At 39.4% G+C, this 100,937-nt stretch overlaps 4 protein-coding genes, 1 long non-coding RNA gene and 2 pseudogenes across 9 annotated transcripts; 6 read left to right on the forward strand and 1 right to left on the reverse strand.

The window, feature by feature from the left end:
• The first annotated feature begins 2,781 nt into the window (after positions 1–2,781).
• LOC136701621 (alpha-1-antitrypsin homolog) lies at positions 2,782–7,537 on the forward strand. Its single transcript, XM_066676252.1, has 5 exons — positions 2,782–2,875; positions 3,826–4,491; positions 4,910–5,180; positions 6,354–6,501; positions 7,155–7,537. Exons 2-5 carry the CDS (start codon positions 3,834–3,836, stop codon positions 7,341–7,343), a joined length of 1,266 nt encoding a protein of 421 aa, XP_066532349.1. The 5' UTR covers positions 2,782–2,875; positions 3,826–3,833; the 3' UTR covers positions 7,344–7,537.
• Positions 7,538–15,362: 7,825 nt separating this feature from the next.
• On the forward strand, positions 15,363–26,073 carry LOC136701982 (uncharacterized; annotated as a pseudogene).
• A 6,355-nt stretch (positions 26,074–32,428) lies between these two features.
• LOC136701659 (zinc finger protein 850-like) lies at positions 32,429–42,019 on the forward strand (annotated as a pseudogene).
• A 9,816-nt stretch (positions 42,020–51,835) lies between these two features.
• On the forward strand, positions 51,836–62,461 carry LOC136701658 (zinc finger protein 850-like). The gene is made up of 5 exons (XM_066676300.1): positions 51,836–51,908; positions 53,212–54,579; position 58,677; positions 60,340–61,280; positions 61,422–62,461. The coding sequence occupies exons 2-5, from the start codon at positions 53,257–53,259 to the stop codon at positions 61,455–61,457; spliced, it is 2,301 nt and encodes a 766-aa protein (XP_066532397.1). The 5' UTR covers positions 51,836–51,908; positions 53,212–53,256; the 3' UTR covers positions 61,458–62,461.
• Positions 62,462–63,238: 777 nt separating this feature from the next.
• On the reverse strand, positions 63,239–72,731 carry LOC136701665 (uncharacterized). 2 transcript variants are annotated; one of them, XR_010803831.1, is made up of 4 exons: positions 72,524–72,731; positions 71,702–71,901; positions 65,025–66,475; positions 63,239–64,908 (listed from the first exon to the last, which is right to left on the reverse strand). It is a non-coding gene; the product is annotated as an uncharacterized lncRNA (long non-coding RNA). The 2 variants fall into 2 exon arrangements; XR_010803830.1 differs by having other exon boundaries at positions 72,507–72,606.
• Positions 72,732–76,364: 3,633 nt separating this feature from the next.
• On the forward strand, positions 76,365–80,303 carry LOC136701638 (zinc finger protein 235-like). Of its 2 annotated transcripts, XM_066676273.1 has the most exons (4): positions 76,365–76,435; positions 76,837–76,975; positions 77,836–77,919; positions 78,651–80,303. In XM_066676273.1, exon 4 carries the CDS (start codon positions 78,753–78,755, stop codon positions 79,800–79,802), a length of 1,050 nt encoding a protein of 349 aa, XP_066532370.1. In that variant the 5' UTR covers positions 76,365–76,435; positions 76,837–76,975; positions 77,836–77,919; positions 78,651–78,752; the 3' UTR covers positions 79,803–80,303. The 2 variants fall into 2 exon arrangements, with proteins under 2 accessions (XP_066532370.1, XP_066532371.1); XM_066676274.1 differs by lacking the exon at positions 76,365–76,435 and having other exon boundaries at positions 76,829–76,975.
• Positions 80,304–88,396: 8,093 nt separating this feature from the next.
• Positions 88,397–98,093, forward strand: LOC136701614 (zinc finger protein 135-like). 3 transcript variants are annotated; one of them, XM_066676244.1, is made up of 3 exons: positions 88,397–88,530; positions 89,093–89,917; positions 96,061–98,093. In XM_066676244.1, the coding sequence occupies exons 2-3, from the start codon at positions 89,199–89,201 to the stop codon at positions 97,322–97,324; spliced, it is 1,983 nt and encodes a 660-aa protein (XP_066532341.1). In that variant the 5' UTR covers positions 88,397–88,530; positions 89,093–89,198; the 3' UTR covers positions 97,325–98,093. The 3 variants fall into 3 exon arrangements, with proteins under 3 accessions (XP_066532341.1, XP_066532339.1, XP_066532340.1); XM_066676242.1 differs by lacking the exons at positions 88,397–88,530; positions 89,093–89,917 and adding an exon at positions 95,198–95,269 and having other exon boundaries at positions 95,852–98,093; XM_066676243.1 differs by lacking the exons at positions 88,397–88,530; positions 89,093–89,917 and adding an exon at positions 95,852–95,951 and having other exon boundaries at positions 96,038–98,093.
• Positions 98,094–100,937: the final 2,844 nt, after the last annotated feature.

Raw genomic sequence — 100,937 nt, forward strand, 5'->3', positions numbered from 1 at the left:
TTGCTGAGCCCATTCAGTGATTTCCACTACAGAAATCTGTCTGTTTTTAATTCAGTGCTGTCTGAAGGTCCAACGGCCATAGACAGCTAATACTGGTTTTGGGACTTGTCCCTTTCATATAGAGATTTCTCTAAATCTTTTAATGATTTCATGAGCCAGACATGAAGAAATCCCCAAGTTCTTTAGTTTTTTAAGTTGAAAAACATTACCCTTGAATTATTTTAGTTTGCCAATGCAGTCTTTCAGAGTGAACCACTCCCCATCTTTACTTCTGAAAACCTCTGAAAAGCTCTAACACTTCAAGTACCTGGTAATTCATCAGAAAACAAATAAAAAACAACAGTGTTTCAGTAGCAGGCTGCTGACAGTGCTCTGTAAACTCTCTGGGAAAAAGGTAGGGTAGAAGTAAGGTAGGAGAGGGGGGATATCTGTAATCTTTCATTATAGAACTGTGTAAAATAAAAGAACATATGTCCTGGAGATGAAATGTAGTTTATCAACACAGTTTTAAATACTACAATTAAAATAGAATATAATAGTTATCAATCACTACTAACTCCCCTGTGATATGAAGCTGAATTCAGTTCTGTTTTGTAGTGTTTTTGCTCCAATCTCACAGTTCTACCTTAAATGTGTAAAGTCAGAACTGGAAATTTACAGCTAACTACCAAGGCTAAGATAATACAATGGTAATCAGAGATTTAAATGTGGAAAATACTTCAATTTGTGGATTTGTTTGATCACCTGAGCAGCCACTTTGTCTATGACTCACAAGGCATTCTCCAACTGAAGCATGCCTCTGAAAAATCTCCATTTGAATAGCTGTGTAGCTCTAACTAGGTCATACCCCTCTATCCCAATGAGGTTTGAGACACTCTAAACAAAAACAGAGGGGTAGTGCCAAGTGGTGAAATAGAATCGGGCCTGATTCTGTTCTTTATTCAGTTAAACGAGAATAATAATGCCTTAAATTCAGTTAAAGAGGACTAATCCTGCTCATTAAAAAGAACTAGTTATGCTCTAAATTAAATCTGCTCAAAACCCACTTAAACAAAACAAATTTAGGTCTGTGTTCTCCATATCAGACCAGCAGTGGTGAAATAACATTCAAATACTAGAGGGCAAATATTATTAACTATTTATCTTCACGGTGAAGAAGGGGAGGTGGTAATTAACTTGTGAGGTGTAAGGGTGCACTGGAGGTTTCTTGACAGCAGTCTCTAAAATGCTGTGTATTGAATTAACTCTGTCCACACATGCAGCTGCACTCAGTAAAACCCTATGAGTTCTCAGAAAAGACCTTGTCAGAATTTTTTTATTAGTGTTATTTACAAGTCAGTGAACTTTGCCCTGTTTATTTTAGAACAACAAAAGAGTGAACACTGTGAGGTAACGTACCCGGGAGAATTATTAAAGTCACACACACACACTTTATAATTATCATTGTTTAAATATAAACTTTGTAAATATAAACATATTTTCTATTATTTTTGCATGGAAATCCCTCATAAAACATTGTTTTTTAAAGATCTGATGACTTTCAAAAGAAAATTTATCAGTGCAAGATCACATATTAACAAAGGTCTTTACCAGCCATTAAACTGTTGTTCAGTGATCTTTGTTTTTTTTTCCATATAAAGATAATTGACTGTGCACAGATAATTTTATAATTACTATTTGTGCAAAATTAACCCCTCTTTGAAAAAAAAGTTAGATTTTCTTGTGTAAATGTATCTTTCATATGTTAATAACCCATAGTGTGGGAACTGATGCACCACCGTGTCATCACAGATGCTGGTCTTTCGTTAGTAACAGTGTGGATGATGGCACTAGAATCTTTTTCCCCATATACAACCTGAAATTTGAGCTTTTTCCTGCTGGCTTTAAACATTGCGATTTCCCCTGACTCCCTGAAGCTTTTCACAATATTTTAAACTGTACTTGGTGAACGACCTAAACTCTCAGTCTTTCATTCAGAAACAGTGAAATTTAAACTGACTGACACTGCTCTCATGTTTGGCACAGACCATGACCCGTCCTTGTTCACAAATTCTCAGATTTCTGTACTCATCCAAAAGTGTGTCTTGAAACGTCCAGAAAATGTAATTTATTTTATTATTTTTATTTTTTACAGACAACGCATTCTCTTATTATTATTCATTCTTTTTTAGTCTGTAACCATTAACCAGTTCAGGGTCAGAGTGGGTCCGGAGCCAACCCAGAATCACTGGGTGCAAGGCAGGAAAACACACTGGAGGGGTCACCAGTCCTTCACAGGGCGACAAACACACATGCACACATACACACACACACACACACACACACACACACACACACACACACACACTTTTGAGTCACCAATCCACATATTTTTGGATGGTGGCAGGAAACTGGAGCACCCAGAGGAAACTCACTCTGACACAGGGAGAACACACCTAAAATTCCTAAAATTCTCTTGCTATTAACATTTACAAAATATAATTAGGTTTATATGTCACTGAAAATGTTTTTAGTTTAATTGCATTTTTAAAAATATAAACAGCACAAATTTGATTTATATTTGTTATATTTATATATTTTTATAGTTATTATTTTCGAACAGTTGTTTGATGATAAGTGAACTTAATTCCATTCATCAAAATACAGCATTAAAATACAATTTAGAATGAATATATGTTTATAATAAAAGCAGTGGTCCAGGGTTTAAAAGACCAAAACAAAGCTTAAAATTTCAAACCCCAAATAAAGGCAAAGGTCCTCATTCATCAACATCTGACAGAAGCGTAGGATTGGAGGATGGGTTATAGTTAATGTTTTAAAACAACAACATTGATTTCTCTGTTTTTATTCACTACGCAACTCTCCTGCACAGAGGGTAAGGAGCTGTGTTTTACTTTAAAACAGTGCTATAAAATGTTACTTATTACAAATTTACAAGTTCCAGAATTTACAACTATTCAATATCCTCTGCATTAAATTTCTTTATTAAAAGCTTAGTGTTCTGCAGAATAGCAATCTACACCTAACTTTTTTCTTGTAAAATGTTGGACAATACCCTGGGTTTTTCATTTTTTAAATGAATCTGAAAATTGTGAAAAAGGTGCCATTTGTAAAAGTATTCATTTTTGGTGAAAACAAATAACAAAAATCCATTTTATTGAAAGTCAGTTTTAATGAAAGAAAACTGATAAATGATTTCACTGTCACAGACAGTTTCCAATGTAGAAATAAAACTGAGAGTTTTGCTGGAGTTGGGGAGCACTCACATAATCTCCATTATTGAGTTCCTGATATAAGCCAGTGTTTAAAAAGATGTTGTCATTGTCAAAAGATGTAAACTCCATTGTAGTTTAAACTGGCTACACTTTCCACTACATCTCCGCTGATATACACAGGACGATGATTCCTCTACTGCTTCTTACTGCAGCCCACTATCAGCACATTTGTTAAGGAGGTTATTACACTGACATCAGTTCTCCAAGAGTTTAATCTACTCCAGTGTGAGTCAGACATAAAACAAGGGAAAACTCTGCTGATTTGTGAGAACTGAGGTGTGGAGCCATATTTATTATTTTAAATGAAAGTATGAATACACAAATCCATTGCTGCTGTGGTTTTCCACAGATGGAGATTATGGAAAATTATATCAACAGCTTTCAACACAACCCCTTGAAAGCTTGCTCCCCTTTTTCCCACCCATCGACATACACAGGATTAAGTCTCTCTCTGTTCTAAGTAATAGGAGCATCATAGTGTAAATTACTTTCTTGTGACACTCTGTCCAGAGGCTAAATATGAGCAAATATCTTTCTGTTTCCTCTGCAGGTGATAAAATGTGGGTAAATATATTCTTCCTGGTTGTCCTCCAGCTCATGGTGGTTTCAGCAGATGACCATAAACATGATGAACCATCAGATCATGATAAACATCTCCACCATGGAAAGGAAGAACCTCACCCCAGCCATAAGGGAGGAGAAGACTTGTCCCACAAACTCTCGCCCCACAACGCAGATTTTGCCTTCTCCCTCTACAAGAAGCTAGCAGCAGATCCTGAATCCAAAGGCAAGAACATCTTCTTCTCTCCACTGAGCATCTCCATGGCTCTGTCCATGATGGCTCTGGGAGCCAAGGGTTACACTCACTCCCAGATCTTCAGCTCTCTGGGCTACAGTAATCTCACATCTGATCAGGTCCATGAAGGTTTTGAGCACTTACTCCACATGCTGGGACACAGCCAGGAGGCCATGCAGCTGGAGGCGGGAAGTGCATTAGCCATACGTGAAGGCTTCAAACCTCTGGACAAGTTTCTGAAGGACACTCAGCATTTCTACCAAGGAGAGGCCTTCAATGTGGACTATTCCAAACCTGATGTCGCTGTGCAGGAAGTTAACAAGTACATTGCCAAAAAGACCAAGGATATGATCACTGACATGGTTAAGACCCTGGACCAGGACACAGTGATGCTCCTCATCAACTACATCTACTTTAGAGGTATGGTAGGCTTCTAAATATTTTCATTTGGTATTAACTACTTCCAGACACTAAGATTAGCATGTCAGTGTGATGTATAAAATCCCACAACACTGGGCTGGGGAGAAGTGGAACAATGTTTTCTAGCGTGGTCGAATGTATTCCATTCCATTTTAGATTTCATGAATTCAGAAGCTATCATCTATCAACAGTACTTTTGAGCATCTTAATGAGCATTTAATGCTGATGACTTTCATGAGATCCTTAAAATCTGGGATATTTTCCTCTGTAAGTTTGTTGCAGTAACAGCTTCATTTCAGAAGAACCACTGAATAAGTAACTGATCAAGTGTTTGACCATAAAGTGCATGCCATCGTCCCAAAATTAATTATGTATTATTGTGAATTGCAATAACAAGCTGAAAACTCTGTATTCAAAGGAAAATGGAAGAAGCCTTTTGAAGTGCCATACACAAAAAAGGCAGAATTTCATGTGGATGAGAACACCAAGGTGACTGTGGATATGATGCAAAGAACGGGTAATTATAAATACTACATGGACTGGAAGAACTTCACTTCAGTCATCATGGTTCCTTACAAAGGCAACGTTTCTATGATGGTCGTGCTACCTGACGAGGGGAAAATGGAGGAACTGGAGAAGAGCATTAATAAAGATCAAATCAAGTACTGGCAGGACAGAATGGCCCAAAGGTAACATCACAAATCCATAAATTTCGTGTGCATTACTAATCTACTTTATTATGCACTCGCTAAATAAACTCTGAACCTGCAAATGACCAGAAGGAAGTTCCCCTCTCCTTTTGGTAGGTAGACCTCCTTCAATCCTGATCTTGATGGCTTTCTAGATTTTTGTAACATGTTGTATCTGGTTATGATTGATTGTGATTGGTTATGGCTGGTAATGGTATGGAGTTTGTCCATCTGTTAATGAACAGGGTTCTACTTCTGCATGACCAGAGAATTCAGGCAGCAAATGGAATTATTCTTATTTGCTTGGTTTGTTTCTCCCTAAAACACCAAAGAACAAAAGAAAACACCAAGATTCAAACAAAGATCCTAATTTGTGGGAAATTGTAACTTTTTTGTCTTTTCCCTTTTTATCTCTTCTGTTCCTTTGTCATTTGTTTTTCTGTTTCATTTCCCCTATGGCTTTCTATTTTCAGTTGTTTTTTTCATATCAACATTATTTTCTCTATTCCTATCTTGATTGTTTGATTTATTTTTCTGTTGTTTTTCTCTTGTCAGAAACAGTTCTACATGTCTGCATAATGGTCACCCCTCTACACGGGTGTGACATTGAGTGCTGTTTGCTATGGTAATATATATAGCACTCAGCAGGTGAGCCTAGTAAGGCCAACTGACCCACAGAAGTCTGAGAAATTGAGTTCCTTTGGCTAACAGTTCTAATTGGTGTAGAGTTGTCCATGCCCTCTGCTGGCTACTGGCAGTGTGGGCTGGTTCCTTATATTTTGGAGCTTAAAGTTAGGTTTAAGTTAATTTGTCCCACACGTGTTGTCACCATTGCAGTTTTGTTTTTGTGTGTCACATGGTTTCAGCCCAGGATCTGCCACTGCATATTCTTCTGCACATCTGTGTTATTCTCTAAACACAGGCACACCTGTACAAAGTGGAAAGTACCTGTGAAAAAGCAGTAGACCATTATAGGACTATATTTTTAGCTCATAATAAGTCTGTAATAGTAAAAATCATTTTGTCAAGATGTTTGCTACCTTTAAAAGGAGAATGCTGGAGGCAGTAGCCATAGCTCAAATGTCCTGCAAGCTACCTAAACCACAATTGTTCCCAAGGGGCTGTTCTCCCTAAACAGAGAAACTGATGAATTTGTTTCTTTTTTCTATCTAGAGCTGTGGATATCTATATGCCCAAGTTCTCCATCTCTGCACGGTATTCTATCGCAGAAACCCTTGAAGAAATGGGAATAACTGAGGCATTCTCAAACACAGCAGATTTCTCTGGGATCAGTGAGGAGACAAAACTGAAGGCCTCAAAGGTACACTAAACAAATTGTGAATAAAAACTGAATGCAACGATGCGGAGAAGGCAAATGTCAATATTTTATTCGTAATAGAATATAGATGACAGGTCAAAAGTTTAATCTGAGTAAATGTAACATTTTAAAGGAAAAATATGTTGATTCACAATTTCACAATGTCAAAAAATCCTAAAAAAGTTGGGACAAGTAGCAATAAGTGGCCAGAAAAAGCAAATTGAGCATATAACGAACAGCTGGAAGACCAATTAACACTAAATAGGTCAATTGACAACATGATTGGGTATAAAAAGAGCTTCTCAGAGTGTCAGTGTCTCTCTGAAGTCAAGATGGTAAGAGGATCACCAATTCCACCATTGTTGCGCAGAAAAATAGTGTAGCAATACCAGAATGGTGTTACCCAGCGTAAATAAAAAGACTTTTAAAATATCATCATCAATCATGCATAACATCATCAAAAGATTCAGAGAATCTGGAACAATTGCTGTGCGTAAGGGTCAAGGCTGTAAAACTCTACTGGATGCTTGTGATCTCCGGGCCCTTAAACATCACTGCACCTCAAACAGGAATGCCATTGTCAAGGAAACTTTTTTGGAATTGGGTTTGTATAGAAAAATAACAGAACTACTTACTCTATGTAACTGTCCCCACAGGTGATCCATCAGGCGGTGTTGAAAGTGGACGAGAAGGGAACTGAAGCAGCTGCTGCCACCGTTGTGGAGGTGATTCCATACTCAGTGCCTCCTACAGTGGAGCTCAACCGACCATTCCTGGTGTTTATTGTGGAGGACAGTACCAAGAGCATCCTCTTCATGGGCAAGATCACCAACCCCACTCTGTAGAGACTCTAAACTACACCATGAAATCTGTGGTGCACTCTACTTTCTCTGTGTACATCACAAATAGAATTAGAGAGTCTAGACTCCTCCAAAGAACAGTAAAAGCTCCCATAAATATCTTCTCCTATACAATGTACAATGAATGCATGGAATGTTTGTGTTGTTTTTGAGAAGACATACATTGAATAGGAATAAAATACTGTAATTAGTATTTAATTTATTTGTTCATTCTTTCATTCATTTTCTGTAAGCATTTAGCAATGGTAGGTCTGTGACTCTCTGTGATCTTTGCATTCAAGGCACAAACACACCCTGTGAAGGGGATCAAAGCCTCATCCCGTCATTCTCTCACACACCTGTGGACAACTTCACATGTTCACCCAGTCACTCACACACTCGCATCTGTGGTAAATTTCATTCAGACAGTCCAATTAACAACATGCATGTTCAAGCTGTGAAACCAAAATCACCCAGAGGAAACCCATGCAGAAATATCAAGAACAAACCATGCTCCCCACACAGATTGACTTAAGATGACTCAAAACCCCACAACTCTGCAGCTATGTGTTAGTGACACTTCCAGTATCACCGCCACTGTGCCACCTATGAGTTGAATATTTAGTTTATTATATTTAATATAGGGTGGCATAATGGTGCAGCAGGTAGTGTCTCTGTCTCACAGCTCCAGGTACCTGCAGGTTGTGGGTTCCAGTCCCACTCTGGGTGACTGTCTGTGAGGAGTTTGATGTGTTATCCCTGTGCCCATGTGCATTTCCTCCCATTGGTAGGTCAAATAAAATTTATTTGTATAGTGCTTTTTACAACTGATGTTGTCACAAAGCAGCTTCATGGAATTCCATTAAGACAAAGATTTGATATGAAATGTAAAAATCCCCAGGTGAGGAAGCCAGTGGCGACAGTGGCAAGGAAAACTCCCTCAGCTGAGGAACAAACCTTGGGAGGAACCAAGGCTCACAAGGGGTGACCTATCCTCCTCTGGTCAATCTACTGGAAATAATAATTAGGAGACCGTGAGAACTTCAGTGTAGGGGCAGCTTCAAGGCACTTGGTGGTTGATGGAGTGTGGGCAGCTGGTCTGAAGCATGGAGGAGGATCTCGACAGTCCATCAGTGTCCAGACAGACAGGTGGGCAGTCGTTTACTCTGAAAAAGGTAAAGGGATGGAATTAGTTTTGAACTGTTTGGTGTTTGTAAAGCAGAAAATGTGAACATTTACAGAGTGTGGCTAATGACTCCAGCAGATCTGACTATGACAGCTTTAACTAAAAGGAGAGAACCAGAAGGACACACAGACACAGGAGCATTCTGAAGCACTGGCTCCACCGTCAACAAACCTGAGTGAAGCAGTGGGACGACACCAGCGTCTCAGTTTACTATAATTCCCTGTGTCCATGGACCCCCCCGGATCTGCAGCCTTTATCTATGGGGGAGCATTAACTACCAAAAAGTAAACTAAACAAATGAGTTTATAGCCTAGATTTGAAGATTACAACTGTGTCTGAGTCCCAAACATTTTCTGGAAGATCATTCCAGAGTTTGGGGGCTTTATAAGAAAAAGCTCTTCCCCCAGCTGAGGCCTTCTGAATTCTGGGAACTATTAAAAATCCAGCACTCTGTGATCTGAGTAATCATGGAGGCTCATAATAGGAAAGAGTATATTGAAGGTATTCAGGAGCGAGCCCATGTAGAGCTTTATATATTAGTAACAGAATTTTGTAATCGATGTGGAATTTTACACGCAGCCAATGAAGTGATGATAGACCTGGACTGATATGTTCAAATTTCCTGGCTGCAGCATTTTGAACTAGTTGAAGTTTTCTTAAATTTCTGCTGGTGCATCCTGACAGTCGTGCATTACAGTAGTCAAGCCTTGAAGTAATAAAGGCATGTACTAATGTTTCTGCGTCCTGCAGGGATAAGGCATTTCTAATCTTAGCGATGTTGCGAAGATGTAAAAAAGCTGTCCTAGTGATACTGCCTATGTGTTGATCAAATAAATCTGGGTCAATTATGACACCAGGATTTTTTGCTGCTGAACCAGGTTTAACTGGAAAGTCAGCAAGATTTTAAATTAAATCTGATAATTTATTTCTTGCCACATTTGGACCCAAAAGCAGGACCTCTGGTTTGTTGCTATTTAGAAGGAGGAAGAACACAGTCCTCTATTTTCTTTAATCTGTGTTTGTCATGGGGCTTGGCTGAAATATACAATTGCATGTCATCTGCGTAACAGTGAAAATTAATGTCATGGTTTCTTATAACTGTGCCTAGCGGTAACATGTGTAATGTAAATAATAATGGTCCTAAAATAGAGCCTTGCAGAATTCCAAATCTTACTTTAGAATAATTTGAATTTAAATTGTTTACTTTTAGGAATTGATAACATTCCGTTAAGTAAGATTTGAACCATAACAGGGCTGTCCATGTAATTCCAACCATGTTTTCTAACCTTTCTTGGAGAATATTGTGGTCTATCATATCGAAAGCTGCGCTGAGGTCAAGAAGCACCAACAGGGATGCATGGTGTTGATCAGAGGCAAGACGATCATTTGTTATCTTGACTAGAGCTGTCTCTGTACTATGATGTGGCCTGAATCCAGAATTTTTCATATATATGATTCTTATGTAGATATGAACTAAGTTGTTGGGCCACGGCTTTTTCTAAGATCTTGAATAGAAATGGCAGATTAGATATAGGCCTGTAAATAGACAGTATACTAGAATCAAGCTTAGGTTTCTTGATCATAGTTTTAATAACTGCTAGTTTAAAAGCTTTGGGTACATGGCCCAGGCTAAGGGATGAATTTACTACTAAAAGAGGATTGACAATAGCTGGTAGTACTTCTTTGAGTAATTTTGTGGGAATTGCATCAAGTGTGCAAGTTGTACAGGTTGCAGAGGTGATAATCTTCTCCAGTTCTAACTGTGGGAGTGGGTAAAAGGTTTCAAGTCTTTCTTGACATTTACCTTATGTTTTATATCACATCGGGTGGCAGCCAGGTCGGATTTAATACTGGGGCTTGAGTTTGTTGTCTAATATTCTCAATTTTATTATTAAAGAAGTCCATAAAATCTTTACTGGTGAGAGTTGTTGGAATTAGTTGTTCAGAACCTGCTTGATTTTTTGTAGTTCTGGAAAACACACTAAACAGTACTCTAGGATTTTTATTATTGGAGATTAGCAAGGCCAGATATGCTGAGCAAGCTTTAGTGAGGGCATTTCTATACTCTATAAGGCTGTCCTTCCAGGAAGAGTGGAACACTTCCAGCTTGATTGATCGCCAATTCTGCTCTAGTTTCCGTGATGTTTGTTTTAATGTACGTTTTTAAGGTTTTATCATTATACCATGGGGCAAGCTTTTTCTGTCTTATACTTTTTGCCACATTTTCTAAAGTAGATCGACAGGTATTTTCTAAGTAGTCAGTTAGTACATCTACCTCCATTGGGCCTGATGGAGTGGGAACTGGTGTTGATATTTCTGGGAGGTTTTCTATAAATTGTAGGGCAGTAGATGGTTTTATTATACGCTTTGTAGAATAGTGAGGGGATTTACATATATTATGGCTAAGACCTAGCTCATATGAAAGGTAATGGTCGGAGATTGCTGAGGATTGCGGTAAGATATTAATTTTGTCTATGTTAAGACTTAGTGCCAAAACTAAGTCTAAAGTGTGACTGCAGTAGTTTGTAGGCCCTGTTACATTTTGAGTCTAGGATTGAGGTAAATGCCTTTTTTAGTAGGTCACTTTCCTTCTAAAAATGGATATTGAAATCTCCTACAATTATAACTAGGTTTGGAGCAACATCACTGAATTCTTTCAGAAATTCTGGATAAGGCCCTGGTGGTCTGTAAATGTTACATGATAAAAACACGTCCTTTATTGTGACCGGTATTTCTAGGGAATTTTGGTAAATTACACATACTCCACATCCTTTGCCTGATAATCTTGGGCTATGTACATATTTATAGTCTGGGGGGTGGCTTCATTTAGTGCTGAATATTCATTTGGTCTAACCCACGTTTCCGTGAGACAGAAAACGTTGAATTTATGATCACTTATGATATCATTTACAATGACTGCTTTTGATTTTAGTGATCTTATGTTGAGTAACCCACATTTTAGTTCTGAGGTGTTGCTGCTATCATATGTGTATGATTTAATATTGATTAGGTTGTTGAAACAGGCTGATTTTGTTTTTCTACTTTTACATTTAATTCGGGGGAAAGACACAGTCTCAATACAGTTGAACGTAGGTGACGCCTCTAGGCAGTTCGCAGACGGTCGGTTTAGCCTGTCTGTCTGTGAATGGTGGATTGGTGACTCAAATAAGTGTCCCTATAGGTGAGTGAATGAGTAAGTATGTGTTGTTCTGTGAAGGACTGTCACCCTGCCTTGTGCTCAGTGTTTCTGGGTAGACTCCAGACCCACCATGACCCTGAACTTGATAAGGGTTGCAGACAATGAATGGTAGAAAAAAAATAGATATAGTCATTTTGATTAAGTATTTGGGTTGAATAGAGAAATATAAAATTTTTATTTTGTTGTTTGAAACCTCTTAACATCAGCCAGGATTAAAAGACCACCTTTGACACTTCTCCTCATTCATATATTCTAAGTTCAGTGTTCACCTTAGGATAAATTCTTTCACCACACTCTGCAATGATTAACCTGTTAGCAAATTTGTGCTCTGCTCATACCCTGGCTTCTCCAAATAAACAAATACAGACATCTCTCAGAGGTCTGGACCTGACTCTCAGAGGTCAAGCTTATGATTAACTCCAGCTGAAGATATCACAATGTATCTTCAAAATGTGTCACCTTAGGACATCTGTCTCTCTTTTATACACACACATTATATATATATATATATATATATATATATATATATATATATATATATATATAATGTGTGTGTATAAAAGAGGAAGTGAGAACAGCCATAAATTTACAATGTCAGAAACAGTAGCACATTTGTTGCTCCACACTTGGTCATCATCTAGTCCTTTGTCAGTGGACAAACTGATGGGTGGACCTTTCTAAGTCCAGCAGTGATACAGGTGACACATAAATACTCCAGTAGCACTAATGCACATCTGTGGGATGAGAAGTCTCATCAGACTTAAACCTGTCCTTATATGAACTCTAACTCCAAGCTTCAGATGATCAGAACATACAATAATATACCTTATGTAACTTTCTCCCACAACAGTTTACAGCACCGTTTCTGTGCTTCATCCTCAGGTTCATAAAAGTGAGATTTAGTGAAACAGTGCTACCAATGAATGGGAGCTCACTTTGTAATTGTAAAATAACTAGTATCATAACTAGTCGTAACCAATCACAAACAATCAAACTTTAATCCCCGGGATTCTGTGGCCTTTCAGCCATGTCTGAGGTGATCTGATATACCTACCTAAAAGATTGTTCCAAAAAGCTACAAATGCTAATATTCAGCACAATTCATTCATTCATTATCTATAAGCCCTTATCCAGTTCAGGGTCGCAGTGGGTTCAGAGCCTACCTGGCACTATTGGGCGCAAGGCAGGAATACACCCTGGAGGGGGCACCAGTCCTTCACAGGGCAACACAGACACATACTGTGGGAGGAAACCAGAACACCCAGAGGAAACCCACACGGACACGGGGAGAGCACATCAACTCCTCACAGACAGTCACCTGGAGCAGGAATCGAACCCACAACCTCCAGGTCCCTGGAGCCATGTGACTGCGACACTACCTGCTGCACCACCGTGCCACCTATTCAGCACAATCCCAGCAACAATACGGTTAGAGAAGTATTTGTCATTCATCTGTGTGTTTTTTATTAACTCATAATAACATAATTAACTAATTATGGACTTCTCAATATCCTATTTTCAAAGGTGCTGATATATTGTGAAAAAACACATTGTGAACATTTATGAAGTTTTCTTTTGAGCTCAGGACTTTGGAGGTATGGGCGTTGGCTTCACACTGGTGTTTACAGCTTTCTTATATTTTAAATAGTTTTTCTTCTATTTTGCTATAAATCTGACTTGACAGTATTTTTTTTAAACTTGCGGCTCACACATTGATTATTAATGAGATAAGTGTAAAACACAGGTTAGAAATCCTCTCCCTACTTTCAAAGATAACGACCTATTAGCCCCAACCCCAACCCATCCCATCAGTGAGAGCAACTGAATTGTTTATTTGTAAATGATGAAATTTTAGTTATTTATTAAGTTATTTGGAGCAACAAAGCCATAAATGTGAGCTTCAGACCAATACCTAAAAAGCAGCAGAGAGCATCCAAATATAAGCAGTTTTTTCCCTCTATCAGCTGAGTTATATGCTTCTGCATTACAAAACATTTACAGTCAGGTTTACAGATCCCATTGCTGGAATAGGGTACTGTACTAGCATAGCATTTATGCTAACAAAGGTCAAATATGCTGCAGAAAAACTAGTCAAATATAATTCACTTACTCATCACAAAATCAAGCCGTTCCTCCTCAGGCAGTTGTAATGTGTGACTGTGCCATCTCGGAGCTCCATGCTCAGTGCGAAAACACAGCCATGTGCCTCTCTTTTTATGACTAAAATGAGTGTTTTCACATGTTGTAATTCTTCAGTAAGAGCAGTCATATTATAGTCATGCTATAATAAATTAAGATTAATGGGTGGGCCATCAAGGGTCACAGTCTCAGAGAGAGATGTGCCTCTTTTTACTTATCTTTCTATAACAACCAGGTAAAAATAGATTTATTTTCAACCCCCATATATTTGAAAAATGACTCTTTAAGGTTTTTGGGGTATGCTTATTATGTTTCTAGAACAAAAACTCACTGAGTTGCATAAGTGTTTTGGCAAAAGCTTTGATTTATCCTGACAGTATTACTGCAGACTTCAGATGGTTAATGACATTTCATGAGGTAAAAAGGCTAGGACTGTTTTTTTTTTCTTGTTTGTGTTTTTTTAGAAATTACATTTCTTCTATGTTCCCTTAAATGTCCTCAATTTGGAGAAATTTTATGGAACCCTCAGTATCACTTTTATAAAATTATACAGAAATATCTATCACTGCAATAATGCTGCATCAGTAAATAAAGTCCAGGGGTTAACTGTGGGGATGTATCTAAAGAAAAGTGGGTTGGATATTAGTTAATATTTAAAGGATATTATTTAATTCATTTCTCCACTCTTAACTTTTCTCTTGGTCTGAGTGTATCTTGGTCTGAGTGTATTTTTACTGCATGCAGTTGTCCTTGCTTATATTAGCTTTTTTGTTGGATGACAATTATATTTTTATATAGTTTTGAGCAAACAATGTGCTCACTGCCTTATGTCCAATTTTGTGTGCAACAACAAAAACTGTGAAATGATAATTGTATCACTACCAGGTCATAGTCAAAAAACTTTAGCTTTAGCCTAAACCACAGGTGTAATTTTAAGCTGAAGCTTCTGAGGACACAGCATTTGAGCCTAAGACTCCATGACTTATTTGTTAATTAATTAATTGTCTGTAAGTGCTTATCCAGTTCAAGGTAAAGGAGGGTCCAGAGCCTACCCAGAATCACTGGGTGCAAGGCAGGAACACACACTGCAGGAGGCGCCAGTCCTTCACAGGGCGACACACACACACACACATCTATGGACACTTTTTGAGTCACCAATCTTCCTACTAATGGAGGAAACTCATGTGGACACGGGGAGAACACACCAAACTCCTCACAGATAGTCACCCGGAGCAGGACTTGAACCCACAACCTCCAGGTCCTAGGAGCTGTTTGACTGGAACACTAACTGCTGCACCACGATGCGACCCATAACTCATTCAGAGTTTAGAAATGTTTACGACCCAAATGCAGCTAACTATCATATAATTAATTATAATCATTATTTATTGTTTTTTTAAACAAACTTTCTATGCATGAAAGGGGGTGGCCATGTTTAACAGAGTGCAGATTTCTGGTATAAAGATGCAGTCTCTTGCTTGTACTCTGTGCAGGTGCTAATATGTGGGTGAAGATTTTCCTCCTGGGTGTCCCCTTCCTGACAGTTGTCTTGGCAGATGACCATAAACATGAGAATCATCAGATCATGATAAACATCTCCACCATGGAAAGGAAGAACCTCACCCCAGCCATGAGGGAGGAGACGACTTGTGCCACAAACTCTCGCCCCACAACACAGACTTTGCCTTCTCTCTCTACAAGAAGCTAGTGGCAGATCCCGAATCCAAAGGCAAGAACGTCTTCTTCTCTCCACTGAGCATCTCCATGGCTCTGTCCATGCTGGCTCTGGGAGCCAAGGGAAACACCCACTCCCATATCTTCAGCTCTCTGGGCTACAGTAATCTCACATCTGATCAGGTCGATGAAGGTTTTGAGCACTTACTCCACATGCTGGGACACAGCCAGGAGGCCATGCAGCTGGAGGCGGGAAGTGCATTAGCCATACGTGAAGGCTTCAAACCTCTCTCAGCATGGACTCTCAGCATTTCTACCAAGGAGAGGCCTTCACTCTGGACTATTCCAAGCCTGATGTCGCTGTGCAGGAAGTCAACAAGTACATCGCTAAAAAGACCAAGGATTTGATCACTGACATGGTTAAGACACTGGACCAGGACACAGTGATGCTGCTCATCAACTACATCTACTTTAGAGGTATGGTAGGCTCCTCTGTAAGTTTGTTGCAGTGACAGCTTCATTTCAGAAGAACCACTGAATAAGCAACTGACCAAGAGTTTGACCATACAGTGCATTATGTATTAATGTGAATTGCAATAACAAGCTGAAAACTCTGTACTCAAAGGAAAATGGAAGAAGCCTTTTGAAGTGCCATACACCAAAAAGGCAGAATTTCATGTGGATGAGAACACCAAGGTGACTGTGGATATGATGCAGAGAACGGGTAATTATAAATACTACATGGACTGGAAGAACTTCACTTCAGTCATCATGGTTCCTTACAAAGGCAACGCTTCTATGATGGTCGTGCTACCTGACGAGGGGAAAATGGAGGAACTGGAGAAGAGCATTAATAAAGATCAAATCAAGTACTGGCAAGACAGAATGTTCCAAAGGTAACATCACAAATCCATAAATTCAGTATGCATTACTAATCTACATTATTATGCACTCGCTGAATAAAATCTGAACCTGCAAATGACCAGAAGGAGGTTCCCCTCTCCTTTTGGCAGGTAGACCTCCTTCAATCCTGATCCTGATGAGTTTATCCCTCGCAAATTATAAGATTATTTTGCTCATTTAAATAGAATGAGAAGTCCAAATATTATTACATATTCAACTAAAAGAACAGGGTTCTACCTGTGCATGACCAGAGATTCAAACAAAGATCCTTAGTTAATTTGTGGGAAATTGTTACTTTTCTCTTTTTATCTCTTCTGTTCCTTTGTCATCTGTTTTTCTGTTTCATTTCCCCTTTTGCTTTCTATTTTCAGTTGTTTTTTCATATCAACATTATTTTCTCTATTCCTATCTTGATTGTTTGATTTATTTTTCTGTTGTTTTTCTCTTGTCAGAAACAGTTCTACATGTCTGCATACTGGTCACCCCTCTACACACGTTTGGTGTTGAGCGCTACTTGCCATGGTAATATTTATAGCACTCAGCAGGTGAGCCTAGTAAGTATCCACAGAAGTCTGGGAAATTGAGTGCCTTTAGCTAACAGTTCTAATTGTTGTAGCGAGTTGCCCATGCCCTCTGCTGGCTACTGGCAGTGTGGGCTGGTTCCTTATATTTTGGAGCTTAAAGTTAGGTTTAAGTTAATTTGTCCCACACGTGTTGTCACCATTCCAGTTTTGTTTTTGTGTGTCACATGGTTTCAGCCCAGGATCTGCCACTGCATATTCTTCTGCACATCTGTGTTATTCTCTCAACACAGGGACACCTGTACAAAGTGGAAAGTACCTGTGAAAAAACAGTAGACCATTCTAGGACTTTTTTTTTCATTCTAGGGCTCATAATAAGTATGTAATAGTAAAAATAATTTTGTCAAGATGTTTGCTACCCTTAAAAGGAGAATGCTGGAGGCAGTATCCATAGCTCAAATGTCCTGCAAGGTACCTAAACCACAATTGTTCCCAAGGGGCTGTTCTCCCTAAACAGAGAAACTGATGAATTTGTTTCTCTTATTTCTACCTAGAGCTGTGGATCTTTATATGCCCAAGTTCTCCATCTCTGCTCTGTATTCTATAGCAGAAACCCTTGAGGAAATAGGAATAACTGAGGCATTCTCAAATACAGCAGATTTCTCTGGGATCAGTGAGATGACAAAATTGAAGGCCTCAAAGGTAAAATCAAGTTTACAGGCACAGTTATATAGAAAAATAACAGAACTACTTACTCTATGTAACTGTCCCCACAGGTGATCCATCAGGCGGTGTTGAAAGTGGACGAGAAGGGAACTGAAGCAGCTGCTGCCACCGTTGTGGAGGTGATGCCAAACTCAGTGCCTCCTAAAGTGAAGCTCAACTGACCATTCCTGGTGTTTATTGTGGAGGACAGTACCAAGAGCATCCTCTTCATGGGCAAGATCACCAACCCCACACTGTAGAGACTCTAGACTACACCATGAAATCTGTGGTGGACTCTATTTTCTCTGTGTACATCACAAATAGAAATAGAGAGTCTAGACTCCTCCAAATAACAGTAAAAGCTCCCACAAATATCTTCTTCTATACAATGTACAATTAATTCATGGAATGTTGGTGTTGTCTTTGACCAAATACATACATTGAATAGGAATAAAATATTTGTATTATCAAATCAATCATTCATTCTTTCATTCATTTTCTGTAAGCACTTTGTCATGTTCAGGGCAACGGTGGGTCTAGAGCCTATCTGGAATCAATGGATTCAATGCAGAAACACATCCTGTACAGGGAATCAAAACTAATACCAACATGTGTGTTTGGCCTGTGCAAAGGAAATACCTGGAGGAAACATACACTATTAAAAATAAAAAGTGCTACAAAAGTTTATTTGAGTGAGATTTGTCCAGCAGCAATTTAGGGGGGCTTGATTGTTCAGCTGTTTGTTGAGGCTCTGTAAAAGCTTTATACTAGGCTTTTGTTTTGATGGCTTGTTTTTTTTTTTTTTTTTTTGTTTCTTGACCCTTGTGTAAAAGTGGTTATGATAGCCTTTGTCCTTTTTATTTTTTTTTTTTTTTTTTTACCTAGGGATAGGCTGAGCAAGGCTTTTCTTGTTCAAATAAAAATACTACACTACAATTGCCTGATTCACTTGTGTTTATCATAAGTTTTTATGAACTGAAACCAGAGCACCTAACCGAGACAGCCAAGGAGTCAGAAGTCACCGAGCAAGTTTGGATCTTCAGTTCCAGCATTAAGAATCAATGATGAATTGACTCCAAGATCCACCACTGAACAAAGGAAGATCCACTCTGACTCCACTAAGAAAATCTCAGAAAGAACTGACTACATTTTAAGTATTGAGTCTTCTGCAGAAAGAATGACATACATTTTAATTATTAATTTTGTTTATTTTCTTTATTGCGCCACAAAAGCTTCCACACTAGAACTGATCCACAGCTTGTAAACTTGATTGACACACATTATGAGTCTTCCATTGCATATCTGAGAACATACTGCAAATAGTAAATGTGTCTCTACTCAAGCATTAAAAACTGCAGTAATTAAACATCTCTTAAAAATAAAAAAAGAGCAGTTTAGATTGCACATTTATAGACAAAAGTATTGAGAAAGTAGATTTTATTCAGCTCAGCATTTTTTTAAATGAATACTTATTATGATGACTTCCAGCCAGGCTTTTGACCACAACACAGCACAGAAACTGCCCTCATAAAGATCCTAAATGACATCTGCCTGAACTCAGACTGCTGTAAAATGTGTTAGGGCTTCTCAACTTAAGTGCTGCATTTGATACTGTCGATCACAGCATCCTTTTGAACAGACAGTCCAAAACAGGAACAGTTCTCAGCTGGTTTATATCATATTTAGAGGACAGAAATTACTTTATTGCTATTGGTAGCTATGAACCAATACGAACATTGCTGACTTGTGGTGTTCTACAAGGATCCATTCTTGGGCCTCTACTGTCTAGCGTTTCACATTACCACTTGGACAAATCCTTAAAAATAATAAAATAGCCTATCATAGTTACACAGATGACACTCAGATCTATTTAGCTCTGTCATCAGGCCAATATAGTCCCATTGACACTCTCTGCAACTGCCTAGAATTAGTAAATAACTGAATGAGGGACAGCTTCCTTCAACTAAACAAAGATAAGACAGAGGTGATTTTGTTTGGCCGTAAGGAGCAAAGCTTTGAGGTCACTTCTCAACTTAACAGCAGAGCTCTGAAGCCTAAGGGCCAGGTCAGAAACATTGACGTAATCCTGGACTCAGATCTAAACGTTTTCATTCATTCATTCATTCATTTATTCATTCATTCATTATCTGTAACCTCTTATCCAGTTCAGTGTCGCAGTGGGTCCAGAGCCTACTTGGAATCATTGGGCACAAGGCAGGAATACACCCTGGAGGGGGCAGATCTAAAGTTTAACAGCAAAAATAAAGGCAATAACAAAATCTGTATTTTATCAACTCAAGAACATATCAAAATTCAAAGGTTATGTGTTACAACCAGACTTAGAAAAACTAATTCATGCATTCAACTCTAGCAGGCTGGACTACCGAAGAGGTCAGTTCGGCAGCTGCAGTTTATCCACGATTCAGCAGCTATAACTCTTACCAAAACCAAGAGAACCAACCAAAACTCTTCTGTCCTCAGGTCACTGCACTGGCTGCAGATTCAACATGGTGTTGATTTTAAAGTGCTTTTAATTGTTCATAAATCAATAAACTACCTCGGACCCAAATATATTTCAGATCTGCTAGAATCTCACTCAGGACTGGACAGCTAGTGGTGCCCCAGGTCAGAACCACACAGGGGGAGGCAGCTTTCAGTCACTATGCTGCCTGCACCTGGAACAGACTCTGGAACACTTTAGGTATTTCTAAGGACAGAATAAAACATGAATAAAACAAACATGAAGTATCCAGACACATCCAAGCAGGTGACAAAGTCATGGTTCTACTTCCTGTCCCTGGTCCATCACTTTTAGTCATGTTTTCTGGCCCCTATACTGTAGAGGATTGACTCAGTCCCACAGATTGTTATTCATATTCCTGAATGTAAAGAAGAGGTGTGTTTGTTACGTATATATGATGAAAGCTTACAACACCCGTGAGTCTCCTATTGTTAATGGTAATCACAAGCCCTGTGAATTGTCACACAATTCTTAATCTTCTTGTAGATTTTCTAACTAAGACTTTACATGAAGCATTGGCTCATCTACCCCACACAAAGAAAATACATTGTAGAGTTCACTTGCAAATTTTCTTCCCTTTTTACACATGATCTTTCTCAAACAAATGTGTTGACTCATGATATCCAAGTTAGCCCCACCAAACCTATAAAACACACTTTTTTTCCACATTGTTGTTGAAAATAGAAAATTTGATTGTGTTGTTTGAACCATGTTAACATTGGCCAGGTTTAGAAATATGAAGACCACCTGTGGCACTTCTCCTCATCCATAGATTCTGGGTTCAATGTTCACCTTAGGATCAGTGCTTTCACCTCACCCTTAATGCTTTTCCACCAATATGGTTTGGGCTCTGTTATAGCTAGCGAACCTCATTTTGAAATGTTCAGCGCATTTTACCAACAAAACTAGGTTCCAGAACCCAAAAATTTGATTCGCAGTGGGAATGGAGTAGGTAATGGTAGCTTTTTCAGCATGAATTATGACAACAGGAGCAAGGAACGTCTTGATTATGTATTCTCAGATGTGTCCTCGGTTCCACTAAAATTGGTGTTAACATGGGCTGGTTCACTGAAAAGCACCAAGGTTCTTATAAGTCTGAAAGGAACCAGTTCAAGAATCAGAGGTATTTTGGTTGAAAAGCACTATCTGTAATGTTTAACCTGTTAACAAATTTGTGCCTTCTCCAAATAAACATATACAGCCCTCTCGGAGGTCTAGGCCTGATTCTCTGAGGCCAAGCTTATGATTAACTCCAGCTATAGAGTTTACATTGTATCTTCAAAACATGACCACTGATGGACATGTATCTGCTGTCCTTGGTATTCTCTAGCTCCAAGCTCCAGGTCAGGAAGTGCAGTAATATCCATTGTGTAACTGTCTTCCAGAATGGTTTACAGCACGGTCTCTGAGATTTATCCTATATAAAAGTGAGGTTGTGTGGATTTAGTGAAACCTTGTGGATGGGAGCTCATTCAGTTATTGTAAAATAACTAGTATCATAAATCAGTCGTAAACAATCACAAAAGGTAATTAACATTCATAAGGTAAAAAAAGCTAGGAATATCTGGACTGTTTTATTTTTTAATTAGTGTATCTTTAGAAATTACATTTCTCCTATATTCTCTTAAATGTCCTCAATTGGGAGATTTTTTATAAAACACAGTAACACTTTTATAACTTTATATAGAAAAGTCTATCACTGCAATAATACTGCATCACTGAATAAACTCCTGGATTAAACAGTGGGGCTGTCTCTAAAGAAAAGTGGGTTGGGAATTGGTTAATATTTAAAGGATTTTATTTCAGTAATTTCTCCACTCCTCTCTTGGTCTGAGCTTACCTGAGGGTCCCTGACTGTAAGTACCATATATATATATTATAATTTTCCTGTTATATTTAACTTTCAAAGACTAACATTATATATAATTACAACCCCAGATCAGAAGCTTAGCACATAATACATTTATTACTTCATGCTGTTACACTTATTAAATTAGCTATTATACTTGGATGGCAATTTTATTTTTACATAGCTTTTGTGCTCAATGTCTTGTGTCCTTCTTTCTGTTCAACAAAAAAATGGTGAAATGATAATCTTATCACTACTGGGTCATAGTCAAAAAACAGAGCATGAAAACTTGTAAACCTCTTTGGTGTGTTCATTAGATATAAACAGACTGTGGTTTCTGATTTGTTTCTCCGAATTCCTCAAATGAAGAGACATAGCTTGTGTCCCCTGCTTTTCAGATTAGTCTCCTAAGAGAAGAGACCAGGATTATCCTCTGTGTCTCCTCTGGAGATTTAGTGCTGATCTCAGTAATGTCTCACACTGTTAACAAAGAGGAGCAATGACAAAGACAAATGTTTGTGATGTCTCTGAGCTGGAGCTGTGCTTTGGTGGCTATAATGGGTTCCTCCTAAACACAGTGTCTTTAGCAGGTTTGAAAGGAACCCCAGTTAACTCCGAGACTGGGCAATATCTAGTGGCATATAAGTGATTTCAAATGACTGAAAATGGTTTTAGTGTAAACCACAGCAGCAATTTTAAGCTGCAGCTTCTGAGGACACAGCATTCAAGCCTAAGACGCCATGACTCTTTATTATAAATATTATAATAATTTTTATTTTTATTTCACACATTTTCTAAAATGCAGATAAATTATATATATATATATATATATATATATATATATATAGCTGTTCCACAGAGGGTGGCAATGTTTAAAAGAGTGTAGAATTTCTGTATCAAGATGCAGTCTATGGCTGGTACTCTGTGCAGGTGCTAATATGTGGGTGAAGGTTTTCTCCCTGGGTGTCCTCTTCCTGACAGTGATCTCAGCAGATCACCATTACCATGATGAACCATCAGATCATGATAAACATCTCCACCATGGAAAGGAAGAACCTCACCCCAGCCATGAGGGAGGAGAAGACTTGTCCCACAAACTCTCGCCCCACAACGCAGACTTTGCCTTCTCCCTCTACAAGAAGCTAGTGGCAGATCCTGAATCCAAAGGCAAGAACATCTTCTTCTCTCCACTGAGCATCTCCATGGCTCTGTCCATGCTGGCTCTGGGAGCCAAGGGTGACACCCACTCCCAGATCTTCAGCTCTCTGGGCTACAGTAATCTCACATCTGATCAGGTCAATGAAGGGTTTGAGCACTTACTCCACATGCTGGGACACAGCCAGGAGGCCATACAGCTAGAGGTGGGAAGTGCATTAGCCATCCGTGAAGGCTTCAAACCTCTGGACAAGTTTCTGAAGCACACTCAGCATTTCTATCAAGGAGAGGCCTTCACTGTGGACTATTCCAAGCCTGAAGTCGCTGTGCAGGAAGTCAACAAGTACATCGCCAAAAAGACCAAAGATATGATACCTGAAATGATTAAAAAATTGGAGAAGGACACGATCATGATGCTTATCAACTACATCTACTTCAGAGGTATTTCAAAAAGATGTTTTCTACTAATAAAATATCTTATGATGTTTGTAGTAACACATCTTGAATTCCTTTAAGGTGCATGGCAATACCCATTTGAAGCCAAGTACACTGAAAAAGCTGACTTCCATGTGGACAAAAACACCACAGTGACAGTGGACATGATGAAGAAATCTGTCTACAACAAGTTCTTCCATGACTGGAAGAATTCCACTTCGGTCCTCATGCTGCCTTACAAAGGCGCGACTTCCATGATCATTGTTTTACCAGATGAGGCAAACCTGGAGAATCTAGAGAAATACATTAACAAAGATCACTTCAAGTACTGGCATGACAGAATGTATCACAGGTAACCACCATCACCAGGCTTCATCATTTATCTAGAACCTGGCCAACTAATAAAAATATCAGGGGTGTGCATTATACACAAGTTAGGTTGTTATTTGTCCAGGATTCTCTCAAATCCCACTTCTCTGTGATAGGAGGTTGTGGCTAAGGGTTTATTTATTCATGTAATTTAATATAATTAACTACAAGAACCGCGTGGCATGGTGGCGCAGCAGGTAGTGTCGCAGTCACACAGCTCCAGGGACCTGGAGGTTGTGGGTTCGATTCCCGCTCCGGGTGACTGATTGTAAGGAGTGTGGTGTGTTCTCCCTGTGTCTGTGTGGGTTTCCTCTGGGTGCTCCGGTTTCCTCCCACAGTCCAAAAAAAACACATGTTGATAGGTGGATTGGTGACTCAAAAGTGTGTGTGTGTGTGTTGCCCTGTGAAGGACTGGCACCCCCTCCAGGGTGTAATTGCGCCTAATGATTCCAGGTAGGCTCTGGACCCACCGCAACCCTGAATTGGATAAGCGGTTACAGATAATGAATGAATGAACTAGACCCAATATATGTGGTAAGAACTCACCTTGAGTTTCTTGCTCTCTTCAAACACAAGAAAGCCCAAGAGTACTTAAATCAGTATTTATCTTGCACATACAAAAGTTTTACAATTGTACACATTTCGATGTATTTGACATTATAGGAAACTGCTGTATATATTATGTATCTATGTATCCAAACAGCACATTTGTAAGTCACTCTGGAAAAAGCATCTGTTAAATGCCTTAATTGTTAAAATATAAAAGTGTGTTAGATTGTGTGTAAAAGGTTATGGCAAGTCTAAGTCACACCTAAGTAGGGCAAAATGTGGATATTTTGCAAGGAACATCTTGGCTGGGAAGGCCATCTCCCATGGTGCCAGCTGATGTTACAATCTTTGGAGATGAATATAGCATATATTTTAAAGAAACAAATTTGAAATTCATGTTTTTCTGCCGTACAGCACTGTGGATCTCTTCATGCCAAAGTTCTCCATCTCATCCTCCTTTTCACTTGCTGACACACTGAAGGACATGGGGATGGTTCAGGCTTTCTCAGACACTGCCAATTTCTCTGGAATCAGTGAAAACCTCAATCTGAAGGTGTCCAAGGTAATGCAATCTAAATATGTTTACAGTGGTCCTAAGCTTAGCTGGAAATGAATACAGAGATTAGATTATATAAGTCAATGTGCGACTTGTACTCCAAATGTGTACAAGAGAATGGGTCTCCCATATGGGGCGGACATGTTTAAAATCAGTTTATTACAGAATCTCAGAGACAGCCGGTAGACTAGGGGTCAATATGAAGGAGAGTAATTCCTGATTTCTCTTTTTAAAGCCTGTAAGTGGCCAACTTGACACATTATCTGATTTATATTGTGAGGAAGTAATTCACTCAGCATTTCAGCAGCACCAGGTACTGAATGGAAATGTTGAATTTTAAAGACAAAATAGGTGTTTGGAACATACAAATTTAAAAGGTAATTTCTTTCACATTCTTACATTCTTGAAGGAAGGAACAAAAAAATGAATGATCTTAATGCTGAACTTTATTCATTATCTCTGGATGGTTTATACAATCTCATTGGCTACTGAGAGAAGACAAATAAAACAAAGTAAAACAAAGATTTGTATGTGACACTTCAGCTTTCCTAGTTTAAGTCGGAAACCGAAGTTGGTTAATGTTACAAACAGCTGTGGAAATATTTCTGTTCCAACAAACATACCCTGAATGTATCACCAGCCAGAAATACATATACAATACATTAAACTCCAACCGGTGTATAATGTTCTCCACAGGTTCTCCACCAGGCTGTTTTAAAGGTGGATGAGAAGGGAACGGAAGCAGCTGCTGCCACCACTGTGGAGATGACTCCTGACTCATTGCCAGACACAATGATTCTCAACAGACCTTTCCTCGTGTATATTGTGGATGACAGCACCAGAAGCATCCTCTTCATGGGCAGGATCTCCAACCCCATTCTATAGAGACCCTAAACTACACCAAAAATGGAGTGGAACTACATACAGAGGCTCTATAGGTCCATACAAAACCAGTAAAACTTCACAGGGACTCTACAGAATACCAATAAATGAACTTTTTCACATCAACAGGACTGTTACAGTAATTGAAAATGAAACTCTTTGTGTTTGATGTCAGACCAAAACATTTTTTACTCTGATGCTCCAACCCCTACATCTTCTCATAATTTGCCCCTGAAGAAATCACAAAAATAAAACAAGTCTTAAAGCTAGTGCTACTGGGTGTTTTTACCAGAAGATGGCACCACTCACACATGTTTAGGTAGGGCTCCACAAAGAATAGTTTTCAGTGCCTCACATCAGGAAGCAGAGAGCCCAGCTGATGATTGAACAGTGTTGTATTTGCAGCAATAATACATCCTCCAGGAAACATGTAAAACACATGATCAAATGAGGTTTCTTAATGAAAACTTTCAGGAAACAACCTCAATGGCATATTAATAAATTAATAAACCACAGAACAAAATGCCTGATTTTAACACTTAAGTAATGAAATATTTTAAGAACACCACATTCACCTGAGGAACACCACCACACCACAGAGATATAAACACTGATCTTGTGGAGGACCAAAAGAAGATACAACATCTCTCATTTTTTTAAAATCAACTTTAAAAGGGTGCAAAGGGCGGTGTCAGTGGAATCTGTTCCACAGTGTACATCTCAAATCTCATTTTCTCACACTCACACTCATACATGTGGATAGCATGACACATTTACCAATGCCACACTCACACTTATGGGAAGTTTCACAAACTCACAGCTGCGGACAATTTCATACAGCTAATCCACTTATCCACCTGTTTGTTTTGACTGTGGGAGGAAAATGGGGCACCCAGTGATTATGTTGAAAACACAATTAAAGTCTTGTAGATGTAATTAGCAGGTAAATTACAGCAGAAATTATACACTGCATCAGTTAAATCCTCCTCGAATGTTATCTAAGTGCTAAAAATGCTAATTATTAGCTTAGCCATCTAGTTAACTATTAAAATATTAAATCTTGAGAGTGAAGACAGGGGAGTGAAAATTACTTAAATATTTTATATGTCATGTTTGAAAGGAAAGGAATAGAATATTTACAATGTTTTTACCTTATGCAAACAGGAAGCTAGCTGTCTCATTCAATTACATGTATTTGGTAATATATGAAAAGTGATGTAAACAGTGGTTGGTTGCTTGTTTGCTGTTTAAATTGATCTGTGTGCATGTATATTTACTTTTAAACATTTACAGAAATTACCATTTAAAATCATAACTGATTGCTGAGTTCTTTATGTAAAATGCATTTAATCAAAATTCAAACAAGCTTTTGATGGACCTTCAGTAGTAATGAGATTCCAGCCCAGTGCTTGAGAACCTTCTAAAGTCCCCAAATGGATCTTGGTCAGCTGACCGTTGGTGGTTGTTCCAGCAGCACCACCACCTGTGGCTTGAAGATAAAAGGATGGCCAGGGAGTGACTTGCCAGCCAAAGCAGCAGTCTGCAGTTGGTCCAATCCAGGGCCATTCATTAAACAGTTGGGAAAACTCACAGTGGGACGCTTTAGAACCTATCGAAAACCTATAGAAACTACAGCAGGCAGCCACCAGCGGGCCAAATTTTTCTTTCCTCTAGTGGCCCTATAGCAGGCCAGTTGAATGCTGTTATTGGGGCTGACTTCAAAACATGGAGAAATTGCAAAGTCATTTGGTGATGACCTGATCTTTATGGTTTGGGGTTTGACCTTGTCTGACACACAGCAGCATGTTTGCTGGAGCCTGATCTTTCAGTCAAACCCTGCATTTTCCTTCAGTCCTGTCTTATCCCTGACTGGTGTGTGAGGAAATGGCCAGCAGGGGGCACTCAGTGACCAGCTCAATTCAGAGTTGTCCCACTGAGAATGAGTGGAGTTTTGTGGTGAAATGGAGGGTTTTTTGGTTCCTAAATCTCTTGTGTATGACCCCTTTCAGCAACACTGTGTGAAAAAGCACTGTTCATTATTTAAAAGCTGAGTGTTATACAGAGCTGTGTATCATTTTTTCCCTTGTTACTATATTCCCTGCTTCAACAAGTCAGGCTCAACTTAGCATCTAAGCTAATTATCTTGAATCTAAAGAAATGTATTTGAAGTGATTTTCCTGAGACACCAAGTTCATGCTGTCTCTTTTCTTTCCATCTATCAGTCTTTTTTTCTGTATTTATTTCTGTTGGTCTCTTTTCTTTCTTCATTTCTTACTCTCTGTCATTTATTCTGAAACTGGAATCTGAATCTGTAGTGCTCTGATTATGGACAGTAGTTAATGTTGGGCTGAGTGTTGTCAGTTTTGGCCGGCCGAGAGATCAGTTCAAGAGTCTCCACAGCTCAGTGTTGAAGCGTTTGTTCCCATCTGACCCACTCTTGACATTGGATATAGTAACATCATAAAAGACACTGGGGTTGGAGATGGTGTGTATTTGTTTCAACTATTTTAAAATTAGATAAAATGATACAAACAAGCTAAGGCTGATTTCTAGGCAAATATTGTTCATTTTCTGGCAGCTCTGTAGGAAGCAGTGTTTCAGTAAATGACTTGCATCTTAAATCGTAATACATCTGCTTCAGGTGAGGCTCAAACTCAAACTTGGGATTGCTGCTCCTCTACTGCTGTTTAATTGTGCCAGAAGAGTTTGCATATGATTATGACTTGATGATTTCCATCTTTTGTAGCAACACTAGAAATGACATTTGAATTTGCTTGTTACATGCAGGAGGGTCAGTCTGATTTCATCCTGGGCCACAGCTCTGCAGAAATGTAGGAAGTGTTGTTGATGTCAGTAGAACAAGCAATGTTTTCATAGCCTTTAATGTGGCAGTAACAATGTTACTGGAATGCTGGCAGAAGCATTAAAAGGATTGCATATATCAGTAGTGCAGCAATAACTAACATTTTTAAATGCAGTATGTATGCTTCATGTGAGGTTTGAACTTACAACTGCATCATTACATCTCTTCAATGGCTTTATAAATACCATGCTCTGATCAAAAGTGTCACTGGATCTTACAGATGACCAAGACTTGATTGTTTCTGTCAGAACCAGTCACACAGTAAAGAGACTCACTTGTTAAATGCATCTGTGATAGTCTGAGATCCTCCTGGGTAAGAGCTCTCCATCTTATATTTTCTTCATTAATATTGGCAAAAGTGTAAGAAGTATTCTTTACATAAGATATGTAGAGATATGTTAGTGCAAGCAGTGACTTGCATTTTTAACCATAAAAAAATCCTGCTCCAGGTTAGTCTTGATAACTTGGTAATCATAACTATGATTCCAATCAGTTGCAACAACACTGCAAATTAAATTTGAAAATGCTGGCTACATGCAGGAGTGTCAACCAACCAACATTATTGTTTACATCAGTAGTAGAATCAAAGTTTTTACAGACTATAATGTGGCAGTAACAGCCAGGCCATTTTCCTCCTGAGCTACAGCTCTACAGATTTCAGATTTTACTCTATAATTGTGGCAGAAGTGTAGGACGTTTAGTTTATACCAGTAAAGCAAGCAATGACTTGCTTGTTTAAATGCAAAACCCTGCTCCAGGTGAGGCTTGAACCTCACTGACAATCGCAGCATTGCTACTCTTGTCTTGCTGTATAAATACCATGCACAGACTGCTTGCACCACTGGAGCTCATGCACAGCTAAAACTTGACGATTGTAGTCTTTTCCAGTAACATTTGAATTTGTTGGTTACATGCAGGAGGATCAGACTGGGTTTATCCGGGGGCCACAGCTCTGCAGATTTTAATATTTACTGAGTGTTGGCTGAAGTGTGGGAAGTATTGTTAACATCAGTAGTGCAGCAATGACTTACTGCAGTAGTGTAGTGAGTTTAATGCAGTATTCATGCTCCATGTGAAGGCTGAAACTACAGCTGCATCATCCATTATTTTCTACTGCTTCATAAGTACCACATTGATTAAAAGAGTCACTGGTCCTTTACAGTATCAGTCACACAGTAAAGGACATTTACACTTACTAGTTAAATGCATCTCTGTTAGTCTGAGTTCGTCCTGGGCAAGAACTCTACATATCTTATGTTTTACTCTTTAATATTTGCAAAAGTGTATGAAGTATTCTTTACATCAGTAGTGCAAGGAGTGACTTTATCCTGAGACAATTTTTTAACCACAAAACACTGCTCCAGATGAGGCTTGAACCCACAACCTCAGCATTGCTGCTCCTTTACTGCTTTATAGACTTGATTGTGCCACTGGAGTTCCTAGCTAAGCACTACTTGAAAATTGTAATCAGTACCTGTCACATTGTAAAGGGCATTTGGACTTGCATGTTACATACAGGAGGGTCAGGCTGGGTTCTTCCTGGGCCACAGCTCTTATCATGAAAATAGAAACTAGCCTGAATCATTAGTAATTTGTTGAATGACTGGGCTTGTAAAGAGAAATGGAATGTATATCCACACCTTTACAGAAAATACTATATTATGCTGTTAAATTAGTTACCTACTGTTACTGGTTATCCAAACACTACTATTATATTTACGTGTGATGTGATTATTTAACAGTAACCATTATTATAAAATACAGTATGTTACTATTGTAATTCCACAGTAAATTTACAGCATTTTTCTATAGTGCACTTCAGCTTTAATTTTTAATCTTTAATCTTGCAGAAGGAAGGCCTATTTACACCGGTAGTGCAAGCAATGGCGTACATAGTGAAATTCAAATTCCTGCTCCCAGTGATCCTCAAACTCACAAACCTTGATAATTCTATGGTGAAGTACCCCATGCTGGTCCACTCTGCCACCAAAGCTTATTGATACAAAAACATTTCCAGTCACAGTGAATAAATATTTTAACTTGCGTGTTTTATGCTTGTTAAAATTTGGCATGTCATCAAATCTGTTACTAAATTCATCAGTAAATAGATCGGCTTTCATGTTTAACACATATTAACTAATTATCGATGTCTTTGTGGACCAACCTCCTGCCCGAGTGCTTCAGGTGCCCACGCTACCTACTTGCTGGATGGTTTCCTTTTCATCAAATCACCCTTCTCCTCCCATCAGCTGACTCTCCTCTATACCATCTGGTTTCTGCTGCCTGAGCATCTCTTTATCATATGTGGAAACTTTCAGTCTCCCACCATGCTTGACTTCCTTGGCATAGTTTGGATTTTGTCACTTTCAGGTTTTGCACTTGCATAATGCAGTGGGCTGAGTTGCTGGAGTCCTCTCTGTCTCACTGTTCCCAATGCGCCAATCATCAGCTCCTCCTTGGAGCTTTTCAGCTTCAATACTTGCATCACACCTCTTGGTCACTTCAGTTTTTCACATCGTTTTCTTGCTTTTTCTACCTCCTCCCTCTTACCGTGTGTTTCTTTGGACTCCAGAGTTGCATTCCTTTGTTCCTTCTATGCAGCTGGAACAGCGCCTCATTTTTCCAACAATGAAGTTGCCAACCAAGCACCTCTCATTTTTCATTGATGCTGCTTCCTTCATAGATTCAGCAGTTTTTACAGCAGCCACTGACTCACTCACCCTTAAAGCACTCAACTCTAATGAATCACATTTCACCAACTCTACCCCGTTATCATTGCAGTACTTTGGGGACACATCTGTTATCCCCTTTCATTCTGAGTGCTGGTTTGTGGATCATCAACATAAAATGTTCAATTCACAAAAATAATGCTATAATATTCCAATTTAATTACTCTACCATTTCACATTGTGCCCAGTCATGCATAAGTTTATATATTTTTGTGTGTGTTCTCAGTTAGCATAGCATCCAAAACAAAGGTGGAGTGACATGGTATTGTAAGACAGATAAAAGCAAATAGGAAAGCTGCTGTAACTTTAGAAATTTTACAAGGGACGAATTTGTGCTGATCTCTGCATTTTGTGACAGGTCTCTCTGGCCAGTCAGTGCTTTGCAGAGCCGTGGACTTTTATTGTATGTTGTGGTACTGTGGGCCAATCAGAGTGCTGGTTTGTGGATCTGCAGCCAATGTGAGTGCAGGCAGCAGTGCTGTGGGCAGGGACTGTGTGAGTGAGGAGCAGAAGGAGAGCTGTGAGCTGGAGATAAATCTACCATTTCACATTGTGCCCAGTCATGCATAAGTTTATATATTTTTGTGTGTGTTCTCAGTTAGCATAGCATCCAAAACAAAGGTGGAGTGACATGGTATTGTAAGACAGATAAAAGCAAATAGGAAAGCTGCTGTAACTTTAGAAATTTTACAAGGGACGAATTTGTGCTGATCTCTGCATTTTGTGACAGGTCTCTCTGGCCAGTCAGTGCTTTGCAGAGCCGTGGACTTTTATTGTATGTTGTGGTACTGTGGGCCAATCAGAGTGCTGGTTTGTGGATCTGCAGCCAATGTGAGTGCAGGCAGCAGTGCTGTGGGCAGGGACTGTGTGAGTGAGGAGCAGAAGGAGAGCTGTGAGCTGGAGATAAATCAGGAGGTGTTTTACTGAAGGTAAAGATCTGTGTAAGACTTTTCCACACAGTTTACACTGGGTTTGAACTCACTCTCACAGAAACGGGGGACACATGTTCTCTCTCTGAAAAGGAAGATGGAGAATGGGGGAAATGTGGGAGCTGCTCCACACTCAGCTTAGGAGGCTAATGCTAGCTCTTAGCTGGGACTGTGAGGTGGTTGGGTTTGCTCTTACTTTTGACTTCGTTGTGGAAATTTCTGTTTCTGAAAATACACTGGACTCATTTCAGTTTGGGTCTCTCTCTGAAATTGACAGATATATGTTTTTGTTTTAGCCATTTTATTTATTTTGTTGAACTAAATTATATTAACATGTAATAAATTAGTGCTATTATATTGCATTAGTTAATCATTTTCTTGTAAAATACAAGTGCATTTCTCTATGTATATTTATAAAATGAGTGTCTAATTTAAATATATTCAGTGGTATTGTTTCATTGCACCAAAGAATACTTTGTCTAAGAGTTGCCTAAACATTTTATGATAGTGACCAAACATAATATTTTACTGAAAAAGATTTTGGAACATATATTTGGGAGGTGTTTCCTCCATTGTTTTTTGAGCTGTGAAATACAATGTTGATGTTTTACAGTAAGGTTAGAAGGCCTTTTTTAAAGTTATTAATATACATGAACAGCTTCCAGTAAAGCTTGGACAGACGTGATTTTCTCTCTGTTAAATCACCTTCCTGTTTAATTTAATTGTTTAAGAAATGACAGGACCAATCAAATCATATATTTGCCCGTTCTCACTCAGTACAAGACTTCATCCTGCCCTGGTCATTAATCTCATTGTTCATGAGAATAATAGGAGAGTTTTTTAGTCAAAAATAAAGCAGTGTTTGCGCAGCAGTTAGTCACGCTCTCACACAGCTCCAGGGTCCTGGGTTTGTGGGTTCCAGCCCCACTCTGCCTGACTATAAGTAAAGAGTTTGGTTTGTTCTTCCTCTGTCCATGTGGGTTTCCTCCGGGTGCCCCGGTTTTATTCCCACAGTCCAAAAACACATGTTGGTAGGTGGATTGGTGACTCAAAGTGTCCATAGGGGTGTGTGTGTGTGTGTTGCCCTGTAAAAAGACTGTCACCCCATCCAGGGTGTGTTCCCACCTTGCGTCCAGTGACTCCTGGTAGGCTCCAGACCCACTGTGACACTGAATGGTCCATGTTAAAAACTGTCCATCAGATTTGTACCATAAGAATTACATTGTGACTGACCTACTGTCAAACGTCATGTTCATGACCTGGTGTAGTAGATATGACACATTATAATTTTGCATTTGATTTTAATATTTTTCTTCTTTTCCAGGAAAAGGAAACTTCCCTTTGTCAGTCTCCTGTCCTAGTGTAATTCCTACGACATTCCTACTTTTGTTTAAAAACAAAAAATACTTCAGTAAATATCACCAAGAAGAATAAATTACAATGTTGAAATCAGGAGAGATTAAATGTGAAGATACGGCATGTGGAGTCTCCAGTTCTCCAAAAACCTCAGTGACAGCTTGCCACACAAACACACATGCTGAATATTTAAAGAAAACTACAGAGAAACAGAACACACATGACTGCTCAGAGTGTGGACTGTGTTTTAATCAACAGTGTCAACTTTATAGTCACCAACACATTCACTCTGGAGAGAAACCGTATCAGTGCTGCGAGTGTGAGAAGAGTTTTACTAGAAAGAGTTCTCTGGAAACACACAAGCGAATTCACACAGGAGAGAAACCATATTTTTGTTCAGAGTGCGGGAAGAGCTTTAATAAACTGAATTCTTTCAAAATACATCAGCGCATTCACACAGGAGAGAAACCATATCAGTGCTCAGACTGTGGGAAGAGTTTTAATCAGCTAGGTCATCTCCAGATGCACCAGCGAACTCACACTGGAGTGAAACCGCATCAGTGCTCAGGGTGTGGGAAATGTTTTATTCAACTAGGTCATCTGCAAATACACCAGCGCACTCACACAGGAGAGAAGCCATATTCCTGTTCAGAGTGTGGGAAAAGCTTTAATCATCAGAGTCATCTCCTAACACACCGGCGCATTCACACAGGCGAGAGACCGTATTCCTGTTCAGAGTGTGATGTGACTTTTATGAGACTAAGGAATCTTCAAATACACCAGCGCATTCACACAGGAGAAGAACCGTATCAGTGCTCAGAGTGTGGGAAGAGTTTTACTAGAAAGAGTTCTCTGCAAACACACAAGCGAATTCATGCAGGAGACAAACTGTATTTCTGTTCAGAATGTGGGAAAAGCTTTAATGAATTGACTACTGTTACAGTACACCAGCGAATTCACACTGGAGAGAAACCCTATCAGTGCTCCAAATGTGGGAAGAGATGCACTGTACTAAGTAATCTAAAAAAACACCAGTGCACACATAGTGGAGAGAAACCATTCCAGTGCTCAGAATGTGGGAAGGGCTTTACTGAACAGAAAAATCTCCATAAACATCAGTGCTTTCAGACAGAACAGAAGCATGAATGTATTAATACAGAGGTGGAGACTTACTGATGATGCTGTGCTGCTAGCTGGGGAACATTAATTGTTGATGTATCTGATGACGTGTACATGTGAATTACATGTAGAATTTCCTTTTTCAGATATTAGTAGAGTCTCCAAGAACAGTACTATAAATTTTAAACAGTAATCAAATAAGTATATATTTGAATAAATGCAATATGTTTCTTGCTTTGTGTTGAGGTTCAGTGACAGTCTCTTCATTTGAGAAAAGGACATCCACAACTTCAATGATCTTCATTAAACATTCTGTCCTAGCTCAAATAATGGAGTGGGAAAAAAAATCAAACACACTGGGAATATGAAGCATGCATTGCAGGTAGTTAATCAACATGAGATCTGCCCTTTATGGGAGGTGGAGTTGTAATGTGGCAGCTCACCCAGGGGTGGATTTTGAACCCCAAAACGCTTGGTTTGGGAGGCTAGTGTAAAGAGTGTGAGCTACCAACAGTCTGGGGAAGAGGGCTCAAATACTGAGACACAAGACAGTGAAAAACAACCCATCTGAAACCCATCTGAAAGTAGATGAGTACCAGGAAAAGTGATACAAAAAGAAAGGAAAACTTAAGATATCAGAGGAAAACTGAACAGCCCAAAAATCACTGAGCAAAATGAAAGCAAAGTTAAGATAGAGCTTCCCAAAACAAAAGGGTGGGAAAAGGAGACACAAAACTTTAACGGATACCCAACAGTCACTGGCAAATAATAGGAGGAGAAAAAAATAAATCCCAAGGAGGGAAGCCAGAGAAACCCTGACAGGTAAGTTCAAAGGGAAAGGTCTGGTGGAGAACAAAAAATATAGAGAAAGGAAACTCAGAAAAAAACTCAAGGGTATGGAAGCAAATCTGTCTCATCATTTGAAATATTATTATCTTTGAATTTATAGCACTGAATTTTTTTGCACTGAAATTATGCATCTGAATTTTGTTGCTTTTGAATTTAAGTCTTCAGATTTACACCTCTGAATATTTTGCTTCAAAATTATGCATCTGAATATAACTGCTCTTGAATTGAACTCATGAATTTTAAGAACACGTTTTCACTGTTATTATTCAAGGTTAATGAATAAAGTAATACAGATAAAAAAAAATTCAAGCTTAAAAAAAATCTAACAATATATGTTGAAGTTGCTCAAATTCGGTAGACGAAATTCAGATGCCAAAATACGAGTGAAAAAAATTCAGAGTACACATCCGGGAAATTTCTTGCATTATTAACATTGCTTTAAAACAGGAAAAAATGAGGAAATCCAGGCTCACACTGATTTCACTGTCTTTCCTCCAAACCGAACATCACAGTTATTAACTTATGATTTGATCATGTTCAAGTTAAGTATGCAGCAATATCTCCCTAATCTGGCAGAACGGTGGCACAGCAGGTAGTGTTGCAGTCACACAGCTCCAGGGTGGTGTGGGTGTGGGTTTGAGCCCTACACTGGGTGACTGTCTGTGAGGAGTGTGGTGTGTTCTCCCTGTGTCTGCGTGGGTTTCCTCCAGGTGACTGTCTGTGAGGAGTGTGGTGTGTTCTCCCCGTGTCTGCGTGGGTTTCCTCCGGGTGACCGTCTGTGAGGAGTGTGGTGTGTTCTCCCTGTGTCTACGTGGGTTTCCTCCGGGTGACTGTCTTTGAGGAGTGTGGTGTGTTCTCCCCGTGTCTGCGTGGGTTTCCTCCGGGTGACTGTCTTTGAGGAGTGTGGTGTGTTCTCCCTGTGTCTACGTGGGTTTCCTCCGGGTGACTGTCTGTGAGGAGTGTGGTGTGTTCTCCCCGTGTCTGCGTGGGTTTCCTCCAGGTGACTGTCTGTGAGGAGTGTGGTGTGTTCTCCCTGTGTCTGCATGGGTTTCCTCTGGGTGATCTGGTTTCCTCCCATGGTCCAAAACACATGTTGGTAGATGAATTGGTGACTCAAAAGTGTCAGGTGTCGTCCCGAGGGTGTCGCCCTCTGAAGGACTGGTGCCCCCTCCAGGGTTTGTTCCTGCCTTCTGCCCAGTGATTCTAAGGCCCTGAACCAGAAAACAGATTACAGACAATGAATGAATGAATGATCTCTCCCACCTACTGCTCTGTGATGAGAATTTCCCAACTACAGACATCCAAAAAAATGCGAACACATATAAACACTGATTAGGTATTTGGTATTGCACATATGCTGTGTCAATTCTGTTTTTCTTTCTAGGTGTCAGCACTGGTTTCTTTTTTGGCAGTGTTTGAGCTCCAGGGTATTTTAGATATTAACCAATTTGTACTAGCTACAATACAAATTCTGATTGAACACAATACATTTTTGTTAGTCACTCTGGCCAAGGGCATCTGCTTAATGCCATAAATATACATTTAAAAGTAAGACCAACAAAAACTAGGCACTGAAGTAGATTGTGAACTACCTAAATCCCAACCTTACCTTCCATACACTTTTGCTCATTTTCTGCTGAAGGACCCTATAGTACAGAATGAATATTATTGTGTCTATTTCACACTCATTTTCTATTTTCTGCTTTCTTTCCTTAGTGGTCTTAGTCCCACTCTGTTTTGTTTGTAGATACAGTTTTGCAAAGTAATGCCTTTATTGAGGTTTATGATAAAACTGAAGCATGTCAGTTGTACTTTCATTCGATGTTTGATGTCATTTAAAAAAAAAAAAGACTGATCAGGCAAGTTTGATTATGCAGTTTGAATTACAATATTGGGTTTATTTTATTTAGAATACTTTTATTAATAGAAAGGCAATTTGTAGTTATTACATTTATCTTAGACTAGTAGTAGCTGATTTTAAGTAGCATAGATTAAAAAATATTAAATAGCAGACTACATAAATATTGTTAATATTTTAATATAAACCTGAGTTATACCTGAGTGTGACCCAGCATGGGTAGTGTTGTCATGGTGACGGGACACATTTGTCACTCACTCACACTGGCAGCCAACGGCTGAGCATTACGTACTGGTTAAAATCTAGTACCTACTGAGTTAGTATACGGTTTCTGATGTGGCCAAATTTGATCCAGATCATGGTACTGTTTCTTAGTAATGGGACTTCTATTTTGGCACAGTGAGTGGGTCAGTGTTAGTTGTTTATAGAGGAGCAGAAGGAGAGCTGTGAGCTGGAGATAAATCAGGAGGTGTTTTACTGAAGGTAAAGATCTGTGTAAGACTTTTCCACACTGTTTACACTGGGTTTGAACTCACTCTCACAGAAACGGGGGACACATGTTCTCTCTCTGAAAAGGAAGATGGAGAATGGGGGAAATGTAGGAGCTGCTTCACACTCAGCTCAGGAGGCTAATGCTAGCTCTTAGCTGAGACTGTGGGGTGGTTGGATGTCCTCATACTTTTGACCTCTTTGTGTAAATCTCTGTTTCTGAAAATACACTGGGTTTATAAGGTAAAAAGGTGGTCCTCCACCAACACTGCTCAGACTCATTGTAAAGAACACAGTTCCACTGCTCCACAGCCCAATGCTGAGAGGTGTATGCTGAGAGGTCTGCTATGGACCCCTGCAGTTCCAGTGTAAACTTCTGAAATGTCTCAGAGAGAGCTTCATTGTTCTCAGTCCATTCACAGCTGTTGTAGTTCCTGTGTGGTGTTCCACCATTTGATGGACCTCCACCTTCCTCCACCTCAAGTACTTCTTTTAAAAATGAGGTCTGAGATGATCTCACCCTGAGGAATCTGTCTGGACTCACAGAGGCTTTACTAGGATGTCATCACTGGGTGGGCATTTGGGGAATTTGGATGGGCAAAAGAAAAACCCCACCCTCTGCCTCCCCATCTTTCTCTAACTAGCTGAAGTGGACAACTGAACATGTTATTTAAATTTATTTTGTTCAATTTAAGTTGAAATAGGGAAATACAAAATGTAGATATATTTTAAATGTAATAAATTCAGTGAAACCATAGGCCACTCCAGGATGTGTTCCTGCCTTGAGCCCAATGATTCTGGGTAGATTCTGGACCCACCACTGCAATGTACATTAAATTATGTTTAAAGTTGCAAAAATTTTCCAAAATGAAAAGTAGCGTCACAGTCACATAGCTCCAGTTTCCCGAGGTTGTGGGTTCAAATCCCACTCTGGGTGACTGTTTGTGAAGAGTTGTGTTCTCCCCGTGTCCGTGTGGGTTTCCTCCGGGTGAAAACACACGTTGGTAGGTGGATTGGAGACTCAAATGTATCCATAGGTGAGAGTGTGTGAGTGAATGTTTGTTTGTGTGTGTGTGTATAATAATTGTACATGTAATAACTGTAAAATATGCAGATAATTTACTGTATTTTCTTTTCCATTACTTCAATATAAAATTATAATTATACGAATATAATTTCTAGGAAAGTTCAGACAGAGGTGAGTTTCCAACTGTTTGCATCACCTCTTGTTTTACTGACACTGTGGACATTTGGGAACTGAGGAGACTAATTGCTGGAGTTTGTGAGTGGAATTTTGTCTTTTCTTGCTCAGTACAAGACATGCTGCTGACATGTCTATGGTTGGCATTGTCTGGTCCTCCTCTTCATGATGACCATAAGAGAGAGTGGTCCACAGATCCATACTTGGTCTCTGACTCTCCTGTACTCCTCAGTGTCCTTCACTCTTCTTTCATCTTCTCCTCTTGTCTCTTTTTATCCTGCTAACTATTTCAAACTTAAGAGTTCCTTCATCGTTTATCTTGACAATTGTTTAATAATCAGAGCTTGACTTGTCCGATCAGTTAAATATGATAATGTTAGAAACATTCCCAACCTGCATTAGACCCAAAGAGAGGACCCTTTGATTCCTGGAACTGATAAGAATGGTCTGGGGAAGAAGTACAACATCTGCTCTGAAGCAAGTAATTTTTGTCGCATACCTGGATTTACACTGCAAACTCCTCCCCTTCTGGCTTTGTTGACCACCTTAAACCAAGTAATCTCAAAGTCATAATTGCATCCTAGTCTACTACCTTTATCACGTAGCAAATGTTGTTGAATTTGTAGTTTCTTTCTTAATTTTCCTTTTTAATTTTCTCTTCCAGAAAAAAAAAACATTCCTTTGCAAGACCCCCATTCCTAATGTCCAAGACATTCCTACCTAACTTTGACAAACACACCAAGAAATATCACCAAGAGGAATTATATAACAGTGATGGAATCGGGAGATTAAATGTGAGGATATAGTGTGTGGAAGCTCCAGTTCTCCAGAAACATTGACTGTTCTCCACACAAACACATCTGTTGGAGAAACACAGGATGCTACAGACAAACGGACAACATATGACTGTTCAGACTGTGGAAAGTGTTTTAACCATCAGTGTCATCTAAAAAGACACCAGCGAATTCACACTGGAGAGAAACCATATTCATGTTCAGAGTGTGGAAAGGCATATTCTTATTACACTTCCCTAAAGACCACCTACACATTCACACAGGAGAGAAAGAGTATTCCTGTTCAGAGTGTCCCAAGAGCTTTGCCTATTATAGTTCTCTAAAAGAACACAGGCGTGTTCACACAGGAGAGAAACCATATTCTTGTTCAGAGTGTGGGAAGAGGTTTAAACAACAGAGTTGCCTGAAGAAGCACTATCGCACTCACACAGGAGAGAAACCATATTGGTGCTCAGAGTGTGGGAAGGGGTTTAATCAATTAGGTCATCTCCAAACACACCAGCGCATTCACACAGGAGAGAAACCTTATTCCTGTCTAGAGTGTGGGAATAGATTTTCTCTTCTCAGTTCTCTGAAAGATCACAAGCGCATTCACACGGGAAAAAAGCCATATCAGTGCTCAGAATTTGGGAAGAATTATAATAAACCAAGTCATCTCGAAATACACCAGCGCATTCACACTGGAGAGAAACCGTATTTCTGTTCAGAATGTGGGAAGAAATTTATTCAAATGAAATATCTCAGAGCACACCTTCGTATTCACACAGAAGATAAACTGTATTCTTGTGTAGAGTGTGGCAAGAGATTTATTCAAATCAAATATCTTGAAGCACATGTTCGTATTCACACAGGAGAGAAACCGTACTCTTGTTCAGATTGTGATAAGAAATTTATGAGATTGAGGAATCTCCATATTCACCAACGCATTCACACAGGAGACAAACCTCATCAGTGCTCAGAGAGTGGGAAGAGTTTTAATCATCTGCAAAATCTCCAGGTACACAGTCGAATTCACACAGGAGAAAGACCATATTTCTGTTCGGTTTGTGGAAAGAGTTTTATTCAACTGAGTACTGGAAGGACTGTGTTTTAGTAACTGTTTCTTTCTTTAAAGAAAGTACCGCCGGTTATCAACACCTTCAGTGATTTGCTTGTTCATGTCCAAATATTCTGCTCCACATTCTGTGATTAGGTTTGCTAGTGGTCCCCGTAAAATACTGAAACGCCCTGTATTTAAACACGGAAAGAGTTATTCCATATTTTTAACCAACAAGAGATTAGTTTGATGGGTGATTTGTTTGAGACAGACAGAGGCTCAACTGCGGTCTCTCAGCCAGAGGGAAGGGCAGATACTCCACGGCTCCTAAACCGAAAACGTGTCAGTCATTTTTGAGGGAAGGAATTGCGTGTTGGATTTATGATGTCAGTTATTTTTATTAAACCAATCAGCAGCCAGAGTTGGCTGTAAATCATTTAGTACTACAGCCAATGGATTCACAGTCCCACTATGTTTGCAAATTTGAAAAACGTGAACAATGGTAAGTATAAAGAAAAATTACAGTTTCAAACATCAATTTCACCTATTTTTATAAACAGATTTTTATTTATAAGAGCAATGTTTTCACAATTTAATTTATTTAAACTGCTTTGCCCTATTCAGGGTTGCAATGGGTCCAAAGCCTACTTGTGCCTATTGGGAGTTATAAAACACAAGACCAGGACAAACTTTGGCAGGGTGCCAGTCCATTTCCAGGTATTAACTACTAACCCGGGCACTCTCTCACACACACATAAAACTGCAGTTTTACACACTCATCCAGTTCCTCACACACTCACCTGGTAGGCTCATACACTCACACCTGTGGAGAGTTAGACACAGCCATTCTACCTGTCAACAAGTTTTTGGACTGTGCATTGTTAAAAATAAAAGTGCTATAAAGGGTTTGTTGAGCGATGCCATAGAATAACCATATTTGGTTCCATAAAGAACCTTGTTTGTTTAAGAGATTTGTGTATGAAAATTTTAAATTTTAAGATAAAAAAATACCTTTTTAAATGTATTATCAGAAATGTATAACACTTAAGCTATTTTGCTTTTTCATAAGGGTGGTGGTACCTGGAACCCAATATGCTCTATGAAATGAAAAAATCTACCAAACTGAGCTGAGTTGTGCTGAGTTTGCGTACCATGCCATAGACAAGTGCCTTTAAATGAGTATTTTTCAACCCTGGTCCTGGAGGCACCATGCCCTGCGCATCTATTTTTCCCTTCTCATGACACACCTAGCTGAGAAAGATTGAATTAGATGACCATTGGTTTAATATTTGAAGAGACTTTTATTTCAACACAATAGTTTGATCCAGATATTGCTTTCCTTTTTTTATATATAATTATAGGGCTTTCTACACAGAGGGTGCATCCAGAAATCCTAAACATCATTGTTTTTTTTACCCTCCTCCTCTCCATTGTGACCTCAAAACCATTTTTGTATGCCATCTTGATGCCTGTCCAAATATCAGAGGAGTACATAGAAGCTGCTTAAAAACCACACTGCAGTGACTTCCAGTGGAGAATGAATCAGAGTATGTTACCAATGAAGTCTTAAGTATTTTAAAGTAACATCTCTGGCAAGAGTGTTCACATATCTATAGCATTATATTAAATTAGCCTTGTAGACAAACATTTTTATGAATGCAGTAGAGACTGCAGCAGGCTACTCAGGAATCAATTTGTTGTTTATGTTATTTTACTAAAGGAAAATGAACAAATAAAAACAATGACATAACTGTCATCAGAATACAGTGTTTACTCAATCTTTGCAATCACCAATAATAGACAACACATTTAAATGGACCTGACAGATGGAATTTTTGTGCTGGATCTGTTCAGCAAGTGCAACTGGCTCATGAGAATTAAGGGTTTGATGAAAGCAAATGTTGTGACAGGCTCTGTTCATCTGTATAAACACCAATGTCCCCAACTACTGCTTCTTTTCTCTCCTCGATTCTTCTGTGTTATTTCTTTGGCAGATGAGCAATATCAAACGATTTTGCACAAAGCCAGTGAGTGGATAAGACGACTTTTTAACATTAAGTGGCTCGGTCGTGTTTCTTGTTTCTTGGGGTGTTATATATGTTGTTGTGGTGCTGCGGGCCAATCAGAGCGCAGCTGTGTGGAGCTGTAGCCAATGAGAACGCAGGGGGCGGTGCAGTGGGAGGGGAGTGTATGTGAGGGAGGAGCAGAAGGAGAGCTGTGAGCTGAAGCTAAATCAGGAGGTGTTTTACTGAAGGTAAAGATCTGTGTAAGACTTTTCCACACTGTTTACACTGGGTTTGAACTCACTCTCACAGAAACGGGGGACACATGTTCTCTCTCTGAAAAGGAAGATGGAGAATGGGGGAAATGTGGGAGCTGCTCCACACTCAGCTCAGGAGGCTAATGCTAGCTCTTAGCTGGGACTGTGGGGTGGTCGGGGGTCCTCATACTTTTCACCTCGTTGTATAAATCTCAGTTTCTGAAAATACACATGTTTTATGAGGTAAAAAGGTGGTCCCCCACCAACACTGAGGGTCTTTGTATGTATTCAGGGGGACATAAACATAAATGTATTTTTCTTTCTTCTCTCCCTCCCTCTAATTTGTATTGAGAACTAGTTGGTTAACCTTAGTGCTGCTGAGTGTTGACTGATTACTGGTGTTCTGTTCTGATTGATTAGATTTAATGCAAAATTGATAATTTTGCCAGAATACTACTGCATTTCTGCTACTGGCTGCTTATTTTTATTTTTAATTTTTTGTCATTATGTGCTTTTGTAAAGTTTTAAAAATCATCATGCAAGATATATATTAATCATTATAGTTTATTTAGTTTAACAGGTCATCATATACTTTATACATTTCTATTAAAGAATTTGCTACAAAGACAAAATTGAGGTCCGTTTTTTGAAAGGTATGTTTATTTTAATATGTCCTAGATTCTGGTGGGAAAGACATTTGAGTGTAAACCATATAAGGAGCACTGTTTAAGGTGGAAAAATGCTCAGTTGTTCACAATGTATGGTGGAGATAAAAACACTTCAATATACATCCCCAATTCCAAACTTTTGTGACTGGGCAAAACGTCAATTAATGTAGATACAAACCTCAGGCATGTGTGTGTGTGTGTATATATATATATATATATATATATATATATATATAATCATTACTGCTGTGCCATTTACAAAGCCCATGTAACAAAGTTTGACTGAAGAAAGATAACAAGAGGTAGTGGAAGAAGGAAAGGGATAGCAATAGAGTATTGTGCTTTGCAGGCACTGTAATTAAGAATTACCTAAGACTAGAGGAAAATATTTATTCTGACTCCCAGGATCAAATTGATTGATGATTACAGTAACGCCTAGGCCCCCTTATATTTAGTGGATTAGCTACAAAATGAATTAACCTTATATAAAATGTGATGTATCTGACATTTTAAACATTAATAAAACATGAAATAACTTTTTTTGTTTTAACTATTGTTTGTGGTCCATAGCCAGATTGGCAACTTGTGCATGATATCCCCCCACACTGGAGATTTTGGCCATCTCCACAGTGTTTGCCCTTCACAAGAGACTCCTTCATGTCCCTCAATCTTCTTTTCCTCTTTTCTTTGTCATGTTATTCCTTTGCTAAATATCCCTAGCTCAGGGTTTTTTCACCTTTTATCATGCCAACTTTTTCTGATTAAATTTAAAACTTGTGTCTTTTGTGGCTGAATTGATAGTAGAATAATCTCCTTTCATCTCTACTCCACTGAATAATAGATAGTAGATAATTTCCTCTCATTTAGATAATTCAGTCCCAGACCAGCATTTACACTACAACCCTCTATGGCTTTTTTGAACAAATGAAACAAGTCCTAACTGTAGTCAGGTTTAATACTTTTGCAACTTATGTTTATTTATTTATTTATTTTTTCTTTCCTCTTCCAGAAATGAAAAAGGTCCCAGATTCCTGCTTTTAGTGTCCAAGACATTCCACAAAATCATCAGGGAATATTCTCATAAAAAAATCAATCAAAATGTTGAAATCTGGAGAGAATAATTGTGAGGATATGGCATGTGAAAGCGTTAGTTCTCCAGAAATATCATCTACTGTCCTCTGCACAAACATAACTGCTGAACATTCACAGGAAACTACAGACAAACGGAAATCATACAACTGCACAGTATGTGGAAGGAGTTTTAATTATCAGAGTCAACTCCAAGTACACCAACGCGTTCACACAGGAGAAAAACCATATTCCTGTTCAGAGTGTGGGAAGAGATTTTCCCATCACAGTTCTCTTAAAGATCATCAGCTCATTCACACAGGAGAGAAACCAAATCAGTGCTCAGAGTGTGGAAAGAGTTTTCCTAAACCCAGTCAACTCCAAAGACACCAGCGCGTTCACACAGGAGAGAAACCATATTCCTGTCCAGAGTGTGGCAAGAGTTTTTCCCATTACACTCCTCTGAAAGAACACCAGCGTGTTCACACAGGAGAAAACCCGTATTGTTGTTCAGAATGTGGTATGATTTTTATGAAAAGGATTAATCTCCATATGCACCAGCGGACTCACACAGGAGAGAAACCATACTACTGCTCAGAATGTGGCAAAAGCTTTAGTCGTATGAATCATCTCAAAAGACACCATCGCATTCACACAGGAGAGAAACCATATTTCTGTTCAGAGTGTGGGAAGAGATTTATTCAACTGATTTCTTTCAAAATACACCAGCGCATTCACACGGGAGAGAAACCATATCAGTGCTCAGTGTGTGAGAAAAGTTTTATTAAACCGAGCACTCTAAAAAATCATCTGCGTACTCACACAGGAGAGAAACCATATCAGTGCTCAGAGTGTGGGAAGAGTTGTACTCAAATGAGTAATCTAAAAAGACACCAGCGCATTCACACAGGCGAGAGACCATATCAGTGCTCAGAGTGTGGGAAAGGTTTTACGGAAATGAATACTCTTAAAAAACACCAGCGCATTCACACTGGAGAGAAACCGTATCAGTGCTCAGAATGTGGGAAGAGTTTTAATAGTCTACACCATCTTCAAACACACCATCGCATTCACACAGGAGAGAAACCTTTTCAGTGCATTGTGTGTGGGAAAAGTTTTACTCATCTACATCATCTCAAAAAACACCAACGCATTCACACTGGAGAGAAGCCTTATCAGTGCTCTGAATGTGGGAAAAGTTTTACTGAACAGAGTAAGGTGAAAAAGCATCAGCGTCTTCATCAAAAACAGAAGCAGGATCACTGCACAGAACGTGGGATTACCTTCAGACATGAGGAGTTAAAGGTGCATAATTGCATTAAGAAAGAGGAGGAGACTTGCTGATATTCATTAGTATTGCTCTGTGTGGAAGATTGCATGTGTATCTGACAATTACTGATAAATGTGATGATTGAAGACCTAATCTGTTTATTGTAGACAAACCTGATGAGGATGTATAATAAAGATTTTGGAGTAATGGATGATTGTGTATGTATCTGAGGATGAATCTTGTTTTTAAAAAATGGATTTGCTAATTGCAGACTATTGAAGAGAAATCTGATGATTGTGGACAAATCCAATTATTTAAAATAAATCTGGTTTGAGCATATCAGTCTGACTGTTGAACATGTATCAGATGGGTGAGGATAAAAATGATTAATGCAGAGGAATCTGCTGATTGCAGATGGTTAGATGAAAATGCCTGTGTACATTGCAGTAGGCCTTAAAATAGTATTATTTTCTCGTACAGCAATCGGCAGAGTTGCAAATAACTGTACTCAAGTAACAGTATTATTACAGTAAAACAATTACACAAGTAGATGCTAAATGGTCAGGTACATGTTTAATTTAGTAAAAGTATAATAATATTGTTTGATGCTGTCTTGTATTTGCTGTTTTTTTAAATCACTACCACACCATACTGACATTTCATTCAGGCTGCGGATGCTGAAAGGATTCCTGTAATTTCTGAGGTATTTCAGTTTTCTTCTGGAGATCTTTATGTTTTATTACAACAAATGAATCAACTAGCTGATGGCACTGAGATGTGATCTGTTTTTGTTTTATTTTTTAATTTTGTAATGGTTTTAAGAGATATGTGCCACTGTAAATGAATAAACTGACTACAGCTATATCTGTTTCTTGGTTGTGACTTTTTTGACATTGTAAATGGATCAGTTTATTATATTGTGTTATGATTAATTTTTTGGAGCCTTTTAATTTTGGCACTGTGGATACATTGCACTATTCTGTATGAGCTGTGTTTTTTTAATGACATATATATAATCTGCTTAAACCAAGCTTGTATGAAGATTAGCATTTGAATATTAAAGTTAAGTTTAATAGCTTGACTATAATTTTCCCTGTTTAACCTCTTCTAAAAATGAGGGTGTAGGTAAAACTACATCCACAAAAAGGTCAACCCCTACTCTAAATACTGATCCAGCATTTCAGTTGACCACGAATAAATCTGAAAAGCCATGAAACTGTCCTCTCTGGGCTCAGGTTAATCTTATGCAGCAATGAGTCACTCAGCATTGCTTCATCACAGTCTTTAACAAGTCCTATTAGCAGTTAATTAAATCATCCACTGCCCCAATTTAGGATGAATCCCATTTCTTATATTTACCACTACCCCTTGTTTTTAAGTGTCATCTTGCTCATTGAAACCATTGTAGTGGTTAAATATCCATCCATTCATTCATTATCTGTAACCGCTTATCCAATTTAGGGTCGCGGGGGGTCCAGAGCCTACCTGGAATCATCGGGCGCAAGGCGGGAATACACCCTGGAGGGGACGCCAGTCCTTCACAGGGCAACACAGACACACACACATTCACACCTACGAGTCGCCAATCCACCTGCAACGTGTGTTTTTGGACTGTGGGAGGAAACCAGCGCACCCGGAGGAAACCCACACAGACACGGGGAGAACACACCAACTCCTCACAGACAGTCACCCGGAGCGGGAATCGAACCCACAACCTCCAGGCTACCTGCTGCACCACCATGCCGCCTGTGGTTAAATATTCACCTGCAAAAAGGGACCAATAAATATCTTTGTTTCAATTGATGATGAGATGATCATCATTTTGAGAATCTCTACAAAAACCAAACCAAAATTAATAGGAATATATGAGACAACCAGTTGGCAGGGTGGTGCAGCAGGACGTGTCGCAATCACACAGTTCCAGGGTCCTGGGGTTGTGGGTTCAAGTCCTGCTCCAGGTGACTCCAGGAGGAGTTTGGTGTGTTCTCCTCCTGGAGTTCTCAATGAATATGTGACAACCTGGTGTGTGAATTTTAAGAATTGCTACAGTATTACTTTTTTTGGTTGAGATTTCTGGACAAGTAACTAAGCTAGTGATTATTTTCCACAATATATTTTAATTTATCATTTTCTCATTTTAGTCTCATTCTCCTCTTGTAGCTTCTGGTTGGATCTCTGCTGCTGTTCCTTTATTCTCCTCTCCCAGATTTCCTGCTCTTGGTCCCTGGCAGAAGCCTTGATAAGAGAAGATCACATTGAAGATTTACCATTGCCTTATTTATGTGTTAATATTTTTTGAGCAGATTTGTTTTTAGTTTGGGCAACATCATTTCAAGACCCAGTTATACATGTCAGTTTTGTTGTTTTTCATCCTAAGAGACCCACATGGATGGTGAATATTTAATAGTTATTTGCTTAAATCAAATACAGCAAAACCAGTAGGTACAGTGGCTGTACAGGATTTAGGCAGCAGTAATGCATGGCAAGATACAGTAGGGAATTAATTATTGCAGTTAAAATCTCTTAATAAAATTTAATACTTACATGCATTCTTAATACACTTACAGATTTTTTTTCTGAGGTGTTTGATTACCTTCATAACTCAATTAATATTTTGGATTGAATTTGGCACCCTGTAAGGGTGGATGGGGCTTTATTTTAATTCAACCCCCTAACCATATTTTCCAGCTTGTATCGTATGGAGAGAAATTAGTGTCAAATTGAAAAGCAAACACTGCAGTTGGACAATGTGAAATGAAATACACACGTCATTGTTTTCCACACTAAGATGCAGAATACATGCCAAAATGAAAAGCATAACTACTATTACATTGTTTCCATGTCACTTGACCTCTTAACTAAAAAACAATACACAAGGATTTGCTATTTAAAATAAATGCTGAATTAGAATTAAATACAATCCACCTCAAAATGTAATCACTGCAAAACTGTATTGTATTAAATCATGAAGTACCTTGAAAATAAACAACAAATTGAAATGCAATACACGTGAGTTTACTTTTAAATGCAGACGTATGGAAAACCAGCCAAACATGCCAAGATGAAAAGCAAATGTAAGCATTTAGGGTCTAATCAGCAACCGGCTACACCTAACACATAAGGTTACTCATAGTGCATGCTCCCTTTCATGCACAAGTCTAACCACCTTATTACTACAACCATTCACTAATGCATAAACCTCTTGGCATTTGCTGTCTAAAAAAAAAACAGTAGTACCCTAAGCACTTGATTATGTCTCCATGTACACTGACCGTGTAACAAAATAACCTTACTATCTGAAAGAATATGCTTCAGCATGCCAACTCCTGTACATAATCTACAGCTAGGGTCTTCACCTACCCACTGTTCAAGATTTTGTAGAGTTGGAAGGATGTCATAAGTTGCTCCCAGCAGCTTGCCTCCATCGCCCAAAGACGTTGCCAAGTGATCTTCTGTGGGATTCCCCCATTGAAGCCGTTGGCCTTATTTTGCTTGTGACGCTGCTGTTGCACACCTTGCCTCCTCTTCCTGCTCATGAATAACTACTCATCATTTGCCTTCTTTCTGGTGATGTGGACTTACTAAACACAGCCTTAAAATCCTTTACTCAGTGCCTGCTCTTCCATGCTCTGGCCAATCACATCCCTTAGCTCTAATAAGTCCATGGCTACCTGCACAGCCACTTGTGTATTCCACTTCCTATCTGCTTTTATAACTGGCCTTGCTGCATTTACAGCTGCATTTACCACTGCATTGTTAGATCCTAACAAATTCACCATCACATCCATACCATGCCACATTACAAACAGTACACTCATTCTGCTGTATATATACCACCAATGAAGCTTATTTAAACACAGGAACTCGGTCACTTCAGTCTATGTAGTATCATGATTTAAACTTAATTCTGTCGTTGGTATTCATGTTGTTTTCAGGTCACAACCCTGTGGATTTGTGAGTTTTTTCCAGGCACTAAAGGGACAATTTACAAACAAATCTACAATTGTTGGCAAGAAAAAATTACTATTTTTTAAATTTGTACGTGGATGAAGTTTAAATTGTCTGTATGTTTTGTTGACTGTTTGAATCACCACAGAAACTTATTTGTAACTTCAGTTTTTTAGTTTTGTTGCACTTTCGATAATGCAGTTAGCTGCCTCACATAAAGGGTGGACACGTTTTCTCTCTGAAAAGGAAGATGGAGAATCGGGGAGAATGGGGAAAATGTGGGAGCTGCTCGACACTCAACTTAGGATGCTAATGCTAGCTCTTAGCTAGGACTGTGATGTGGTTGGGTGTCCTCATACTTTTGACCTCATTATGTAAATGTGTGTTTCTGAAAATACACTGAAAATGTTTTTTATTGTTACATTGTTATTTAAGTTAGTTTAATGTAGTTATTGACACATCTGTTGGATGAGCTGACTTTCTTTAAACATTTATTTTTACATATTACTCCAATACAGCATGGTAGAACACCATTAACAATGACAGAAACCCAAAATAATTAATTAATTATTGAATATATTCATATGGTGTTAAGTGTGTGCAGCATTTAGGTAGGACTAATTGTTCTGAATTAATTGTTCTGAGGTTTTGTCTCTGTGAGAATGGGATGTTAGTTTAAGATTCTTTCTTGGAGGTAGCAGGAGAGGATGTCCTTACAAGTTATCTTTCTTTACCAGAACAGGAAATGAAGTAAACAAAAGCCATACCATTAATCTTAGGTAGACACAAACCAACCTATATAAGTTGAGGATGGGGTGAAAATGCCAGAATGCATTGACTAAACCTCTCAACAAGCAGTCCATTGGTTCTTGTTAAGATGATATTCTTTTCATTGTAATAAACCTGATTATTTGCAACAAAAGAGTTGTGTTGGCATTGAAGTCTTTTCAGCATCGTCTTAACAATACTGAAAACAAACAACATCTGTAACCCTCATCCAGTTCAGGGGCGCGGTGGGTCCGGAGCCTACCCGGAATCACTGGCCGCAAGTAATCACACACTCTAGAGAGGGCGCAAGACATTTGCAAAGCACCCAAATAATGACCTATATAATAAATGTTGTACTCTTGGACACAATATGGGTCAGAAGACTGTGGAGTCTGTCGGTACAACATATTTTGAAACTGCAGTTAGATTGACTGCATATTATTAGTCATTTTGTGGCACTTTTTATTTGAAATAATGAGTGAATTAAATGTGTTTTATTTTTAGGAACAGAACTTTTATTTTGACAGAGTGAATGGCTCATCGGTCCTGTTTCTTGTTGTAGTGGACTTTTATTGTATGTTGTTGTGGTGCTGTGGGCCAATCAGAGTACCGCTACAGCCAGTAAGAGTGCAGGGGGCGGTACTGTGGGAGGGGACTGTGTGTGAGTGAGGAGCAGAAGGAGAGCTGTGAGCTGGAGCTAAATCAGGAGGTGTTTTACTCAAGGTAAAGATCTGTGTAAGACTTTTCCACACTGTTTACACTGGGTTTAAACTCACTCTCACAGAAACGGGGGACATGTTCTCTCTCTGAAAAAGAAGATGGACAATGGGAGAAATGTGGGAGCTGTTCCACTCTCAGCTCAGGAGGCTAATGCTAGCTCTTACTTTTGACCTCGTTGTGTAAATCTCTGTTTCTGAAAATACACTGGGAGGTAAAAAGGTGGTTCTCCACCAACACTGCTAGACTCATTGTAAAGAACACAGTTCACACCTCTCTAGCCCACACGTAGCATTGGGCATGGGGCCCTTATCCTCATGTGTGTCTACTCCAGAGCGTCCCATTGGAGAGACTGTGCTATGGACCCCTGCAGTTCTAGGGTGAACTTCTGAAATGTCTTACAGAGAGCTTCATTCTTCTCAGTCCATTCACAGCAGTAGTAGTTCCTGTGTGGTATTCCACGGTTTGATGGACCTCCACCTTCCTCCACCTCAAGTACTTCTTTTAAAAATGAGGCCTGAGATGATTGGAAATAAGAACATTTATTGTGTAATATCCTGTTAATTTAATAAGTGTAGTCTTCTAAAATACCAGAATATTTCACAATATGAATATACATGTATTAAACTCTATTTATTGCATAATTGTTTTGCTATTTTATGGCCTGTAAATCATTGAAAGGAGGTCATCATCTAGGACTAGGATTACATATTTGCTGGTTTTGCTTGATGACTTCTCATCACACACCCTCCTCTTCATAATGACCATAGGACACAGAAGTCAACCATGGAGCCTTTTATCCTCTTTGATCTTCCAGTGCCCCTCCATGTTCTCTAATCTACTTTTTCTCTTCTTGTCTCCTTATTCTCCTGCAGACTATCGCCAGCTCAGTGTTGCTTCACCTTTTATCTTAACCAACTGTAATTTATTAAACTGAGCACTTGCCTGTTCTGATCAATCAGAAATGATCACGTTAGAAATATTCCCAACCTGACCCCAGCAACAATACCTTGTGGTTTCTGGAAAATATAACTGATAAGAACTGTCTGTCTGAGCTGCAATTATAGCAGCTCCCTTTCACACATGAAAGCCAGAGGATTTCTAGAGAAACTCTGAAGTATCTTGTCTAGAGATGTCATGGAGTGGTGTTTCACACATTCAGCATCCAGCTGGAGAATTTCTGTGTCAGGTGTGATCTTACAGCGGGAGATGAAACATGCTTTTTTTTCAATCTAGTCTAATGCCTATTCTACTGTGCAAATTCTTTATTATAATTTTTAATTAAAATCTTGTTATTTTTCTGTTCCAGCCAAGGAAAGCACACAGGAGTATTTACCAAGAGGAATATATCACAATGATGGAATTAAGAGAGATTAAATGTGAGGATATGACGTGTGAAATCTCCAGTTCTACAGAGATATCTTCAACTTTTCTCCACACAAACACATCTGCTGAACAAACACATAAAACTACAGATAAAAAGACCATATATGACTGCTCAGAGTGTGGAAAGAGTTTTATTCAACACAGACATCTTAAAAGTCACCAACGTGTTCACACAGGAGAAAAACCATATTCATGTCTAGAGTGTGAAAAGACTTTTTCCCATCGCAGTGCTCTAAATATACACCGGCTCATTCACACGGGAAAGAAACCATTTACCTGCTTAGAGTGTGGGAAGAGTTTTTATAGACAAAGTCATCTCCAAATACACCAGCGTGTTCACACCGGAGAGAAACCATATTCCTGTCTAGAGTGTGGGAGGGGATTTTCTTACCTCCGATGTCTGAAAGAACATCAGTCCATTCACACTGGTGAGAAACAATTTTCCTGTGCAGAGTGTGGGAAGAGTTATACTAGGCTGGGTTCTCTTCAGACACACCAGCGCATTCACACAGGAGAGAGACCGTATTCTTGTCCCGAGTGTGGGCTAGGCTTTTATCAACAGAGTTGTCTCAGAAGACACCAGAGCATTCACACAGGAGAGAAGCCATACTCCTGTTCAGAGTGTGGAAAGAGATTTAATAGAGAGAGTCATCTCCAAAGACACCAGCGCACTCACACAGGAGAGAAACCGTACTGGTGCTCAGAATGTGTGAAGAGTTTTAGAAGACACAGTCAACTTTTACGCCACCAGCGGATTCACACGGGAGAGAAACCATATCAATGCTCAGAGTGTGGGAAGAGTTTTTATCATCTGGATCATCTCCAGTCACACCAGCGCATTCACACCGGAGAGAAACCGTATTCCTGTTCAGAGTGTGGAAAGAGCTTTAATCACATTTGTTCTTTTAAAATACATGTGCGTGTTCACACAGGAGAGAAACCATATCAGTGCTCAATGTGTGGGAAGAGTTGTACTGAATTGAGTTCTCTAAAAAGGCACCAACGCATTCACACAGGAGAAAAACCTTATCAGTGTTCAGAGTGTGGAAAGAGTTTTGCTCAACTACGTTCTCTAAAAAAACACCAGTTCATTCACACAAGGGAGAAAAAGTATAAGTGTTCAGTGTGTGGGAGTAGTTTTACTCAATTGCGTTCACTAGAAAAACACCTGCGCATTCACACTGGAGAGAAACCGTACCAATGCTCAGAGTGTGTCAAAAGGTTTGGTCAACTGCGTTCTCTAAAAAATCACCAGCGAATTCACACAGGAGAAAAACCGTATCAGTGCTCAGTGTGTGGGAAGAGATTTACTGAACAGAGGAAGCTCAAGAAACATCAGTGCCTTCACCCAGAATAGAATCAGAACCACTGTGCTGAGTATGGACTTACCTTGAGACAACTGGAGGCTAAACGTTCTTAATTGCATTAAGAAAGAAGTAGAGATGAGGAAGTTTGAGTTTCAGGGATTATTGAGTCTATATGAATAAGTTATTAATGACCATTTAATATTGTTTTGTTTATTACTAAATCATGCACATCATGCAAAGGATTATTTTGCTTAAAGCTGCATTATGTAAACTTTGGGGAGTTTAAGAATCCTGCTGTGACAGAATGCCATTTATTTTAAAATGTGGTTTTCTTTTGACTGTTCCCAAAGCAGATCCTATGTGTGGGGATGAACCTGTGTGTGTTTAAGGATTAATCTGATTTAAAGATATGGGTAATACTTTGTGTTGACTAACATGAAGTAAGGCATTAACAAACCCAGACAAGACCTAATACTTTTAAAAACTATGATAACTTACGTTAGATAAACAAGTGACAACTGTGTTAGTTAATGTTCTTGCCTTTTGCTCATGTACTGCATATATAATTAATTGAAAATGTAATCATACACAGAATAAGACAAAAATATCCTATGGCAGAGTATCCCACTCTCCTTACTTGCAGCCACAAAAGTACTACACAAAAGTTTGAAAAATGCTCACAAATGGTAGTGGGGGAGGGGGAGGCACTTTAGGAGTGGCACTTCAGTTACGTTTAGAGGTGGGGCAAGGGGGAGAGTTAACATTAGCACCAGAAAATGATCTGCAAAGAGGAGAAGTGGTATCTGTGCCGCCACCCCCACCTTGTACATAATCTTCATACTCTCAATCTCTCCTGGTTCCTCTGTTACCTCATTTTGTCTCTAACTCAATTTCCACACCTTCATATTCTCTCTCTCTCTCTTTCTTTCTTTCTGCTCCATTGTTGTTGTGTTCGCACCCCCCCCCCCATTAGGGGGTGGTAACGTTTGACTGATCACCAAAGTAAGATGACACATCACATTCATGCCTATACACTCTTAAAAATAAAGGTGCTACACAAGGTTCTTTGAGAGATGTGATGAAAATCACTTTTGGTTCCATAAAGAACCAGTTTGGCTGATATGTTTAAATGTGTAAAGAATCATAAGACGAGTGATTGATCTTTAAGCCATTAAAAGTTTTTTTCACATATATTTCTTACATAAAAATGGTTCTTTATGGAACCAAGACAAAGCAGACCTTCAGAGGCAGAACTGACCAAAATAAATATCTTTTTTTGACAGTTTGGTATTCAAATTTTAAGCAGGGCTGTTATATATTATTATTATTATTAATAACAATATTATTGTCGTTAATATTATTACAGAGTGATATGTTTCATCTGTTCATTTAAACAGTTGCAGTTACTCTTTAATCTGTGGTAGAGACTGACCTGTTTTATTTATTCACTTCCATTGAGTGATGTGAAATTTTCTTCCTTCCTATATATTTTTAAGTATGATTTCAACTTCTGCCTACTGCTTTTCTTGTGGTCCCATTGAAGTCCTTAATATGCCCATTGGGGTTTCTTTGTTTGAGTTGGTTCGGCTCCGGATTTGCTTCTTTGTTGCTCACCCTTCCAAATTTGTAGCTTGAGTATATTATTTTGGAGCAAATGGGAATTATATATCAATACACCAACTGATGTGCTTTCAAACCTATCCAGAGAGATTATGCATGTACTGAGCTCCACTCCAACTTTCTGAGTTACTCATTCATTATGTATCAGTCAATGAAATATGTAATTGTATGGATAAATATTTTACATTAATTTACTACATTCTGACATGTTACATATGCTTCTCTGTGTATTGAAAAAAGATATTATATATAATGTCTTTTTCAGCACTGGCCAGGATGGAGCAGCATACTGAAATTATTTACTCAACAATTTTCTTTCTTTTGCTTGATATTCATGCATATGAGTGTTAATGTGACATATTTAAATAAAATATTTATATTTTTTCATTTTATATATAAATAATTATTGTATAAAAAAATTTTCATCAAAGAAAACTATTCGTAATGATTTATATTAAAAACAGTGCCTTAGTAATCCATTGTGAAATCTAATAAACATTACTACATTTAAACATTTAAAAGGATTTGTTCAGTGAATTTAATATACAGTATGTGATCAAAGTGGACACCAATAATGTCTTTGGTATGCATTGTGAACTTTTTTTAAACATAACTATTAATATTTGAAAATTCTATGGCCGTGTTACCTGCGAGGAAATTCAACAAAGTTTTAGGCTCAAGGATAAACCAGGAATGAAGAAAAAGGGTCAAAACCTTCACTCTAGCCTCTATACTACTGAAAAAAATCACAGTGCTATATATACATCCATTGTAATGCACATTTACACCCCACCCTCTCTTGACCCTTCATGTTGTTCAAAGTCCCCTCACCTCTAAACTGTCCCTGATTTCCATTTTCCCTTCCATAGGGAACACATACACTCGCTAATGCTCTGTGATTTTAGTAGCCAACCATGCTACTGAATGCTGATTGGTTACTTTTATTCATGAATAATTTGTTTATGTCATTGCTACTGAATTCTGATCGGTTAGCAACACTCCTACTGAGAGCTTATTAGCTAACTTTGTTGCTACCAAGTACTCTGCAGGTAATATTGCTGGCATATAAAGCACACAGGACCCATCATTCACCTAATAAACAGTGGATGTTCACAAGGCCCTGAGGAGAATAATCCTACAAAAGCAGCTAGACCTACAGAAGCCCTGGAGGGTATGATGGAACAAGGTAGAAATTATGTTTCTGAAACAAATTCACACATGGGAGAGACCATATCCATGCTCAGAGTGTGGGAAGGGTTTAACTAGAAAGTTCTCAAATACCAAACTTTCACCTGGAGCAAGAATCGAACCCACATCCTTCAAGTCCCTGGAGCTGTGTGACTGCAACACAACATGCTGTGCCACCATGCCACTCAATCACAGAGATGTGTATGTTTATTTAGAATTACACTAAATACATTTGAGGATTTAGGGACATCGGTGGTCAAAATAGGTAGTTTTCTCCAACGCTTTGCAAAAACACAGTGACACATTAAACTTGAGAAATATCCCCAAGAAGATGGATCTACGGAAGGTTGTTTATGTATCTGATGATTGTAAATTAACTTTATGATTGTGGAAGGATGTGATTAATATTTCTGAGTATATTTGGACTATGTCTGAATACAGTAGTGTTTTCATGTGCAGCAATTGACAGAGTTGCCAAGAATTACACTTAAGTTGCAGTTATTTTACTGTATAACATTAATCACACAAGTTGAATAAATTTGTGTAATGAAGTATTATTTACTTTTGTGTTTGTCCTCTTTGCACACTATCCTAAAGTTTCTTGCCAGCTGTAGATGATGGAAGGATTGTGTTGAGTTTAGAATCAAAGATTTTTTTCCAATCCAACTGAATTAAAGGCTACGTTCATGATTTTAATAAAAAAAAAAACTTTATAAAAATCTAATGGTATTTCCTCATCATTTGCTGCTCTCTAGGTCCAGTAAGCTAATCTTTCTCTCTCTCTGTTCATGGCAGAAAAATGTTGGGGGGGGGGGGGGGGGTTTAGACAACAAAGAGACTCCAAATGTTGAAAAACATAAACTGAGATGAGGATGTTACTCTATTCCTCTTCCATAGGTGGGTAATATTGCTTGTTTTTGATATAGATGGAACTGACTCAATTCAGGAGAGTGCTAACTGTATTAAGGTGAACACAGAGTGAAAGTGATTCAAACTGTGAATAAAAAATTATAGACAAGTTAAACTTCAGCCTTGTTAAAACAACAGTTTTTTTTGTCTTCACCTTAAACATAAAAAGGTTGTGATTAACATGGTTAACATGACTGCACTTTACCAGTTAAAGTGACATTTTTTTGACACAGCTCTGGTTACTGAGGTGTGTACTTTTTGTGTGTACCTTTTATTTTGACACAGTGAGTAGCTCAGCTGATCCTAGTTCTTGTTTGTGGGGACTTTTACTGTATATTGTTGTGGCGCTGTTGGCCAACGAGAGCGTTGCAGCCAATGAGAGTGTAGGGGGCGGTGCTGTGGGAGGGGAGTGTATGTGAGGGAGGAGCAGAAGGAGAGCTGTGAGCTGGAGCTAAATCAGGAGGTGTTTTACTGAAGGTAAAGATCTCTGTAAGACTTTTCCACACTGTTTACACTGGGTTTGAACTCACTCTCACAGAAACGGGGGACACATGTTCTCTCTCTGTAAAAGAAGATGAAGAATGGGGGAAATGTGGGAGCTGCTCCACACTCAGCTCAGGAGGCTAATGCTAGCTCTTAGCTGGGGCTGTGGGGTGGTCAGGTGTCCTCATACTTTTGACCTCGTTGTGTAAATCTGTTTCTGAAAATACACTGGGTTTTTTATTTAAAAAGGTGGTTCTGGACCACCAACACTGTTCAGACCCATTTTAGTTTGGGTCTCGCTCTCTCACCTTTTAGTAGACTATTTTCTACTATAAATTATTTTATATTTTTGTAAATTTTCTGTGAAACAATATATAAAATATAATATTCTTGTAAATATTTTATATGTCACAGTATACATTTTTATCCAATAAATTTATGTTGTAAAATATTGTTTCGCAAAATACTTGACCCCCCTGTAAATCAATCGGATAATTTTCCAACAAACAACTGAATGACTTTAAATGTAGATAACCAAGTTTCTCCTGTGTTCACGAACATTAAGATTTCAGATAACAAAGTTTACACTTGTATTCACCAGAGCTGAGCTAAAAACCCACGGTCAGGGTGGGTTCACACAGAGGTGTTCTCTGAAAGCATGAGGTGCCAAGTAATGAACATTCCACACCAATTGACGTGATGAAAAGGAGCAATAAGAGTAACAACTGCAGACAAGTTTTTCAGAGTGCTTGGTTTCTATGAAAGTCTGGGGGTTATTCCACAAAGGATTTCTCAGTTTAAAGGCAGTGTCAACAATTCTGGTGAACTCCTGCTCCCTCTGGTTTGTTTACATGCGGACCGCTGCAACGGAGAAAAAAAAAACACTGTCGCTGAAGTTTGAATGTGAATATATTTCATTAAAACAAATGTATGCATATGATAATTTATGTTTACATTAACAGTTTTTTTTTCTTTTTAGTTAGTTCAATAAACAATATACAAACATTATTTCTGGAAAAGCTAGGGGAAAGGAGTTTCCTTTTACTGACTCTGCTTAAGAGTTTGGGAATGGAGGTGATTAATCATTGCAGGTTTGCCAGACGATTTTTAAAATATAAATGTTATTTGTTTGTTTGCCTGTTCTCACTTGATTCAAGATGCCAGCTGCATGATAAGTGATTCATTCTTCAAATACCCCTCTGGCTTTAGTTGGTACCTCAAACACAGTAGTTCGTGAACAAAGGCTTATTTGCAGCCAGGTAAGTAAGGTTTTTGCCCCTTCCCAACTTTTGTTATATTTCACATTTATTTTTTTCCTTCTCTTCCAGAAAAAACTCCAACTCTTGGATTGCAATACATTTACATTACAAAATATAACCAAAAGGAATCTATCATAATGCAGAAATCAGGAGAGATTAAATGTGTGGATACGGAGTGTGGAAGCTCAGTTTCTCCAGAAACATCATCAACTGCTCTTTCCAGTGACACATCTACTGGAAAAGCACAGAAAACTAGAGACAAACAGAAAACATATGACTGCTCAGAGTGTGCAAAGAGTTTTAATTATCAGAGTCAACTCCAATGTCACCAGCGTGTTCACACAGGAGAGAAACCCTATTCCTGTTCAGAGTGTTGCAAGAATTTTTCTCACCAGAGTTCTCTGAAAGACCACCAGCGAATTCACACTGGAGACAGACCCTATGAGTGCTCAGAATGTGGAAAGAAATTTAATAGAGAGCGTCTTCTGCAAATACACCAGCGCATTCACACTGGAGAGAAACCGTACCAGTGCTCAGAATGTGGGAAGAGTTTTAATCAACAGAGTTCTCACAGAAAACACCAGCTTATTCACACAGGAGAGAAACCATTTCAGTGCTCAGAATGTGGGAAGAGTTTTACTCAGCTAGGTCATCTCCAAATACACCAGCGCATTCACACTGGAGAAAAACCATATTCCTGTTCAGAGTGTGGTATGAAATTTATGAGACTAAGGAATCTCCAAATACACCAGCGGATTCACACAGGAGAGGAAAAGTTTTCCTGCGCAGAGTGTGGGAAAAGTTTTACAACAAATACTTCACTGCAAAGACACAAGCGCATTCACACAGGAGAGAAACCGTATCAGTGCTCAGGGTGTGGGAAGAGTTTTAATTGCCTGCAGAATCTCCAAACACACGAGCGCATTCATACAGGAGAGAAACCATATTTTTGTTCCGAGTGTGGGATGAATTTTATGAGACTGATTAATCTCCAAAGACACCAGTACATTCACACAGGAGAGAAACCTTTTAAGTGCTCAGAGTGTGGGAAGAGTTTTAGTGAACGGAGGTATCTCCAAACACATCAGTGCTTACACCCAAAACAGAAGCAGGACCACTGCACCGAGTGTGGGATTACCTTCAGAAATTTGGAATTAAATGTCCATAAATGCATTAAGAGAGAGATGGAGACATGTTGGCTGGGGAACTGGAAGCCTGAGTTTCAGGTTTGACCAAATTTTTTAGTGAGTTATAATCCTGAATACCCTGAGGAATTTGAAAATGTCTTTGGTGGTATTTTGTAATTTTCTTCAACATGTTGGACAGCATATTGTAACGTGTTATTCTTTCTACCTTTTCCCAAACAGATGGATCTGATGACTTCAGATGATCCTGATGATTGAGGAAGAATTGATTATTGTGGGCAAGTCCACTTGACAACTCCAGAAGAGTCTGATGACAGTACATGTGGACTAGACCTGAAAGGAGTATTATTTTTTGTGCTGAAATTGTAGAAACTCCAAGAACTTTGCATAAGTAGCATTAACATTTCTGTAAAACAATAATAGACAAGTAGGTGTCAATGTATGTCAGGGACATGTTTGCTTAATTATAAAGTTATTATTATTATTATTATTATTATTATTATAAAGTAAAAAAAACTTTAATATTGTGTTTTATTTGATGTTGTGTCTGTAGCAAGCCGTAATGAAATATCTTGCTACCTGAACATGCTGGAAGAATTTAATTGAGTTTTAGTGACAGTTTCTTCATTTGAGGAAAGGACAGTAGAATTTCCACACCTTCTTACCTTAAATGATGGAGCAGTGAGGGGAGTAGGAAGCCCACGTCAGGCTGGTCTACAATGTGGGGTTTAATGTATTCAAAACCTTTCTTGTTCAGCATGTGGAATAGTTTAGTGATTTGAGTTATAGTTGTAAATATTTGAAAACTGCAGTGATCATTTTCACTTTCAACCATTTCTATTCACAGTTTCCTTAAAAAAAACCTTTTGGAATTCTAAACAGTTTATGTAGTCAAATGTTTGGAAGGAACAGCAAAGGAAGCTCATATGTTAACACTACCTAATATTACTGGGGATATTAATTTTACAGAATCAAATTATGCTAAAAGCCACACATGAACTGCAGTAAGGTACTGAAAATAATTTTAAAACAACTTACTCAGAAACATGCTGAATTGTTTAAAATGGACCAAATGTAGTGTAATTTCCCATTTCTTATGGTATGTACATTTGAAATTAAACCATAACAACACATTTAAAATAATATATTTTTTTTGCCTTGAATTTACAGCTTAGAACCTGACATTGTACCTGAATAATGATCCAGTCCTTCCAGTGTGGTCTCCAGCCAAATTATTTGCAAATGTTACACTCAATAAAGAAATTTTAGCAGAAAATAATGTGAAATGATTCATGTTTCCTTCTTCTATGTGCAAAGACACTTCAACTGACCTAGGCTTCCATGATCAGCGGATGTTTTTATACAAGCAAGATAGAGAGATTTCAGTGGGTTTTGCTTGGATTATAATAAATTTTACAGCCATACACCATCTCTTTACATCTGTGATGTAGTTCAGAAACACTGGGCATAATGTGGCAACATTAACCATAAACCTGGAAGGGCAAACTCTGATTCTGCCTTCTGCTTTGTCAAATGTCCAAAGCAACTTTTGAAAAGCTGTCTTAGACCATCTGCAGGGCTAGACAGACCTATGATACCCCGCAGAACGTGTCAGATGTAGCAAGGCACGTGTTGGACACACTTCGCATTAAATTGATATATTTAATATTTATTTGTTGAGGATTCTGTGTCATTTCTGTCATAGATCACTTGTTTTTAATATTTTGACAGGTAATCAAAAGAAAAGGGTGAGTCTAACTTAATTTAGATTTTTATTCAGCAGTTCTTTCTAAACCTTCCAATTCCACCTTAAATGTTGCAGTAGTGTTAGAATGGAACTTTCTACAGAGACATCAGCTACTGCTTGACTTTTAGGCTTTTATGAAGAAACAATGTCATAATAGAATATCATAGAATATCACAGTTTTTAAAGGAGAAAATACTGACATGTATTCCCCAACAAGAAGAGAGACCACACTCTTTGGCAAAACAGAAATAGGATTCATTTTAATTCAGTATATTGTTAAGAGTAGTGTCAAGGAACAGATAGGACAACATTGACATTTTATATATATATATATATATATATATATATACATACAGTTTTATAATGTAGTTTATGTTGTGTTTAGAGTTTGTGTTCTCTCTGGTCATGGTATAAAGCTAAAAAACCCTGACCAGTACATATTTGATGTAGGAAGTTAATAGAAATTATTAACTAAATGTTTCTTAGTTAATAATTCATTGCCATATTGTAGCCATAATATTTAGTTCATATTTATCTTAGTTAATTTCTTCCCGCACAGCTAGAGACACACCATTTGAAACAAACACTCCTAAACAGCTCTTAATAGTATATCAGTTACTGGTCCAAGTATGGATAGGACAGTGTCTGGGTCTGGACTTGGACTGCGGGAGGCTTATTCGGGACCCCTGTACTATGCAATGACAACATGTCGATATAAAGTTGTTTAGGTAAAGTTAAGAAACTTTATTACAAATGGGTCAAAGTTTCACCTTGGTAATGCAACCCAGTTTAGTGTTTACTGCATACAATTATGAAAGTGTTCATAATGAAAATGAAATTGTCAGAATTGCAATAACTGAATATACACTGAGACTGTTTCAAAACTTACTTCCTTTCACCTAACCATGCAATTTCCCATATAGTCTTTTAAAAATCCTAAGTGGTTTTGTTCATAATAACATGTTATGAAGTTATGATAATAAAGGTTCATTTGTTTAATAACAATAACATTAAAAACGAATTATTAAAATTTTCTTTTAATGCTATGATATTTAAAACATCAAAACAAAAACAATATATAAATGTGTGTGTTTATTTACAAAGAAAAATGTATAAAATCTTTAAACTAAGAACAAAACTATTTACATATTAGGTGATTATGTGATTTTGCCAAAAACAGTTGTTTGTTCATCCCTAAATAAAAACAAAAAAAAACTACTGATTTTGCACTTCCTGATCCTGTTCTGAAGATGTGTCTAGTTCAATGACTATGTTTTGTTGGTTCAAACAATGAATTTTGACCATTGGCAATTTCATTTAAATTTTCCTGAAGACAGGTGACCAAACAACAATGGTCGGTGAAATGGCATATTCATGCTCACCATGCAGTTTGGTTCCCAGGACATGGAAAACAAACAAGAATGGAAATGAAACCACAGGATCATTTATTTTTTAATTAAAATGTATAGTGCTTAACTCACAGACTTAATCAGTGTAGACTCCAACAGGCATTGCTGGAACTACTGGGAGGGTATGCAGGGGTCCTCGTCCTCTTCCTCTATTTTTAGAGGAAGACCAATCATCATGAGTTTCAGAGGGTCCTTTAAGCCTTCGGTTGCTGGGCAGGGCCTTTTGGGGCCTGACCCCTGAGGTGGCTTCTCATGTTCACCAGAAATTTGGGGAGACTCTCCCAGTGCCACCAGTTGGAATGCTGCCACCTCCTGAGCAGCACATAGAACTTGTGTGATTAAATTCCCCGCTAACAGCCCAAAAAACTGGTGCGCCACAAATGTAGATGGGTCCTCTTCAAGTTGTTCTATACATAACATAAAAAATCCAATACAAGTCAAACAAAGTCAGAAGAGGAAATTGTTCATGGAGCAACACTTACTCAGCTTCTTCCAAATTATTTTTCTGGCCGCCCTTCTGCAGGCCTTTTGGTTTCATTGCAAACAAGCCTCTCTGGAACACAAACACAAACAAACATATACAAGTCAAGCATCAACAATATTAGTTAAGTTCTAACCCAAAAATATTATCTACTCAGTATGAAATTAAAGATATTCCAGAATACCTACTTGATGTCACCTTCCGGACACATTGCCGGTGGCTGCGGATCTCAGCTTGATGAGCTGCATTCAATCAGCTGCGCAGAGCTTTGTGACGTTGATTAAGAAATTTGAAAGTGTCATGGATATTATTAACTAATAATAAGAAATTAGACTGAAAGTGGTCTTTGAGTAACTTTTATTGAGAGCATTTAAAAGCATGCACTAACCCTCTACTCTGCTCTGAGAGAGACAACAAAAACCTTCTTTCTTAGCTGAGCCACCTATCAGGGACAAAGAGATAACAGTTTCATACAGAAACAAAGTTCTAGGAACCAGCTACATCTCATGCTCATTGAAAAGAAAAAAAAAACGTCCTTGATACCTTGGAAGTAAGAGTGTAACTCTTTCAAGCTGCACTCCTGTGTACTCCCCTCACATTAGTTTTCTACGAAAGTTAGTGAAACAGTCTAATAATAACAGAATAATGCAACATACATTTCATAATCAGCTCATCTTTATATAAAACAAAGACCTTTACTAAATATCAGTGATTACTACTAATTTCTACTAAATATTAGTGATTGCTACTAAATACTAGTGATTCAATGAGCACACGTTTGTTAAAGAAACACACACATTTAAAATTTCCCTTCCCAATTCCCCCTTTGATTATTAATCACTAGTCTCTATCCACCTGGTAACGAGTGGACCAAGTTCTATTCTCCTAGAGAGGTTTTGCTCCTCTTTCTTTTCTACTGCTTTCTGAACAGTAAGTATTACTGGACTACAATAGTCTCTACCTGCCCTGTCGATGCAGCACCAATATTTGCCAGAACGCATGATTTGGTTCCAGTTGCCACTCAGGTGGATAGTGATACCATTTCTATTGTCTGCCCGTTCAGTTATTTTGACCTGCTTATATACGTTGTTCGTGGACCCTAATACAGTGTTCCATTCATTACATGGGTCTCTGCACCAATATTTGTTATACCCTTCATATGAGTATACTTTGCTCCGAACCTTTACTGGATCACATGAGATGGTGACATTCTCTCCTTCTCTAGGGTTGTATATCACTTGTTTGTTTGGTCCTAACATTTCTGTCAAGGACATTCCTCCCTGTCCTGTGGGAGTGTAGAAGGTTCCTCCTGGAGCAATCAGGAGCCCCAAAACCACCAGACACAGGAAAGCCATAGCCCTTTCGTTTCTTGACGTACCTGCTCTCAGAGGGGCACTCCCCTTCTTCCTGCAGTCCCGACTACTGGGGCGTTATGGACTTCCTGTTAGGTGATGGGGTCCTCGGTGTGCACGCTGGCTTCTTATGGAGCCTTCTTGCAATGGGTGTGGTGGACCTGGAAATGTCCCTTCCACCCAGGTTGGTTCCTCTTGTTTCTCCACAGATCCTTTACCAGGACTTGGTCTCCTGGTTTGAAGCTGTGGAGTGGGGTCTCGGTTGAACTGGGTAGTGCTGCTTTAACCTGCTTAGACAGAAAAAAAAGACTCATGCAGTGTTACGCAGTACCGAAGGAAATTATGTTCTGCCCACGTGGTTTCTGCTGGCAGGGGAGGTCCTATTCCTGTATTGGGGGATCTTCCGAACACGATTTTGAAAGCACTACACTGTTCTGGCTTGTGGTCTTGTTCTGGTTTGCAAGAGGACAAATGGTAGCGCTTTCGGCCATGTGAGACCTGTGCTTTGAGTCATTTTTGCTAGTCCTGATTTAATGGTGCCATTGGCGTGTTCCACTGTTCTTGTACTGGCAGGGTGATAGCTACAATTTAGTTTTCTCATGTCTATTCTTAGTAAGATGTTTTAATGCTTGCTACACAAAAGGGGTGCAATTATCGCTCGAGATACGTGTCGGAAGGCCCCACCTGGGAATAATTTCTGTGAGAAGAGCTTTGCTTACCGCTTGCACATCCTGTTTGCTCGTTGCAAATGCCTCTGTCCATTTAGAGGTGTTTTAGTGGTTCCCCGTTTGCTGGTATTTTGAGCACATACCAGGCAGGAGGTACAAAAATTGAGTTAGTATAGAGAGTCTTTTGCCATACCAGTACTGCTGTATACTGTCCACTATTCCCCCTTTGCTCATGTGGCTACACCCATGAGCAATCTTTATAAGGCCTTTCATATAAGTTTCTGGTAAACAGGATTTGTTAGTGGGTGTATGTATCCATACCCCACAGCTATCTTTGACCCACTCTGCTTTTTCATGTGGTGTAGCAGTTGATTGAATTTCTGTTAGAGATGCTGTAGGCTCTGACGACTCTATGGATTGTGGGAGCTGCTGAACTGTCTCTTTTGCTGCTGCTTTATCAGCTCTTTCATTGCTCTTACTTACCATATCCTGTTTTCTGGTGTATGCGTCACATTTACAGATGGCTAAGTGTTTTGGTAAAAGCATGGCATCGAGCAGAGTGTCAACCAGTTCATGATGTTTTATGTGTTTACCTGCACTTGTCAAAACTTTTCTTTGTTTCCAAATGCACCCAAAATCTGTGGCTACACCCCAAGCATAAATTGAATCAGTGTATAATGTTACTGATTTATTTGCTGCCAACTTATTTGGTCAGGGCTACCAGCTCTGCCCCTGCAAGGAATAGGAGCTTGGAAATGGTGCACTTTGTACAGTTTTATGATCTGACACAACTGCATATCCTGCTCTATTAATACCTGTTTCATCTTTTGATGCTGATCCATCCACATAGTAGACAACATCTGGGTAAGGGAGGGATTCATCAGTGAGGTCCGACCTTGGTAATAAGACCTCAGTGAAGATTGCCACACAATCATGTGGTTCTCCCTCTCCCTAAATGGGAAGGGTGGATGGTTTTAGTGTGGTGCACCGTTTAATAGTGATGTTGGGCATTTCAAGCAAAGTGGTGTAATATCTCAAGCACTGTTGGGTCGACAGATGTGATATTTTTGGTCCTGGAGTATGTTATATACGGCATGTGGGGCCATTAGAGTGAGCAGTGCATATGCAACTACATCTTGTGATGCTACTACAGCCTTTTCTGCTGCTGCCACTGCCCTGAGGCACAAAGGAAGGCCTCGTACTACAGGGTCTAATTTTGCTGAAAAATATGCAACTAGTCTCAATCTGTCTCCATGCTTCTGACACAGAGGTCATGCAACCTCCGTTTCCATCATCAATGATGTTTTGTTGGACAAAAGGCTTTTCAGGAATAGGAATCCCGAGTGCAGGCACCTGTCGTAGGGCCTTTTTAAGCTGCACAAACGCCTCCTCTGCTTCAGGAGTCCAGTCTAGATGTCTAGTGGAACATTGCTTGCTTGGGATTATGTCTTTCAGGGGAGCTTCCATTTCTGCATATGAGGGAACGAATGACCTGCAGTAGGAACATGTACCTAGAAAAGACAACAGTTGTTTTTTGCCTTAGGGCAGCATTATAGATGGTGTGAGACTTGCAGTAGCCTTGAGAGAGTCATGTGAATGTGTACACTTTACCTTCAAATGAAAACGCAAACCAGAATTGAATTTCCAGGTGCACTGGTACGCTAAAGAAGGCATTGGTTACGTCAACCACTGAATAATGAGTTGTACTGGGTGGAATTTGGGCCAAAATAGTGTGAGGGTTTTGTACTTCTGGGGCTCTAGCCTGCACTGCTGCATTTACTGCCTGTAAATCCTGAAGAAACCTCCACTCATCACGGCCGAGCTTTTTTACAGGAAATATAGGTGTTCTAACTAGGGAGTGCAGACATGGAATAATTACCCCTGCTTTCAATAGAGATTGAAAAACTTTATACCTTCTATGGTTTCAGGTTTTAGAGGGTATTGGTGTTGTTTAGGCCTATAAGAGCTCTTTGGAGTGATTGTTACAGGTGCACACCCTTTAATTAACCCCACATCATCCTTAGTTTTAGCCCACAGTGTTTCAGGGACCTCAGCAAGCTCCTCTTCAGAGGAGTGTTCCAGCTGAGGTGTCTGAAGTTCCCACTGGTGTTCTGATACCCGTGCACCGAGCAAGTGCAGCGAGCATAGTACAATGCAGAGGTTTTCTTCATGCCTTGTAATGGGCACAGTATTTAACCCACGGTTTGGTCCCAGGTTCCCATGGACTCTGAACATCCATGGCCCCACCTCCTTCCATTGAGCTGAGTTGGATGCCTTTCCCAATGAAATGTGGGGTACTGAAAAAATGTGTTTTGTTTAGAATTTAGCGAGACACTGGCAGTCACCCACTCCTCACTACAATAGAGATGAGTGCTGTGGAGAGTTTCTCCAGGAGGGTCTCATTCCAGGAACTCTTTTTTTCATATTCCTGGTTAGGCCCTTCATGCACATACGAAGTACAGTGAAGCTGGTCAGCAGACATGTAATCTGGAAAGTCGGTCACAGCCTAGGCCTGCCAAAGCAGGTGTCCAGCTGGATCTGAGGTTCCCTTTAACAGCTAACATTGATAAGCATACAAGGGCGTGTGGGCATTATATTGTACTAATTGAAGATCACTCATCTCCATTCAAACTGCTTCTGGGGTGCTAGTCAATACACATCCCAATTTGCACATTAAATCTCGTGCTAGTAAGTTTATGGGGCATATATCGGACATTAGAAAGGAATGAGTGATCTGTCTGTGTGCTATATCACACTGTACAGGTATGGAATATTTCTCTACAGTAACATGCCCCACTGCCCCAAGTGTATTCACTGTTTTTCCCAACAGGTGCAGTTCAAATTGTTTAGTTTGAATCACAGAACATAGCTCCTGAGTCTACCAAAACTTTAATGTCTTGCCATGTATCTTCATTGCAATTAGTGGGAGCCCAAAAGAGGTGGAGCTCAACTGTTTAGCATATAAAGAATAATAATGATTAGTTACTTCCCTGTCAGGTGTCTCTGGGTGTCCACCCTATCCCGCTGCCGCCCGTCATTTGTCAGTCTGCTCTCCAGTAATTCCCAGTTGGTCTTCAGGGCACTCCTTAGCAAAATGTCCCTCTTTGCCGCACACATAACATAGGTTCCACCAGTCCTCACCTCTTCTGTTTCCCCTCCCCCTTTGTCCTCTTCTTCCTCTACCCCTGCCTCCCTGTCCCCTTCCCCAACCTCCACGGCCTCCATTTTTCCCGTCATTAGTCACCTGCTGCACCATGGTTAACATGGTGGCATGTAAGACATCTTCTCGTTTCGCTTTCTGTTTTCCCCCTGCTTGTCGTTGTAACGCCTCATGGTGTCTGGCATGATCTTCTATTGTTGACAAAGTTTGTTGGACCTGTGTCAACCTCAGCAAATACTCAAAGACTGTCTCTTCTTCTTTCTGTTTACAGTCTAAGATCTTTGAAGAACTGACTGGAAGAGGGAATGCTTGGGTAATCCTTTCTTGAAGCTGCCGGATGGACTCCTGATACAGCTGGTTTGGGTCTGGAAGGGGTGGGTTCGCTGCCTCCGGGGGTCCCCACTGAACTGCTTCCAGCCGACGGTCGTCTTCTGGCCAGTTTCTTTCTATTTGGGAGAAATCATTCCCAATTTTCTTCATCAGGATTTGTCTCAGTTCATGAGTGGTTGGCTTAAAGGACTGACAGAAGCTGAGTATCTGTTCTGAGAACCGTTGTCCCCCCACCTCTCTGTGATTAGGCAGGGACTTGGCCACTTCAGTCAGGTCATCCTCTGCCCGGTATCTATGGACCAGTATAGGGCGCTCTGGTCCAGATACTGTGACCATGGGGAGTTGGATGGTGTTCTCATACCACTGATACTTTGGTGATGACATGGCTGGCCCTTCATAAAAGGCAGATTCTCTTCTCTCCTGTCTGTCCCGAGATATGGTGTGCTAAGAGATGGGGGTGTGGTCCAAAGTGTGAAATGTGTTATTGGGGCTGAGGCTTGGGGGTTCGGGTGAAGGTTTGCTTGCTTTGAGGGTTAGTTGGTTTAACTCTTCCAGGGGATATGTTTGTTCTCGTTGTTGGGGTTGATACAGGGGTGGGTTTTCCTGTTGAGGGTTTTCTGTGGCTACAGGATGCTCTTGCTGCTGTTGCACTGGCGGCTGCGCTGGCTGTTGTGCTCTGGGTCGGGCGGCGCTGAGATCGGGATGGGCCACCTTAAGAGAGACACACTGAGAGGTTTGGTTAATTTCAGCCCCCCTCCCTTCTTTGCTTCCGTCTGTTTTTGTTTCTCTTACCTGGAGTGGGCTTCAATTAACCACATCTCCACTTACACTTTTCCCACAAATTCCTGGTTTTCTTATACTTAGGGGTCTCTGTTAATTTCTTTTTAAAGGCATGCAACCCTTTTACACTAATGTTCCCAACTCAGGAAACCCATAACAATTGACCCATATTTCCATATACTTCAAGGAAGCTTCACCATAATGCTTTTGCATATCTAAACACATAACCAAGGTCCACGTTAAAGGCACATGGTCCCATTTACTACTTTAGGATCCCAAAGTCAGTTCTCTCAAAGACCTTTTACTTCAGTGAAATTTAGTTCACCTAGTGCAATAAACACCTCACACAGTTTTCAATACACACACCCAGTTTGTTCTCGTGGAAGCCAGAGGCCACTGTGTCTAGCACATGTCTAATTCTAGAAGACCGTTGTTAAAGGGTGGTGTGCCCCATGCAAATATACCGTTGTATACCAAACTGTCCACTCGACTGTTGCTGTTATGCCTAACAGCTCACACTATAATTCTGCCGAGATACTATGAAAACTGAGGGGGAGAAAAATGTTCCTACTCACTGTTTTAGGTCGGATGACGGATCCTCATGTGCATCAGGGAAAGAGCCCACTGTTCAGCGGTACTTTCCCGCTCGAGCGGTGTTCCGTCCTGATTCAGGGTTTTCTCCTGAAGAGCGTCCTCCCAGCTGCTCCGTCCCTTCAGCATCTGAGGGGTATAGTCATCCTGTTCGTGACACGAAGTTTGTCATGGAAATGATCAACTAATAAGAAATGAGAAAGAAAGTGGTCTTTGAGTAACTTTTATTGAGAGCATTTAAAAGCATGCACTAACCCTCTACTCTGCTCTGCTCTGAGGCAGAGAACAAGAAACCTTCTCTCTTAGCTGAGCCACCTATCAGGAAGGAAGAGATGACAGTTTCATACAGAAACAAAGTTCTAGGAACCAGCTACTTTCCATCTTCATTGAGAAAAAAAAAAACATTCTTGATACCTTGGATACAGGAGTGTAACTCTTTCAAGCTGCACTCCCGTCACATTCCTTTTCTACTAAAGACTAAAGTTGGTAAAACAGTCTAAAGACAGAATAATGCAACATACATTTCATCTTTATATAAAACAAAGACCTTTACTAAATATCAGTGATTACTACTAAATACTAGTGATTCAATGAGCACACATTTGTTAAAGAAACACACACATTTAACATTTCCCTTAACAAAAGGAATGAGAAAAATGTATTTAATTTGATGAGGTTCACTGTAACAGTTGTGGTTTTTATTGCATCTCCCTTTAGTTAATCAACCCATCTGAAATTAATCACTAACAGAATTTAGGGGTAAGTTTAGTGTTAGGTTGTTCCTCCTACTTGGAGATGCATCCGACCTTAGTGCTCCGTCACGTTGCGAAGATCCACAATTCCCGGTATCGCCCACCTCTAGTGGACACTTAATTCTTTACATTTGAATGTTTTCTTTAAAAACAAACAAACAAAAAAACGTCCATTTAAGCGTGTAATGTTATAAGCACGACCCAGTGGAGCTGTAATACTCTTCTACATTCGGATATAGCGGCTTTTCAGTTTTCTAAATACATTAAACAGGGCTAGCCAGTTTTTTTAGCCTCGAACAGGAGAGAGAAAGAGTTCATAAATGTATTAATTAGTGTTTGTACGCTACACATGAAACGTTTACTCGTTACGACGCATCACATTAAACCTTAATGGCGCAGACACAGCTCCAAGGGCCTGCAGGGGTTTGTTTTGTGTCCGAGGAAACTCGGCGCAAATCGACGCAGGGATAGAGCCACGGTGCGGTGCATAATCTCACCTCTCCGTCCTGATTTCACTCCCTAAGGACCCTCGAATCCAGAGGAGGTGAGATTGGGGACAGCACCGGAGTTCTTGAAGACTGAGGAGTAAGCAAATGTTCGCTATTGTAAACACACGCGTGGCTATAGAAATGCGCTGGTTTAGAAACTTCGTTTAATTTTAAATCACACACAATGCGTCACAATCAAGTCAAAGAACGCGTTCTAGTGAGAATTACAAATCCACGTTACACTTTAAAAGGTGCTGCGCTCTGTCCCACATTAAATGGCACTGTAATAATATTCAAGCCCTTGAACTGAGCATATATTTGAGGCTTTTTCAGTATTAAAAATGTTCTGTAACGTTCTCCCTCTATTATGTTCCACCTTAACACTTAGCAGACGTGTTTCCACAAAAACAACAGAACTGAGGTTTATACAGTTATCACAGTGCTTACCTGTTAAACAACAATTAATACACCTTCATCTCAGATGAATTTACATCTTTTTATGTAAAAGTATTTAAGTAAACAGAAAAAAGACAGAATTTATTGTTCATTTAGGTCAAATTTTCTATCTTTCTTTACATAGTGCTGTTAATATGGTGCTCAATATAAAATAATGTGTTGAAATGATCTAAGTGTATTTATGAGTACTATTTGAACTTTTCAGAACACTTTAACAATACAGTGATGATAGTAACCACATGTTGGAAACAACCCCAACTTGCAACAACAACAGTGACAGGACCTAGAGTTTTCTGAATGAAGTCATTGCTCAGGCAAAGTAATTGAGTGACAAACCAGCATTTACACTACAGATCCCCCTCTGTCTTCACTGGACACAAACGTGGACACTAATGTATCATCACTTCTGATTTATTACAATACACAAGTTCTCAGTTTTATCATGTGGAAAGGACTCTGAGCTGGGGATAGTTAGATAGAGAGTAAGGGGAGAATGAGAAGAGGACATGGAGGAGCGCATGAGGGACATTGAGGAAGAATGGATCTGTGGTCCAGATCTGTCTTCTTTGGTCATTTTAAAGAGGTGAATCAGACCAGTGATTCAAACACAGTGGTGTCAAAGTCATAATTGCATCCAGGTGTAACACTTCTGCTAGGTTCCAAATTATGTTGAATTTGATGTTGTTGGTTTTTTATTCCTTCCAGAAAATGGTCCCTGGGTGATGTTTCTTAGACAATAGAAGCAGGAGAAAACACACAAAGAGGAATTTATAACAATGCTGAAATCATTAATTCATTCATTATCTGTAACCGCTTATCCAGTTCAGGGTTGCGGTGGGTCCAGAGCCTACCTGGAATCATTGGGCGCAAGGCAGGAATACACCCTGGAGGGGGCGCCAGTCCTTCACAGGGCAACACACACTTTTGAGTCGCCAATCCACCTACCAACGTGTGTTTTTGGACTGTGGGAGGAAGCACCCAGAGGAAACCCACGCGGACACGGGGAGAACACACCAACTCCTCACAGACAGTCACCCGGAGCGGGAATTGAACCCACAACCTCCAGGTCCCTGGAGCTGTGTGACTGCGACACTACCTGCTGTGCTACTGTGCCGCCCCATGCTGAAATCAGGAGAGATTAAATGTGAGGATACAATGTGTGGAATCACCAGTTCTCCAGGAACATCCGCAGTTACTCTCTGCAATAACACATCTGCTAAAAAAACCTCATAAAACTATAGACAAACTGACAACACATGACTGTTCCGAGTGTGGGAAGAGATTTATTTATCTGAGTGATCTTCAGAGACATCAGCATACTCACACGGGAGAAACCCTATACATGCCCAGATTGTGGCAAGAATTTTTCCCATTGTGTTGCTCTGAATGTACACCAGCGCATTCACACAGGAGAGAATCCATATTTTTGTTCTGAGTGTGGGAGGAGCTTTAATGAACTGTGTATGCACACAGGAGAGAATCCTGATTAGTGCTTAGAGACTGGGAAGGGTTGCACTTAACAGAGGCAGCTCAAGAAGGATCAGAAATACTAAAATCACTACTGCAGTGTAGACTTGAGTGTAGACTTGCTGATGCAGGCATGAAAAAAAGCACAATAAGGAACCCACAATCTCACCCAGAAAATGGATATCATTTTGCTTGGACTGCATGGGTGTAAGCTTGTACAAAAATTAATGATAGTCTAACAAGGTGCGGGTGGTGGTGATGGGGTCAAGGGGTGTTGAAAAATTTTATGATGACATTTGTGTGTAATATAAAAGAACACAATTAAGTACTGTGGCTCAATTACATATTTTGGAAATGAAATACATTAAGAAAAGTAATAAATAAATGAAATAAAGAGTATTGCTTGAAGAATTTTGAGTCTGCAAAGTAATTGTTGAATGGAGTCAGAAATAATTTTTTGAGCGACTAATGCTAACCATACATTAGAAAACTTTAAAAAGACTAAACTCTTCACTTACATATAAAATCATTCATTCATTCATTGTCTGTAATGCGATTCTCCAGTTCAGGGTCTTTGTAGATCTGGAACCTACCCGGAATCAATGGGCGCTAGGCAGGAAGACACACTGAAGTAGGCACCAGTCCTTAGCAGGGCCACACACTCACACCAATGGACACTTTTAAGTCACCAATCCAACTATCAACGTGTTTTTGGACTGTGGGAGAAAACCGGAGCAAATCCACAAGGACACAGGGAGAACACACCACACTCATCACAGACAGTCACCCCAAGCAACCCACAACCTCCAGGTCCATGGAGCTGTGACAGAGACACTACCTGCTGTGTCATGTATACAAGTAATGTCAGAAAATGTTTAGTCATGAACTATGATTTTGCAAAGACTGAGAGTCTTACAGTGCCCCCATGCATTTGCCTTAAATGCATTTGGCCTTACTGTCAGACCTCTTTTCCTGAAGGTGGTAGAATTCCAGCTGGTAGAGAGTGAAAAGGAAAGGAAGGGTGCTTCAGTGCTGCTTATGAGATTCACAGACAGTCAGGTACCCAGTCACAAATATTGGGGCCTGTAAAGGTACTGTGTGGCCCAGGCAGTATTGGACATTTTAATCTGCATTCCCTCCATCATTTGCTCCAGCAAGAGCTCAGATGATATAAAATTCACTAGAAAAATCAAAGACAGTTTTATTTTAAATTATTTGAGTTTATTTTTTTAATATCTTGAATATTGAGTAATTTAATTGAGCAGTGTTGTTTGTTGGTTGAGGAGACATTTCTTTTAAAATGGTCAGATAATTTGATTTCCCTACTGTGAGACTTTTATTGTGACACCGTTAGTAGCTCAGCCAGTCCTGTTTCTTATTTGTGGGTAGTTTTATTTTACGTTGTAGTGGTGCTGAGGGCCAATCAGAGCACTGCTGTTTGGAGCTGCAGCCAATGAGAGCGTAGGGGGCTGTGCTAAGGGAGGGGATTGTATGTGAGGGAGGAGCAAAAGGAGAGCTGTGAGCTGGAACTAAATCAGGAGGTGTTTTACTGAAGGTAAAGATCTGTGTAAGACTTTTCCACACTATTTACACTGGGTTTGAACTCACTCCCACAGAAACGGGGGACACATGTTCTCTCTTTGAAAAGGAAGATGAAGAATGAGGGAAATGTGGGAGCTGCTCTACACTCAGCTCAGGAGGCTAATGCTAGCTCTTAGCTGGGACTATGGGGTGGTCGGGTGTCCTCATACTTTTGATATCATTATGTAAATCTCTGTTTCTGAAAATACACTGGGTTTATGAGGTAAAAAGGTGGTCCTCCACCAGCACCGCTCAGACACATTGTAAAGAATAGTGCTTCATGGCTCCACAGCCCAATGCTGAGGGGTTTATACTTCCTTAGCCCACACTTAGCATTGGGCATGGGACCCTTATCCTCATGTGTGTCTCCTCCAGAGCGTCCCATTGGAGCGGCTGTGCTATGGACCCCTGCAGTTCCAGTGTGAACTTCTGAAATGTCTCAGAGAGAGCTTCATTGTTCTCAGTCCATTCACAGCAGTTGTAGTTCCTGTGTGGCGCTGATTTGTGTGCTAAGGTACGTGAAGCTGGTGCTGTGATTCAGCCCCCTCGAAGTAGACTATAGATCTTAAGTACCTTTTACACCTCTTTTTAGTTAAGCATAATGAAATTAAAACAAAGTAGATCATTATGTACACATATGCTTATGTAAATTACCACTACGTTATGCAATATGAACATTTTTCATTGTATAATTACATTTTCCCATATTTGCCTTTATGCAGATGTTTATTAACCACATTTTTTTAATAAAGCTTATATAATACCATTTGTGTATATATAAAATAACACATCTGTTTATATTTTGAAGCAATGTTTACCCAATATTTCCTTAGAAAGTCTTAGCCCATCAATTACAGGCCCCTCTCTGCAGTAAAGGCAACACCTGTCTCGCAAAATAACCACACATGCTGGGCTCTACTCCTGAGGGATAAAGGTTTCAAATGGTGGAAATTTATGAACGTGCCAGTCCCTGCCTTGGCCAGCACAGGGTGACGCAGATTAACACTGGAGAAACCTTTAACTTAAAATGACTGCCTTTCTGCTGCCAGTTCAGGTGTCAGGTTTATGTAATCTTCATTTTAGAAATAAAAGACTGAAATCCAACACACATTATGGTTCTACAGGTGTTCTTTATTAAAGGAAAATGTTCTATATAGATCCCTGGAAACTTGCTTGATTTAAAGGGTTCTTTACATTATGAAGGGGTTCTTCAGATTGATAAAGAATGTGCCATGATGGTTCTACACAGCACCTTTTAGAAAAGGTTCTACAATGAACCAAAAATGATTCCTTTATTGTTAAATGCCTGATATTCTAACAATAGACAAACTATTTTGGGTGCCATATAAAACCATATCCTTTAATATTGTCTAGTGACAGGATCATGGGATTGCTGGAGTGTCGTCCCTGATGAGAGCTGTCCATCCAGAAGTAGAAGTAGATCACCTCCTCTTAAAGGTTTGGGATTGGAATAAAAAAAAGTGTATATATTTTTTAATATATAAATAAAATTAAGAATTTTCCTCATTGTTTTCTGCTCTTCAGTTGGTTTGTGCTGTAAGCAAGCCTATTTGCATACGAAGCCCCAGTGTCTGTAAATGAGTTAAAAAAAAAAAAAAAAAAGCTGGCTCACTTCAGCATGCTAGGCTCTCTCTCACTCCGTGTGCTCATGGCAGAGGCATCTGGAATGTTTTTAGATAAAGGAGAGAAATCCAAATATGGCAACATATTGCACCATAGGTTGGTAATATTGACATTTTTGCTGTTTTGTGGCACTTAAGGTGGAAATGTCTCCAAATTTGGAAGGAAGCTAACTGCATTACTGACAGTACCACCGAACAAAACAGCTTGAGTTACAAATGAATTTCTGTGGTAATATAAACAATGAATAAAAAAAACTTGGTCACATTCCTCTTCATCCACGTCCAAACCACTGCTGCTGTTTTCCCCCTCAAACACATTGTTTCAACTTAAATGATGCAGAGCTCTTACCTGTGTTTCCCAACAATCATAAGCAAGATAACTCAGACCAGAAATTACACTACAAATGACCCTCTGGCTTTGTTGGGCATCTGAATCACAGTAGTGTCAAAGTCATATTGGCTGCTTATTTAGTACCTTTGCCATTTTGTAAATTTAATTTTAAAAGGACATTTTCTCATTTTTTTTTTTTCAATTTTCTCTTACAGAAAACTAAAGAATCCATTTGCAAGTCTTAGCTTGTGTCCAACACTTTCCAACCTAACGTCCACAAACACACCCTGCAACCTCAGTGAGAAGAATAACTCACAATGATGGAATCAGGAGATATTAAATGTGAGGATATGGTGTGTTCAAACTCCAGTTCGGTAGAAAATTGCTCTACTACTCACCACAGTAACACATCTGCTGGAAAAACCCAGAAAACTACAGACCAACTGAAAACATATGACTGCACAGAGTGTGGGAAGAGTTTTACTAGAAAGCCCTCTCTGAAAGCACACAAACGAATTCACACAGGCGAGAGACCATATCAGTGCTCAGAGTGTGGGAAGAGTTTCACTCATGTACAGAATCTACAAAAACACTGCCGCATTCACACAGAAGAGAAACCATATTCCTGTTCAGAGTGTGGGATGAATTTCAAGAGATTACTTAATCTCCATGTACACAAGCGCATTCACACAGGAGAGGAACCGTACTCCTGTCCAGACTGTGGGAGGGGTTTTACTTCAGCGCCTAGTCTTCAAACACACAGTCGCATTCACACAGGAGAGAAACCGTTTTTTTGTTCAGACTGTGGCAAGAGTTTTGCTCAACTGAGTTCTGTCAAAACACACCAACGCATTCACACAGGAGAGAAACCATATCAGTGCTCAGAGTGTGGGAAGAGTTTTAATAGACAGGGTCATCTCAAAAGACACCAGCGCATTCACACAGGAGAGAAACCATTTTCCTGCCCAGTGTGTGGAAAGAGTTTTTTATATCGTGGTTCTTTGAAAGAACACCAGGGCACTCACAGAGCAGACAGACCACATTCCTGTCCGGACTGTGGAAAGAGCTTTAATCAAAAATCATGTCTCAGAAATCACCAGCAGATCCACACAGGAGAGAAACCGCATTCCTGTACAGTGTGTAGAAAGAGCTTTATTCGAAAGAGAAATCTCAAAAGGCATCAGAGCATTCACACAGGAGAGAAACCATTTCCCTGTCCTGTGTGTGGAAGGAGGTTTAATAATCAGCATAATGTCAAAAAACACCAGCACATTCACGCAGAAAAGCAACCATGTACCTGTCCAGTGTGTGGAAGGACATTTAAAGAACAGAAAGGTCTCTCAGTACACAAGCACACTCACAAATAAGAGAAACCACATGTTAAAATACACCGGTGTAATTTCAGAGAAGCGTGACCAAGTCACTGCTCAGTGTGGTAAGAGTCATACTGAACTGGGAAGAAATTAAAAAACAGCTGATGAACCCGATGATTGCTGCTGTACTTGATGATTGAGCATGAACCTGATGATTGCAGATGAACTTAACTAAAACTCCCATTTTCATGTGGAGTAGACTGACTGTGCAATCTATTTTCTTGTGCAGGGAGGGGTAGACTCTGTAAGAGCTGTGTTGAAGTAATGCCAGCCTTATACCTTTAAAGTGATTTCACTGTCACAGACCAAGAATGCGTAAAAGTGAGGGCAAAGTCATGTGAGCCTTTATGGAGTTGCATCCCAATCCCGTCATCTCGATCGTTTGGTGTGAGGGTGGTCAGGAGAGCTGTTTTAACTTGTCTTGACGCTCTGATCACAAGTCTTTAATCTTTCCTTATGCAAATATTGATGTGGACATTGTAAATGATCAATAAAGACTGCAAAGTATTGTATTTTATGCATGAAAACTGCTTGCATTGAGTTATGTTGTGTGAGGCTGATATTTACAAAAAGGCGTGATCTACCAACCTGCAAGTCACACTTGACAGCCCTATTTTGCATGTCCAATAATGCAGCTCCTGAGCAGCAGCTGAATTTGACAAGTTGGCATCAAGAAGGTAAGTGGCAGGCCCTTATAAAAGTGATTGTGAAGCAGTGGTCACTAATGTGGCAGTGAAGTAGTGGGTGAAGAGGTTCAGCCTGTCACTTGAGGCACAGATCCAACATGTTAGAAAAAGGTACTGTAGGTCTATATTGTTTGTTGCTAAAGTTATAAACAGTGTAAATGTGACTTTAAAGCTGCTGCAGTTAAATATGTGTAAGCCTTCGTTACAGTAATGTATTGTAATTGAATATGTACCAATGACCGTTTTTCTGAGACAGGAGTGTAGTTGCAGTCTTGTAATTAGTGTCACTGTAAGATATTCAGGCTTTACAATATCATAGTTTGCCTCTTGAATCAAATGTGACGTTATCTTTAGATGTGAGAGGGTGTCACACTATTCAATGCCGTCTAGTGTATGGTTAGCATAACACAAGAAGTGCAAATAGTGTTAATGACACTTGCAATGCTAACTGTGTTAATGGCGCTGACAGTGCTAACTGCATTAGCATAGATTTGGGCATTCTTTCAACGCAACCACAATATTTTACAGTGATGTAAAAATTAAAGGCACCAGGGTGTGCATCAGCAAAAAAAAAGGACTAAACAGACCTTACCTAGGGTTCCTGTAAAAGGTAAAACATTTCTCTATGTTCACCTAATAAAACAGATTAACATCATAAACCAATTGCAAAAATATGCCAAAAAAATATGCAAAAAGTTGGGCGTCACGGTGGTGCAGCAGGTAGTGTCGCAATCACACAGCTGGACCTGGAGGTTGTGGGTTCGAGTCCTGCTCCGGGTGACTGTGAGGAGTGTGGTTTGTTCTCCCTGTGTCCGTGTGGGTTTCCTCCGGGTGCTCCGGTTTCCAACCACAGTCCAAAAACACGTTGGTAGGTGGATTGGCGACTCCATAGTGTCCGTGTGTGTCTGTGTTGCCCTGTGAAGGACTGGTGCCCCCTTCAGGGTGTATTCCTGCCTTGTGCCCAATGATTCCAGGTAGGCTCTGGACCCACTGTGACCCTGAACTGGATAAGTGGTTACAGATAATGGATAATACAAATGTTTTCAGAAAAAGCAACATAACATTGTAACAGCAAACAGAACAAACAATCTTTAAATAGTAATTTACTGTAAATAGTTCTATACATTCTCTTCAGTAGTAGTAGTTCTAAACTTTCTCCTTTAGGTTTATGTAAATGTTCATATATACACAATTATAGTGTCACATCCTGGCACTTTCTTGTTTGTTTTCCCCTTCCATGTGGCTCTTTCTGTCTATCATTGTTCATATCTCTGCCCTCGTTCCACCCTAGCTCCACCTTTGTTCCGCCTCTTTGTCATTTTCCTTCGTTATCTGTGTCAGGTGTCTCTTGTTAGTTCGTGTATTTAAGTCCTCTTCCCTCACTTCCTGTTATCGGTTATTTGTGTTGTTGTTCTGCTCTGTTCAAGTCAAGTCGTTTCGTTCTGTTTCCCAGTTGTTGATGTATTGTATTGTTTTCGTTCTCGCTCGTTCTTTGTATTGTTTCATTCCTTCTCCCTGTAAAGTCATGCCGTAGTCATTCATACTCATTTATTATTGTAGTGTTGTTTTGTGCTCTTTCCTATGTTTATAAGTAATGTTATTTCGTGTTTCTCGTCAAGTTCTTGTGTCTGTTTGCTCTATATTAAACTATCTGTGTTGTAGCGAGTGTGTCCGCCTCCGTAAGTCCACTCTTTATGTCCCCGTGACATATAGAGCATGTTTAGCTTCTTTCCCATGAATGATATTAAGACCTTGGTTCAAATCCATTGCATGGTGAAATCAGAGTGATTATCTTTAATGATGTTACACCATTCAAGACAGGTTATGGCAAGCTACCCCTGTACCTGACAGTAGTATTTATGAGTGGGTTTCAGACCTCACCAGCTACTTTAAGGTGTTAAACTTCCAAGACAAATTCATCACAACTTCACCTCCAGTCCAAAATATGTTGATGCTGTAGGATCATAAACCCTTGCATCTGGACTTGCCCAAAAGTGAGTTGCAACTGGATGAGTGACTCCACGTTGCAGTACAGACATTGCATGCACCAAAATACTGTTTTAACACTTCAGGCTCCAGTTCATGTCTGCTAATTTGTTTCCCTTGTTTGTGGTGTACGACCTGTCAGGAAGGACTCTGCATACACCGAGATACTCTACAAGAGGCTACAAGAGGGGAACAAAACACAAGCTTTAATGCAAAGTGGCTATATGTTGCCTACAACAGAAATTATCCCATTGTTCCAAACAACAACCATCAACGTCCACAAATGACCTTCAAGATCTCAGGTGCATACTTATACACCTGATACTGCATATCTTTAGGCCTAGGAGAAGAACCCACTCTTGCATGAAGCACCACATCTTGAATCTCACTCCATTTTCATGGGCTAACCTCTATTTGCTGCTCTGTTTCACCTAGTGGCGCAATATTACAATATTACATATTACAAGTCTACCTCCTTTTCTTTATCAGCATTAACACCATTGAATTGCTCCTTTAAATCCCTCTTTCTAACTTTTAAACACCCAGGCTTCTCCTTAATAGTGACAGTGTAAGGAAGAGTAAAAAACCTGCGGAAAAGGAAGGAAAAGGGTTAATGTTCTTGGGCAGCATTCATTAGGGATACTTTTTAATTTTGTGAAGACTTATTTGGTTAGAAGAATTCATTCATTTATTATCTGTAACCCTTATCCAGTTCAGGGTCGCGGTGGGTCCAGAGCCTACCTGGAATCATTGGGTGCAAAGCAGGAACACACCCTGGAGGGGGCGCCAGTCCCTCACAGGGCAACACACTCTATTTGGTTAGGAGAATTCTGGGAGTTTAAAAGTTGGGAAAAGGAGATCAACACACATTTTTGTGTTGGGTATACAGTGATAAACATAAGGCAAAAGAGGTGGAGCTGGCCCAAATTATTTTACTAGTGGGTTGAATAGGGCAGCAAATAAATGTTGGGTCAGCAAAGCAGCTTGTAAAGTCTTGTCCTGCTCCAGGGCTTAATGGTATGCTCTGTTCTGTGTACAAATACCCACCCTGAGACGTTTCAGCCTACTTAATGTCTTCTTAATGTGGAGGGTAAGATTTAATTTAGTGTGATAGCAGGGGAATAGGATGCATACTTGAAACAGTATGCCTATGATTGTATGGAAATAGTGTTCTCCCATGTGTGTTTATGTTAAGAAGCACTATGTATATGTTTGGGGGTGTAAGTGGCTGGAGCAGGAATAGAGCAATTTCCTCTTCTTAGTTCATGCATTTCAAAATTTGGTGGTCTCCGCATTGTAAAATATGTAAAGATACATACCCCTAATCTACTGTTCCTGAAGGTAAATATGGTAGATGGGGAAAAAAGAAAGGAAAGAACACAGTTCCCTCCAATTTTACTCCAGTGCTGCTTATCAGACTCTCAGAGAGTCAAGTACCCAGTATCAAATACTGATGTGTCATAAAGCTACTGTGTGACCCAGGCAGTATTAGATATTTCTGTTCAGAGTGTGGCAAAAATTTTAGCCATCAAAGTGCTCTGACAGCTCACCAGCGCATTCACACAGGAGAGAGACCATATTGGTGTTCAGAATGTGGGGTGAATTTTTATAGATCAAGCCAACTTCAAGCACACCAGTGCATTCACACAGGAGAGAGACCCTTTTCTTGTTCACTCGCACCAGCACAACACACACTCACACACCACCACAACGTCAGTGTCACTGCAGCGCTGAGAATGATCCACCACCACATCACACCTGCTCTTTTGGGGTCCTGAACATTGAAGAACTGCAGGTGACTGTCTGTGAGGAGTGTGGTGTGTTCTCCCTGTGTCTGCGTGGGTTTCCTCTGGGTGACTGTCTGTGAGGAGTCTGTGAGGAGTTTGGTGTGTTCTCCCTGTGTCCGTGTGGGTTTCCTCCGGGTGACTGTCTGTGAGGAGAGAAAGACAAGAAGTACAATCTAATTGAAGAACTACAAAATGTTCCTGTATGATCAGTGGAACTAAAAAAATTGGACAATGAGTGTAGATAAAAGGATGCAGTGATCATTCAGTGTATGTGATAATATAAGCCATAGTTTTATTACAAAAATCCTAATTCTCCTTATTCTCCTATATATTTCCAGAATATTCTCCCAGTGAATGTTTTACTCATTTTCACAATTAGCAGGGGGGGTTTTTTATATGATTTTTTTTACCCAGACGTTAAGACTATCAGTTGAGTAAGTAATGAGTAGTTAGTTTTTTTTTATTATTTTAACCTTTTCTTTTTGACACAGGTGACTGTGCTGTGTCATTATGTGTAGTTTTTGTTGTTTTGAGACATGCCACAGTAAAGGAATCAAGTAGATAATGGTTCACCCATGTGTAATGCCATTAATTGTAGTACTTAGGTGTGTGATCCTCAGTTCTCAATTCAGATTTCATTCTGGAACCTGAGTGCTTAGTTTAATACCATTATATCTAGACTGGTCTCCTCTTTCTTAATTTTGATGCCAGAAGAAAAACATTACAAAAGCGTACGCCTCTATAGCCTGTAAGTTTAGAACCACAATCACTTTATTGGCCTCTGTGCTTTCTTTCTGAACTTACAACCAACATCGTCTAAGCCATACACGCTCCACACAAAAGATGATGGATTTTCTGCTTCTTTAATTCTAATTCTTTAAGTGTACATCATCAGTGAAGGGTGTTGTGGGTTTGCTCAGATTCAACGTTGCTATGACTCAAATCAGAGACAGAGCCTGCACAGAAGGATGGTTCATCCAGTTCACAGTCGGGCTAGATGTATGATTTGCAAATTTCCTGGAAGTGCTCTTGAAAAACTTCACACCAAACTAGTGTTTGGGAACCTTAAAAAACATATTATACTTTGAAAGCAGAAAGCACCATGGTGATGTGCAAAATCCCAGAACAATTAGTGCAAGAAGGCTGAGGATAAATGGAGGTACACTGACAATCAATCACCAATACATTTCTAAACAGTCCAGCAGCTAAACTCACCTCCTTGTATTCTAGATGTGTTGCCTATCCTGCTATATGATGGAAACCTTCTGTTTTTCTGCTCATCACAGGACACAATGCAAACACAGTGCATGTGTCTCTCTTTTCAGCAATCTTCCCTCACTAAAACCCCCAGCAAGTAGTTAGATGCCCCTGCATTCTTTGGTGATTTGGGCAGTGCTGTGAGTTTGTCCTCGTCAAAGCTGACTCCTAGAGCTCTACATTTTTACAAAACTAATCCATACATTTATATGCAGCAGGCTGGATTACTGCAATAGTCAGTTTACTGGACTTCCCAAGTCTACAATTAGACAGCTGAGGCATCTGACCAGAACAATAAAAACTGAGAACATCTTTCTGATACTAAGGTTTCTGCACTGGCTACCCATTAAATATGGAACTGCGTTAGAACACCCTCAGGTCACTCTGGACCTGAGCTAGTGGTGCTCCAGGTCAGAACTGCACAAGGTGAAGCAGCTTTTTATTTGCTATGCATCTGCACTTGGAGCAAGAAGTCCAAGAAAATTAAGAAAATTGGATTTGCCTCAAATGTAAATATTTCCAAATCTAAACAAACATTTTTTCCTACAGCTTACATTTATAATAGTGCCTAAAAACACTATAATGAAAGTTCTCATATTTTCATATTGTGTAATAGTGCTTGAAAAGGCACAGTAACAACTGAGAAACCTACACATTTATCAATTGTTAAAGGAAACCTTGTGGGGGGAAGTTTTAATAGAAGTTTATCTGACACGTCTATATTGAAGAGACCACTGAAAAGTTAAGTATATGGTACAGTGCAGCACTAAAATATGTAGAACAAGTCGTGGAGTTAGAGACTGAATTGTTGAAAGATATTAACGGTATAGGGAGATCATGTTTACCAGGGAAGTTTTAAATTGTGGTGTCTTCAGATTTGCTTTTTGCCTAGTATTAGATGGCCACTGAAAGTTTATCCAGTTACAGAAGTAAGGAAGAGCCTGGGGGTGTCGAGATGTTTGTAATGTGGCTTGATATGGAAGAGGGGTACTAGAGCTGCCACTCAAAAGTTTGAGAATTTTAATGTGCTAAGATGAGTCACAACATGGTTTTGTTTGGATCTAAGGATGTGGTGATAAAAGCACCAATGCCAGGGGCAAAAGCAAGAAGGAAATGGAATACATGAGTGGAAGTGCAGTTAGCCAAGTGCTCCTCAGAGCTAATGGATGAGATTTGTAAGTGTTTAGAAATGCAACTCCACCAGAGAGAGAAGGTGAATAAGTTTATTTGTGAACAGGAAGATTAGGCATGATGCACAGCATCAGCTTCAAAAGCAAATAAAGGCCAACGGCTTTGCTGGGAAAATCTAAAGAAGTGGAAATTGGCAGAATTTATGGACAATGGATGTGAGCTGTATAAAATTTCTGCTGGGAGCAATTTAAATTGTCCTTCCAGCTTCGCAAAAGAGTAGTTGAAGACCCAAGTTAGTAGTTATGTGCAGGGTTTGGCATGCTGAAACATATTTTATCAGCTTGTAATGTTAGTTTGTCAAAGGGTTGATATACATGGAGATATAATCAGATGTATTAGCATGTTGTTTGGACAGCAAAAACCTAGAGGTTAATGCATTGCTGTGTGATGGTAGTAATAAAGTGATTAGGAGAGCGAGAGTAGGTTATAAATATTGGTAGATGGGGTGAGGCATTAGTTTGGAAATTGCTGGTGGATGTAAGAAAGGAACTAAATGGCCTGGAGTGTTATGCATTAAGTTCACTGAGGCCACATAGACTGTTGTACTCTAAAAGTAAATGGATTGTTAATTTTAGACTTTTAGACTTAATTATTCAATGTGAGGATTTAGTATATAAAGCTTTTGAAAGGATGAAGCCGAAGTATGGAGACTTGGTGGCTGAGGTGAGTACAAAATTTGCAGGTGCAAAGGGGCCAAGAACCTATGGTAGCTGTGAAGGAATTATTCAGTGTGGATAAGGTGAGCACAGACTAGTTTTGGAAATACACTGTAAATGTGGAATGGCCGATGTGTGTTTTAGGTATGTGGCAGAAAGGGCAGGTGAATGGGGAGTTTGGTCTTGTTGTTTCAGGTGATGTATCATGTGAATTTCAAATGTAACTGGTGGCACTGAGCATGCATTAATGTTGCCAGTGGGGCTTGATACTGCCTTAGTCACCAGGGAATCCAGTGTGAATTCGGAGGGGGTGGATCTGGGATGCTAGACACTACTGTTGAGCCTTCCAAAGGTGTTGTGGACTTAATTCAGCAAAACACTGATGAGGGGACGTGCCCACCTGATGACCCCAGTGAATAGCAATGTAGTGGGTGGTTTGTGTACTCAGGAGTTGGGTTCAATGTTTAACATTAGCTGTTATGTGTAGCTAGTTTCAGATCAGATCATAACGGCAACAGCAACCATCATGTTCAGGTGGAGGATGTTTAAATGTGGTTGCTGATAATAAAGTGAGACGGGCCCTATGTAAACCTCTAATGAACTAGCTTAATATATTTTACATCTTATTCTGTGTATAATTGCAATTAATTATACCATATTTTTCACTGTTATATTCATATTACCATATTCATTTTACCTGTTGTAAGATTTAATTTTCTGCTTTATTATTCATTAGCGCATACAAGCTGCTGGAAATGACTATAAAACTTTTCTATCCTAAGAACTGATTATCAACTTAGATGGCTCTTCCTTGTTTAGGGTGCAGAAAGGCTCCAGAAAATCTTTCTTTTAATTTTCATTTACTGGTAATTATCTCAGAAATGTTCTAATGTTTTTATTTCTGTGGATATTTCTATTCATTCTGTAATAGTTATATTAATTATTTAATTACAATTATTACTGATTATTGTACCTTTTATTATGAAACAGCAAGTATGTTTGTGGAGACCTTTATTGTACGGGCCAATCAGAGCGCTGCTGTGTGGAGCTGCAGCCAATGTGAGCAGAGGGGGTGGTGCTGTGTGTGGGGACTGAGTGTGAGTGAGGAGTAGAAGGAGAGCTGTGAGCTGGAGATAAATCAGGAGGTGTTTTACTGAAGGTAAAGATCTGTGTAAGACTTTTCCACACTGTTTACACTGGGTTTGAACTCATTCTCACAGAAACGGGGGACACATGTTCTCTCTCTGAAAAGGAAGATGGAGAATGGGGGAAATGTGGGAGCTGCTCCACACTCAGCTCAGGAGGCTAATGCTAGCTCTTAGCTAGGACTGTGGGGTGCTCTGGTGTCCTCATATTTTGACCTTGTCGATCTCTGTTCCTGAAAATACACTGGGTTTATGAAGTAAAAAGTTGGTCCTAGACCAACACAGCAGTTCCACTGCTCCACAGCTGAATGCTGAGGGGCGTTATATCTCTGTAGCCCACACTTAAGATTTGGGAATAGGGCCCTTACCCTCGTGTCTCCTCCAGGTCTGTCTGGGCGCAGTGGCTTTACTAGAATCTCATCTCTATATATAAACTACATATGACCATCTGGCTTTGTTGCCATCTGAATCAAATCCTGAATCAATATTTACTGCTAGTACTACTAGTTTAATACCATTGCCACTTCGCAAATTTTGTGGAATGTGGCATTTAATTTTTTGTATTTTCTTTTCCAGAAAACAAAAGGATCCATTCGCAAGTCTTCTGCTGCTTGTGTCCAACACATTCCAACCTAACTTCCACGAACACACCAGGAAACCTCACTGAGAGGAATACATCACAATGATGGAATCAGGAGAGATTACCTGTGAGGATACGCTGTGTGCAATCTCCAGTTCTCCAGAAAAATCCTCTACTGTTCTCTTCACAACAACATCTGCTGAAAAAAGACAGACATCTACAAACGATCGAAAAACTGACTGCTCAGAATGTGGGAAGAGTTTTAGTTGCCAGAGTTATCTTCTCAGACACCAGCATGTTCACAGAGGAGAGAAACTCTATTCCTGTCCAGAGTGTGGGAAGAGTTTTAATAGGCAGAGTCATCTCTTACGACACCAGCGCGTTCATACAGGAGAGAAGCCATACTCCTGTTCAGAGTGTGGGAAGAGTTTTACTCAACTGCAAAGTCTTCAGACACACTGCCGCATCCACACAGGAGAGAAACCATATTCCTGTCCAGAATGTGATATGAATTTTATGAGACTAAGCAATCTCCAAGTTCACCAGCGCATTCACACAGGAGAGAAACTATACTCGTGTACAGAGTGTGGGAAGAGTTTTAATCATCTGCAAACTCTCCAAGTACACACTCGCATTCACACAGGAGAGAAGCCATTTTTTTGTTCAGAGTGTGGGAAGAGTTTTGCTCAACTGAGTTCTGTGAAAATACACCAGCGGATTCACACAGGAGAGAGACCATATCTGTGCTCAGATTGTGGGAAGAGTTTTAATAGAGAATCTCATCTCCAAATTCACCAGCGCATTCACACCGGAGAGAAACCATATTCCTGTCCAGATTGTGAAAAGAGTTATTCCCATTACAGTTCTTTTAAAATACACCAATGCATTCACAATAGAGACAATTCATATTCCTGTCCGGACTGTGGAAAGAGCTTTAATCAACAGAAATGTCTCAAAAGGCACCAGCAAATTCACACAGGAGAAAAACCGTATTCGTGTACAGTGTGTGGAAAGAGCTTTAATCAAAAGAGAGGTCTCAAAAGACATCAGGGCATTCACGCGTGAGAGGAACCATTTCACTAATGTGTGGAGTTCTGGCAAAATACACCTGTGTTCTCTCGGAGGAATTGGTAGGAATTGTATTGAACAGCGAAAAAGCCCAGCACCTGATGTACCTAAAGATTGAAGATGAACCTCATGAAAATACCATGCGGACTAGGCTTGAATGTGGTATAATATTCTTATGCAGTAATTGGTAGAGTCACCAAGAACTGTACACTATAACAGTAATAGCACTTTAAAATAATGATCACACAAGTAGTGCTTATAGTGTTAATGGCACTCACAGTGCTAATTGTACTTCCCAGAAAATACATTGTCAAGATATGCAAGTCACCCATGCCATGTGCACTAATGCCCACCCATCATGATTGCTGACTTTTGAAATGTGCACTCATAACTAGCCGGAGAGTCCATCACCTCTTTAGACCAGAGGATGCAAAATCCATGGTTTCCAAAAAGACATTCATATTTTAATTTGTAAGACCACAGGACACCTTTCCAATCCCTCTCAGTCTATCGTAAATGAGCTTGGGGTCAGAGAATGAGGCAGGGTTTGTGAAACCTGTAATGTTTTTTTTTCTTTACATTTAACTTGTGTGTGTTTGTGTATCCCCAAGATCTTTACTATTTTATGTTAAGAAACATTATTCTTGAATTGTTTCTAAGTTTCCCATGCAATTTTTCAGAGTGGCGAACCCCTCTCCATCTTTACCTCTGATAGACTCAGGCTCTCTTTAAAACACCATCTTGTCACTGACCTATTGTCAATTAACTTCTTTTTCTTTTTTGTGGCATTACTATTTGAATAATCCACTAATTGGGGGTGGTGTGTTATAGCTTGATTTATACTTCTGCTTTTGTGTCTGCATCACTCTGCAATTACAATGTCAAAACACTAGGGCTGAATCTCATATATCTTCCTCCACACTACACAGTACACAGTGAAGTGGTGTAGTACAGGGGTGTCAAACCAAATCCACAAAGAGTTTTCCTTTCAAACAAGCAGCAGCCACACACTACTGAAAGTCTAGTTCTATTGATTAGACCCACTGATTAAAAACAGGTGGAATGACGTGTCTCTACCGCTTAATTCTTAAGAAAATCTGCACCCATAATGGCCCTCCGTGTATTTTAGTTTGACACACCTGGTGTAGTAGAATTGTCCTTATAAATCTTTAAAGTGGATCATTTAGATAGTGGTTGATTAGGTAGTAGAAGTAAACTAGGCTTTACTGTGTGTTGCTCTGGTGTGAGTGGATCAGACACAGCAGTGCTGCTGGAGTTTTTAAACCTTGTGTCCACTCTCTGTCCACTCTGTGAGACTCTCCTCCCTCGTTGGTGCACCTTGTAGATGTAGAGTCAGAGACAGTGTGTGTCACTAATCCTTCATCTGTGGACACAGGACATTGGTAGGGTGTTTTTAGTTGGTGGATAATTTTCAGTCCAGCAGTGACACTAAGGCACTGCTGTGTCTGATGTATACGCACCAGCATGTCATTGTCACTGCAGCGCTGAGAATGATCCACCACTACATCATACCTGTTCTGTGGGGTCCTGACCATTGAAGAACAGGGGAAACGAGGCCAATAATGTTTGCAGAGCAACAGATGTACTACAGTCTGTAAATGAAAAGCTACAAAGTGATTATGAATGGTCAGTGGAGCAGATAAAATGCACAAGAAATGTGAATGCAAGGTAGGGTGTTCCTAATCCAGTAATCCAAGTTATACATTAAGTGAAAATGTTTGGTCCAGTCAGTCCACACACACAGCCCAGTTTTTGTTTGTGTGTGTACACAGTATGGTCCGGCAGTCTAGAGATTCTTAATATTTTTTTCTATTAATATTTTTGCTGATATCTTTATGTTTGATATCTTTATGTTTCTGAACCAGTCTGTAATGTAATGATTAATAAAATGTAATATCTGAACACGTTAGTGCTGCAATTTATTGTCATTTTGTCTGCTGATTTGTTTTAAATAAGTAAAAATGGCTTATTTTCACAAAGATTTTGGTGTCCTGCAGTATGTGTTTAATTGTAGAATGTTTGTAGAAATTGAGTGTGGCACAGGGTCTTTTCCTACCCACCCTGTAAAAACTAGTTGGAAAAATATAGATTAAAGGTGAGAAGACATCTACAAAATAATCTAAAATAATAAGTCATCTATTTAGACTAAACACCCCAAATTTCAACATGTGTTTTAGTGCTAAAGGCCATGACAGAAGCCCAGAAAACCAACGTTCATATGGCTTCTGGTACAGTGTAGTTCTACCTCCATTTTTTATTTCTTTAATATTTGTTAATAGTTTTAGACTTAAAACAATGGCAAAAATGTTAGTGTTGGCTAAAAGAAAACTTTTATTTTTTTTTACAATTTAACTTTTAAATATTTTATTTTCTTGTCAAACACTGAAAATCTTTAACAAATGTGAGTTCATTCATTCATTCTTTGAGATTGAAATATTGATACCTCCGATACCAGATCTGTATGCTCTAAAATCGATTCTCAAGTTAAAATATAGATACTTTTGATTCCATTTTAGGTAATGTGTATCATTAAGAGGAACACAGTGGAAAGTAACTAAACTATTGAGAACTATTGAGTCTAAATAATATGAGGTTGGTGGGAGCTACTTGTTCTTCCACCTGGGTAAGTGTGTGATGTGTAACCGCAGCGACACATTGCTTTATCAGTCATTCAGTCAGTCTGTAGACAGACACAATGGCACAGCATAAAACAAACCTGGGCATTGTATGGCCCCCGGACCGCATACGACCCTTTGATTGACTCTGACCGGCCCGTGTAACGTTAATTGGAAATTACAAAATAAACATTTTCTTATTTTACCTGATGCATGGACTGAAGCTGCATTGCTTTTATTTTGAAGTTGTTTTTTATTTACGTACATGATGACGCAAAACGTATATTGAGGCATGGGCGTGATTTGATCGTTGTCACTAGCAAGTCACAAGACGACTTTAGCCCTCAGAAATGTCTGCTCATGCTAAAAAAAAGAAAGGTAGATGCCGAATGCAGGGTTTTCAACAAAAATTGGACTGCTAAGTATTTATTTACTGAAGTGAGAGGTAAAGCCGTGTGTTTAGTTTGCGGGGAGCAGATCGCCGTGTTTAAGGACTACAATTTGAGTCGGCATTACGAGACGAAACACGAGGAGAAATACAAGAACGTGACTGATGCTGAAAGGGCGCGGACATCGGAAGCTTTGCTAGCTAACTGCAAAAGCAGCAAGGCTTTTTTACCAAGCTTCTTTTTTTATTTTTATTTGCATGTTTAGCGTGTTTTTATGATGCCGTTTTAGTGATTAATTGCCTTTCCCATTGTTTTGTGAAATTCGCTTGAATAAATTACATTTTTTGGAAGGCAACCTCATGTTTTCATTGCTTAATTATAACATATACTCTTACCAGCTTGTCAAAACAATGCTATTTACTGCTTTTTACAAAGAAGTACAGTTAATATTATGCAGAATTGAGATCAGCCTTGGCCGGCCCTCCACAATATTTTCTGTTTCTCATGTGGCCCCATGGAAAAAATAATTGCCCACCCCTTGCATAAAGAGTCATGTGAAGAGCTATTTCAGCTCTGTCCCTTCTCAGTCTCTGGTGGAGTCCTTGGTACTGCATGCAGGCACTATCCAGTTAGGTGTGAAAAAAATAGTTAACAAAATAAATACATCCATCCATTATCTGTAACCGCTTATCCAATTTAGGGTCGCGGGGGGTCCAGAGCCTACCTGGAATCATTGGGCGCAAGGCGGGAATACACCCTGGAGGGGACGCCAGTCCTTCACAGGGCAACACAGACACACACACATTCACACCTAGGGACACTTTCGAGTCGCCAATCCACCTGCAACGTGTGTTTTTGGACTGTGGGAGGAAACCGGAGCACCCAGAGGAAACCCACGCGGACACGGGGAGAACACACCAACTCCTCACAGACAGTCACCCGGAGTGGGAATCGAACCCACAACCTCCAGGCCCCTGGAGCTGTGTGACTGCGACACTACCTGCTGCGCCACCGTGCCGCAAATAAATACATGCTTCAGCAAATAGCTGCATCATTTAAAGTGAATTACATAGACTAGGTCTCATTAAATTATAGCTCGGCTGTATTGTAAATGAAGCACTGAAATGAAATCCACTAATGGTAAAGCCTTCTGAAGTGCAATCCAGTTTTTATCAGCAGATGGCTGAAAAGACGAGGAGCCAAAGGTAGTGTTTGTTTTGGGAATCTTCAGTTGGATGGTAGTGGAGGACCTGGTGTTGTATGTAACACATACTGGCTGCAAAAGGTTTTGTAAGTAAGGTGGTGATTGACCAAGCAATGTTTTGTAGATGAGTGTGAATCAGTGTATATTGCAACGCATGTGTAACATCGGCCAGTTAATTGGAGTGTAAAGGGAACAGTGATGAGTTCTAAAGTGAGCATTTGTATCGCCTTGTGAAGGACTACTGCCCCCTCCAGGGTGTGTTCCTGCCTTGCTCCTAATGATAGGAGCATAGATAGGAGCATCTACTCCTAATGGGTAGACTCCGGACCCACTGCCACCCTGAACTGGATAAGGGTTACAGACAACGAATGAATGAATGAATGAATGAATGAATGAATAGTTTTTTTATTGCATTGCCACTAAGTACACTTTATATTATGAGCTCATTAGTTAGCATTGCTGCTACTGAATGCTTATTGGTTACTGCTATTCTGTGCTGGTTAGCTGAGAGCTGACTGGTTATCATTACTGATATTGAATGCTGATTGGTTAGCATTGCTGCATCTGAGTGCTGAGAGATAGGCTTAAATTTATTACTGCTGTAGAGTGCAGACTGGTTAGTAGATTATTATTATTATTATTATTATTGAATCATAGTTTGATATTTATACAAGGCAATATATTCTGCCATATATACATTTATGGATATTTTAATAGTGACTCATTCAACTGAATAAAATGTTTAATGTACATGTTACTTAGTTGTGAGACTTTTATTTTGATATACTTATTGGATCAGTCGTTCCTGTTTGTTGTTGTGGAGGAGCAGAAGGAGAGCTGTGGGCTGGAGATAAATCAGGAGGTGTTTTGCTGAAGGTAAAGATCTCTGTAAGACTTTTCCACACTGTTTACACTGGGTTTAAACTCACTCTCACAGAAACGGGGGACACATGTTCTCTCTCTGTAAAGGAAGATGGAGAATGGGGGAAATGTGGGAGCTGCTCTACACTCAGCTCAGGAGGCTAATGCTAGCTCTTAGCTGGGACTGTGGGATGGTCGGGTGTCCTCATACATTTGACCTCGTTGTGTAAATCTCTGTTTCTGAAAATACACTGGGTTTATGAGGTAAAAAGATGGTCCTCCACCAACACTGCTCAGACTCATTGTAAAGAATGCAGTTCCACATTTTAGAATAGGATTGAACTCTAGTAGTACTGAACATACTGAAAGGAATGTAGGTTTTAGAAAGACAAGTGAACTCAATATAAAAGTATACAAACAACATTTCTGGACATTAATGAGACATCTGGGGTTTCCTTCATGAATTGTCAGATTCATACTGCAGCCCAGCCTAATACTGTTACCACTTTACAACTTGTGTAGTATTTGACATTACATTTTATAATCTTCTTTCTTTTTTTGGTCTTTCACCAATGAAATAAAACATCAATTTGTAAGACCCCTGCTGCTGATGTCCAAGACATTCCTACTCTCAAACCCACCAAGGAATATCACCAGAAACAATATATCACAGTGATGGAATCAGGAGAGATGAAATGTGAGGATACGGTGTGTGCAATCTCCCGTTCTCCAGAAACATTCTTGAATATTCTCCACAGTGACACATCTGCTGAACATTCACAGATAACTGCAGACAAACTGAAAACATTCGACTGTTCAGACTGTGGAAAGAGTTTCAATCATCAGAGTAATCTTCGCAGACATCAGCACATTCACAGAGGAGAAAAAATGTATTCCTGCCCAGACTGTGGAAAGAGTTTTAATCAGCAGAGTCACCTCCGCAGGCACCAGCGCATTCACACAGGAGAGAAACCATATCAGTGCTTGGAGTGTGGCAAGAGCTTTAATCAACAGACTTCTTACCAGAGACACCATCTCATTCACACAGGTGAGAAACCATTTCAGTGTTCAGAGTGTGGGAAGAGTTTTAACAATCAGAGTAATCTTCAAAGCCACCAGCGCATTCACACTGGAGAGAAACCATATTCCTGTAGAGAGTGTGGCAAGAGTTTTTTCTACCACACTTCTCTGAAAGAACACCAGCGCATTCACACGGGAGAGAAGCCATATCAGTGTTCAGAGTGTGGGAAGAGGTTTAATCAACAGACATCTTATTTAAGACACCAGCTTATTCACACAGGAGAGAAACCGTTTCAGTGTTCAGAGTGTGGAATGAGGTTTAAACAGCTAGGTCATCTCCAGCCACACCTTCGCATTCACACTGGAGAAAAACCATATTCCTGTTCAGTGTGTGATATGAAATTTATGAGACTGAGTAATCTTCAAATCCACCAGCGCACTCACACAGGAGAAGAACCGTATCAGTGCTCAGAGTGTGGGAAGAGTTTTACGAGAAAAAGTTCTCTGAAAGTACACAGGCGAACTCACACAGGTGAGAAACCGTATCAGTGCTCGGAGTGTGGGAAGGGTTTCACTCATCTCCAAAATCTCCAAACACACCAGCGCATTCACACAGGAGAGAAACCATATTTCTGTTCAGTGTGTGGGAAGAGCTTTAATCAGCTGAGTGCAGTCAAATCACACCAGCGCATCCACACAGGAGAGAAACCGTATCAGTGCTCAGAGTGTGGGAAGAGTTGTACTGAACAGAGGCATCTCCAAGAACACCAGCGTACTCACACAGGAGAGAAACCCTATCAGTGCTTAATGTGTGGGAAGAGTTTTACTGTACTGAGTAGCCTTAAAAAACACCAGCGCATTCACACAAGAGAGAAATTGTGTCAGTGCTCAGAGTGTGGGAAGAGTTTTTCTGAACAGATTAATCTCCAGAAACATCAGTGCCTTCACCCAGAACAGAAGCAGGTGCGCTGCACCGAGTGTGGGATTCCCTTCAGACATGAGGGGTTAAAGATTCATAAATGCATCAAGAAAGCAGTGGAGACTTGCTGATTATGATGTGTGGCTTGCTGGGATTTTTTTTTTACATAGTTTCAGGGTTGACCAAGTGTTTAGGTTATTATTAAACATCAGTATTGCTCTGTTGTTCTGGCATACCATTAAAAACATTTTTTTACCAAAAACTACATTGTGTAATATTTGCGGATTGTCTTCAACATCTGGAATCACATTTTGTGACAAAAGTCGTTCCTCAGAGCTTTCTCCAAGCAGACCTATCTACTGATTACTGAAGATCCTGATAATGACAGATGAAATTATGGACTGCAAATGTATTTGATTGTTGTGTATGTTTCTGGTGAAATTAACTGTACATGTGAACTAGACCTCAATGTGGCCCTGGCGACATGGAGAAAAATGTTATCATGGTAATTTTTTCTGTATTAACCAGTGATCTAAGTCTTAAAAGGAAATCATTCTAAAATTGTAGAGTGAACACACAAAAGTTCTTGATATAAGCTCTTTTATTTTCATTATTTAAAACATCTGAATATTCATCAGAACATAATATACTTCAATAGTATGTAAATCCACTAGGACAGATTTCCCTATACCAATGCAAATTTGTATATATTTTTTTTGTCCTAAACATATAATGAAAACTGAGGAACTGAAAATCTAACATTAAAAAATAAAGATGATACGTGTTCTTTATCATGATTGCTTCCTTAAAACATTGCCACAGTCCAGTGGGCAGGTTATGGTCTGGAGGGTAATAAAGTCTGTGTGACATTTATCGGTTCAGCTTTCTGACAGAGGCTAAAATTGGGTTTTAAGTTTTGTGTTCTTGTATGTGGTGTATTAAAAAAATAATGGGATTTAAATCATTTTTGTTAATTTTTCTGTTTTTTTTCATTTCTGCTCCTCAATGTGAAATTCAGACAAAAACAATTTATTTAATTTTCATTTTGCAATTTCATTTTGCATTTTGTAATGAAAATGGTAGGACTGTACTATCACAGTAGGTGCACACACTGCACGTAAACACTTGTCAAGGGCCTGTTATGGCAATTATATAACCACCACCAGGAAGGAGGAATGATTTTCAAAATAATTCTTAGGCCCAAGGAGACTTCACAGGGATAAAGACACGAGTCCAGAGTCTAAAATTGCAATGTTCATCATGTAGTAATCACTTTAAGATCATGGGTTTAAGCACCATATGTTCTCCACTTCAATCAGCCTTACTAGTAAAAATCATTATAAAGTAAATTGGGTTATCATCATTATTACTCATTACTGTGATAAATTGCATTTTTCCATTACATTCCTCACTTTTTATGATTAAAACCACAAAGTATTATAAACTTTAATCATAAATCAATGTAAGAAAATGCAAAAGATAACATCAAACATAGACCAGTCAACCTTTCAGCCTTGGTATTATAACTCATGCATTCAAAAATAAGAGAGTATTGATAAACTGAATATTGAAAATTGAAATGACTGTTTGGTGTGTTCTCACTGTGTCCGTGTGTGTTTCCTCCCACAGTCCAAAAAAACACACGTTTGTAGGTGGATTGGCGATTCAAAAGTGTCCGTAGGTGTGAGTGTGTGTTGTCCCGTGAAGGACTGGCGCCCCAATGTGTATTCCTGCCTTGCGCCCAATGATTCAAGGTAGGCTCTGGACCCACTGAGACCCTGAACTGGATAAGCGCTTACAGATAATTAATGAATGAAATTTCTCATTAATTTCTCATTCTCATTTTTATATTGTGTAATAGTGCTTGAAAAGGCACAGTAACAACTGACAAAACTGGCTCAGATATTTGCGCTTTCTCAGTTGTGAGACTTTTCTTTTGAAACTGACAGGCTCAGAATAGTATGATGTGTCTCCGTTTTGGGACTTTTATTTTGACACAGCGAGTGGATCAGCCGGTCTTGTTTCCTTTTTGCGTAGACCTTTATTGTATGTTGTTGTGGTGCAGCCAATAAGAGTGCTGCTGTTTGGAGCTGCAGCCAATGTAAGCGCAGGGGGCGGTGCTATGGACGGGTACTGTGTGAGTGAAGAAAAGAAGGAGAGCTGTGAGCTGGAGCTAAATCAGAAGGTGTTTTACTGAAGGTAAATATCTGTGTAAGACTTTTCCACACTGTTTACACTGGGTTTGAACTCAGTCTCACAGAAACGGGGGACACATGTTCTCTCTCTGAAATAGAAGATGGAGAATGAGGGAAATGTGGGAGCTGCTCCACACTCAGCTCAGGGGGCTAATGCTAGCTCTTAGCTGGGACTGTGGGGTAGTCGGGTGTCCACATACTTTTGACCTCGTTGTGTAAATCTCTGTTTCTGAAAATACACTGGGTTTATGAGGTAAAAAGGAGGCCCTGGACCAATCTATTTTTGTGTAAACAAAGTCTCATTCAGATAAATCACTATGTTTACACCATGTTCTTATGAAATATTAAGATTCTATAGTAGACTATGATCTCTAGAGAGTGAAGGAAAGTTGTGTTTCTTCAATATCTCCAGGGTTCAAAGTTGTGTTTCTTCAATATCTCCAGGGTTCTGAGCTGTGGCTTTTGTTCACGTGGAAGTTTAAATCAAGCTAAAGTTAATGACACTTTTTTTTTAAATCCACAATCAAACATGTACTTCCATTCCCCACAATCAGGGGCTATTGGAATCAATATGGAATCAAACATATCAAAACGGTAAATTATTTTAATAAGAGGAAGCTATGGTGGCAGATGTTTGATTGAAGGAACAACCAACCAAAAGAATAATATGCTGGTTGGGAAATTATGTTTGGAAATTCATCCTTCTTAAAGGTCGTTATACATAAACCTAATTACTTAATTTATTATTATTTTTTTAAATTCATTTATTAATATATGTTGATTAAATATCAAAACATAATTCTGGAGCTTCATATGTTTTATTTTAAAATGTAAATAGTCTTATTTTATAACTTTTAAATTAGGACTGGGTAGTATATCTACCTTGTGATTACAGCTTCAGAACCATTGTAATTGCTTCATTGGGCTGTAATAGAGAGAAAAGAGCAATGCAGAAAGTGCACTGTATAACAACATAAGGAGATGAGCAGGAACATACAGGTGGGTGGGCAACACAATGGTAAACATGCCCAGTACAAAATGTTGCTGCCATTTAAAATGAGCAAATGTTTTTAAAATAGTGTTTTGTACTATTTGCAGTTAAATAAAGTGTTTAATTAATTTGCTCATCATTGCCTGCTTTATTTATGTTTTGCACACACCCCTGATATCCCTAGAAGTGGGTTTTTTTTATTTTACATAATTATTTCCATATAGAATTTTGAATATACTGTGCCTATATCAGAACCAGAAAAGCATGAAGCAGTTGGACCTTGGGATCATTGTTCATGGATACTTCAGCCATGAACGTTGAGAGAAGAATAAGTGCTGAGATGCCTCCATCCACTATTTTCCAATGTTATTACTCTTACAAGGGACATGAGTGGGGAGTATTATTTTGTGTTTTTAAATTTGATTTTAATTTAATGTTTTGAGTGTTTAATATTATACTTTTAAGTTCTGTTTAGTGTATTAAGTAATGCTTCACTTTGAACAAACCAAACCTGTTTTGATCAATCAGTTGTGACCAGTTTTACAATCCCCAAACATG

Source organism: Hoplias malabaricus, chromosome 7 (genome assembly GCF_029633855.1).
Source record: "Hoplias malabaricus isolate fHopMal1 chromosome 7, fHopMal1.hap1, whole genome shotgun sequence".
Lineage (NCBI taxonomy): Eukaryota > Metazoa > Chordata > Actinopteri > Characiformes > Erythrinidae > Hoplias > Hoplias malabaricus.

What these genes read in the sequence shown, in the direction of transcription:
- LOC136701621 (XM_066676252.1), top strand. Translation starts at nt 3,834, where the DNA reads ATGTGGGTAAATATATTCTTCCTGGTTGTCCTCCAGCTCATGGTGGTT. An exon ending in CAGGACAGAATGGCCCAAAG is followed by an intron (nt 5,181 to 6,353) that starts GTAACATCACAA and finishes TTTTCTATCTAG; the next exon opens with AGCTGTGGATATCTATATGC. An exon ending in CAAAACTGAAGGCCTCAAAG is followed by an intron (nt 6,502 to 7,154) that starts GTACACTAAACA and finishes CTGTCCCCACAG; the next exon opens with GTGATCCATCAGGCGGTGTT.
- LOC136701658 (XM_066676300.1), top strand. Translation starts at nt 53,257, where the DNA reads ATGATGGAATTAAGAGAGATTAAATGTGAGGATATGACGTGTGAAATC. An exon ending in ACTGGAAGCCTGAGTTTCAG is followed by an intron (nt 61,281 to 61,421) that starts GTTTGACCAAAT and finishes TTTCCCAAACAG; the next exon opens with ATGGATCTGATGACTTCAGA.
- LOC136701638 (XM_066676273.1), top strand. Translation starts at nt 78,753, where the DNA reads ATGATGGAATCAGGAGATATTAAATGTGAGGATATGGTGTGTTCAAAC.
- LOC136701614 (XM_066676244.1), top strand. Translation starts at nt 89,199, where the DNA reads ATGATGGAATCAGGAGAGATTACCTGTGAGGATACGCTGTGTGCAATC. An exon ending in ATTCACACCGGAGAGAAACC is followed by an intron (nt 89,918 to 96,060) that starts ATATTCCTGTCC and finishes CAAACTGAAAAC; the next exon opens with ATTCGACTGTTCAGACTGTG.